The following is a 144,179-nucleotide window of genomic DNA, read 5'->3' on the forward strand; positions in this document are numbered from 1 at the left end:
ATACCGAAAGCTAGAAAACATGGTTACACTAAAAGAGATCATAGACGATATCAAGACTGGCATGTTTGGTTGTTTCCTTCAACTGTACTTATTGCCTGAGCGCCTGATGCGTGGTGCCTGGGCTGTTGCTGATGATAGAAAACGTCGTGTTGCTGTTCAGTTCCTGAGGACCTGGAGTAGCACATGTAAAATCCATGGTAGCCAGCATCCATCTCACCTCTTCATCTTTCTGGGCACCTTGTGATGAGCTTTTCTAAGTCATCACTCTGGGGATCCCCCTTATGCAAATCATTTCCATGGGTGGCATATACCAGCATCAGCCTTCCCGTTAAGTCCAGACTTACCTCTTCCTTGTAATTGCTACCTGTAAGAGCTTCGATCCTCACTTTATACTGCACATACTGTCAGTGTTGGTGTTTGAGTTTCCGCTGTGTGATCTAATCTGTTCTAGTCTAGCACCTGCTGCGCACGTCATCTCATTTAATTCATGTCCTCTGACATCCCGCTAGCACACCTTCTTACGTGTTTATTAGTTTACTTTGTATGTACATGGATATTTTGCTGCAAGTACATCTGCCTACATGTGAAGATAATGTTCATAGAGGCTAGAAGAGTGTGTTGGATTCCCTGGAACTGGCTGTGAGCTGCTGTGTAGGTTCTGGCAACTGAATCTCAGTCTTCTGGGGGAAGCAACCAGTGCTCTTAATTTCTGATCCATCTCTCCATCTAGGCACATCTGTTTTATAAGCAAAAACAAACAAACTCCCAGAAGTTCCATGTTTGAATCGCATTTGTGTGGGGGAATGTTTGTTTGTCCTTCTGTCTTTTTTTTTTTTCTCCTGTCTGTGTGTGTGTTTGTGATGCTATGGGTGGATCTCAGGGCTGTTTGTATTCTAAACAAGCCATCTACCACTGAGTTCCATCTTGGCCTTTTGTGTGGGCTGTATTGACAAACCAATTCTTTAGCATATTAGGGGTAATTTTTCTTAGCTACTTTCCCCATGGTTAATTAAAAAGAAGAAAGGCAGTCATTACTCTTCTCTGAAATCCTTCCAGAAGGTGTGTTCCCTTGAGCGCTTGCCTTATAAAAATGACCCCAAATTGGATCAAATGGAACGATGCTTTGTGAGTCAAAAGTAGGCCATGGACAAAGCATTGTATTTTCTTAATGTCTCAAAATATTTTTTTTCCCCTCAAACAAAGTAAAAGCAACCAAACAGACTAGGTCACAACTACAAAACATGTGCTTGTCCCTGGAACATTTTGACATTATATCTGATTCTATATTCTATTGAACAGTCACAAAATGTGCTTCAGAGAATGAGAGGTGTGACAGCATTCGGATTTCCAAACCTACAATGGGACACTGGCTGGACAAAGAGCTTCACCCTTTGCAGAAACCCAAGTTAACATGGAATACAACAATTTCCCCCTTTCAATAATCTAAATTAACACTGTGAACAGAAAATAACTCTTAATTGTTGAAATTCATCCAATATAATTTTCTCACACTGAAAAATATACTTCTTAGAAAGCTGCCATTGTCTTTATAATCAAGTGTATTGGAGTCAGTCAATCAAACTGAGGAATGAATGCTGCCATGGCTTTAAATAGTTTGTTTGGAAAAGTAAAATTGTGTTCATTTCAACACTGATTGAACATTTCATGAAAAATTCAAAGTCACTTTCGGAGACAGGGCGTAGAGAGCTCTGTTGGCGAGCATGCTAATTGTAAGAAGGGCACAAGCTTCGAATCATCCTTTGTCCCATAAGCTACAGAACACAAGAAGCCTGGCACTGTGGGGGTTGGGAGGGAGAGTCTGATTGAGAATGGATAGAATTAGAGAGTTTGTGGGAAATAGAGACTGGCCTTGACGAGGACAAGAGAGTCTAAGGCATTTGAGGTGAAGGCTGGAAGGTGGGCGGCCAGGGTTTGCTGTCACTTCCTGGAGTCTGTGGCTTTGGTTGTGTTAGTCATTAGGGAGTGTCTCTGACACTGAAAACTGATCTTGTTTACAGGGAGTTCACAAGTTAATATGGAACTACCTGCTAGCTCGCAGCATGGCTGGATGCACACAAAAGGTCTACCACATGAACAGATATGTTTAGTTAGAAAACGATGGAGGGTCTTTTCCTTATAGTGTGGTCTATATAGCATAGCCTGTGGTGCATCATTATTTTTTTTTGTCATACTCTGGGGAAATTGCCATGTCTCGTAATGAACACACATGCAACCATAGTTGAGGATGATGTGAGGTAATCTTACCTGTATGTTTGGAATTATCTTAAACCAATTTGACATCTTTTTTATAAAGCTTTCAATTAGTCGTATATGACTTAAACTTTGTCTATACTCTACAAATGGTGTGATGATGTCACTGAATCTCCACCTCACTCCATCCCTTGCCACCACCTTGTTTTGGATCTCAAAGTTTTCCATGAGGCTTGTGCACAGGTCTCACACTAAGCCACTGATTGTACATTCTCCTTTCCCGACGCTGTGTATTGGAAACCTGCAGTGAAGTTTCTCTATGGCACTTTGCAAGTGGGGTCATGCTGGGGACCTGGGGAGCTTGTTGACTCTGCATTGGAAGCTACAGCCTGGGTTTTCCTGCTGACTCCGGTGCTTAGCAAAGCTCAAGAGTCAGGGCTCTTCCCTATGCTCTTGCTCTCAATCCCATTGTGGGTTCTCTACTTGTTAATGGAAGCGATCCTATGCTCTCAGGGACTACTTACCCTGTTTTGTATGTCCTTGCTTCATGATTTTCTGTCATCAGTGTGCATGAGTGCATACACACTCCCGTTCCAGCCAAAGGTACTCTCTCTTCTAGTATTTTCGGATGCTTCTGTGCTTTGGTGTAGAAAAATAGTTTGGAGAGAAAATTCAAGCAACAAGGCTGAAAGGCGCAAAAAGTCTCAATAGAGAAGGTATAAGCCGTGCAAAATATCTTGAAGTTTATCATTTAAAAAATCATGAGAATTCACTGAAGTTCTTTGACATTTTGAAAATTCATCCCAGGTGCTATGTGAACCTGTGCTTTCCCATGTGCAATTAAAAGAGGATGTGTAAAAAAGTGGCCTGTTCTTGAGGATAGGGAGTTCCTGGGGAGTGGGAGGTTATGATTGGTGTACTTTCTATACATAGGAGGATCATGGGAATTTCATTTGTCTGCCAGCTCCTCTCCCCAGCTGGTTAGTGGCGCCTGTAGCAGATCTAGCTCTCTATCATCACTGAGATATTCAAGTCCTGTAAGACACAGATTTAGATTTTTCCTCCCTGTGATTTTTATGTGGTCATTTCCCCAATGTCCATTCTTCAAATGTTCCATAGCTCTTAGATGAAGGCTGTCTGTTTTCATTCTTACACTGTGATGGATAACATGACGAGACGCCGCTTAGGGGAGGGAAGACTGCTTGGCTTACTCTTCCAGGTGACAGTCCATCACTGAGAAACACCGAGGCATGAAATCAGGGCAGCCTTTGAAGGCAAGCCTGCCTGCTGGTCTACAGAGCATTGCTTTTAACCAAGGGACTCATTTGGAGACAAGGAAGTGTGGCAGAAACACCAGAGGGTGCTGATTCCCAGACAGCATGCAGGCTGAACTGTATTCAGCCAGCTTTCCTGTATAATTCAGATTGTCTTCAGGGGAATGGAGCTGTACCGGGTGGGTTGGGCCTCTCTACATCAACTAACAATCAAAACAACTCCCCTCTGCCTGCCCCCACAAGACACTCCCAGACATCAAGATGATGTGGGCAGAGTTCCCAATTGAGACTTCCTTCTCAGGTGACTCTAGGCTGTGTCAAGTTGACAGCTAAAGCTAAGTAGGGCAGATTTCTTTTCATGGTTATCACAGAGCAGAGTGTAGACTTCTACGTTTATCTTCCAATTGTATAATTGTATGTCACTGATTGGAACATAGCATCTGCCCAGTGAGCCCTAGGGGTCTACCTATATACCTACCTATCCCTGGGATTACAAGGGTACATGCTCTTCTTTTTGATACACTGCCCTTGTTTGCCTTCTAATGCTGTAATAAACACCATGGCTAAAAGCAAGTCAGGGAGGAAAGGGTTGGTTTCATCTCACAACTCACATTGCACCAGGAAGGGAAGTCAGGGCAGGAACTTCAGGCAGGAACTTAGAGGCAGGACCTGGAGCAGAAACCTGGGAGGAATGCTGCTTACTGGCTTGCCTTCAGGCTCACATTCAAACTTTTTTATATAGCCCAGGGTCACATGCCTAGGGGTGCACCACCCACGCTGTGGGTCCTCCAATAGTAATCGTTATTCAAGAAAATGGTCCACAGATTTGCCCTCTGGCCAGGCTAAGGAAGGCTTTTTTTTTTCTTTTCTTTTTCTTTTTTCTTTTTTTTTCTGGCTGAGGTTCTTGCTTCCCAAATGACCCTAATTTGTTAGTTTGTGTCAAGTTGACAGAAAACTAAATAGCACACATGTGTTCTGGGGAATCAAACTCGGATCCTTATGCTTGTGTGTCAAGCAGTAATCATGGAGTTGTCTCCCCAGTTCCATAGTTAGAACTCATATGCAGACTTGGCCTGAAGTCACCCCACGTGGAGGCAGCTCTCAGGCTCAAGGCCAACCCCTCCATATGCTCAGGTGTGCAGAAAAAATAGGGGATTCCTGATTTTATGCCCTGCAGTGGGTGAGGGAGAAACTGTGTGTTGACTCAGCTCTGCCCGGGTGTTCTGTGTGCCGGGAGGGCCAACATGGAGCCAACGGCCTCGTCTTGAACATGTTTTTGCTTAAAATCATAGTGTTGGTTTCTGCTGTCTACAATGGCATCTGAGATAAGGAATGTGTTAATAAATATAATTAATCATGCTCATGAGTCCTAAGAGAACAGAGCATATGATTATCTGCAAATTTAAAAAAAAATATTCCTAAGAAAAGTCATGAGTATGACTAACAAGCATAGAAAGGGAAAATAAAATGAACATAAATTGTATATATTTAACCAGTATGTGTATTGTTTTATATGCTGCTAACAAGCAATAGATGTATTTTTGTGATATGAAATTTTGACCAAGGGCACATCACACATATACCATACAATTTAAGTGAATAGAGCGCTATTATATTTGCAGGCAAATTATCATTGCTCAGTTTTATTACTTGAAAGTTATGAGTTTTCCGATAGTATAAATACACATTTTTAGATTTTTATTATACGTGTGTGTGTGTGTGTGTTTGTGTGTGTGTGTCTATATATGTGAGTGCACACCTTGGAGGCCTGAAGAGCATTATGATCCCCTGGAACTGAAGTTATAGGCAAGTGTGAACCTCTCAATATGGGAGCTGGGAATCAAACTTGGGCCTTTTTAAACAGTGGGATGTACTCTGCATCACAGAGCCATCTTTCCAGGCCCTAGACATTTTTATAGGTTAGATTTCTACCTTGCTTTATGTATACCATAAAAATTCACTTGGGTAAGATTCCATCTAAAATAATCTATAAAATATCAAAATTAAGAGTGGCTGAATTTATAAATCACACTGAATTTGACAAAGCATTGCTTGTAGGACCCAAGCTTTATCAACTTTATATTTAATAATAATAATAATAATAATAATAATAATAATAATAATAATAATAAATGTGCCCACGTAGAAACTCAGCATGTTGTGTGTGCTTAATACCACACACAGATGACAATTCAAAGAACAAAGGGGCATATATTATTTACTAACTTCTGCAATAGTATCAAAAATCTTAGCAGAAGATGCATGATAAATAACATAGGAACTGAAAGTCCATAACATGATGAACAAATAGTAAAGCATGGTAAATGCTTTATGATCAAGTTAAAAACATTCACAAACTCAAACTCGACAGACTCAGAGTCCAGCACCTGCAGTGACCTACTGGCCAATTGTGATAGCTGTCTGGACTAGGAGCTGTGCACATTCACACTGGATTTTATACGCTACCAAATCTACTTTTATGTCCTTAGCATAAAATGTGATGCTTTTACTTGCAAATTTTGATTAGAAAGCTTATAAAATTTAAAATTTAAACCTACCAAAAGATGAAAATATTAATATATATTTCTAAAGATATTTAGATAAAGGTAGTTGTTTAGCTATTCTTTGTCCCTTATTCTATTGGAAAAAAATCCTGTTTGATAGCATTGGTATTAAAATGTGTAAATTATTATTATTTTTTTCCTGAGGGAAATAGAAGTGCTCCTTGACGAGCCAGTTCCAGTCTTTTGTGCCCTTGGAAAATGTGGCCAAATTATTTGAACTAGAAACTCAGTTCTAAGAGTTGTGCTTATGAAAACAGACAAGGATAAAAAAAGAAGGCAGCCGCTCACCCCTGAAGAAGCTGTGGGTGCATCTGAAGATCTGCACGGCTTGCACTGATCACCTCACACTCTGAGGTGTTGAAGAAGGTCTGTTTGGGTGGCGCTCAGGCCTCTTTAATGTGCTGTATTAAGTGCAGTAAGCAAGGATTAGGAGACATCCACACCAAGATCTGTTGTGTAAACACAAACGAATAATTATTTATACATGAATGCTCACTGGCATAAGGATGTCCTGGTTTCCTTTCACATTGCTGTGATGGGCACCCTGACCAAAAGGAACTCGGGGAGGAAAAGGTTTACCTCAGCTCAGAGAGAAGGATGAAGGGAGTCAAAGCAGAAACTACAACAAAGGCTGTGGAGGAGTGAGGGGTGTTCCCTCCTGGCCTGCTCAGGGCTCTCTTATACCCTCAGGACCACCTGCCCAGGGGTGACACCCTCACCCTCATTGGGCTGGGCCCTCTCATTAACCAAGGGCATGTCCTGCGGACTTGCCTATAGGCCAGTCTTACAGAGGCGTCTTCTCAACAAAGATTCCTTCTTCCCAAATGACTGTAGTTCATGTCAAGTTGTAAAACTACCCAGTACAGCGATGAAGAATTATCTTGAAGGAATCACTTGGTCTTGTTTTCTTGCTAACTTTGTCATGGGGGGTTTTCAAAATGTGGGAAGCACACCTGGCATCGCTAGTTTCCTTTTGTCCATATTATTTGAATTTTTGCACATCTCTCCCTGAAATACGATTAGAAAATATAGGCATGTAATCATTTTGGCAGGAGTAGAGATCTGAGGAGATACTTGTGGCTCTCCCTTTGGTCATCAGACCAGGAAACAATGGTTCCCAAGGCAGCGGAATGTCCCTGTATGTCCTCATGTTTTGAGAAGTAAGACTGAAGCCTGCTGCCAGACAGAAGAAAAGGAATTTGTCTTCAGGAAACAGCTTTTACACATTTCTGACATGTGAGAGCACCTTGCAGGAGACACTGGGGCCTGGACACTTATGTCATGTGATGGGCAAGGTCACACCTTGACCAAGGCTGCTTAGCTATACTTGCTTCCTGCCCTCCATTTAAACCTAAACCAGATGGACTGGGTGGTAACTAGACTTTGTTTGTCTTCCCAGTGTGGCCACACTGACCAAGTCTCCTTTTTCTCCTCTTTACACCATGACTTATTTTTAATCATTAATTAAATAATTAATTTAATTTACATCTTGATCAGAACTCCCCCTCCTTCCTTCCCTCTCAATCCCTCCCTCCCACCTTCCTTTTGCCTACCTCACTCACACGCCACCCCCCTAAGCCCTGCTTTCTCTTCCCATGACTTATTTCATTAGTTGGGTTGCCGAGGATAGCCCATCTGAACCTGGTTTGGTGAGGCTGGCATGACCAGGCACAGAGACTGGGATGTGTTGCTACAGAACTCCAGACTTTTTTTTTTTTTTGTCTTTTTCTCAACCCCTTGCACTCTTTTAAGGAACTCAGAGCCTGTGTTCTAAGGATTAGAAGAAGAAGAAGAAGCGCTTAAGCTTTCTTGGAATGTTCTAGGTGGCCAAGAGCCAGGTTTTGGTGAGTTTTCTTTCTGACCTACAGGGGAGTCAAAGTAGGAACTGCAACAAGGGCCCGTGGAAGGGTCTTCCTTACTGGCCTGCTCAGTGCTCAGTGGAAGCACGGCCTCTACCCTGTGTGTGAAAAGCAGGGACTCAGAGAGGTCAGCAGCTTGTGTCAATACCACCTACAAGCTGCAGGGAGGAGGGATCTCAGCTTGAATGTTCCGATCTCATATGGTTTCTTCCCCACACCCTCCTTTCCTCTGTTGGAGACACGTGCATGATATACACGTGACTAATGTACTTCGGATCTCAAAAGTAGTCTCCTTGCAACCGTGATGGATGCTCAGTCTTGCTCCGTGAAAGGGGGGGGGGGGAGAAAGGAAGATGATGTACTGAACTGACACCGCATCAATTAAAAATGGCAGTCCATCATTATCACATGCGTGGGTGTGGGCTATGGCTTCCTTAATGGGTAGCTGTGCTCAAGTGCCAGGAGATGAACTTGATACTGATTGGACTGCGAAGAGAAGGCTTTCTGTTGTGACTTGTGATCGATTTGCTAAGGTTTGAAGCACCATTTACCTCAAAATGGAAACAGGAGGGTTATCCTCCCAAAAGCAGCCAGTGTCCGTTCTGCTTTGGCACTCTGGTGCTTTCCTCTGCCTGTTTTTGTATCCATTCTCTCCATTTCTGCGATGTCAGGGTCCTTGAAAGCAGCAGTAACTCAAGTAAAACTCAAGTAACTATAGCAGGTTTAAAAGCTCCCGTGCATTGTATGAAGGGGATAAAGATGTTTTTTACTTTTTAGCCTACATCATAATTCTGTGGGAGGGGTTTTTGGTTTGGATAAGATTATCTCTGAGCCAGAGTCTCAGTAGCCAGCCCAGGACGGCTTGGAGCTTACGGCTATTCCCCTGCCGCAGAGTTCCTCCCAAGTGGTGGCATTTTAAATGTCAGCTACCATGTCTGGCTCTACAGGATTCTGTTATTCTGTCTTGACAGAACCTTGTGTAAGGTGGGTAGAGGGACTGAGCTGGAGGCAGAGGAGGTGAGGAGCAGAGGGCTTACAACCCCAGAGGCCACTGCAGACTTCAGACTTCAGTGCTACCTCGGTCCCCCTTTTGAGCTTAGACAATGAGGATCAGGTGATGGCAGAATGGCTCTCCTAATTTATCACTTTCCTCCCAATCCCAGTTCATTGTTGCCCCACAGAACCGTGATTCATTTTCAAATGTTCATAGGCAGAGGCACTTACTGCTTAGAGCAGGAGGAGTCAGGAATGGTTCTCAGAACTGAACAGCTCTTTTTCAAGTGAGCTTACTCTCTTATTTTCCCTGGTCAAGACCCAAAATGTCTGCAGTGCCCAGAACATCCTGACCACTCAGGCCCTTTCTATATAGGTCATTCCTGCTCTTTTGGGCTATGACACTCTTATAGCCTTTAACCTGAAACCTCATGTGGAATGCCCTGAAACCCAAACATACAGGAAGGCTTTTTCCACAAGAGGACTTAGGTCCCTTAAGACAGCATCCTCTCTCTTTATCTTAAGTTAATTGGCTTACTTGACTGTTGCTTTAGCTTATGAGTCACAAGATAGCACTTAATGGTAATATATGTTATGTCCTTGGGATGCTTTATTTCAGCTTCTCCATGGTGACTAACAATGAAGGGACCACTCTAGTCCACATCCTTTTTAACCAGCAGGAGCTCCACTTGCCCTTGAGTGTGCTGCAAAACCCTTGAATGCACACCTGCCTATTGGATTGGTATCCGAGTTGCTCCATCTTGCCCTGCTTAAGCTGTTGGTCCTTACTGAGGAAGTCTTCATCCATCAGTGTGATTGACAGAAAGCTGAGTTCTCTTTGTCATTATAGAAGCCACATTAGAAAGTTCCTATGCAAAGCGTGTCCTTGTCAGGAGCTAGATTTTCTATTTTCTGAATAGTCACTAAGTAAAGCTTAGACTTTTATGAGCGGTAATGCATCTCTGTCACAGGAATGTTAGTGCAGTTTTCTTTATGTTGAATCTGGGAGCCTCCTTTCTGCTCTGAAATCTCAAGGAAACCTTCTAAATGTACATGATTTGTGTTTGCTGTAGCACACACATGAATACACATGCCCATACACATGTATACATGTACAACATATGTGCATGCACACACACATACACACATATATATACACACATGTGCATGCATATACATATTCACATGTACACATATGCCCATGGACATGCACACACACACACACACACACACACACACACACACACACACAAATACACTCTTTTAATATCAGCATCTCAGCAGTAAGAAGGGCTTTGAAATAAACCCAGCCTTTTCCTGACTGGCTCAAGGGTCCTTTATTATAGTTTCTCATCACCATTTTTTCACTGAAGAAAGACATTCCACCTTGACAACCTGGAAAAAAGGTGAAAGTTAAAGTGTTTAGGGTTCATAACAACAGTTTCATTCAAAATTCTTCTAAATACACATGCCCAAGGACTCTACAGAACATAAGAGGAATGCGTTTGGTGGGGGCTCAGGTAAGAACTATCTCCTTTAGGGTCAGGAATTTGAACACTTGGTCCCCAGCTGGTGGCGCTGTTCGAGGAGTGATGGAGCCTTTAGGAGGTGGAGCCTTGTTGGAGGAAGTGGATCCCTGAGGGTGTTGGAGGGCTTTGAGGGTTCATAGGCTCACCCCACTTCCAAGTCACTCTCTGTTTCCAGGAGTGTTGATGAAAGTTGATAAGCAAGCTTTCTGCTCTGGACAACTGTTGCTATGACTTTCTCTCCATTATGGGATGCCCTTCTGCAGAGAGAAATGAGTTTGGAGATCAGCCCTAGGAATAGTGGCACTGGGGGCAGGAAAACAGAGAGCCTGCAGAGAGATGAGAAACCATGGGCAGGGGCATCTCTGTGGCAAACTAGAGACCTAAGACAGGGTAGGCTTCTGGGAGGGTACAGAGGTGACTCCAGCTGAGATTCCTAGTATCAGGGGTCACGAAGACTGAAGAAGACACCCTCTAACTTGACAGGAATCTTAGTGGAGGGAGGGGAAAACCAAGTCACTCACAAAAACGTTGACCCAAAATTTACCCTGCCTACAAGATGTGCAGGGATAAAGATAGAGCAGAGATTGAAAGAATGTCCAACCAATGCCTGGCCCAAACCGAGACCCATCCCATGAGAAATCTTGCCCCTGATACTATTAACAATACTCTGCTATGCTTGGAGACAGGAGCCTAGCCTAGCTGTCCTCTGAGAGGCTCTACCCAGCAGCAGATCAAAACAAATGCTGAGACTTACAGCCACACATTGGGTGAAGCGTAGCGAATCTTGAGGAAAAGTATATGTGTCCAGGGCATGTGGGGGCGGGGAGATAGAAGGGCCTGGAGATGACAGGGGATTCACAAGAACACCACAAAAGCCAACTAACTAGAGCTCAGAGGGCCTTGTTGAGACTGAAGCACCAATCAACGACCAGGCATAGACTGGACCTAGGCCCCCTACACAGATGTAGCTGATAGGCAGCTTACACTTCCTGTGGTTCCCTTAGTAAGGGGAGCAGGAGCTGTCTCTAGCATGGACTCTGTTGCCTACTTTTTGATCATTTTCCCCTGGCAGGGCTGCCTTGCCAGGCCACAGGGGAAGAGGATGTGCTCAGTCCTGACGGGACTTGATGAGCTGGGAAGGGTTGTTGTTGTTGTTGTTGTTGTTGTGGTGGTGGTGGTGGTGGTGGCTCCTTTTCTCTGATGACCAGGATGGAGGAGACAGGAGACAGGTGATGGGGGATGATGGAGGGAGGGCGGGTCTTGGGGAGGAGGCTGCAATTGGGATCTAAAGTGGATAAATAAGTAACTTAATGAAAAAGACAAAATAAAACTTTATCTTTGATGCCTTTAAGCAGAATGCATCCCAGGGGCTAGGCAGATGGGTGGTTAAGGCTCTTCTGCAATGGTGAGGACTGGGTTGGATTGCTAGACTGTATGTAAAGGCCAGGGGGTCATGGTGGAGACAGGAGCCTTGGAGCCAGCTGCTTAGCTTGAGCTCTGAGTATAGCAAAAGGACCTGCCTCACTACATAATATGGTGGGCATTAGGGAAAAAAAACAACCTGAAGCTTCCATCAAAACACATGTACAAGTCTGCTAAGAACATGAATGCATACACATATGCACACCACAGACACTCACACACATGCATTCAAAAAATATCATTTTGCTAAAGTTGGAGATGAGTATATTTTATACCTCATTTTTCATCTCTCCAATCCTCTCCCCTTTTCCCTCATGTCACCTGGCTTCTGCTATTCCCTGGCCTCCAGCTTCCTCTCTGTCATTGCAGAATGGCACCGTAGAAGCATCACACTTTTTGAGAGCAGAATTGGGGGCCCTGATGCAGAGGAAGGAATCCAGTAGCTCTGCAGAGGGATAATCTAATTAGGTAGTTGGGATTTGAGAAACCGGAGTTTTTCTAGGACACCTGGCTCACCCTTCTGTGTAATAGAAGTTGTCACTAGCCTTTTGCTGGCAGCTGAGCCATCAGGCTGTGGGTGTCACTTCCCATCTGAGTTAAATGCTGCCTACAGCATGACGTCTCAGGCAGCTGGAAGCCACTAGTGCTCTGCTCAAGGGCTTTTTACCTGACGTTCTTTGTAACCCAGTCGGAGGGTCTCTGGCTTTGCAGAGGAATGTCAGCCTAGGAGAAGGGAGACCACTCCTAGCTCCAAGTCATCAGGCAGTCTGTTGAGCGGAATGGGCTTCACTTCTGGCCACACTAAGGCAGACAGGTAGAGAGATAAAAGGAGGATGGACCTCAGATCTTCAATTTGTGGTGTGCAGGCTGGTACCATTAAATCTCAGTCTCAGCCATGGCAACAGACTCATCGGTACACTCAGAAATACCTACCGGAAGCCCCGTGAGTGGGCACTCTTATAGGGGTGAAAACAAGGTTCTCACCAACAGGCAAAGTCCTCATATTCAGGCATTTGCTTACCAAACAAGAAAAACAACAATTAATAACCGTTTGTTATGGTGGCCATACCATTATGAGATGGTCAGAGAATGAAGGTGGAAAGCACAGAATTAAATGCAAAGTAATGAATATTATTGTATTCCTGACACAGCACAATGGACTATGCCTTCATTCAACTCTGAACATCAACAAGAATAGTTTGGTTTTGCTTACGTTGACGTCGAGGCAGGTTCTTGAGTCACACTAGCTAGTTACATATGAGGCCACCTGCGGAATTCTGATATGAGCGTGTGGCTCAAAGCTGCCGATTAAATAATGATGTTGCAATTAATAAAACCATATATATCACCACGTTGATGACCTCCTATGAAGGCTGCTTGAAGTGAATATTCCATGTGTTTAGCCAACATTGCATACAGAGCTATGGAAGAAGCAAGATACTTGAAGGGACACGCCTGGCGTTATCTTTGCTTTTCTGTCAATCTAGACTGTGGCATCCTGTCACAGGCAAATGGTGGGCTCTGGTGTTGCACTCAGGTGCTGCTTTGAGCTATTTTAAAGCTAAATTTGACTTTTTTATATTATATGGAAGGAGAAAAATGGAGACAAGTGGTAATGAAATTTCTTGTGGTCAGGGATGACATCTGGGCTTAGGCAAAGGCTGGAGAGGGAGAAGAATGCGGGAGATAGGGGGACTGTTGGGAACAGAAAGAAGGCAAAACAAATGGGGTGACTTGCAAAATTAATGAAGCTTTAGCAGAAAAGAAATGGAAAGAACCCAAGCATCCATCCACAGGGTAATGGGCAAACAAATGATAGAATGTTTCCCCAATGGGCTGATATTCAGTGATCAAGAGGAAGACTGACTGGCACCCAGGTCATCATCGGTGAATCCCAAACGTATTGTGTAGAGTGAAAGAACCCACAGACAGAAAAGTGTGAGTTGCCTGATTCCATTTGTATGCAACTCAAAATATAGGTGTGGTCATGTCTGCGGCTAGAAGCAAGAAAAATGAACCACTGGCTAGTCACAGATGGCAATAACGGGAAATGGCCATAAAGAATCAGTCTAAAACAGACTTGTGCCATGTACCCAGACCTTGGGAAGTGTCTGTAGCGAGATCCGAAGTTCAAGGTTGCTCTCAGCTACACAGGGAGTTCAAGGGCAGCCTGTGTTAATTGGCTTTGTACCAGAACAAAACAAAACAGAAATAAAAATGAAGAAATATTCTGGGATGTTGGACTGCTCAAATCCTTGATCTGCATTCTCCCCCCTTTGTGTGTGTGTGTGTGTGTGTGTGTGTGTGTGTGTGTGTATGTGCACATATGTGCATGTGTGTGCCACACATTTATAAGATGCCTTTGAACTTCATTCTTGGTTTTTGTTTTTTTTTTTTTTTTGGTTTTTTGTTTTTTAAGACAGGGTTTCTCTGTGTAGCCTTGGCCATCCTGGACTGACTTTGTAGACCAGGCTGGCCTTGAACTCACAGCGATCCGCCTGCCTCTGCCTCCCGAGTGCTGGGATTAAAGGCGTGAGCCACCACGCCCGGCCCATTCTTGGGTTTTTAATATTTGACTATATGTAAATCAGACTGGAATTGATTAGGAAGAACCAGGGGAAAAGATGAAGGGGAGATACCCCAGATAGCTCAGGTCATCTGGTCATCTGGTCATATACAACACATACTATGGATATATCTCTGTTTTGTGGCTATTTTAGTTAAGAATCTGCAAACGGTAAGTGTGTGATAGTCCATTTTTCGTTGGTTGGTTAAGAAAGAGTCTCACTATGTAGTCTTGCCTGGCCCGAAACTCATTATATAGTCTAGGTTGGCCTCAAACTCACAGAGATCTACCTACCTCTGCCTCCCAAGTGATGACAGTAAAGCCCAACTACTTGACTTGTTTTTCACATAAGCTGTGCATAGTGACTATTTTCCTGTCAGGATGTATAGCTGAATTCCACATAGTGGAAATTGTGAGATAGCATCCTTCAGCCTAAGAATGCCTCTGCCTATTGGCAACTCTCTTGCTTATACTTCTGTTACAAAAACAGCTGCATAGAACACCCTCTGGGTGTACACATGTAGTATTATTGGGATAGCTCTAAGTAATAGAGTTTCCTGATTACAGCTAAAATTATAATATAGCTCTATGGTGGGAGGAATGTGAACTGCTCCCCATTGGCATAGTTGTTTGAATACTTACTTGGTATTTAGTTGGTGGCAATTTTGGGGAGTTTATGGAACCCTTAATTAGGCATAGCCTCACTGGAGATGTCACTGGGAGTGGGCATTGAGAGTCCATAGCCTTCCTCCACTTCTAGTCCAGTCTTTCTACTTAATTCTTGTGTTTGAAGATGTAACCTCCAGATGTCTGTTCCCATTGTGAGCTCTCTTTCTGGAGCCAAAAGCCCAGATAAACTCATCCATAAGTCACTCTTGGTCATGGTATTGTTTCACAGCAAATAAAAGTAACTGATACAAGCACTTAGTATCCCCTTCAAGTACTGTTCAACCGTCTCAGTACACGTGGAAGCATACAGAAATGATGAAGCTTTCTGCATCACAAATGCTGTGTTTTGTAAGTCTTCTGTGAGTGGGTCCCTCCGGAGAAATAGAAGGCAGAGATGATGGGCCAGTAAAGGAGGCCATTGTGAGCATCCTTGAATGTCTGTGTACTCAAAGATGCAGAACCAAGTAAGAGGCAAGGTCAACTGAATGAAAAGACAAGGACCACTTCAGGCAAGGTGAAATCTGTCTTTGTGGTTTTCTTTTACTGCAAACAGTATTCTATAAAGAATGGATCTTTAAAAAAAAAAAAAAAAAATATATATATATATATATATATATATATATATATATATATATATATATATATATATATATATATATATACCCAAGGCTGAGGAGATGTCAGTCAGTGAAGTGCTTGCCTTGTGAACAGGAGGGACTTGAACTCAGTCCCCAGAACCCACCTAAAGTATGCCACACTCAGTGTTGTGAAGTGGTAATCCCAGAGCTGGGGAGGCTGAGAGAAGCAGATCTCTGGGGATCCTGGCTAGCCACTGTAGCCTAAATGGTGAGTTCCAGGCCAGTGCCAGATTCTTTCTCAAAAGCAAGGTGAACAGTTCCTTAAGAACAATACCTGGCTTGTATGTTCCCTGTCTGACTGTTTCTGTCTCTCTGTCTACACACACACACACACACACACACACACACACACACAGAGAGAGAGAGAGAGAGAGAGAGAGAGAGAGAGAGAGAGAGAGAGAGAGAGAGACAGAGACAGAGACAGAGACAGAGAAACAGAGAGAGAGGGATACAGACAGACAGAAAGACAGAGACAGACAGACAGACAGACAGAGAGACAGAAACATACAGGCAGACAGACACAGAGACAGAGAAAGGAAGGGAGGAAGGGAGGGAGAGAGATATCTACATACACCACTTAATTATTGAAATCCATCAGGCTTAGTTTGCAGCATCTGCTCCATGTCCCTCTGTGTCCTGAGGTCTTGCAGGGGCAGCCAGGAGTTCTCCGAGGAATTTTTTCCAAGTAATTCTATTTGCACCTGTCATGGTCCCCTGAGTTTGAGGATGTGCTGAGCTGTGCCTCTCACTGTTCTGTTTCACTAACAATTTTTCTTGGTATCTCACATCAAGTATTGCTCTAAATATTGCCTCCTAGCCCCAGGCTTCCCATAGAGAGTGGATCCAACTGCCTAGGAGGCTGTTCTCCCAGGGGATCCAGCTTGCCAATCACTCAGCCAGCAGAGATCTAGATTATTCTTCAGAGGAGGGATGCAGAAAACAGAGCCTGCAATCCAAACACCAGTCTCTAAAGAGCTCTGTATTTTGTTCAGTATTCCAAAAGTAGTTATAAAAACCATTTATACAAAGTTTAAACATTGAAAGGATAATGTGTGGGTCATAGAACACTGAAGAAATAAATGTTTATGAAAACATAAGCCATAAAAATGAGCATTCAGGTATAATTAGACATAGATATTGATTGTGTGTGTGTGTGTGTGTGTGTGTGTGTGTGTGTGTGTGTGTGTTTGTCTGTCTATCTGTCTCTCACACACACAAAGATTTATATACATCACTTAAGTATTTAATTCATCACTATTAGTTTGGAGATGTGTGTGTGTGTGTGTGTGTGTGTGTGTGTGTGTGTGTGTGTGTGTGTGTGAGTTTATTTGTTTAAATCTGCTATTATTTGTCTATGAGATGAGCTGGAAAATAATCTAGATAACTTGACCTGCCTGCTTTTCTCTCTATTTCTATTTCAGGTGCTGTGTGCCTGCGTATAGCTTGCACACAGCCCTGTTAGTTCCTCCTTCTGCAGCACCAGCTGTCACTGCCTCCCCTACCACTCTGCTACAGATGTATCAAACCTTTGCATTATTTACTTATTAGTGATAGTATTTCTATTGTCAGTAACTAAGCAGAGGCTCAGGGAACTACAAGCCAGCTATTCCATGTAAACACCCCAGTATTAAGTCTCCCTGCCCAGTCCCTATCTCCTAAAAATGGCCCCAAAGAATAATTTTTAATCTTTGTTATCTGACCTGAAGATGCTTCACACTTTGGTGGATATGCGTGCTACCTTCATCTTTCTTGAAAGCCCTCCATTCCCTACATTTTACATTTCATAGAGAGCATGGAGAAAGTACAGCTCTCTTTCCTCTTCACCTGCTCGTCGGCATGATGGGGATGCTGACCACACAGCATGGAGAACTGCACTAGAGACTTTAGACAGCTGCTCTGCCTAGGAGGCCATCTGAGCGTGTGCACCTGAGGCTTGGGGTCCTTGTTCCTCGTGTTCCTCATCCTCCCTCTCTTCCTCTTTCTTTGGCTCTCTTCTTCTCTCCCCCCTCTCCTTCTTCTCTACCCATCTTCTTCTCTTCATTTATATTCCTCTTTCTTCCATTTATTGTGCTCTTCCTCCTTCTTTCTGCCTTGTCTCATTATTATTTTTCTCTTCCTCTTCCTTCTTCTTCATATCTACTTCTCCTCTTCCTCTTCCTCCTCCCATCAGATTTCCTGAGAGGAAAAATGCTGTTCCTGAGTGGAGAGCCATTGCTATTGGTGGGAGACCAACATTTGTAGTGGATGTAAACGCGTTTTTGCTTTGATCCCAAGTGTGGGATTTAAAACAGATTTGTGTGAGGGTGTGGGGTGTTTTTTCTGCTGGAAACAGACTAGTGAGAGGACATGTGGTGTTTGTCCACCAAAAGAGGAACTGCCTCTTGCAGGGGCATGGTCTTTGCCAGCTGGTATACATCCTAGTACAGACTCTGAGAGGATATATATAAACCCAAAAGTAGAAGCTTGGCTTTTTGGTTTTTGCATCACTTCTTATCGTTTGGCTGTTCATCACTCCGCTTTGAGGTGCTCCTAGAGAAAAGCTCTCCAGAGAACTGTTTGAAGTTCAGGGTTCCAGTTGCTGATCTGGGTTCCTGCTGCTTGCTGTTTAATGGATCTGCTGGAATCCCGACTATGAAGAGTGGGGATTGCTCCAAGGAACTGAGTCTAAAAAGGCCTCTTTCTCCTATCCCCGCTAACCTCTTTTCTCTCCTATCTACTGTAGGTGGGTTGGAAGGGGGCATAGGCATAGAGAACCACCAGTAAAGTAGGTAATGGGAAAGATCAAAGCCTATAAACATTGATCTCTCCAAACTCCTCTGACCCTCTCTCTCTTCAGGTCTGTCTCCATTGTTTGCTATCAGGGGAGTTCACTGCATATTTGTGCTCAAACATATGTATATATCTATGTGACTTTAATTTACAGAAATATGATCATTGATTGCATTTTATTTTCTGAAATTTGCATTTTAAATCTTCATCATGCGTGACCAAATCATTCATGATGAACAACACTGAATTGCTCTGGGAGCTGGCAAGGTCCAAAACATGACAACAATTTCAGCCACTAAGGATTAGACTCTCTATTAGGTTATATTTTATTCAGTATTATTAATTCAAATAGGGGGTGGAGAGATGGGCTGGGTGAGCAATTAGAAGCTAGTGCTTTCTCAGAAAACTGGGTATAGGGTTACCTCAAGACCCAGTTACTCCACTCATTGGAATATACCCAAAAGACACTCCACCACACAACAAGGACATATGCCCAACCATGTTCATAGCAGCCTTACTTGTAATAGCCAGAACCTGGAAACAACCTAGATGTCCTGTCCCTCAGTCGAAGAATGGATAAAGAAACTGGTACATTTATACTATAGAATAATACTCAGCTATTAATAACAAGGAAATCCTGAAATTTCAGGCAAATGGATGGAACTAGAGATGATCATCCTGAGTGAGTTAACCCAGACCCAGAAAGATACACATGGCATATACTCACTTACAATTGGACACTAGCCCAACAAAGATGTCCCCTGAAAGACTTCACTTAGCTGGAGATTGGGATAGATACTGGGACTTCCTGTTGGGACTCTAGATAAGAGAGATAAGGAATAATAGGGAAACAGAAGGATCCAGAAGGTCCTAGAAACCTACAAGACCATTAAGCCTGGGGGATCTGGACCCAGGTGGGTCAGCTCAAACTACTGTACTAACCAAGGACAATGCATGCAGTAAACCTAGAACTTCTATCCAGATCTAGCCAATGGACATCACAGTCTCCACAATTGTGGGGAGAGAGGGGACAGACTCTGATATAAACTCTGGTGCCCCCTATTTGACCACTTCCCCTTCGTGGGAAGACCTGTGACACTCAGAGGAGGTGTAAGCAGGCTACCAGGAAGAGACGTGATAGGCTGTGATCTTATAGTGGGGGATGAGGTCCCCTTTTATCACAACTGAGGGGAGGGGAATAAGATGGAGGAGGGAGAGAGGAGGAACAGGGAGATACAAGTGAGGGGAGAATGATTGAGATATAATCTGAATAAATTACTTAAATAATTTTTTAATTATTTTAATTATTTAATTTATATATATTTATATAAATTTATATAAATATAAAAATTTAATAAAAAAATTTTAATTATTGCTTTTCTGGAGGAGAACCTTGGTTTAGATCCATCCCATCCCCTCCATGGCAGCTAACAGTCTGTGATGACTCTGGTTCCAGTGGGAGCTGATGCCCTCTTCTGACCTTTGTGGGCACTGCATACATGTGGGGTACATTCATGCAAAGAGGCGAACCACACACAAAATAAAATAACAATCAATAAATCTTAAAAATAAAACAAATTTGACTTAAGAAAAGGTCTCACTGTGTGCTCTATGCTAGTAAAATCACAGTGTAAGATAATTTTAAAAGGCCAAAATTGAAGGAATTAGCAAATATTTTCCAGATAAATAGGAATATTAAAAATTAGGGATTGTAATCCTAGCACCATCCCATATATTTCCCTGGTGGGAAATAAACTGTTATATGTCCACTTTGAATTCCTGATATTGGTACAAAAGAGAAGCTCTTATTCGTAGATGCACATATTGAAGAATATTCTGAGATAAAGGATTTGGCATCAAATGTTTGGGGGTGGGGGAGAATGACATAATTAAGTGATATAAAATATGGTCAATTGCTGCATGCAGATCACATGTGAGTTATTTGAATCTTAATTACAATGTTTCCTCAAGTTTCAAATTCTACCCAGATAGAGAGGTTTTAAAGATAACAAAAATAAATTGAATTTATGAAAAGATGTCTTACAGCATCTCATATCACAGGCATGTGAGGGAATGTTACCCCTCTCCAGGGACCAAAGGGTACATTTCTAGCTATCCAGGCCATGACTCATACAGGTGACCCACTGGAAAGGAGGACGACAGAGTCCCAAGCTGACTCAGGAAGCTGAGTGGTTTCAGGAAAGGCTTCTTAAACTCTCCAATGAAGTGGTTTTTAAGTCATCCAGAAGTCGAAGAGAAATCATGGTTAGAAACTTTTTTGGGATAAGGTAGAGAGAGTGAAGTTGTTAATATTTGATCACGTTTCACATTTCCCACTTCTGTAACTGATCTCGGTGTCTCTGCTTTCAAATGACTGGCTGCTAGTCCTCATTAGCTATGCGCCATCAATTTATTCATCACTAACAGACAGGAAGGCATTTATAGTTATTTCATTTTTCTTTACTCCCAACTGCATCACAGCACCCTTTTAAAAATTCATCGTATCACTAGGGAATACAGAAAAGTACATATATAGAGTTAAATGACTTACTATTAAGTGCAGCCCACTACGCAAAAGGTGTGTCACTGTGATCCTTCCAAACCTCCCTCCCTCCCAATTCTCCAAACTGTATCAGTGTTTTGGCACAAAATGCCATATGTGACTTTCCCTATTTTAAACTTATGTGGAATGACCCATAGTGGAACCATATATATATATATATATTTTTTTTTGAGATAGGGTTTCTCTGTGTAGCCTTGGCTGTCTTGGACTCACTTTGTAGACCAGGCTGGCCTCAAACTCAGAGATCTGCCTGCCTTGGCCTCCCCAAGCAATGGGATAACAGGAGTGTGCCACTGTGTCTGGCTATATTCTCTTCTTAAGACATTGTCTTACTACCTTCCCAATCTGCCACAGCGGGGTTGAAACTCAGTGTGAAGAGCTGACTGGCTACACACTCATAGAAATGCCCCTGCCTTAGCTTTTCATGTATGGCCACTAGTCACAAGAGTCACTAAGCCTAGCTAATGGATCTTCCAACATTTGGCTGAAGTTTATTGAAAGTGTTCATGGCTGTATAATGCTCTACAGTTACTATCCTTTAGGATGATGGGTCTGGTGTGGTTGTTTGCTGCTGTTATGATTAATAATCATATGTAATAACAGTCACATGTGTGATATACAGATATGCATGGGAATGCTTGTGTCACATTCAAATTGTGATGCTGGTGTTTTTTAAATATTGAAATCCACTGTCATTGTTGAAAAATGCTTCTTTATTCCACACGTCTACCAAATTTCAGTGATCAAGATTCATTAGCTCCACTAATTAATATTCTAATTAGATTGTCTCAGCAGTTTGTAATTGACCTTTTTCACTATATATGTATGTATGTGTGTAATATATGTATGTATGTATGCATGTATATATGTATGTAGTGTGTGTATATGTATGTGTAGGGAGAAGGAACAGCACTGTGTGCTCTGGCAGGCCTGGAGCAGTCAGAGCGAAACTTGTAAGAGCTGAGTTTCTCCTTAGTCATAAGGATCCAGGGCATCAATCTCAGGTCATCAGGCCTGGCAGCAAGCAGCTCTGCCCTCCCAGCTGTCTCATTGACCCATGCGATTGATTTTTTTTTTTAAAGTAAAATCTCTTCTTGATTCGGAAGTGTTCTTTGAAGCGAGGCAGGGTCCTCACTGCGGTTTTCCGGGTCACTGTCCTGAGAAGGCATTACTAAGTAACTAAGAACTCTTTCTGCATTCTGTGTTTTAGTTTTCCGGTTGTTGGAAATAGACTATAAGTCCGGGCGGTGCACTTGAGAGGCGGGAGAACAACTTACAGCAGTCAGGGGCCTGTTCTCTCCTTTCACAACGGTAGATGTTTGGGAATCAAATTCAGGTGTCAAGCTTGGCAGAAGGGCAGCTTTCACCACTGGAGCCTGTTTCTGGCCCGTGATCTCCCTCTCTCTCTCTCTCTCTCTCTCTCTCTCTCTCTCTCTCTCTCTCTCTCTCTCCCATCCTGCCTCCTTCTCCATCCTCTATCTTTATTTTTATTTTCATGTGTCCCTGTGGTGGGGATATGTGTGAACACATATATAAGGGGTGTGCACGCACTTGTGTTCATGTAGAGGCCTGAAGTGGATGTCAGGAAACCTCCTCCTTCATCCCCCCACCTTACCCATCTAGGCTGTGTCTCTCAGGCCATCCCAGGGCTCTCCCATACGGCTGGTCTTTGTTGGCTTATTGCAGTATTAAGCCCTCTTGCTAGCTTGCTCTGGAGGTTTCTTGTCTCTAATCTTCCAGGCTGGAATTACAGGCGGGCTCCGTCTCCACCTGGAACTTCACATGCACTCTGGGGATCTGAACTCAGGTCCCCACACTTGGCAGCAAGCACCTTAACCACACTTAGCCCTCTTCCCAGCCTATTCGCTCCTTTTAAACAGAAGGCCCTTGTCAGGATCTCAAGTGCTTTCATCTCTTGACACCCTCAGTCCACCCATGTGTTGCTTAGTTTTGTTTAGTCTTTACAGCCTTTATGTATTCCCAGAGTTTAGACAGTCGCTGTGCAAAAACTCCTCCTCTTGACCTTGTCTTCCAATTTCACCAGATCCGAGTCTCTCTGGTGCACACCCATGCTTTGTCCAACAATGACGGCTACAGAACTTTCTTCCAAGGTTGATCCCCGCTGGTCTCTCTTTCACAGTTCTTTCTTTCCTTTTTTTCCCCATTAAGATCAAGACTATAAGGAGATACCTTAAATTATTTAAAACTCCCTTTATTTTTAATATCTCTCACTATTGATGTATACTGTAGTAACTATGTGTTGATTTTATAATTCCACTAATTCCTGTTACATGCTTTACTCACACTTTTATTGTAAGAGAGATCGTTTTCCTTCGTCTCTTTACCTACTTATGTGAGTGTAGGTTGAAGTACTCAATGGAGTGAAAGCCATTACACTCCTAATGTTCTAATTCACTAAAACCTTTAAAAAATTATTTGTTTTATTATTTAAAAGATTTGGCCAGGAGCCCTTTCAGCTGATTCTCATTCGGGTTTGGAGGGAAGTGGCCTTTTATGAGACATAATTTCATGTAGCCCAAGCTGTTCTAAAGTTCACCAACTGGCTTGAACTCCTAACCCACTTGCCCCTCTCGTGTGAGTGCTGAGATTACAGGCACCAGCCACCACCATACCTGGCTTGATCCTTGCTCACTTTACATGCCTTCATTACATATCCTGACTAGCTTTAGATATTAAAAAGTGCAACCTATATTCTTTCTGTACCAAAGTTCAAATCAGCCATTTCTCCATGAGGCTGTCATTACCATAGCTCTTATTTTGATACACCTTATGTATTATGTAATTATGTTCACATGCAAACATATATCACACATATACACACAGGTATATATTATATTATAGATTATACTATTAAGTTACACATACACATACACATACACACAAACACAAACACACATACCCAACACTGAAAACCACAAGTTTCACTCTTGTTGCTATGACAATACTCTGAAAACACACACACACACACACACACACACACACACACACACACACATACACAAACACCATGGTGTATGAAAGGGTTTATTTGCCTCAAAATTCAAGGTGTAGCCCCTTGCTTCATGAAAGCCAATGCTGGACTCAAGCATCTGGTCATATCACACCCACAGTCAAGAGCAGAGAGAAGTGAACGCACCCAGTGCCGCCTGCTACTTGCTTGGTGCTTCTGCTCAGGCAGCTTTCTTCACTCTTAAGCATCTCAGGGGCCAGCCCAAGAAACAGAGTCACCCCCACGCTGGGCGCATCTTCACACCAGTTCACAACCAAGACAATCCCCTACAGACATGCCCACAGGCCAACCTGAGCTAGCTAATTCCTTTATCAAGGCTCTCTTCTATGCTGAGGCAAGATGACAGTCAAAACCACCCAGGACAATGAGTATGTGTCAACATCTGGAGTTAACAGCAGGATTATGGCATTTATTTCAGTCTCTGTGTTTCCATATTTGTATCTTCCATCTGTGCCACTGTAACCATGACTTCCATCATCCTGACATCCAGGTCTGTCTGTTTATCTCCTGTGTATGTAACAAATTCCCCATGCCCTGGGCTGCATCCTCTCTAAGAAGCCCCCAATCTACCAACTCTGACTCTTGAAGAACCACTGGCCAGCTCTGGACAAGCTCTAGCTACCAAAAACTGATTTTTTGTTCTGCTGTTTTGTGTTTGGGAGAAAGCAGGCATGGTGATGCTGGTGGGTTTGGAACTGGAATTTGTACATTTTGATCAGTTTTGTGGTCAGTCATTTTACAAAAAAAAAGAGGGTGTTCATTTTAAATAGTTTTAATATTTACAGGAAGTTGCAAGACTCATACAGATTGCTCTTGCACCTGCCGTCACCCATTTGAGCCTTCTTTCAGTCGCCATCTTACTATGAAAAGCACAGTTGTCACACTGAAGAGCCATCTTAAAGCACATGATTCAACCAAGCCCATGATTTATTTGACACTCACAATATTTGTTCCATGGGTCTTGAGCTAGTTCCGGATCCCTCTGAGGAGACCATATGGCAGTCAGTTGCTGTATTTCCTTGAGCTTGTCTTTACTGTGACAGAGTTTCAAGATTGCAATGGCTCCAAAGAACACTCATTGTGCACTTTGTAGGGACTCCTACATTTGGCTTAAGTTTATGGTTTTTGTCAGGCGTGGAGTAGGACTGTGGGCTTGAGAAAGAATATTTCAGAATAATGTGCCAGTCACATCTCGTTCCATCCCATCCCATTTTTCCTTCTCTTATCTCGTCCCGACCCATCCCACCCCATTCCATTCTATCCCATGTCCTCCTGTCCCATCCAAACCCATCCTGGTCCATCCCATCTAGTCAATCTTGTTCTGTTCTGTTCTGTTCTGTCCCATCCTACCTCATCACATCATCTCTGTTCCCACTTTATCTTATCCCATCTTCTTCTGAACAGTCCTATTCTGTTGCATCCCACCCCACCCCACACTACCCCATCCAACTCCATCCCATTTCATCCCATCCCATCCCACCCCACCCCATGCCCCCCCACCCCATCTCATCCCACTCCATCCCATTATATCTGCTTTTAGCCTGTCCTGTCTCATTCCAGTCCAGTCCTGTCCTGCCCTGCCCGGTCACACCCCATCCCTCCCCATAAACCACACCCAAAACACCCCACCCCATCCCATCTTGCCCCACCCGTAGCCTCCCCACTGACAAGATTTGTCATTGGTGATTTGGGTCAGCTGACCAAGGATGTGGTTGCCGCGTTTCTCCTGCATTGCCGCGTTTTGCTCTTGGCTAGCCTGTGTTTTCTGAAGCTAGTCACCACGCCGCAGTGTGTTCTCCCAGGCAGGAGGGTGTGCTGAGCTAGAATGGGTAGCAGCTGGTGTTTAAACTATCCAGGAGTGTTTACTGAGGTCTGTTCCCTTGCCCTCTCCCCACAGTAGGTGACCTTAGAGATGCTTTATTTTTGTTATTATAATTATTATTATTATTATTATTTTTACCATATGCATTGCCTTCAGTTTTACTTGTGTTTTTTTGTTTGTTTGTTTTTTGTTTGTTTGTTTGTTTGTTTGTTTGTTTTTTTCTCACAGTGCTTTGGCATTTGTGATCTGAACACTGTCGGCAAGTACATAGCCAAAGAAATTTTTATCAGTGGTGATGGTATCAAGCCTGGCATATAAGATCCCACCTCTGCCCATCCCTCCAGAACATTTCAAGCCTGTGCCCTTGTGAGAAAGAACTGCGTGCTTAGGCCCAGATATTTACCCACGCATTTTCAGAATCCACAGGGAAACTAAAGGAACCATGCTGGGCCAACTAGTCTGTCCTATCACTGAGTCCGAAACACTGTAGCACATGGTTCACAGCGCTCTTTGCATCACCCCAAGTCTTTTTCTCCTGACCAATTTTGCTGATAAATGTCTCCCCCTGAGCTGAGGCGATTCCAGTTTCAGCCGAAGCAGAAGAAACCCAGTGCCTATTCATGTCTGATTTTTAGTTTCTTGCTCCTCTTTGGTTCCTTGATATTTGCATTCTTCAACCCACCCACCCCCGTTATGCATTAAAACCATGTTGATTCTTTCTCATACAAGTTTTTCTGGGTGTTTTTATTGTAATGCTCCCATGATGGATTGATTGCCTTCCCTCTGCCCTGGCAGTAGAACCCTTGACTATTTGAAAATCTGCTTGATACCCTATGAGCATATACAGGGGGAGGTAATCCCCCTCAGGAACAGTCATAGGGGAGGGGAATAAGGGGAAATGGGAGGGAGGGAAGAATGGGAGGATACAAGGGATGGGATAACCATTGAGCTGTAACAAGAATAAATTAATAAAAAAATAAAATAAAATAAAATAGAAAAGAAAATCTGCCAAGTTTGGTGATCACCAGATCTGGTGGGTAAAAGAGCATCAGGTTGGAACCAGCTCTCCAGGTCACCGTGTCTGCCCTGAGAGCTTACATGCAAGCAGAGAAGACAGAGCGATTGATACTGAACAAAGCAGCCCGATACTGAACAAAGTGGCCACTCTAAGGTCTAATGATAGCTGGCAATTTGCAGACCACCAGTAACATAGGCTTAATTTATCATCTGCTTTAATAATGTTGACACTGAATCACCTAAAAAATGCAACATTTAAAAACTATCCACCACATTCATGGGGAGAAGACTATATAAATTAAGGCGAGAGCATTTCTGAAATGGTGTGGAATGTGATGTTACTTTAAAAGGGTGAGATAAAAATAGTAATCTCTGCTGATCACCGAGTGTCTTGTGGGTGAGCTGACCCTTCTGCCATCATCCCTCAGTCAGTGCCAGCAGCAGCCTGCAAGGGAAGGGTTATGCGCTGTGCTTTCTAATATGCTCTTTACAACCGCGCAGCCAGCTGGGAAGAAGGATCAGTGGGTAAAGGGCTGGCTGCGTGAGTATGAGTACAGGAGTTCGCATCCCCAGAGCCCACGTAACAAGCTGAGTGAGTATGCGGATCACGTGTAATCCCAGTGAAAGGGAGGCAGAGATAGGGGGGCCTCTGAAGCAAAATGACTGGCTACACCAGCCAAGATGGTGAGTTACCAGTTCAGCAGGAGACGCTGCCTTAGTATGTGAGGTGGAGAGAGACTGACAAAGACACCTGACAGCAACCTCAGGCCTACACACACATGCACACATACACATGTATATGTACCTGTATACACAGCTATCCACACATAGGTCAACATGCATGTACACATACCACCACAGACACACAGACAGACAGACAGACACAGACAGACACAGACAGACAGACAGACAGACAGACAGACACACACACACACACACACACACACACAGAGAGAGAGAGAGAGAGAGAGAGAGAGAGAGAGGGAGAGAGAGTTCACAGTAAGATCCATTAGTGGATGGGATAAAATTCTGTTTCTCTTTATTTTACTACATTGTCATCACCTTCCATCTGGGCAAATATCTGTGTGTGTGTGTGTGTGTGTGTGTGTGTGTGTGTGTGTGTGTGTGTGTGTGTATGTGTGTGTATACGAGTGAGTTCCTGTGTGCCTATATAGGTGTGTGTGTATATATATGTATGTATGTATATATGCATGTATGTATGTATGTATACATGTGTACATGTATATGTGTATGTGTTCTCAAGGCATGCCAAGTAACAAAATCCTCACCACAGACTTTGCCTCGGCATTCCTGATGACTCAGGGAAGGTCGCATGTCCTTGCCTTCTCCCTTTGTCTCAGCTTATGACCTTCAGTGGGTTCCTAGGACAGACAAAGCCTCCGTCTAGTAGAGTTTATGGTGGAGCTAATTTGGCAAACCTGGTAAATTTGTGGTATTAAGAAAAACCAAGGAAGGTGAAGATGTGTTGCAGGATAAAGTTGTTGGTAGGACAAAAAAAAAGAGGGCTTGAAGAAAGGGCGTGTACGTGTGGGGAAGAAGAAGAATTGGAGGGTAGATACTAGGTCAAAAATTGACAGAAATAGTAATAATCAGGGGAGATAAGTTTTCAAATATGATAATCCCATCTGGGCAGTTGACAAAGAACAAATGCTCTTGGCTCCCCGTGGAAATGATAATTTTAAAAGTGGACCAGAGAGCTTCAGATAATTATTTAGTCCTTTTAAATATTTATGAGTTCCAGTGTGCTACATACATTTTAAAAGACAGTTGACAACTGGAGCATATATCATCTTGTTCCCTCTGCCAGCTAAAAATAGGTTCCCTTTTTAATGTAAAAACAATACTTTCCATTTGGTGTCCATGAAATAAACGACTGTAAAATACTAATTTCTAGGTGTGACAGTGAGGTTAAGGGAAGGTTTTTTTTTTCTCTTAAACTTTTAGCTGAGTGACTGGCTTCCTATTTCTGCTTGAAAAGTGCCCATGGGCACTTCCTTATTAGTAGCCAGGTTAGGAATCCAGCTTAGGGGAGCCTGAAATTATAGCTGCTTCTCTCTCTCTCTCTCTCTCTCTCTCTCTCTCTCTCTCTCTCTCTCTCTTTCTTCTTCTTCTTCTTCTTCTTCTTCTTCTTCTTCTTCTTCTTCTTCTTCTTCTTTCTGTCTCTCTCCGTTGTGGACTGTCTGTCTGTCCCTGTCTCTATCTCTTTCTCATCCCCCTGGGATAGTAGAATCTTAAGGAAGATGCCAGCCATGGCCTGGAGGAGCAAACTCAAAAACTGATTCTGAAATGAAGAGTTCAGGTTGGGATCAAATGGGCAGAGCATTGGTGGGAGCCCAAGAAGCCAGACCTTTGTTTCAAACAGGACTCAGAGTTTCCTAGGGACAGTTTGTTTCCTCTAGACAGGTGGGGGCAGAATGATTAATGGGATAATGACTACCCTCTTTGTACATTTTCGTTGACACTCACAGACGTAGAATGCCTCATGGATACGGTCTGTACCTCATTTGGATTCATTTTGTGCTGATATGTCCATTCCCCAAACACAGTAGCTAGCTCCTGACCCCCACCAATGAGGCTTCCAGAGAACTTCTCTTGGTCTAAAAGGCAGCTATTGGGCTACCTCTGAGGGTAGCAGTTTCTTTGTACCTCTTCCTGCCTTTGAGAGACGCATACCCCCCTACTCAGAACCTCCTTCATGCTGTCTGAGGGTAGCAGGCAGGTATAATAAGCTGGGATTTCAATGAGACAGAGCTGGAAGAATGTACATATTTTACGAAAGGACATTTGTTCGAATGGATCACATGTTAGACAGGGTAGTCCAACAGTGGCTGGCATCATGCTATAAAGGCTGAGAATCTGAGAGCTGCTTAGCCTCAGCAGTCCCAGTCGGGTATCAATGATCTGGAAGATTCCTGGAGAGTCACTAGCCTTTAGTTTACATTGAAAGACTGAATAACCCAGATTCCAATATAGAATCGGGCAGCAGCCGTGATGATGGAACAGATGCACTTATCGACAAGATGCAAAGGTAGAAAGGAATCCACACTGTTTTACTTTTGACCTCTTTATATTTAGCATATTTTCTAAAAGCACATCCCTCACCCCAGCTCTGGGAAGGGTCTTCTCACCTCAGTTAATCCTTCCTGGAAAAGTACCAGGAAGGTGTGACTTCCTAAGAGGCGTGACTTCCCACAGGCGTGACTTCCCCAATGAGTGACTCTTAGTTGATTCCAGATCCCATCAAGGTGGAAAGATTAGCCATCACAGCTGGAATTGAGGACCATGACTCAGATCTGTCTAGAAGCAGATTCCCCAAGCATCTGCTTTTAATGTGGGAGTAATGAAGAGAGACAGTGGCTCTTATAGGAATAAGAGCCAAAATGTCTTCCCCAAAGATCAGAAAGAGGGCCATCTTCATGAATAATAGGAATTTTAAGCTCACTTCCCTGTTGGGTCATAGGACCATGACTCATTTAAAAGCAAATTAATAAAGGACATTGTCTCATCCCCTCACGGAGTTGGAGAATTGGTTGCTAAAGAACCAGGTTGTCTTGGTAACACTCCCAAGCAGAACTGCCACTGAGAGGCCTGACCATCAGCAGGCCTGGTGTAGCTGGGCCCACTGGAAGATGCAGAGGGGACAAGGCAGCCAACGATCTCCCCCGGAGTGTGTGCCTGGGCTTCGGCACACACTAGGAGACACAGGAACATAAGTCTTGAGGGGAAGTGGAATCCAGACAAAAGGCAGAGGAGCCCTAGTGCGGATCAGAGCTGTCATCCAGATGATCGTCTACTGTCCTGAGTACTGGGAGAAACCTCTCCGAGAGGCCATGACATGACTATGGTTTGAACAAGTTTCCATTAAACCTACAAGGACCCCCAAACAATAGCTCCTCCTCATTTTTTCTACCTAGATCTGGCGCCTACCATGCGGACCTTGCTCAAAGTTGCTAAAAAAAAAAAAAAAAAAAACTTAGGTACACTTATCAGGAGTCAGCATAGAAACCAAAGCTCGAGACTACCTTGGGAAGATGTGTGTAGGTTGGGGACAGGATGCCTGAGTGTGGTTAGGGAAGGTCAGTGCAGACAGCTTATCTCACCCGTTAGAACTCACATATCATGACGTGGTTCAGAGATATTTCTATAGCAATTGGCCAAAGAAAAATGTGCTATGGTTTAGTATTGAAATGTCCCTTGTAGACTCCCATCTAAAGGCTTGGCCCTGAGCAGTCAGTATTATTTGGAACGTGGAAGGAGTGGGACTTAGCTGGAGGAAAGAAAGCATATACTGAAGTTTCCACCTGGCCAGTGATCTTTCAACCTGGTGAGGAAACATCTTTGCCGTCTTATTTTAGGCTCATCAAGAGCAACTTTGCCACCCCCAATCCCAGTCTGCCTCAGTACTGCCCAGAAGCAGCAGAGCTGGTCCTCTGTGGACTGACATTTCTAAAACTTTACCAAAATAAACTTTCCTTCCTTTAAGTTGTTTCCCCAAGTTATTTGTCATAGTCCTGAAAATTTTGCCCAGGATCTGTTCAAAACAAGGCTAGAAAGAAATATTATCTACAGCAGCAGCCATGATGACAGGACAGATGCACTTATCAATAAGATGCAAAGACAGAAAGGAATCCATACTGTCTGACCTTTGACCTCTTCATATTTAGCACATCTTCCAGAAGCACCTGCCTCCCAGTTCTGGGAGGAGTTTTCTCATCTCAGTTAATCCTTCCTGGAAAAGTTTCATGAAGTGGCACTTCCCAGAGGTGTGACTTCCCAAACGTTTGTAGATAATATATCTTTATGGACTGAAAAAAAAAATCTAGTTAGTCCATGTAAGCCTATGAGAATTCAGGGCCTGTTCCTTCATCTGAGCCTTAAGGGATGACTGTTTTGGAACATAGGGAAGACTCTTTTCCAGACACGTTTTTTGATCTGAGATGGAGGCAGTGATGTGCTGCAGACAGACCCAAAATAAAGGGGTTGGTGCTCACAAGACACCCATGTATTATAGCATCCCATAGAAGATTGTTGGCATGACAGTGTGGAGGATGTCATGCTACATAGGTAGGGGACCTGTCTCTTGGAAACAGGTCTCCCAGGTAGTCAAGTCCTAAGCAGAGAGGACTACACATGGTAGAGAGCAGCCAGGTCCTCTGCTGCCCAGGGTTTAGTGACAGCCTGGCCATGGGGCATCTCAAAGGTTACCAGACACAACCCACATTATTCTCTGGAATTCCCTAGATTTTTGCTGAATTTGCTCTGCTCAGTCCAGGCACCCTCCCGCAAAGGACAGAGTACATAGGACCTGTCAACAAACTCAGTAATATATATGAACTTGACCTAGGTCATGCCCCACTCCTGGTCCTTATGTCCTCCCAAAAGATGTGAAGAAAGATACCTTATTTCATATTGGCTGGGCTTGAACTGCACTTCAGATCCTACTATGATGTTGACATTAATAAGCCTCTTCCATGAGGGGCAATTCTCCTCTGTACTTCTCTCAAACTTTTCATCCTCTTGTTCCCTACACCCTAAAAGTGACAAAGAACAGAGGGTTGAGATATGGATATGCCAAGGAGGTTATCTCTTCTTCACGGCTGGGTCTCCAGCCAAGGGTATCAGACTATTTATACCCTTGGATTCAAAGACAAAAAGACTGTCTGTACATACCCTCCTCCGTTGGATGTATCACTCGCCACATCTTAAGCAAGCCACTCTGTTCTGCTCCTCACCTACAGAGGAGGTATCAGATACCAAGTCTCAGAAACACCAGGGAAAGGAAATGGGACCAGTTGTAGAGATGTGCTCAGCATCCTAGCAACCACACAGCTTCAAGTTGTATCTCCTCGGTGAGTATCTGATATTCTGCCAACATTGCAAAGCCAATGATTACCTCGGGCTGGATATATAAACTAGGGAAGGATAACATGCTATTAAAAATGAAAGGGTATGCAGTGGCACTGGTTTAGAATCTACATAAGTAAGTATATATATATTTTTTAAAAAGGCGTCAGATGGGAATTATTGGGTAGTGGGTTGCCAGCCACTTTGTGACTGCACTCTTGGCTTTATATTTTTACACTGCCTCCTCCTTATTACTGCATGAACTTTGGATGTTCTTCTTTGGGAAAATGGGGAAACACTGGCCTTCCAGGTAAAGAGGCTTACTCCAAATTTTAGAATTAGTCACTTGGAAAATTGAGACTCAAAATGGGGTCCATGATGGTCAGGGCTGGCTCATCTAGCTTAGTGCTGGGGCTGTAGCTGGATTCTGGCTTTCTTGGACTTTGAGCACAGCTATTCTCTAGCCCCCATTTCTGTTTTTCTATCAGTACTAAGGCAAGTCATTTTGGTTCTGAGTCTAAATGAACGCATCAGGCTTGACCCTTGAGGAGCCTCCTATTAGAACAGCTACTGCCCTCCCAAAGCATCATAAGGGATTTTTCACAGTCCTAATTAGAGTTATTTTATTGCACCCTCATGCCAAAACACAGATTTCAGATAGATTTTTTTTCTCTTTATAATTGAAGAACAGAGAAATCTGATGCCTAGAGAAGTTCACAACACATTTTCTCCTCTCAAGAGAGAGAAGAAGGCTGTATGAGAAAAGCAGGCTCCATACTCCATGGAAAGGCAGCTCCTCATTCTAGGCAGAGGGACAAGGACAGCAGTAGAGTGAGCTCTCCTTTGCTAGCTAGGCTAAGGGGAGCTGGCCTGCAGAGCAGGGCCTCAGCGGCTCTCAGAGGCCAAGAAAGCTGCATGTTAGGAGCATATTTATGTGCTCTGTCCTCTGTGCCTTCCTCCCCTTCCCAATCAGAAAGGGATGACTTTACGGCTAAAGCAAGAATAAGACAATATTTAAAACTGGTAAGAAAAATTCAGTCAGGGCTGGCAATGTGGTTCATGAAGTGCTTGCCTAACACGTGTGAGGTCCTGGGCTTGACTGCTACCACCACAAGATGGAGAGCGGTGGTGTCCATGGGCCATTCCAACATTCAGGAGGAAGAAGGGTCAGAAGTTCAAGGCCATCCTCAGCTCTATGCTGAATTTGAGGACCACACGGAATCCTGTCTTAAAAACAAACACCAGCTCAGTCAAAGGGAGAGCTGCTGAGTAGCAGTGCCAGCGCTGACATCCATGCGATGTCTTTTTGCATATGTTGCTGAGGAAAAATAAACAGTGATCTACGTTGTGGTGTCCCTCAGTGAAAACACACAGCAGGAAGTACAAGCCATCTGCCTGGCTGCTGAGCCTTGCTGCTGAAGCAAACAGGTTATTTCACTCAGTTCATGGTGGACTTATTAATGGCTGATCTGTATCCCCATCACCAACATGTATTAAGCTTCAACTCTGGGGGGGAAAGCTGTAGGTTCAGAGTCTGAGGGACATTTTTAGAGACCTAACTGGAAGACTTTTTTTTTTTTTTACAAATGCAAAGAAAATGCTTTACAATTTATAATTCAAACATTTTATAATTTTTCACTCATGAACATATGCAATCAATGTTTTATTTAGTCATTGAAAATTTCATGCGTGTGTATAATATATCTTGATTAAAGCTACCCCCACTCTTGTATTGCACTTTCCTCTGTGCACTCAATACGTTTCCCTCTCATCTTCATGTTTATTAAAAATATTTTTGTAATCTACTGAGTCCAATTAGTCCTGCCCAGATTCCTACTAGTGTGGGCCACCAGGGCATGGGCAACCTGTCAGTGGCCGTAACCTCTGAGGAAAGTGACTCTCCCATCCTCCACACCTGTCAGTCCTTTATAAGCATCACATATTCTACGGAGATCCATACGGCAACTAAAGCAGACCATTGCTGATCAGCTCTCAGTGAAGAAAGTCTGAGCATAAACAAATGGGAAGCAAAATACACAGTGTGATGGAAGGATACGTGCCAAGTAGAACAAAGCAGGAAAGGGGGTGATGGTGGGGTGATGGGGGGCCTGGGATGCTAGTTTATAGAGGTTTGTTATGAAAGACCTCAAAAGCTTCTGGAGACGTTGAAGGAAAATTGGATGAAGTCACCTGGCTGTGAAGGACAAGGTGATTTTGGGGGAAAAAATGAGCAGGCAGAGAGAAGAGAGCACTTGAACTATGAGCCGAGGGCAGGGAGGGGGCATAGGAAGAGGAGAGAGAGAAGGGAAGAAGGGAGGAAGGAGGATGGTGGTTGCAGAGACAAGCAGCCAGACTGAGTGGTACCCGGTCATTGCCAGGGCCTCTGCTGTTTCTCTAAGCGTTTGGGGGAAATACAGGAGAGGTCAGCAGAGGAGTGGCGTGATCTGCCCCAAGATTAGGAAGATGACTCAGGGTCCCTTGGAAGAATAAATGGCTGGGTGGTAAACAGGAAGGGAGTGTGGATAAGCAGCTAGTGTGGTCTAGAGAGCTGGCTCAGCAGTTAAGCACTTGCTGCCCTCGCAGAAAAACCAAGTTCAGTTCCCAGCACCAATATGGGGGTTGTTCGCGAAGACCTGTGACCCCCAACCCCAGGGGATCCAATGACCTCTTCTGGCTTCCTCAAGCACCTGCACTCACGTACACACATCCAAATGCAGACACACACACACACACGCACAATTAAAAATAAAATAATTATTCTATACAAGAAACTAGCCCCATAAGCCAAACAGGAGATGCTAGTGGCCCAGAGGACCATAGTGTGAAGAAAGAGATGGATGGAGTCTGGGCGTATTCTTTCAGGCTGAGACAACGGGATTAGCTGATGGATTTTTTTTCCCACAAGGTTTGAGAGAAAGGAGGACATTGAAACTAGAATGAAGGATCAGAAGGCTGAGCAAAGAGACGCATGGGCTTGTCCCTCGGGAGCCCGAGAAAACAGGGAAGGAAGCATTTCTACAGGAGAGGCAAAACGATGCTTTAATTACACACATGGAAGGTGTTCTTACAGCCTGTGTGTGTGTGTGTGTGTGTGTGCACGTGTGTGTATTACACGAGCACACATTTTAGATACACATTTATAAGATGACCTTCTTTGTTTGCGTCAAGGGAGGAGATTGCCTTACGGTAAGTTAGTGGAGTCAAGTGGCGGTGAAAAATGACATATGCTGAGGTTTAGAGTTTAGGTAGAGAATGATTTAGAAAAGGAGGTAGGAAGAGGAGAGACCGAGAGTCAGGGGCAGAGCAGAGGGAGGGGAAGGCATCGGACAATGTGAGCGGAGAGAATATTTCACCGAGGGATAGAATGGCAACGAATATGTGTAAGTACCACATGCGAAATTCAGGAGTTATTTACTTCTTCCTCCCTCCCTCCCTCTCTCTCTCTCTCTCTCTCTCTCTCTCTCTCTCTCTCTCTCTCTCTCTCGTGCTCATATGTGTGAGTGCAGGCACTAACAAACCATACTGTGTATGTGTGGGTTAGAGGACAAGCCTGGTGCCAGAACATGCCTTCAGCCTTTTTTTGAGTCTCTCTTGTTCATCACTGCACATGCCCTGTTGCTGGCCTCACGCTTCCCCTATGTATCTGAGGGTGACTTTGAAATCTTGATCTTCCTGTCCTCACCTCTCAAGTGCTCACATAATAGTGTGCCCTGCCTTGCCCTGCTCTCTACAAACTGACTTCCCTTTCTCATGTTCCCATAGTCCCACCAATGGGAGTTTGAGTGAATTGTGTCCCCCACGAATTCTTACTCTCAAGCTGTAGTCCCTTGTACTTCAGAATGTGATTTAAACTACCAAGCTGGTGTCCTCTGGACCCAAAGTTTTCTCAGGCACATGGCAGCTCGGAAGAAAGACCAGGTAGTGACCTAGTGCAAAGATGGGTTACCTACAAGCTCAGGAAAGAAGATACCAAATCTGTCAATGCTCTGAGCTTGGATACCAGTCTTCAGATGTGCATGAAATTAAGTTTCTGGTGTTTAAATTGCCCAGTGTGTAGTGGTTTGTGATGGCAGCCCTGTGTGGCTTTCATTTCCACAGTGACCTTTCTGAACAATGTGGTCACAGCCCTCTGTTTTGGGGGGAGCCTGAAGTAAGACAGGGGATATAATGGTGATGAGCCTCCACTGTGCCCTTTCATATAAATAGAAGCTGCTTTTGCTGAGGAGTGCAGTGCAGACCTGGGTATTGTGGAGAACAAGCCAGCTCTAATTTTTAATTTGCATGTCCTGTCACACAGAAATGAATGTGGGTCTTGCCTTTCTGCACACCTCCAGGAAAAGCCACCAGTTTCTGCTCCTTTGTCATCTCATTTCGGTGACAAGGACTCGGGTCACTGAGCCTGATGGGGGCACAACTATTGTTAGCAAGGGGTAAGATGCAGTTTCACCCCCCTCTTTGTTCAGGAGATGGGAGGCCAGAACCGGCAAGGTAAATCTCTCCATTTTCTATGTAAATCGCAGAGCATCTGTGTCTTAGGGTCCCTTCCTTGGCACCAGCTACCAAGGGCTGATGTTCTGACTCGTCTGCCCACTTCTATGGATAAAGAGTCTACATTAGGAAATCTTATTATTCATAGATGGTCCCTGACACCATCAAACACTTAGTTAAGCCCTCCTAGAACAAGGGACATGTCCCCAAGACAAGGATTACTCCAAGAAGTCTGAGGTAGTTGCACTTTTAGATTCAGAAGGCAGATTGGGAAAATACACTTTGAAGGAGGGAATTGTCTCTCTCAAGCACTCACCATCTATCATGCAGAGGTCCAGGCTTTTCTCAAAAACAGTCTTACATAATCAGATCTTAAAACTGTCTGATACCAATACCATCACCATCATCATCACTACTGTCATCACCATCACCACCACCGCCACCACCACCAGCACCAGCACCACCATCACCATCACCACCAATAACAACAAGTTCCAGGAAGGGCATGTGACTAGTTAGTGAACAAACTAGTTAATGATGAGTTCTCTGATTTCAAAGCTGTGTTTTTGTGACAGTGTCACCTTGCTAAATAGTGAATAGGTAAAACGACCAAAGCACGATGACAGACATGTTTGAGAAGATGTCATAGTGAAACCTGATGCTTTGTGTGCTTGTTCAAAAGAAGAATGGACATCACACAAGAAGGTTAAAAGGGAAGGAGAAGAAATGCCCCTGAGCACACAGTTTTGTTCTGACTTTTGTGAAGGGGAGAGATGCTGAGTCAAGTGGCCAGGAGAGGCTGGGCATGGCTGGAAAGTAAGGTAGAAGAATGAGGACCTCAAAGCCTGCTAGTTTGAGACTACCCTGGGCTACATGACACCCTATTTCCAAACTTAATAGGTAAGTGAATAAGAAAAAGGGGGGAAAAAGAAGAAGAAAAGAAAAGAAAAGGGGTACCAGGGGACTTAGTGACACATGAGACAGGACAAAATGGATCCATCGTTCTCAGATTCTGTGGTGCATCCAGTAAGAAAATGTATATCTTGAAAACCAGTTACAAATAAAGGAAATCTAAGTATGCTCACTGTGGCATGAAGGCGAGAGTAACATAGCCATAAATGCAACAATCCCAGGGCCAGAAGCTCTTCACTGAGCAAAAGATCTCATGGCTTTGGGATGCATGTGTCATTTAGCCCAGAGAAAGGTGTCCACACCACTAGGAAAACAGGGCCCCTGTTGACCTCTGTGTAAGACAACTTGAAGCAATGGTAGCACTACTGTACACCCAGTGTTCGCTGCAGCCTTTAATTACTGCAGCTGCACAGTAAGTCTTGATACTGGCTGGCCTTCTGGCTCTAAGTAACTTCATTATTCATTTTCTGAGCTGGTTTGAGCATTCTAGTTTCTTTGCAATGATTCTATTCAAATCTTTTGCCCCTTTTAAATTATCTGCTATTTTCATTACTGGTGTGTGTGTGTAAGCGTGTATGTGTGTATTATATTATTGGGAATGGGAGTGCACAAGGGAAGAGACCACAAGAGAATATCAAACTCTATTATATTCTGTCCTATTTCCTTAAAGTGTGATCTCACTGAACCTGGAGCTAGACTGGCAGCAAGCGAGGCCAGAAAACCACATCACAGGGGTTAGAGACATACAGGCAGCCACCCCCAGTTTTTTTCCGAGTGTGCTGGGGATTCAAACTCAGACATCCATGCCGGCACAGAGGCACTCTTACCCACTGAGCCATCTCCCAAGCCCCATGCAATCATGAAGATAAGCATTTGCTCCCAGAACCCATATTAAAAAGCCATGTATGCTTATAACCCAGAACTGTCAAAAACAAATGGATCCCTGGGGCACATCGAGTAGCCATCATAGTCTGCCTGGCAACCTCTAGACTTGGGAGAGGCCCTGTCTTAAAAACCAAGGTGGTTGGTTTCTGAAAAATGCCACCTGAAGATGTCTTCTGGCCACAGACACATACACACACACTAGCACACACACATAGACACACACACACACACACACACACGGATTTGTACGCATTCATGAACAAGGACATGTAAAGTATAAAGTGGTGTGACTGGTAGAAAGAACACAAGCACCAAGCACCTTTCCTGTCTTCCAGTCTCTTTTCTGGCGTGATGACAACACTTCCCTGTGTCCGGTGATGCAGGAGCAGTGAATGACAGCTATGTTTGGGGGCTTTTAGAATGAATTCTGCTTTTTTTTTCTGTTGTCTAATTTTCTTAGGCTCCCCACCCCCATTTGGAAAACATCCAAGTTCTCCCATGCCGTGTCTGTCTGTAGCTGACAGTGGTTATAGAAAGGATTCCCAGTGCTGCACAACTTCCGGTGTAGCAGCAATGCTCAAACCCGTGCTCCCTGTGGACTCTGCCACTGTCAGAGCACTGTCTCATTCACCTACTTTGATATGAATTTCATACCCACTGTGTTACATATAAAGCTGATGTCCAGGGGCATCGTGGGCACAAGGGCATGTTGATAGCTACAAAATTAGAGATCACAGCTATTTCTCTATAGACCTAAGGTCTAGCTACATAGTCACAAGGTCACGTTGTCTCTGTGTGTGGATTTCATACCGGGAGTCTGGATTCTTGTCTTTGTAGAAACTGATGTCATAGAATTTGGAATTTTAAGCATTAAAGTGGTTGCTTTCAAAATGGTCTTTTGTTTTGTTTTGTTTGTTTTGTTTTGTTGAGATAGAGTCTCACTATGTAGCCCTGGCTGGTCTGGAAATCACTTGTGTGGACTAGGCTGGCCTCAAACTCAAAGATATCTGTTTACCTTTGCTCCCCAAGCACTGGCATTGAAGGTGTGCACCACCATAACCAGCTATTTTTGGCTTTTTGAGACAGTCTTGCTATGTAGCACATAATGGCCCTGAAATCATGAAGCCTCCTGCTGCAGAGTCCCAAGGGTTGTGATTACAAGCATGCATCTCAATACCTGAGTCACAGTAAAAAGAACAAATAAAGCTTTATCTAAATTAATTAGTTTTATTTAAGTATGTGTGTGTATGTGCGTGTATGTATGTATGCATGCATATATGTATGCATGTGTGCACTTGTCTCTCCCATATGTGAAGAGGTGTGTGGGGATGACAGAAGAGCATATGAGATCCCCAGAAGTTGTGGAACACCCAATGTGGATGCTGGGGACTAAGCTTGGGTCTGCTAGAAGAAAAGTTTAGCCATTGAGCCATCTGCTTGTCCCCTCAAAGGCACAAATTTCATGCTGAAACTAAACATCACCAATATTGTAACCATGAAAACACTGCAGACTTCTCAAAGATCATGTGGACATGACAGGCACCTTGATAATACAGTCTTAATAGAAATCAGAGAGAGGAAAAGAAACCCTCTCTGTTTCCAGCAGGGACAGTGAGATACTGGACAGCCATGCATTAGCTGCAGATGCCGCAGGGTGTTCTTACTCTGAACTTTGGTTAATTCATGCTGATGTCTGTCCTGCCCCTGAGGACTCAGAGACACTTCACACACAAGGACTTGTCTTACCTCCCACATCCCAGTCACTTGCCCTGCTTAGGCCACGTCATAGTTTCCTTTCCTCTTGCTCTGGTAAAATCCCCTTATGAAAGCAATTTAAGGGAAACAAGGTTTACTTAGCTCACGGGTCCAAGCTTCAGACTGCAGGAACCAGAATTAGCTAGTAATATTACATCCGCAGTCAAGATCAACACACACACACACGCACACGCACACGCACATGCACAGACACACACACATGCACACACACACACACACACACACACACACACAAATGAATACATAACTCAATAAATATAAACATGTGGAGAGTAATATGGAGGATATTTAAAGCTGACCTGTGGTCTCTACATATGCATCCATAGGCAAGATATCTGCAAACAAGCCCACATGCACATAGCACCCCTCACACACATACCACCCACCCCTAAATACATAACTCCCATACATACACCTTTATGTACATGCCCCCTACCCTATCCCCTGCCCCTGGATTCAGAATAAGCTTCAGATGTCCTGTAGAGTATTGTTCTAGTTTTCTTTTTGAAAAGCCATTCGTTTGATGAAGTATTTTCTGTAGAACATGCTGTAGATTAACATATGTGGCATAGTGGTGGCCTGCTATGTTTAGTGTGAAATGTCACGTTGACATAATCCAAAACCATCTGGGAAGGGAGTCCCAATGCATGACTAACCTAGGTTGACCTGAGGACATAGCTGTGGAGCATTATCTTGATCATGTTAATTCAGAAGGGAAAACCCACTATGGGTGGCACCATTCCCTAAGCAGGGAATTCTAAACAGAGAATGGGGCAAGTGAGCTGAACATGAGTTCAGCACTCATGAATCCATTGCTTTCTGTTATTAACTAGGGAATCAAGCCTGTTATTATATTCTTTGTGTTGTATTAGCCCTTTTGTCATTTTACCGCTGTATTCATTTGGGTCAACTGAACATATTATCAAACAATTCCTTCTGACTCCTCTACTGACTTTTTAGGGACAATAAGATATTTCTCAGTTCTTGTGACTCTTCTTTTTTTTTTTTAGAACCTTAGTTCCTAACCACATTTTTTATTTTGTTTTTATTTTTTATTTTTATTAATTTATTCATATTATATCTAGATTGTTAGCCCTTCCCTTGTTTCCTCCTATTCCTCCCTCCCTCCCACTTGCCCCCTTCTCCCCTCCCCTATGTCTGTGATTGAGGGAGACCTCTTCCCCCTATATATGCTCTTAGAGTATCAAGTCTCTTCTTGGTAACTTGCTATCCTTCCTCTGAGTGCCGCCAGGCCTCCCCATCCAGGGGACACTAACCACATTTTTTTAATGTAACCTAACAAATAAGCCTCCATGGCCACATAATACAAAATCCAGGTGGTGAGATACTGCTTATGCCCTGGAAAAGACGTAGCCTTTAATGGAAAAGTGAGAACATAGTTTACATTTAATCTCGTGTTAAAATGGAAATACATACATGTATGTTTAAGAAAGCAGAGAGACACAGACTATGTAGGTTCATATAGGTATATGAGAAAGAGATTTTGAAGTGGTATATGAAAAGAATGCATGAGTCCTTTGCAAATATTCACACAGAGTAGTAGTTTTCTACCTGTGGGTTGCAATCCCTTTGGGGTCAAATGACCCTTTCCCAGGGGTCACCTGAGACTATCAGAAACACCAGACATTTACATTGCGAGTCAGAACTAGCAAAATGGCAGTTATGAAGTAGCAACAAGAATACTTCTATGGTTTGTTGCCTCCACAATGCGAGGAACCGCGTTGAAGGGTTGCAGCACTAGGAAGGTTGAGAACCGCTTACACATAACAGAGAAAGGCAACCTCCATAGCAGGACTGGTGCAGGGCTGGTGTGTGCTGAGGAGAAGGAGCATCAGACCGGGTACGTTCTAGGAAATAAGTTATTCTCGGGTCAGTTTCCGATGGTGTGCAGCTACGGAAGCCCTGTGGACCATGTGGATGATGTAGGTTTGATGAAAATCACACTGACGGTCATATGAAGCATGGTGACTGTTAGAAGCTCAGAGATAGAGAATCCATGACAACCTTAGGGCTGGTGTGACGTATAAAATGAGGGTACTGTCTCACAGTAAAGCTTTTGATGGCATTGAGTATAGCAATACAATTCTTTTGTGATGAAGATACACTAATATTCTCCATCAAAATGCTCTTAACGTGAGACTAAAGAGGTCACACCGTACAGAACTCCTAAAGAGATCTAGAATGAGTTAGGAACCCAACAGCTGTTCCAAGAGGACAAACGTTCTGTTTTAAGCCTTCACAAAAACACATACCTCGAAACACGCTCCACATATTGATTTTTTTCCACACAATATATCTGCCAAGTCATTTTCACTTTTCCCGCTTTTCAATTCCAATCCAGGTACATGATGGAGTAGATACTATGCTTGACTGACAGACATAATGATTTAACTATAAACATTGCATTAGCCCCGCAAGATCATCTTAATAAAAGAACAGGATGGCGACAAGTGTACAAGGAGGATGTGCAGATCTTGAAGCCGATGCATAGTGACTGAATTCCATCAAAGCAAGGAATCAAGCAGAAGGTTGGACAAAATGGCTCCTAATGTGTTTTCTCTGTGCTGTTTGAATCAGCATCTCCCAACAGGCAAGCAAGCCGAAGGATTATGCAGAAGCCAAATGTTTTCTTGTTCCTTTTAGACTGTGTTTTGGTTGGAGTTTTATTGCCATGATGAGACACTATGACCACAGTAACTCTTATAAAGAAAAACATTTAGCTGGGGCTGGCTTACAATTCAGAGGTTTCCACTGGGCCTTCCAAAGAGCCTGTGTCTGTTATGTTCATGGTGGACTGCCTTGTTAATCTAGCTACCCTAAGACACTTACCTTGTTAGCGTCCCTGTGTCATGCACTCTATAGCCAGGTGATTATGTTGGACTTCTGGCAGCCAGCTTTAGTCCTCTAGCATAGCTGAGCAGTAACCATAACAGCTAGTGTCAACAAATGGAATAAGCAACAGGGAATTTCCTCTGCGTCCATCGATAAAGAGCCCAGCTTGCACCAGGAGCCTGGATGCCACACCCACCCACCTGTAGTGAGGCTCCCACTTCCTCCACTGGTGGACTAGCTTAGCAGATCTAGGAAAGAACAAGGATGTTCAGCATTACCCTGTGGTAAAGAGACCAAAGGCACTGACTGAGAGTCTGTGGGTGTCACATGGAAAATGGAACTCCCACCCTAGCCCAGGTCATTTCTTGGACATATCCCATTTGCCCCTCCCAATTTCTGTCTGACCACATTGCCTGGCCTTCAGTTTAGCTTGTATCTCTATGACTAAGTGTCTCCTATAAGCTCTTTGTCGTCATGGTTGAGAGTAAGCTGATGCTTGGCCTTGACCATACTTTTATGCAAATGAAGTCAGATCTTTTGGGCAGGACTTAGAACTCTGTTCTGCCCTCAGCTCCCCTCAGGAAATACCCCTGAAATAGACCTTGATACTGGAGGCAAAGGAAATGATGCATTTTTTTTTCTTGCTGACAACCTCAACTTACAAGTTGAGTGCTCAGTGGCTGAAGGTCTCATTAGCCCCCTGTCTATTAGCTTGCCTCTCTCACAGTGGCCTCTCCTGCCCATGAGAAGCCAAGGGCATCCAGTGTGGTGGATCTTGGTGGTACTTCGCTGACTCCAGAACACTGCTCTATAATTAGGCTCTCGTTATGATTAGAGTTCTCATTGTTGGACTCACTCAGAAATGACTTTCAATAGCATGTAGCTGGCAAAGGATAGGAAAGTTGGGCTGTGACCTCACAGGAGCATGGTTCTGCAGCATGACTAACCCCATAGCTTTGACCCATCTTGATGCTGATCAGCCATTTTCTGAATGCAGTCTTCTGGAAAGAGGATGTCTATTTGACAAGGTGGTTCACGGATGCCAAGGGAAACAAACTGGAGAGCCACCTGTGAGCAGATCAAAGCCAGCTTTGACAACAGGTGGGTTATTGGGTGCAGGTGCCAGGTAAAATGGTGTACACGGCTTCTCCAAGCACATCTATTACTTCTGGCCTTTTGTTCTTTGTGTTATTACTTTATGGAGATAAATACTTTTCCAAGTGCCGAGCAGACCAAGATAAATACGTGAGAACCACTTGTACTTCCTCTGTGTCAGGAAAGTGACTGAGATAAATAGCAGATTGCTGTGGTGAATGGGCCAAGCTGGACTAATGGAGCAATCACTCTTACCCATAGCCTCAAAAACAATATAACTGGGACTCCAAGTCCACATACACTTGGATGCGTGTATGGCTATGTCCATTCCTGAAATCATGACAGCCAAGACATCGCTCCAGCCTAGAAGTCCATCAAGAGAGGAATGGTTATGAAAAATGTACACACACACAATAGAATTTTATCTCACTGCAAAGGAAACTGATACTGGGGCATCTTTAAGAAAGTAGATGGAAGTAGAAATCATCGTGTTAGGGGAAAGAAGCCCAACATCACATTTTCTCTGGTGTGCAGGATGCAGATGTGGATTTATATATTAATGTAGGACAGGAAAGTAGAAATATGACATGAGAGAAGAAGGAGGGGGGTCAAAGGAAGGGAGAGGGAGAATTCTTTCTTTTTTTAATTAATTAATTTTGAGACAGGGTTTCTCTGTGTGTAGCCCTGGATATCCTGGACTCACTCTGTAAGAGAAGGAAAACTCCTAAGAGGAGACAAGGAGATGCAGGAAGGCAGGTTGGACTACTTTGGTGGAAGAAAGGGGATCAGTGAGCAAGGTGGACCTGGGAAGTAAATAGTAGTTGTGTGTGTGTGTGTGTGTGTGTGTGTGTGTGTGTGTGTGTGTGTGTGAATTAAGTCACAGTGAATCTATTTTCTACTTTGCATGATAACTAAAAAACTTTTAAATAGAGAAACAAGAAGAATTGAAGTGAGTTGTTCAATACCCTACACACTGTTCATACTTTCGTTTAAAAGTAGAGTTGTTGATCACAATGCTGGGCCCCCCTTGTTTTGGAGATAAAGAAGCAAAGCCTTCTTCACGTAAGGAGCTACCTGTGGACCATGGAACCCTGTGGCTGTAGAGCTGTGGGAGTTGCCAAGAGAAAAACTGAGCCAAATGTGAGGTGAATGCCCAAGGTGCATTGCTTCTTGGTTGAGATTCTGCCCCTCTTCTCTGATGTCTAGCTCTATGCTCCTACTAATCTGTAGACTGGAGGGGGAAAAAACGCATTGCTGAGCTATTCCCCAGGGTTGACATTCAATCATCATCTTGCTAAATACCTCAGCCGTCATATCATGCACTACCTAGACTAAACTCACCATTAAAATTTACCACGGTTATAAATAAAAATAGTTTTGTTTTTGCTTCCATAAATTTAACTGTGTGTTCTGAAATAAGTGTAATTACATCTACCGGAATGCTTAGGCGGGATAACCTTGTGAAAATTATCCTTAAGTGTTAAAGTACAGACAGCAGGAGAAAGAAACAAAGGAGCAAGTTACACAGAGAGTATCATAACCACTGGGGATTACTTTTACATTTACGGCACAGCATTCTGAGACCACTCTATGAAAAAGCCTTCCTCCTTCGCATCCTCATTACATCCCCCAGTGCTAGAACCCCTCCTAAGTGCTCTCTGCATATCAATTTAAGTCAGAGAAAACAGTAAAAGATTTAAAACATGGCACCAAAGAAGAATCTTGATGTGATTCATTTTACATCCAAATGTGATGTTTTCCATTTTACAGAGTAAGGCAATTGTACATTCAAAAGCATTTTCTTAGACATTTTAAGTATCTCTTCACTTATTTTGTTTCATAATTTTAAAACTATTTGATCATATATATATATATATAATTTCAAAAATGTAAGCATGTAGCGTATTATAATTCGATGACCCCAAGGCATGTCTTCAATGCTATAGATTCCCAAGGTGTATCTTACAGGGTACAGGTTCAATCTATGCTTTCATTTTTAACAGGGTCTGGAGGTTTCTGTCTCTTCATCCTTTAGTGAAAGCATTTCATTGTGTTTTGTGTATTAAACTTTAACATATATATGTGTGTGAGAAAGAGGGGTGAGATAACGGGTGCGGGTGGATGTGTGTGCAGAGCGTACAAATGTGTGTGGAGGCTACACACACACACACACACACACACACACACACACACACACACACACACACGCCACTATGCTGGGCTTTTGTATGTGACTTGTGGGGCCCACACTCAGGCTCTCATGCTTATGTGCCAGCTAACTACTTCTTTCCAGCTGGTTAACTGAATTAAAAAAAAAATGGCCTTTTTAGTTGTGTGGGAATATTATAAATTGATACATTGGATCAGTAGCCAAGTGAACGTATTAATCACATGTATCAAATGTCTAGATCTGCCTGCCACCATGGTTGACACAAGGAGATGCATTATAGACTGCAAGTGACCCACATTCCCCAGTGGATTCCCAGCCATCCCGTTTGTCATACAACTTTGTGGTACCTTCACCGAAGCCAGAACCTTCACTTCTCTATTGCTTCCTGTGGGATTAGTACTATGACTTGCTTGGGCACACTGAGGCTAAAATACGGTGTATCCATTCCAAGTCCAGGCCTTAAAAGGCTGTACAGATTTCCCCCAGTCCATGAGAGCATTTGCTTAATAGCCTCTTCTCAAAAGGAGAGTGAACAAGATACAGGGAATGGGACCAGCTGGGGTACCTCAGTTAGGTCTTTAAGCATTAACCACCTGCATGAAAAACACATGAGTTGGAACAGCTGAGGAGCAGAACTCACTAATGAGTCCAACTTGGGTCAGCAACCCTTACCACTTTAGAAGCACTGGCACTGATGTTAGGGTTCCTCTGGCTGCTTCGCTGTAAAAATAGCTTTTAAAACTTGGTTATATTAATAATTAGTGCATACATGTGTGTATGCATGCATGTGTGTGTGCACAGTATGTGAAGGTGCAGAGGAAGGCTTGGTTGTTTAAATGGGTTCTGGCAGCAAACTCAGGCCATTAGGCTTGCCTGGCAAGTGCCTTCACTGGTCCCACTGGTTCTGAAATGCACATTTGATACTTGGTCTGATGAAGTAAACCATTACTATATTTTGTTGTGTAGTAAAGAAATACTCTTGTCTAATGTGTATAAATCCTTATAACTGTGATATTAAAACTTGTAAATGCTATATTTTTCATTCCATTATATGAGGATCATTTTTATTATTTATAGCCCCTGTGGCAAGAGTATAAATATCATGTTGCAAGCTAAGTAAATAAATGCTTGAAATCTTGGAATAGAGCTTACAAGTTGGTTTCTTACCCAATGATATGTCACCATCCATTCCACACTCTGCAGCTTAAGGCAACTATTAGTTAAAATTATCTTTTAAGATTTGGTGCCTTGGCTGTGCTCAGCTGGGGGTGGCCTTTTAGCTTTCACATTTGGTATCACCCACATTATTGCTGGAGCAATAGCACTGGAGGTAGCTTTGAGGGTCGTTTCCAGGAGTCTCTGTATCAAAGTTTCTTAAACCATGGGTCAGGAGCCAACATGGAATTGCACAGCTGATTGTGGGAGCTGTGAAAACTTTGGCAACATTAAAATATTTCTGAAAATGCAATGGTCAAAAATCAATCCAAAGTCAAACCCCTAGTGTGTCTGAAGTGTGTTTGGCAGCATCAGCCTGTGCTGAGTGAGTCAAGCAACTTCACCACAGCCTTGGCTAGTCTGTGCTGAGTCACGCAAATCCACCACAGCCTTGGCTAGTCTGTGCTGAGTCATGTAACTCCACCACAGCCTTGGTTCTGAGTGAGCAATACACACTTGAACTGAGCACGCCCCAACTATGCAAGGCCAATGGGTGTGTCCTGAAGCACCATGGCTGGCTGGCACTCAAGACTCAAGTTTCTTACAGACTGTACTGTTTTAACTGCTCTTGTGGAAATATGTTGTAACTATGGAAAACAAAGACTTAACACTTTCCTACCATCATTCTTCAACATGATGAATAGCAGACTAGTACACTTTAAGACTTGATTATATTAAACAAATAAGCACATCCATTGGATTAATATGTAAACTTCATCTTTAAAACGTCTACATTTGGTAAAACTTGGTGAAAAAAGTTCGTAAAACTCATATGTATACCAAAGAATTGCTTTGAACATATTTGTGACTTAAGATCAGCAAAGTTTGATTTCTGTACCTGTTTTGTATATGAGTATGCCTAGAGTCATAAATATTTTTCAGATGAAAGGGAATCCCAAATGGAAAACATTTTGGATTCCATGGCATACGTGGTGATTCTCTTCAGCAGTGCTGAAGTGCTTGCTCCAGCAGATACAAGGAAGAATCGGCCATTCACGACTTGGGCTTGTAAGGTCCTCCTGTTACGTCAGCTACCACACACTGCTGCACAGTGACAATCACTGATGAGCCTAGGATTGGGGCGGAGGGAGAAATAGCTCCACGTTCTGTTCATAGGTGTTGTCTACATGCATACATACATACAGCATGCATGTATGCTGGAGTAGAGTTCTTGAAACCTCTGATCCCTAAGGTGTGCATGTACATACGATAGGGAGAGAGGGGGTAGGAATTAAAGCTGAACTGCCACAGAAACTAAAGCAAGAAAACAATAAGCAGACACCTTCCAGTTGGTTCTATATTGACAAACATAATTGCAAAACCTCCCAGAGGACCTAGACTGTATATTAAAAATCCTGTATGGCATGAAGACAGGGGAAATCCCTGAACCGTTCATCCTCTTGTGGTTTGAATAGGTCTGGACCCTATAGACTTATGTGTTTGAATGCTTGGTCCATAGTGAGGGGTACTATTAAGGGGTGTGGCCTTGTTGGAGTAGGTGTGGCCTTGTTGGAGTAGGTGTGGCCTTGTTGGAGTAGGTGTGGCCTTGTTGGAGTAGGTGTGGCCTTGTTGGAGGAAGTGTGTCACTGTTGGGGTGGGCTTTGAGATCTCCTATGCTCAAGTCTTTCCTTGCTGCCTGTGGATCAAGATGTAGAACTCTCAGCTTTTCCACCACCATGACTTCCATGCTTCCTGCCATGATGACAATGGAGTAAACCTTTTGACACTGTAAGTGTCAACCTTAATAAAGTGTTTTCCTTCATAAGGTCCTGCTGCAGCTGTGGTGTCCCTTCACAGCAATAAAACCCTAACTAAGACACATGCCCAGGTCACCCAAATTCCATCCACACGCAGGATTGACCCGAAGTACTGGAGCCATGTTCACTTATATACAGGCATCTCTACCAGAAAATCCTAGTTCTACCCTCAGCCCTTGAACAGCCTTACTGGAGTCAAACTTGGAGCCTAAGCTTATGTAAACTGCTGCAGTAGCTTCCTGAGGAAGAAGCCAGGCAAACCGCAGGAAGATGAACCTTGGGTGATTTGGGCTCAGAATTTCTTGATCCTGGGAACCTGGAGCTTAGGGAAGAGTGCATTCCTTTATCCTTGGGCAATGGTTAGTTGGTTTTTTTTTTGTTTGTTTGTTTGTTTGTTTTGTTTTTGAAACAGATACAGAGAGAAGAAAAGAAAAGGAGCGCTCTCTAAAATATTTCCTCTTACTTAGGACTCTGCTTTCTCTTACCTAGGGGTGGCAGTTATACAGATACTGCTATGAACGTACTGAGTCACTGCTTATGAACATTCTATGCATGCCAACCCTCTAACAAGTGAGGGGTGTGCTAACATTTCTCTTCTGTAATTTATTTCTGCATCTGGTCTTCCTCTTTTGAATAAAAATGTGCAGTTTCTATGACTCTGTAGCTGGTGTTCGTAGCTATAATAATTTCGTTATGAAATAGACTAGAAAAAAAGCACCACTCCTCCATGCATGCTGTTTTGGATAAGGAAAGATGTATATTTTATCATTACATTTTCTTCTCTAGCTACAAAAATAACTGGAACCAGAAAGACGCAGGCATACAGACTTTCAACTATTTCTAAGGATGCATCCTCAATACAGTTTTTTAAAATGCCCTGTGATTTTCTTCTGTTGTTAAATCCTATGAGTGAATTGATACAGGCTGCTGCAGCAAAGAAGTACAGTCTGGGTTGGCTCAAATGCAAGAAACACATTGTCTCACAGTTCTATGGGGGTAGAAGTCAAGGATTGAAGTGTCTGAAGGGATAGCCTGCTCTGAAGTACCCTGCTACTTTCTAATGTCCGATTTTGCGATTTTGCTGTCCTGCTACCTCCCTCTCTTCATATGACACACTCTCTTGCTCTCTCTCTCTCTCTCTCTCTGTCTTCATGTAGTTATTTTCTCACAAGAATGACAGTCATTTTATGCTTCATTATGGCCTCATAGCAACTGATTACATCTGAAGTGGCCTGACTTTCAGGTTATGGGGATTGGGGTTTCAACATATTTGGGGGATGAATTCATTTCAACCCATGGTAGCCTGTCCTATCTTCTACAGAATTGCATGGTTTCTTGACACAAAAAACACCTTTTTACCTAATTGTCTCAACATCCTCCAAAGGTTACAGATACTATCAATATAATAATCAACCCTGAAAGCCCAAAATATTATCTTAAAACAACTAATTTAGATGTGGGTGAACTCAGAAAACTTGGGCAAACTTACTCTCAAGTCAACGTGAGAGACTTAGAAAGCAAGATGCATGCTTCCAAGTTCAGATAGGACAGCTGCGAGATGCACACTCCTCTCTTAAAGGGTGACGTCAGAGGAGGAAAGGTCATGCTGGCCTAAGGAGGTCTGCAACTCAGTGGTGGCAAGTTCTGTCAGCATTCGTAGGGTCTTTTCTCCCTCGGATTCTGCTTTGGTGGCCATTCCCCTTTGCCCCGTGTCAGTGGCATTGTGGTCTGAGCCCTTTGCAGTGTTTTAGAGGTGCTTGTCAGGCCACACGGCATCCTTGCTTCCAGAGCTTGCCGCCAGCGATGCTGAGGGTCTTCCATGTTATCCAGTATCATTTGTTCTCTGCTCAGCATCTCCTTCTTCAGAGCACCCCGCTCTCCCCAGGTTGTACTGTGAGCAGAAAGGAGATACCGGGCCACTTAGCACACTCATCCCGTGGGAGCCAGTTCAAATAAACATACAGATTCATCACTCAGCATCCCAAGTCTCAAACAAGACTTGCCAAATGTAACTCAGCCACAGCCACATGTTGTAGCATCGGCCACAACCATAGGCCACAGTCTGCATTAGTTTCTCAGGGCAGTTGGCTGCAATTGGGTAGCTAAGATAATAGGAGTTTTGTTTCCTAGCTTTGGAGACTCCAAGTCTGAAATTAAGATGTCTGCTGGACTCTTTCCTGCCAGAGGCTGTGAATGTCAATTCCATGCCCCACTCCCAGTTTACAGGGACAGAAGTCTGGCAAACCTCAGCTTGCTTCTCTTACTCCAGCATAACCTCATTTCAACTAATTACATCTTTAATTTCCAAATAAGGTCACATTACGAAGTAATGGAGTTAGGAAACAACGCAATTCCCTTTTTTTTACAGGGTGAGGAGTACACAACTCAGGATCTCCAGAGAAGAGGATACATATGTCTCCTAGCAACTTCTGTTCTCCAGTTACGCATCTATCTGTGGAGAAGCAGGGACAAGTGTGGTGACCTTGAGTGACATCTAAAAGTGCAGTTTTAATGTTAGCAGCAACAGCAAGTTACTTTCTTCTTTTGCTGGGTGGCTTAAGTAGATTAACCTGGGCATTTATTTCTCCACTTTCCTGCAAACACACACACACACACACACACACACACACACACACACACACACACACCACACCACATACACACACACACACACACACCACACACACACACACACCACACACACACACACACAAACAAACAAAGAAAAACTACGAGCTAGAAACGGTCTAGTGTGAAGAGTGTGTGGGAGGACACAAGCGCTGTGAATTTCAGGACGCAGGACAGAGGCAGATCGGAAATTGATTGGACAGACCCGGGAAGAATCTGGAGGCTGAGTCAACAATGGAATGGCTAGAGGCTGACAGACCACAAACAAACACAGCCTCACACCACGAGCATCACACAGTTTAGTGTTTTGACAGTAGATGCGGATGCTCGTTTCTGCGGCACTGATTAAGAAAAATAAGGTAGACCCACAGTTATCAGCCGGATATTAGCTGCGCATTTAGCAATGCAGTGGCATTTTAAAAGAAAACTGCTAAGTACAAACAAACAGTGAGAAACAGAAGGAGGTTGAAAACCAACAGCGTTTATGTAAATGAGGAACATCTGTAGATAACAAGCTGTGTGTTGGATATGTTGGAACCCGTCAGTTTAGTATGGGGAGCGCGTGATGGGGATAAAGGGGCGGGGGTGTTGAAACGAGCAAACCAAACCAGAGAAGAAGAGCCTTCCTTCCCCACGCTGGGGGCACTTTCCCTCTGCACCCCATCTTACCCAGGCAGAGCTCTGTAAGCTCTGCAGGCCTGGCCTTTGCCTTCACTTGGGGACCTTACACCAGAGAAGAGACAAAAGCACTTCCTCCCTTTCTCTAGACGCACAGTGATGATTCCCCAGATGGATGCAGGAATTTCAATGGAATATCAATACCTACAGACTTGCCAATGTAAAGTTTTTATCTTGGCGATAGAAGGATGCAAGCCTCATGCTTATAAAATGCAAGTGGAAGACGATACCTATAGACAGGCCTGGGGCGGGGTGGGGGCGGAGAACCTGGTGATCTGTAACACATATGAGGTAATAATAGCTTCCTTGTGTTTTGTTGTTGTTGTCATTGTTATTTGTTTGTTTATTTTGTTTTGTCATTTTTTTTCAGATTATCCATATGAAAATTTCACCTTAATGCTTAGCTCAAGGTAGAACACTCAGTCTAGAGCTACATTAAATGAGTGTCTGCCTTTAAAACCTATTTTGAAAATAGTTGGAATTTTAGGTGGTGGTAGTGATGGTGGTGGTGGTGGTGGTGGTGGTGTGTGTGTGTGTGTGTGTGTGTGTGTGTGTGTGTGTGTGTGTGTGTGTCTACCTGGGTCTTTAGGCTAGATTTAAAAGATGAACCATTGCTTATTATCTCACTGGTTTGACCAACTACCTGAAAGAAGCACCTTGAGGAGGAGTTTATTCTGGCTCACAGTTTTAAGAGAAACAGTTCATCATGATGCAGACAGCATGGTGAGAGAGCTTGAGGCATCTGGCTGCCCTATACCCACACTCAGGAAGCAGGTAAATTCTTTTTCTTTCCCCATTTTGTCAAGTCCAGGACCTCCGACTATGGGATGGTGCTGCCTAGATCCAGGGTGTGCCTTCCCTCCTTGGCCAAGTCTTTCTGGTGTTAACCTTAGTAGCCTGACGTATACCTCCTAGATCATTCTAAATATACTCAAGTCAATAATGGAAATGAACCATCCTAGAAATCTAAACTTAAAGTACTTGAAGGATAAGTTAAAGTCGCTAGCCTGGCCCTTCCTTTGCTGACTGACTACATCACTTCCCACACATCACAGCGTTTGAAGCTGCAGAGGTGGACCTGGTCAGCTTACCTTAAGGCCCACTCTTAGGTGCAGCGGAAGCACATGGACTTCAGCAAGTTGGTTTGATTCACAACAGACAAGAAGAGAAATTAGGAGCATGCACCTAGAATGATTTTTATTAATTAATTAAATTTACTGTTTGATAATGTTGCATACATCTTTATACGTCTATCATATTTTATTCCTATTTCATTGTACAGAAAATTTAATCAGACAATGGGTTGAATGGGGATCATGGATAAAAGGTCTTATTACAAGTCGACTACAAATAACTTGGTAGGTTTGGATTCAAAGTAAGCTTCTGTACCAGTGACTGCATTAAATCTATTTCCTTTGTTGAAATTATTAAATCTGAACTGTTAAGTTACCATTGAAATGTTATCTTGCATCTGCCTTTGGGAAGGGTCCTTTCTGCCACCTTCACTAACACCGGAAACAGTTGCCTAGCAGTTACTGAACACTATGCACATTTCAGTTCAATGAATACTTACGTTAAATTTCAGAATGTGATTGTCATACAAGAAGCTTAGATTAGTGGGTAGGGCAAGAGATAGGTGTGGCTTTCAGGTCTGGCAGAAGGTGAGGTGTTTCTCTGGGCTTTTAGGATTTGTGACCCTAAGAAACCTTTGGGGCCTCTGTGAACGGTAGAGTCTTTGAATAACAAAAGTCTACATTTTTATTTTTGCAAATAAAGGATTTACAACAAATTGTATATTACTTTTCTCCTTGCTGTGATAAAATACCCTAATGAGCAACATAAGGGAAAAAGACCTTATTTGGGCTAACAGTTCCAGGCTACAGTCCATTATGGATGGAAAAACATGGCGACAGGGCCAAGAAGCTGGCCCACTACACTTGTAGTCAGGGGCACAGAGAGAAAAATGCTGGTTCTCAGCCAGCTTCCTCCATTTGATTTGGTCTAGGCAGGACCTGATCCCACTGAATGGCACCGCTCAACTTTAAGGAGGGTCTTCCTACCGCATCACCCTAATGTAGAGGCTCCCTCACAGACACACACACAGAGATTTGCTTTCATGGGGACTCTGAAAGCCATCAAGTTGACAATGGAGACTGACCATCACAGACAATTGAATTAAATATTCTGTTTTCTTCATGATAATACACTCTGAAGAAGAAGAAGAAGAAGAAGATGATGATGATGATGATGAAGAAGAAGAAGAAGAAGAAGAAGAAGAAGAAGAAGAAGAAATGTCTTTTTTCACTTATTTTCAGGACATTTCAAATCCAGACTGACCTCCTTCGCCCCATTAGTGTGAATTACAGATCCTTCACTGTCATGGCCAAAAGCAAGTAAGTTAATTTAGATCCCAGATGAGTAATGCTGCAAGGATATTTTTAGTGGCTCTAATAATGACTGAATCTTGTGGCTTGCTGCAAAGACATTATTAGCAGCTGATGCCAGGCTTAGACAGGGAAGATGAAAAGGTGTAAGTTGCAAGGGCTTGTGAGGAGATGTCGGCTACGAAGAGGGGAAACTGTTTTCTAATGACACAGAGAGCAAATATCAGTCCTATCAGGAGGTCAGGCATGCGGCACCTGAAGCCACCACATGGCAGACAATCTGATGACAGCGACTAAGAAAACAAAAGGCATCTAATTTCCCCCCAACTGATAAAGCTGTCTGAGGTAGATCAATTCAGTATGGTTGTTGTTACAGAATTGGTCCTGTTTGATGTTCCCCAAGCAGATCATGTAGTTTCCTAGGAAACACCCTCTTTTCACTTAAATCTGATCCTCTCATGTAGCGTAGCGAGTGCCTCTGAGTCACTCAGCCTGACTTTCCTCTCACTTCCCTCGGCCCATTAGGAAGGACCTACCAGCTGGAAATCTGCTAAATGAAATGAATTTATTAGCTCTTTTCACCTTGTTCTTCGCTTAACTCTTGTGTTCCTCCCTTACAAGCCTAACGGCTTCCCCGATGTGACGGGCTAGAGATAATGAAGGAGCTGGCTGTGGGATGCGAGCAAGCAGTGAGCAGCCGGCTCCCTCAATTTCCTGGTGATTAGCCTGTATTTCACTGCACCTTTAAATGGAAAACAGCACATGCGCGCAGACGGCCTTTCCTTGTAAGCAGTAGTGGAATTTGATGTTGGTTTCCTTTTCCATTTTCTGCTCTCAATTTATGGTTGTGACAGAAGTTGGGGCACGTTGGAGATAAAGGGGAAAAAAAACATTTAAGCTATGTGTAGCTGTCTTTATTTCTGTCTGAGCCAATAAACAGAAACACGGCCACGAGAAATCTAGAACCTGGAGAGGAGCAAAAATATTTTTCTTAATTTGTTGATGCTGCACATGGCGTTTGTAAGAAACGAGAACGGTGTATTTGCTTCTCCTAAATAAGCTGAGTCCACAGTTTATGGAACTTTCCACGTTCCGAGCATAGTTATCTCCATGGTAACATGCACTGGCTTGGGTGACAGAGGGGAAGTCTGATGCAATTTAATGTCAATTAGAGGTTTTTAGAGTGAAAGCTCACTGCTTCCCTGCTGCGTCGTCAGCTGCATGGAGCACCCGGTGAGGAAAGGCCCATACTGGTGCAAGCACAAAATCACATGGCCTTCTCCCAGCGCAGCAAATCTCATCCGACCCTCGGTGTGTGCCAGCGTCTTACTAAGTGCTTTCCTTGTGTCACATATGTGAGCGGGAGGTGTGCTAGCACTAGCCCACTTCACAGGTGAGAACTGGGGTTGAGGAATGCTTGTCTTACACACAGCTCAGGGCAGGTTCCCCGCTCTGATGCCTTTCACCTCTACCGGTGTTCTTTCTCCTTCCACTCCTATGCAAAATATAGGTTTTCAAAATGAGGATGGACTGCTGAGGCTATCAAAATATCTGTAGCTTGAGCTGTCAAGTCATTGGTTTCATACAAGCAGCTGAAAGTGTGTCTCAAGTCTAGCGAGCTTCATCAGAAAGGCGTTACAAAGGATAGCTATAAATTTTATGGAGTGTATTGTTTGTGCATGTGTGTGTGTGTGTGCACGTGTATGTTCAAGTTTGGGTGAACATGTATGGAGCCTAGAGGTCAGCCTCAGGGGTCATTCCTCAAGGAAAACCTGAGATGGGGTCTTAATGGGTTTTTTGTTTGTTTGTTTTATTTTTTGTATTTGTTTTTTTCCCCTGGAACTTACTGATTCAAACTAGGCTGGATGGTCTTTTCTTAGGGATCTTCCTGTCTCTGCATCCCCAGTACTGAGATCACAAGCAGGTGCCACCATACCCCAGTTCTATTTATTTGGGTTCTGGGGAATCAAACTCTGGTTCCCAAGCTTGCATGGCCAGCATTTGATTGATTGAACCACCGCCCCCAACTTCTAAACCTTTCTTAAAAATAAGTTCTGTAGCTCTAAGACAATGCATCTAAGCTAGTCCTCAGTGGAGAAAGACCTACCATAAATCTCAGGGATATGAATCAATAATAATAAAACAAAATCATCAGTTGGGCATAGTTGTGCACACCTGTAATCCCAGCACTCGGGGAGGCAGAGGCGGGCAGATCTCTCTGTGAGTTCAAAGTCAGCTTGGTCTATAGATCGAGTCCAGGACAGCTGCACAGAGAAACCCTATCTCAAAAAACAAGCAAGCGAGCGAGCAAACAACCAATCACCATGAAGTTCTGGACTGATCTGGACTTTTTTTGGGTTAGGAAACACTCACTCCCATACTTGTCTAGAGATAGAGGTGGGATTGGTGAAGAAGACTTCCTACTCCCGTGTCCCTTCAGCCCCCACCTGGGCCCGGTGGATGAGTCCAGTGGATGAGCCCAGGCCTACTTCATGACAAAGTCTATGTTATCCACATTTGTCTCATTTTTAGGTCCTGGATGCTACCATCTGACAATTAAGACAATACAAGCAATTATTTTCCAGGAGGCACAGATGGTGTTTGTTTCGTTTGAGAACCCAAATCCTTATTGGTCCTTCTTTTAAGGCCCATTTCCCAGGAAACATTTCATGCACACAACAATAAAGAGCAGCAAATGACATTATTAATATCTGAAGACTCATTAAATTCTACTTAGGATTAAAATGTTCCAAACTCTCGGGAGAGTTTTGAATATAAATGTTCATTTAACCTACCTTCCAATTGAAGCATTTTAGCAGAAGAAAGAATCAGATTTTGGTCAGCAAATGTTACACAACAGGGGCTTGGAGAGGGCTGCTCTCTGGCCCCATTTCCTCTGCATATGTAAATTTGTACCTTCAGGCAGATGTCTTTTCCTTGAGCAGAAGATTGTATCTATCTTCGGGTTCTTGTAAGCTCCATCCTTGCTCTTGAGGGACAGTCACTGTATAGGAGGGCACAGTGCTAAGGCCCAGTGGGATTGTCACAGAACTCTCAGGAGGAAATTTCAGTGTTAGACACACAGAGTGACATGGGCACAGGACCATAGCAAAGTCGAGGTGGGAGATTACTGCGAGTCTCACTGTGGATTTAAGCACAGCATAGTGCAGGGAAGGAAATAAAAGCAGGGGACACACAGACCACAGGTGCCCTGTGGTGAAAGCCTGGGTTTCTCCTGGGAAACACCAGGGGCCTGGTTCAAACAAACAAACCAACAGAAAACACATTTACTAGATCAAGAATTCAGGGTTATTGCTTGCTGGGGTTGGTGGCACAGAACTGCAGTCCCAGCTACATGCAAGGCAGAGGCAGGTGGCTCAGAGGTGCAAAGCCCTGTCAGAGCTTCTGAGTGAGTTCGAGGTCACCCCTTGGCAATTTGGTGAAAACCAAGCTCAAAGTCAAAAGCAAGCTAAGGATGTGGCTCAGTGGGAGAACACTTGGCTGGCAAATGTAAGGTCCGTGCTTAACACCTGTGCAGGATAGTTTTATGTCAGTTTGACACAGGCTAAAGTCATCTGAGAGACAGAAACCTCAATGAAGAAATGTCTGCATAAGAACGGGCTGTAGGCAAGGCAAGTCTGTAGGCATTTTCTTAATTAGTGATTAATGAGGAGGGCCCAGGCCATTGGGTGATGCCGTCCCTGGCCTAGGAGCCCTGGGTTCTCTCTCGCTTTCTTTACACGCATGCAAGCACGCACACACACAAAGCAGGGTGAGCAAACTAGAGAAAACAAGCCAGTAAAGCAGCACCCCTCCACAGTCTCTGCATCAGCTCCTGCCTCCAGGCTCCTGCCCTACATAAGTTCCTGTCCTGACTTCCTTTGATGATGAACTGTGCTGTGGAAATGTAAGCTGGATTAACTCTATCCTCCCCAGATTTCATGGCTCACAGTCATGGTGTTTCATCACAGCAATAGTAACCCTAAGATAAGTTGTTATCAGGCTAGTGGGGAGCGGGGGGGGGGGGGGGCATTGCAGTGAGGGACCTGACCGAGGAGAGAGGATTGTGGAAGGACTTTGGAAGTTTGAGCTAGCAAAGCCATTGAGTGTTGAGAGCTCAGTAGGCTGTTCTGTAGGAACACGGAAGAAAGGAAGAAAAGAATGTAGACACTGAAGGCCTGGTGTGTGAAGTTTCAGAGGGACGTTTAAGACTCTACAGAGCCTTTTTTTTTTTTTTTTTTTGAGTTAAGATTACGTGGTCTGCATAGCTGGGGCTGATTAGCAAGCTATCAGAACCACTAAGTGAAACCTTTGGTTTGCCGAGACCCTCAATACCTGTCAGCTGGAGCCGAGAAATGAGCAGTGATTGAGAAGGGGGCAGCATCGTTTAGCCGGAACCTTCTGGAGAACTTTTCCTGAGAGTCAGTGCGCAGAAACTGTGCTCCTGGCTTGGCCAACGTTGTGCCTTGTGCTGGCAGCTAAACTTGGTATTGGAAGAGTCACCAAGGTGACACTAATTTTGAAGGGGTGAAGGGGTCACGGAGAGCAGCTGAAATTTGACAATGTGTGGCAAGGTCTCGGGGGTCCCAGAGAAGAGCCCAGGAGAGGCTACTGGTGAAAGTGCAGCCCAGTTGCAGCAGAAGACACTCAGTGTTTTGGAGATGCCAGTACCATGGGATAAGCACCAAGAATACCAGGAGCCATGGAGTGGAACCAGCTAGTTACTAGAAGACACACTGTGTGTGCTGCAGAGGATGGCACCAGAGAAATCACCCGGGGCCCTTTGGAGGAGCCCAGAACACACAACGAGTGAGCCCAGATATTGGAAATTAAGGTATTTCCATTGTTGAAGTTTGGTTTTGCTTTGATCTGATTGTGACTGTGCCCTGATTCTTCTCTCTTGAAGTCAGAAAGTACTTAGCTTAATTTTTATTTGTGCAGGGACCCACCACTGAGAGATTTCAAACATTTAAAAGAGGTTCTTTGGATTATTAAAGAAACTGGGTATTTTTTAAAGGGACTGCACCTTAATGTGCTTGATTGTGTAAGGACTGTGGGACTTTTAAAGTTATTTGTGTTTTTAATGTCAGAATTTGGGGATGAATAAAAAAAGGAAAGGTTGTGGCTTAACAGTCATGTATTTGTGTGTCAAGTTGACAAGAGTTCAATTGTACTGTAGAGTTTTATGTTAACTTGACACAAACCAAAGTCATCTGAGATGAGAAAACCTCAGTTAAAAAAATGTTGTCATAAGATTGGGCCGTAGGCAAGCCTGTAGGGCATTTTCTTAATTAGCTATTGAGGGAGGCAGGCCCCGCCCATTGTGGGTGTGGCCTTCCCTGGGCTGGTGGTGCTGGGTTCTATAAGAAAGCAGGCTGAGGAAGCCATGGAGAGCAACCTGTAAGCAGCACCCCTCATGGCCTGTGCATTAGCTCCTGCCTCCGCGTCCCTAGCCTGCTTAAGCTCCTGTCTTGACTTCCTTGATAAACTGTGAGCATACGATGAATAAACCCTCTCTTCTCCAAGTGTCTTTGGTCATGATGTTTCACCTCATCAATGGTTACCCTAACGGAGACTACCCCTATGCCCCCTCCAAAGTTGAAAGCAAGATGAGTGGTGCCAGCACAGTAACTCTGCTTGTTCTGATGTCTTGGCCCTGACACTGTCACAGTCTGTGTCAGGTACAACCATCTCTGCAAACATGTGACTTTGTGTCTTCCGTCCAGCCTCTGGAAGAGAATATTTAGCACCATCATTTTGGTGATAAATGGTTCTGTTTTTACTTGAGAACTTCATATTTCTGACAAGAATAAATTCTGACAGAATGAATCAGGAAGCTGAGATTTGAAGAGACTTTAATGACGTGTGTGTGTGTGTGTGTGTGTGTGTGTGTGTGTGTGTGTACAGCACACACGCACATGTGTGATGTGGTTTATGGGTGTGTAGTATGTGTATGTTGTGTATGCATGTGAGTGTGTAGATGCATGTGACTTGTTTGCTCATATAAAGGCTGGATGCTGTGTGTCCTCCTCCAACTCTGTCTTATTGTCTTGAAACAGACCCAGAAACTTAGTGTTTCTGCTAGACTTGCTGGCCAGTTGGCTCTAGGGATCTGCCTGTCCTTGTCTCCAAATGCTGGTGTTACAGGTACTCATAGATACCTGCAGTTTTTATTTGGATGTTGGGAATTTAATTTCTGATTCTTGTGCTTGGAAAGCAAGTTTCCTAAGTCCAGGAGCCATCCTCAGCCCTCTAATGTAGTGACTCTTTATAATCACAACCACAAATGGAGATTCAGGATTAATGAAATAGAAACTTGTGTCCAGTTACAGGAGCAAGGGACAAGAAGATACAAAGAAGGATGTGGGCATGCAGAGCTGTGAAACAGAGACCATGTGACACACACACTCCAGAGAAGATTGTTCCTGCCTGTGCCAGAGAGAGAGCGGGTATGTGCTTTGACTTACTTCTATTCGAAAGTCATGCTGGGACGGATCTAGTCAAAACCTGTACTAGCTAGGAATTCTAGGGCTGTAAGGGGTTAGTCCTTGGGTCACAGAGCCTTCAGAGAAGGCAGGGCGGCCATGATTGAAGGGAAGTAAGATATGACTCAGAAATCTGTGCGATGTCAGAGGTCATGACACAATCAGGGCTATCAATTCTGATGTTTCTTCCTTAAACAAATCGCCTCATTGCCTAACCATGTCCTAGGTGCCACAGCGGAGACTTTAGAGACACAGCATTTCCTGAGTGCTGCTAAATTACACTAATGACTTCTTACTGGATTTCAGAGATTTGTTGTTTGTGTTTCTAAAAGTCAAACAACACACACAGACACAACACAGACAAATATACTCACACACAGAGACACATAGGGAATAACAAACACAGAAAGATATAGACACAGAGAGAGAGAGACACACACATACACACAGAAACATACACACACATATATATAGACACACACAGAGACACACATATACACACATACACATACAGATACACACACAGACACAGACAGACAGACATAAACAGACACACATAGATAGATAGAAATGCAAGACTGACAGATAGACACACACATACACACACACATACAGAGAGACAGAGACAGACACAGATACAGAAACAAACGCAGACAGATAGACACAGGAAGACAGACATGGACTGACACACATATGCAAACAGACACAGACAGGCAGACAAAGATAGACACACAGAGATAGACACAGATACAGAAATAGACACAGATGGACACAGACACAGACAGACAGACACAGAGACCCAGACACAGAGAGATCCAGACATAGACAGATATACACACAAAGAGAGACAGACAGACAGACAGACAGACACACACACACACACACACACACACACACACACACACACATACAGATATACATAGTCACAGACAAACTTTTACACACAGACACACAGAGAGAGACAGACATACATGCACACAGAGGCAAACAGACAGACACACACATACACATACACACAAAGACACACATACACAGAAACACACAGAGACACAGACACAGACAGACACATATAGATAGACACACAAACAGACAAAGAAATAGACACATATACAGAAACAGACAGACACAGGCATACACAGACACAGGCATGCACAGACAGATACAGGACAGACACAAAGAGTGAGACAGACACACATGCACACAGAGACAGAAACAAAGAGACACAGATACATGGACACATACTCATAGACACACAGACACACATAAACACATAAAGACACACATAGACATGCACACATAGAGGCACACACACGTAGAGGTGTACACACAGAGACACAAAGACACAGACAGACATATACACATATAGACATACACAGATACACATAATCACATACATGTAGAGATGGCTAGACACACACAGATAAACACAAACACAGAGACAAAGGCAGGCAACATACCGGATGTTTATACACACATAGATATATATACACAAAAACACACAAACATGCAGACACACAAACACACAGACATACACACACTCAAAGAAACATACAGAGAGATACACACAATGACACACACACAGACATACACACACAGAGAGATACACATAAACACATACAGACAGAAACACAGAGATACACACAGACACAAAGACACACACAGAGAGATAGACATTCTTACATAGAGAGACACACACACATACAGTCATACACAGACACACATACCAAGACATAGAGAGACACACATACAGATATACACACACAGAGATGCACATACACAAGCATACAAAAACAGAGACTCACACATAAACAGACAGATGTGCATACACACACAGAGACACACACTGACAAAAATTAAAAATGAAAAAACCTGCATGTACCTACAGCTAATATGATTCCCATTTCACTGATACAGGAATTCGGGAAACTTTCATTTTGAGGACTGTCTAGTATGAGACCCTAAGATGCAGTCACAGAGGCTCTACTGAGGCTGCGCAGCTCTCTTCCTGCCAACACACAGAATGTTTACACTGTATTCTACAGATGCCATACAAAGCTCATCAGGTCACATTTGCTGACACTCCTAACCCATCATAGCTACTGTTTGAGGTTACTTGGAGCAACAGAGAAGCCCATGACACCATACAATTAGGCAACTACTCCTTCTGGGGTCCTGTGTAAAAGCACTTGTGATTTTGATGTTTCTGTTGTGCCATGGGGGTGCCTTGCTGAGTATTTAGATTTCTTGTTCCACTTCTTGTTTATTTTTGTAAGGGGTCCTTTTGTGACATTGCCTGTGGGTGTGGATTAGAGGACAGCTTGGGTTCTCTCCATCTGAGGCCTGGGGACTGGTCATCTGTTCTAGCAGCAAATATCTCTACCTGCCGAGCCACCTGGCCCCCGAGTTTTGCCTTTTGTAGTAGTGAAGGGACTTTTCTGTTTTGGCTCTCTCTATGGTTTTGTTCAGTCCTCTTTCTCCATTGTTTTCCTTCTTCTCCACTGCCCGCCTTTCCTCTTTGCATGGTTTCCTCTGAGAAGGGTTGGTTTTCTCGTCCATAGCTGATGACTGAGCATTTAGAATCGCCTGCATGAGTATGGATAAATTATGCATCCTTCCTCCTTTGATTTGCCCTTCTGTGTGGACCTTCTAGCTCTCTTCTCCCTGTGCAGATTGTTGCTGCTGCCAGGACGATTCCCATAAAACTGAAGGTGCACATCAGTTATGAACTCTGCCTTGCTCAGTATCCAACCTCAGTCTGCCCCAGGGCTTGCAATCCTTGTACACACTGCATAAAACGAAGTGAGAGGAAAGTCATGTCACAGGCAAAATGACACATCACCTGGTGTGCTCCAGGCTGATCTTGAACCAGTCCTGTAGCTGAAGTAGCAAGGCTAGGAGGCTCCTGACACTCTCTACACCCCCTGACTCCAAGCAGCTCTCGGAAGAGACACACTTCTCTTTGCCCCTGGATAAGACCATCTCCCCATGGGCACAATGCTTCCTACCACATTTTTGCTGCCCTTTGAGCCAATGGTGGCTTTGGTGAGGGTATCGCTGGAAGCTACTAGAAAGATGTACTCCGTACACTCCATTATGGGAACTTAGGACCTGAGAGTTAGCAGACAGTCGGAAACCACATGCCTCATCCTCCTACCACACGTATTTGAGTCACCATTTGATTACTGATTTTCTCCCGCCCCCCTATTAGGCCACACTTCCTAAAGTGTTCTTTTCTCAAGGCAAGCTATGGAGTGTTGCTATTACACTGGGGTTCTCACAGAGATGTGACACCTCCCCCTCTCTACTACAGCAAGCCTGTCCCTTCTAAATCCGCGTCTGCCATGACTTATAGTGAGCCTTTACCTGTGTCTTTGATTTCTGGCACATAGGCTAGGTCATATAGCAACCCATCCCACCATCCCATAAACCTATAGGAACGAGAAACTACCTTCACACTGTATAACTGAAGGTTCTGTCTGTCCTCAGTACGCCACCTGTGGTACAATGCTATAGGTGGCCTGATCCTCCTGAACTGAAGGGTCTGTGTACACTCAGGTCCCCATTATGGGTACCTCTGGCTGTGATGTCATCTTTCCTAACATCTCAGGGTATTTATCTCAGATTGCTTTCTATACAGCTATACTGTCCTGTATTACATAACACCCGCAGCTTAGGAAGGCAGAACTAAATATTTCTGTGATGGTGGAGTTGGCCTCAAGCTGTATAGTACGACATGGAAGTCAGGTGCAGTCTCTGTAAGCTGAAATGTGGTTGGTGATTGAGGAACTAAACATTCAATGTTGAATTTTATTTAAGTTTTCAAAGGTTCTTAAATCTGGACAGGGGCTATCATATAGAAAAGCAAAGGTCTAGAAAGTTCTTGTGATAGTTCCAGTGCTACTCAGCTTTGAAGTGGAAGAACTTCTCTGCTTATAACCTCAGACTCAGCTGTGAATTATTAGTGGCTTACCAATGTTGAAGCAAATCTCCCAACCAGAAGTTAAGGTTGCAGAAGAGAAGATTCTGTTGCCATGGCAATGGCAAAAGAAAATGGGTAATGCCAGAAGCTGGTGATGGAGGAAGATGAGTCCCTCGACAATATCATCCTAGAACATGAACATTCAAGGCTGGGGTCATAGATCAACTGGTAGAGTGCTTGCCTAGCATGCATGAATCACTTGGTGCAACTCCCAGCATAGCAACAACCAGTGGTAGATGCTCATAATCCCAGAACTCTAGGTTTGGAGTCAGGGAGATTAGAAGGCCAAGGTCATCCTTGTCTACATATTGAGGTAACCTGTGCTACATAGCCTATCCAAAGAAAAAGCGTGAATATTCCAAATAAGCACATATTCCAGGCATAATGTCTAAGTTAATGAAACTAAAAAGAAGTGTGGGTATATACCCTTATTAATAAAACAGATGCAATGGGAGCTGAAATAGAAACAAAACCACAGAAAACCTAGGAGGGAAGGAAAAAAAAAACAAGCTAGAGTTGGTATAAAATGAAACTCAATTTCTCTTGCATGAAATGTTAAGAAATAATGTCCTCAAAATGGGTGTATTAAAGAGCGGTGTGAGCGTAAGTAGTTACAAAACCCGGTCTCTGAGATGAAGAGGTCAAAGCTATTATCTCTGTGGAGCACAGCGCGATGGTGGGGAGAAGTGGGTTGGCAGACGGTGAGTTAGTACTTCTCAGCATTTTATTTCTTTGGTCATGTTGGGTCTTTTTATTGAGCTCCCTGGGTTTGACATTAAGGCAGAAAATAAGCTTATCAGGAATAAAAGAATAATAATGGAAGGATGTTTGGGGAAAAAGAACACTTAAGGTGCAATCTAGTTCAGTAGTGCTCTTCCTGTGTAGTTTGCCAGGCATACAAAAATATTTACCCATAGAATCATTTGTATTTGTCTACACTATACAGGCAGTAGGTTTTTCCTGGCAAGCCCCAGTCCCTCACTATATTGTTAGGTCTTCTAACTACTTACACAATTAACATGGACAACCTTAGCTGGGTGTTCCATGGATTCCAACCCAGGCTGTAGCGCCCCCTAGGTATAGGGCAACAAGCATAAAAGAACATTGAAGTAAATGGGGCTAGTTGGGAAGAGAAGGGGGTTGGGTAGTGGTGGGAGGAAACGGGACAGTTATATGATAAAACATGGAACAGATGCATGTACAATGATGTCATAATGAAACCTATTATATAACATTTGTAGAGGATAATAAACACCACTGAAAGAAACAAACATATCTGTAGAGCTGCTACAAATACCTGAGGGAAGAGAATCTGTGGACTCACCCATTATGGCTGCTTGTTATGCTTGCCAAGATGAACGGGTGGAGCCAAGTAGGGGCTAATTTATCAGAGGTGGGCAAACACTGAGCAGTCTAGATAGGTTAAGATCACCCTTGAATAAGGGATTGATGATGGCAGGAAAGGACTGAGGACAGGCAGTTCCTCTGCTTCAAAGCTGTGGTATAGACACCGAAAGGCCAGAGTGTGTGCAGCTGCTCATGAAGCCAAACAAGGTTCGTGAATGGCGGTGTAGCATAACCCTCGCTGACAAAGACCAGCTGACCTTCTAATCTAGGTCAGCGAAGACCATAGTCCCATTACTTAATGGAACCCTTCTCTGCACTTGGCTTTAAATGTATCTATTTTTAAGCATCTTTCCTTAAAGTTACAGCAGAAGTTATTTCTTGATCCTGAGTAGAATCTTTAGGTTATGCTCACCTGGCCATCATTGTACTTTGGTAATTTGAAATGGGTGTAAAGTCCACTCTACCTAGACCCTCCAAAGGTAAAAGGACCATACCCCATCATTACCAGAAACTACCCCTGTAGGCAGGCTAGCCCATGCCTGATAGACCAGGGGCCTTCCTACCCAGTTTGAGCATAGGCTTCAATCTCACCAGGCCATGTGCAGTGTCTTCCACCACTGGACACTTTTCTGCATCCCTAATACCAAAGTCCTCACCAGAATTCCCAAGGGAAAAGTCATCCAAACATTGGTGTACAGGAGAGGGTGATGCTCTGGCTCCCTGGAAGCTGTACAGCCTCTCCATCACATGTGGCTTTCCCTTCTGGAAGCCCTATTGGTCTTCTCCCAGGCCCATTTGCCCTTGATACTGCAAGTGCTCTCATTACTTCAAACTGATTATATAAAAGTCACGCCTACTGCCTTAGTCCACTCAGGCTGCTGTTGCAACTACGCAAACAGAAAGAACATGTGTTCTTATGACTCCAGGGATGTAGAGTCCATGGTCAGATTGCTAGGGACTATACCTCCAGTGGAGGCCCTCTTCCTGGTCTATAAATGGCTACCTTCCCATCATGAAGATGGTGTCATCTTCATGACCTATCATGACCTAATTAAATCCCAGTTATGCCCCGAAGCCCATGTCTACTAATACCATGAACCACCTTCATGTCCCATCTCAGACAGTAGCCCATCACTCATAAGATATGTGCCCATTCAGAGCCTCCATGATGTGATAGCCCATACTAAATAGATCTCCTCACTACCTTGCTGACTGTGTGCGTCTCTTTAAATATTTGAACTACATACTGGGTACTTCGAACACCCAGTCTGGACAAAGACAACTAGCCATACAACTGTGAACCTGTGAAATGAGCTTCCTTGATATAGTGGCAGGGTGCCTATGGGACAGACGTTCCCATTTTGAAAGTAGAAATATCAGGTAAAGGGTGATGGGTACCAAGGCATTTCAAATCCTAGCGTGGCGAGTCCCATTAGCTTGCAGAGCTTGAGGACAATCCTCTTTGCATCAAGACTGCCTGTGAGGGATCTAGAGTGGCCTCTTTTTTTTTCTGGATCTACTGAGTGGCCAATGAGAGGTCAGACACCCTGCAGCAGGGACCACTGAAAGCCCAAAGCAGGTGACGTTGGTGGCATCTACTGGCCTCCAGGGACATTCTCCCATCTCTCTGAAGAGCATGCATGACTGCAGATACATAGCCCAATGAGGTGATGTCATGGGTGCCGGGAATTCTGACTGCTTTCGTGGACTCCATTGTCCCATTTCATTCTTCTTCAGGTGAGTGATTTTTTTACTGGCACAGCCCTGTGTTTAGGTCTGTGTCCCCGATATAGCAGATTAACGTCAGGAATCAGAGCATCCCTGACTTTCTCTTTAGAAGAGGTCTTCTGCGCTTTGCAATGCAGGTGGCCAGGGAAGTGCTTAGACTTGCACGTCCTGTTCCTTTGTATTTAACAGTTCCGCCTCCATCTTTGTCTTATTCCAATCACTTCTGTATGAGGAGTGGGAATGAGGGGGTGGAAGCTGCACCTCCAGCTTGGGAATCTGATAAACACACTTATTTTTATCACACACAAGTCCTGCCCTTCCAGAATGCACTATGACACAGCTCAGGTGTGCAACGCACTATGACACAGCTTAGGTGTGCTCTTTGCCACTTTATAACAAAAGTCACTTTTCCTCTAGGTCACAGAGTCCCTCATTTTATCTGAAGCCTTCCTGGCATTGTCTTTGATGTCCATAACTCTCAGTGTGCACCTCAACTTTCTTCCATCCTTCCTCAATTTCAAAGCTGAGTTTTACAATTTTAGATATCTATTACAGACACACCCTGTTTCTTTGTATCAAGATTTAGTCTTACTAGGATACCATAACAAAATATGGTGGATGTGGGGAATTGAGCAAAAGAAATTATTTTTTTTAATGTTTTTACTGTTTAGAAGGCAGACAAGCCATGGGATGTTGCCAGAAAATCAGATTTCTAGTTAGGCTTGTGGAACGCCACCTTCTTACCGTGTCTTTCCTACTCGGGTTCATGTGTAGGGAAAAAGAAAGAATCCTAGCTCTTCTGATAAAACACAGATTCTAGAGGTCACTCAGCCTGAAGCCTGAAGGGCTACCTTAATCAATCAATCAATCAATCAATCAATCAATCAACAACCTCTCTCTTTCTATCTCTCTCTCTCTCTCTGTCTCTCTCCTTCTCTCTGTATGTAGGTATGTCTTGTGTTCATTCCTCCATTTGTCTGAACTTGTGCAAGTTTGCCGATGGATGGAGGTTCAACATTAATGCTAAGAGTCTTCCTTAGTCACTCAACATCTTATGTATTCAGTCAGTGTCCTTTAATTGAACCCAGAGGTCATAGATGTAGCTGGTTTAGCTAGCCAGTTTGCCCTACAGAACCCCTGGAACCCTATCCACAGGAAAGGAAGCAGCCATTGTGGTCCACAAATTGTCCTTGTGTTTTCTGTAGAATATGTCCTACTTCAAAATCAGCATATGTTTTTTTTTTTTTACTTCAGTTACATCTTTTATCACTGTTGAAGTTTCCTTGGTTAACCAAAGGACTCCTCAGAGCTTTACAATGTTTATACACACACTTATATATATGTAAACATTGTAGAAGTATATGTACATATATACATATGCATAAATGCATATATGGTTATATAAATGGTTATATCCCACATATATCTATTTGTGTGTGTGTGTGTGTGTGTGTGTGTGTGTGTGTGTGTATGTGTGTGATCATGTGGCCTTTTAAGTTATGTTTTAAAACAGTAAATTTGCAATAAAGTTTAAGGAATAAGCCAAACTTAAAATTTAAGTTAAACCTTTAAAAATAAGTAGAAATATATCCTCTTGTATACTTACCTCTTAATCTTAAGAAATTTCTCTTTGCCAATGTACTTGTAATGTGTATGTATGAGAGGTGCTGTTTGGATTTAGAGATGACAGAGGGGTAACAAGACGGTAAAACTCAAGGCTGCAAATGCTCAGCCCTAAGCAAGCACAGTGTTTAACAGCCTTGTTTAAGATGCATAAGGAAAACATGGGCTATCTCTGCAGACAAAGAGCCTTGTCAGGAGTGCTGAGGGTTCTCAGCTCCAGAAGGCAGGGCCAAGCCGGTCCCAGGGCAAAGGCTTCCTTCTTTGCCAATGCCTCTTAATTTCTGTCTTTCTCTCCTGCATCATTGTGACCTGAACTCCCCCGAATGAGGCTCCCATATGAAAGCTCCATCTGAAAAGATGGTCACTTTAAAATGTAAGGCTGGGAGAAAGAGAGCTGGAAGGTGGCAACCAATATTCTGTTCATAATCCTTGTCTAGAATGAATCCCAAGTAGGTTATTTCTTCACAGACCAGAGTCTCTAGGGGGAGAGAGATTTGCCCCTGATTTATCATCCATCCATGTGATCAGGCTAATGTATTCTCCTTCTGGGTTGAGTGTTTGACCTGGAGCTCCACCATCATAGGAGAAGCAGCGGACATTGTGGTCCACAGTTGCACTGGTGCTTTTCATAGAGTGTCTCCTACTTCAGACACAGCATGTTGTTTTTGTTGTTAACTTCAATGACACCTTTCAGCTACTGTAGAGATGTCCTTGGTTAACCAAGAGACTAGAACTCAAACATGTTTGACAGGGGTACCATTGCTGTTAATACCCTTGACAGGGAGGGGACCACGGGACAACCAACCTCTGCTTCACACTGTGTTGCCTCTCCACTTAGTGGAACCTCCTGTTTTTACTGTTTGCTTAGCTGTGGCATTTTGACTTCAGTGATTTGAGTGCTTAAAGGTTGGTCTGACCCAGGAACAAAGCAATCTGACAGTGTGATTTCATTTGTGCTACCTTGGGCATCTTTTATGTTTAAATTGGAAGAAACTCAACATTGAATTGTTTCAACCATTGTTAATGGGCTGAAGAACTATGGCATTCCGCTTTCAAATTAGGGGAGAGAGGCATTCCAACAAGCTCTGACTTCAGGTGCCTCAGGAAAATAAGTGACCCAGGTTTCTGACCCCTGAAACACCAGAAGGTGGTGAGTCTTTAAACACTGCACAGGCAGGAAGCAGAAGAGTGAGAAGGAGAGAGGCATACCAGGGTAGACAACTTTTTTTTTGTACACAAAGTTTCTACCTTAGAAATGTAGAGACTTTTTTCTATCCTCCTTTTATACCGAGTCTGCTTTGCATGTCAGTGATGGTGTGTGTGGGGAGAGGGGGCTGGAAATCAGCAGCTTTCAACCTGTGTATCACAACCCATGTGGGAGGCCAAACAACCCTTTCACAGAGGTTTTCAGAGATCATCATAAAACACAGATACTTACATTATAATTCATAACAGTAGAAAAATTACAGTTATGAAGTAACGAAAAACAACTTTATGGTTGGGTGTCACCAGAGCATGAGGAACTGCATTGAAGGGTCGGAGCATTAGGAAGGCTGAGAACCATGGCTGTAGATGGAACTGAAGAAGAAGAGCGTGCAGTTTAGAAAATCACTTGGGGCAATTTTCAAGCCAAGTATGATTTGAGTCAGACGTCTTTGTTCAGTACCATATGCCTCCCTTGGCAACTGTGTGCAGAAAAGACTTACTCTCATAGGACCTTCGCATTCACCTTTATAAACAAGTAAGTTTGACTAAACAGTACCTAAGGGACCTGGGAAGATGGTTCGACTGTTAAGAGAGCCCATCGCTCTTGCAGAAGATCTACACTTGGTAGCCAATGTCTATGTAGAGAGATTTACAACCATCACTCCAACTTCAGAGAATCCAGGGACCACTGCTGGGCTCCACATGCACCTGTACTCACATATGTACATATCCATACTGAGATGCACATAATTAAAATAAATCATGAGCAATAAAAAACAACCCTAACCCAACATCTAAGCACTTCCCCTAAGTCTGCGAGGTGTATGCTCTTCTGTTCTACTTTATTTTGTCCTACAGCGCTCTTGAACTTGGCTGTAGATGTAATTTATCATCTGACCCAGCTCACTTTTGATATCTACCAAAGTCACAATGAAAAATAGCTTCTTAAGACAGACGACCTTTGAGGTGTTGAAAGGCCACATGGGAAGAAGGAACACCATGCTGCTAAGGTTGCCTGTGGATGCTGGACCCAAACAGTTCACTGTTTAACAATGGGCACTCTGTTTCTATGCACATAAACATATCTGCATCTCAGCCCAAGTGAGGTCTAGAACTGACATCAAAATGGTTTGCTAAGAATCTCCCTCAGTCTGGTCCTCACTCCCATCTTCCTTAGGAGTTGAGAGACCCTCTTCTGGAGTGCTACAGCACAGATAAATGGAAACCCCTGCTAACCTTTGTCCCAGATCTCCCCGTATTATATTGCAATGGCAAATCTCCTTCTTGGGGGGGTGGGGGTGGGGACAGCATCAAGGACAGAAATCCATCTCTTCTGTATCTCTTGTTGCAATGCAGACTACAGAGTTGGGACTGCAGAGAGTCACGCGGAGCCAACAGGTTTCCATAGCGTAGTGCACTCAGAGATATGGAGAATGTCTCTACTTACATTTTTCACCCTACGTTTCTCTGTCACCTCACTCTAACTTGGGCTGAATGTTAGGACCCACTAAGAGCAAAGCCCATGACGTGAAGAAACACTATAACTTGGAGCCAAGCTTTGTTTTCAGATACACATCTTAAATTATTATTCATCACGACACACCGGAAGACAGTTGCTATAGAAAGGATGGTTGTTACAATGAACGTGCCATGTGTCTGCCACATCAGAAACACCTGTGCAAGGAGGGGAAGCAGGAAGAGGAACAAGGGGAAAATGTCTGCCCCCAAAAAAAAAAGTGTTATGGTTTCTATAGGAGGGAAGGAGAGAAGCAAAGGCAGAGGGCTTAGGAATAGCTGGCTTGAGCAATGTCAGCAGGCTTGTGGGCAGGGGTGGGAGCTGTTTCTAATTGACTGGGGCCCTGGAATGGGATGGCTAGGGCAGTAAACAGTAGTTCTAAAAGAACCTAATCTGGGCTCATAATGGTTGGTTTGTATATAAAAAGCGATGTTATAGTTCTTTACTCTCGCTAGCAGCTGAATGACCCTGCAAAGGGCAATTCTTAAAGTCTAGCAGGTCCCTATTGTGTCTAAGCAGCAAAAAAAAAAAAAAAAAAAAAAAAATGTGCACAGTATAGGCTTTCCCAGGTTTGCATCTGCGTTGTTATGCACAGCTCTATGGTCATAGTCAAATCATTACTTGTATTTTAAAATCATTCATTAACAATTTTGATATAGGGCCTTAGTATGTAGTTGGGGTGGTCTGGGACTCACTATGTTCTAGCCCCAGCCCTCCCCCTGCTGGGATTAGAATCACATGCTGCCATGCCTGGCTTCTGAAGCTCTTTCATACTGTAACATCCCTCCTGTGCTGTTACATGGATATGAGCCAAGAGCCTAGCACACGTGAGTGTTCAGCAAAGGACAGCAATATGTTAATTCAAACATGGACACGAGACTTCTGACAGCGTGGCCTGCATCCACTGCACAGCCATGCATACATGACAGCACAGAGTAAGGGCGAGGCAAACCTCAGCTTGGGAGGAGAGGCGGTTTCATTGCTCTTTTGAAAATGACCTCCCTTTGGGGGCACTTTGTTTATTATTCTGAGCAATCCGGAAGAACAGACTAGCTGCCTCCAGAAGTTCAAGTCTCCCTGGAGGCCCCCCAAACTTCTTGCTCTGGATCAGGCTGAAAACAACCCGGGAACTTTCTTCCCTATGGCATTGCTGTTCACCTCACAGAAGCCAACAGGATTCTATGTACGTGTTTGGAAGAAAGTTTCTAGAACATTCCAAAAGTACTTAGATGTGTCTGCTTTGCAAGTTTCAGAATAAATCTGCTTTGGGTTGGTACAGTGACAGCATGAGCTTCCACTGTGACATCAAGCAGGAATGGAATTGTCACCTTAGGGCACATTAAGGAAACTCTAATATGATGCATTAATGCCATTAAGGCATAGCATTCATCTGTCAGTGTGTAGGAAATGGAGTGAGAGCAAAGTATGGGCTTCAGACCTCTGCCTCCCATACCTGGGGAGACATCAGCGGACTCAGGACGGAAGAAAGCTATCACACAAGATGCACTACCTGGGCTGCGAAGAACAGCTACCTCATTTTCAGTGAAGGCAAACACTGAGCTCTCCAGGGAATTCTCCATATTCTCTCGCTGTCACTCGCTGTGCAATAGGATGCTGATCAGGCATCCCAGGCCAGCTAGCAGCTTTCCCATGGGGCCATCTTCAGGTGCTGAAAGTGAATCTTTGCCTGATGATGTGAGGAGGGCTGCTGCATTGCTGAAACTAAGGCTAAGTGCATCAGAGCCTACAGTGTGGGCAGCCTTATAAAGTCTCTCTCCCCTTAACACTGCAGAAGTGCTGCTTAGCAATCTCCCCTTGCATTCTCTCCTGGACTAAATGTGCCCGTGCACTTTGGAATAATCATACTGCATTCATCTCCCCTGGCATCCTAGATACTCCAAGCAACGTCATTAAACACTAAGTGGTTTCTCTATGCTTAAATTAAAACCTTGTGTGTGTGTGTGTGTGTGTGTGTGTGTGTGTGTGTGTGTGTGTGTTTTTAAATGACAACATCCACGGGAGCCATTTCAAGTGACCCTGGCGCTGGGGAGATTGTTGATAGAATCCACCACACTCAGTAGTGGTGATATTTGCAAAACTCCTTTCCTCACACGGTAATTTATAGCTTGTAAAATGTATCGGGTGTGTAATGCTTTCACTTATTCCTTCACTCTGTCACTGGTTCTTTTTTATTGAATTGAGTAGACTCAGAGTGAAATGGCGGTATGCCTTCCAAATAGCTTCCTGGGGTCACGAGGAGGGGGGTGGGGAGAGCTGGGGACTGTGTTGCCTCTGGGTACCTGCTGTGGCTCTGATTAGCTTGTCTTGCTCAGTGGCTGGAGTGACACAGGAGAAGCAGGAGGCACTGGGACAGGACCATGGAGCCTCTATGCTCATGTATTGTTTTATAATCATCACATTGTAGGAGATGGGCGCGCTTACCCACGCTGTCATACATGAAGAGAGAAAGGCATTCGAAGTTAAGCACATTGCCAAGGTCATGCCTACTCGCTCAAACAGGGTCAGACTTAAATGTGAGGAAACCGTTCTGTTTTTTGTTTTTGTTTTTGTTAAATAATGCAAGTAAAAAGCTGCTAATACCTATGGCTCCATGGGATTGAGAAAGATCTCTCCCCATTCAGCTCCAATCAAGGGCCACAAGGGAAAATATTTCAACTTTTTTTATAATAAGCATTCATATGAGAAAAATTATGACCTCATTGTATTTTTCTCTTCATCAAGTTTAGTCCTAAAATTATCACCTTGTGGTAAATATATACTTATTTTCCCTATACACACCCCCATCTCAATATCTCTCCATTTTCCAGTCATAATTTGCAGTCTAACATCTCCACATAAATAATGTATTCTGACAAATGAAATGACTCCTTTCCATTCTTCATAGGATGGAGATCTTTTTTTCAGCTGGCATTTACTAAATTACACAGTCGCTCATTTTTCTATGCAACCTTTGAAAGTTTGTGTTCAAATGTTCTAATGAGTCTGTTAACCTCTGAAAGTCCTCTCATGACCTTTGGTGACGTCACTCTCCTCAGAGGTCACGCTCTCTGATTTTCTTCCCAGAAGAACTAGTTTTCTTTAAACCCACCCTGAAGAGTTCCTCTGCTACAGTCCTCTTAGGGGCTTCTTTTCCTGCCTCCATCACTTCTGGGTTCATGTTTGTATGTGGCAATCCATATTTTCCAGTAATACCTTTATAAAATATATGACAGTAAGGGATATTTTGCTGTTAGAAACCCCTTTTATATTTTAGATATCCGCCACTTAGTTTTTGTTTGTTTTGCTTTTTGTTTTATTCTGTTTTTTTTTTTTTTTTTTTGAGAATAGATCACGTGCCCTCCAGCCCACTCTAAAGCTCACTATATAGCCAAGGCTGGCTTTGAACTCATGAACCTCTTGCCTCCACCTTCCCAAAGGCTGGAGTCACAGGCATACAACAGTACGCTCAGCTCAACACCTTATTTGATATGCCTAGTGTATGCTTCTTCCATTTTTTTCCTGTTGGTTGCATTTCTCCCTGTACAGAATGCTTTAAATCAGTGCAGTCCTGTTTGCTGTATTTTGTGATTTCCTAGATGTTTCCTTGGTGTCTTGTCCATGGAGTTCTGGCAATATGAAAGCCAGAGTTTTCCCTAGGACTTAGCTTTTAGGAGTTCTGCATTGTCAGCTCATTTGCTTCTGCTCTGGATCCAGTCTGAGCTGCCTTCAGTATACCATCCTGTGAAATGAGGGTTCAGTCTCTTATTTGACCATAGACATTAGGTTCTTTAGGCCTTGTTTGCTGAAGAGATGATCCTTTCTCCATGATGTGGTCTGATGCTCCTGCTGAAAAGCGACTGAGTAGAGTTTCTGGGCTGCAATCTGTGTTACTGGTGTGCATGCCTGCCTCCGTGCCAGGCCTCTAGTCCTGTTGTTCTGCAACAGAACTTGACTTTGGAAGTGCAAAGTCTTCACCTTCGCTCTATTTCAAGGCTTTTTTCTTTGGCTCCTCAGTCATTTGGTTCCTGAGTGGTGGCATTGAGTCTTCCACTCCTGTAAAAAAAAAAAGTTTCCCGGACACTTTATATTGCTTTCATAGCCAGGGATTCTGACAATATTAAGTCTTTCGACTCATGGGCATGGTCTACCTCTCGGTGTTTTTGTGTCTTTTTAGATTTCTTTCATCTATATTTCATAAGCTTCAGGAAAAAGTCTAATCACTCACTGCTTAAGATGAGTCCTAAATATTATATTCTCTTCGGTGCCATGGTATCCATCAGTCTTATTTGTGCTTTTGTTTTTGTCATAAGCACTACAACCAAAAATAACTTGGGGAGGGAAAGGGCTCATTTCAGCTAACAGCTTGCAGTCACTCATGGAGGAAAGGACAAATCAGGGTGGGAACTCAAGGCAAGAACCTGGAGCAGGAGCTATGCAGAGGATATGGAGGGATGCTTTGCACCTGCTTGCTCCCCATAGCTCACTCAGCCTGCTTTATTATACAACCCAGGACCACTTGCCCAGAGGTGGTACCACCCATGGGAGCTGGGCCCCACCCACTCAATCATTAATTGAGACCATACCCCACAGGTGTGTCTGCAGACAATCTTGTGGAGGCATTTATCTCACTGAGGTTCTGTCTTCCTAGATGACCCTAACTTGTGCTAAGTTAACAAAAGTCTAATCACCAACACATTGTTTTCCTTTTTAAAGAGTTCAGTAGCAATGTATAAAAATGGGCAGGTAGGCTGGGAAATGAAACATCTCACTCTGAAGTGCCTGCCTAGTCATAGGTCTTGGCTTGATCCCCAGTATTGGAAGCAAAATGGTAAAACTGAGGATTTGAATAGATATAGCTAAAACAAAATTATTGGATAGCTCATAGAGTCCTATAAAGATTCTCAGTGCCTCTAGTAACTAAAAGAGTATCTGGGCCTTGTGCTGCAGACCCATAATCCCAGCTACTCATGAGATGGGGTAGGAGTTCAAGGCCTGTCTGGGCTATAGAAGAAGTTCAAAATAAGCCTGGACAACTCAATCAGATCCTGTCTCAGAACCAATAGTAAGACAGAAGGCTGGGCATGTAGTTCAGTAAAGATCTCTTACCTAATAAATAGGAGAACCTATACTGAGTGATGGTGGCAATGCTGATATGATGGTGGTGATTGATTATGATGATGATGATGATGATGATGATGATGCCGACGATGACAGCAACACAATCAAATATTACATCTGCCAGAATGGTTACTATGAAAAAAAATAAAGAAATAGTAAACACTTGTTAAAACTGGGAGAAATTAGAATTTTTGTACGTGGTTTTGGTTAATGCTACAACATTTGTGGTGAACAGTGTACAGATATTTCAGGAATTAAAATAGCATTACCAGATGCCAATTATTCTAAAAAATTGAAATCAGGGCCATCTCTTACTCATTATAACACTGCACACAGTATCAAAAAATGCAGCAATAGCATAAATGCCCATTAAGAAATGAGCTAGAGGATAAAATGTGTGTTATATATAATAGAACACACACATATATATATGTTTACCTATACATATAGATAGAGAAGAGTATATAAGAGTGAGCACTAGTTAGTTACTGCGCATGCACCTTGAGGGCATAATGATAAGGGCACTGTGCCAGTCACAGACGACAAATATGACCTCTCTTCTAGGATGTATGTAAAAGGTTCATAGACCCAAGCAGTGAAATGTGGACAGAAAGATGGCTCATTCTATAAAAGGAAGTGTTTTCTGTGCAAACACAAGGACCCAAGTTCAACCCCCCCCCACACACACTCATAAAAGCTAAGCCTATCACCACCAGCCTGTAGTTCCAGCGCTGCGCAGGTAGAGACAGGAGGGTCTCTGTTGCTGGCCATCTAGACAAATCCATGTGCTCTAGGTTTAATGAGAGACCCTGTCTCAAAAATGTTAGGTGGAGAGTGATCTAGAAAGACACCTTATGTTAACCTCTGCTCTCCGTTTGCATGTGCACCCATGTATGCAACCACCACATACACACACAGACTGGTGGTTGACAAGAGAAGTGATTCCCAGGCAGTAAGTATAGAGATTCTGTTAAGCAAAGTGAATAAACTCCATGAATCTGCAAAGCTAAACTGTAGCAGAAACAAGAGTACTTTGTACTTTTGAGCTTTGTTAACAGGAGATTGTACATCAAACATTAACACAATAAACAAACATCCCAAAGGAGGAGATAAGGAAGAAGATTCTATTGCTGGGGCGGAGTCTTTATATGTAAGTTTCATATTATTGAAGAGACTGTGTGTATGTGTATGAAAGTGTGTGTATATGTGTGTATGTGTGTGTGCACGAGTGCATGAGGATATGTGTGTGTGTGTGTGTTTAATGTATGAGTGGTCACAGGACAGCTTTCAGGAGTTGGTTGTCTCCTTCTGTCATGAGCTGCAGGCATGGGATCCATATTGTCTGGCTTGTATGGCAAGCACTTTTACCTACTGACATTTTTTTGTTGTTACTGTGTTTCTTCTTTAAAAGTGCCCATTTTGGTTATTCTGTAATCTTTATATGAAATTACTGATGTTTTCCTGAAGTTCCTTTGTTAAGTTTCTTTAAAACATTATTAGTATACAAGGAATTAGGTTTCAATTATAACATTTCAAACAAATTTGGCGATTGGCTTTTCTTGTTTCTCTCTGCCACCTGTTTCCCCACTTGTTTCCCTCCTTTGTGCTCCCCCATTTCTAGTAGCTTCCTCCCCGTGCTGTGCCATATGTGACTTTGATATTTCTTATTATAACCTCCCTCTTTCCCTCTGGAGTTTTTGGAAGATTCTGTCATCAAAACTAACCAAACACCACCACCACCACCAACAACAACACTAACACCAACTCCAACAAAAATCAAACCAAACAAAACCCTGAAACCCTTTCTAACATTTAGAGAATTCCCATGGTGAAGACTCTAGCATCTAGAAGCCCCACCCTGCCTTCTCTGAGAAGCAGCTGTGCCTGCCTGGTGCTTTTTCTTTTCTCACGCAATGAAACAGGTTTATTCCCAATTTGTTTTAATTTCATTTCTCTAACTCATGCTCTGCATTTCTTCAAGACTTTCCCCTAGTTCTTTGAGATTTTTGCTTTTTACCTTTTGCATCTTGAAAAGCCCATTGCTTGTGTTCCTCACCTGTGATTTTACATTTTATGGAAGTGAAATGAAAATATTGTCTCAGACTTCTGAGTTCAAGCATGGGCCTTGTGTGTAGTAGGGACAAACTGTAAAACGATTGGGAGAACTGCAAACCATATTGAATGGGCTCATACTTAATGTCACCATCTAGGATTTTCCCCTGGGGACACCGTAAACTTGTGGATAAAATTTTCTTCCTTCTTCTGCATCAAGAGGGATGGTGGCTTGAGGGACTTATTTTGTAGATATTTAGTACTGACTCTGTGTTTTTGTGAACGGTATCTTCCATGTTCCATGCTTTCAGGCCAAAGATGGACATCCTCTACCCATGGGGCCTCTCTCTGCTTTTATTTTCACCAACTACTTTTTTTTTCCACTCTGCTCACTCCTGTTCTAACCTTATATAAACGTTTCCACTTCCTGGAATCTTGTAGAAACCTCCCCACCATTTCCTTGTTGCCTTTTCATTCTGCTCATCAAGTAAAATACTGTTAAATTACTCTATTGTGGTTTAATTAAAGTTTATTGTAGAAAAAAAAGGACAGCACTGGTCAGATAACTCAACAGGTAAAGCAAGGCATTTGTCACCAAGCCTTGCGACCTTGTGAGTTTGAGCCCCCCAGCCCCCACGTGGTAGAAGGAGAGAGCTGGCTCCTCCAAGTAGCCAGCCCTAAAACAACCACAAGTGTACCATAGAGTGTGCGTACACATAGATACACAGACACACAGCAAATAAACCTGATAAACCTTTTAATAGAAAAGCTGAACACATGTAGTTCACACTCCATGACCCACCATAGGTTTTACTGTCTCTCATTTTATTTTGAAACGTACCCCTTCTGACTACACTGTTATCTGTGCAGTGTGTGTGTTTTCCTCTTAAGTACCTTGCCTTGCAGGTCTATGACCCGTTGCAGTTTAAGATAAGAGTGTCCACAAGCACACTGTGTTTTATTCTTATAGGAATCCATGGTCCAAAGCTTGAGCTGAATTATTCACACTTGACAGATGGAACCAACTTCCTCCTGGGAGTTTAATTAGCATGCCCAAGATCACTCAGTCAAATTTCTCCAACTTCTTCTTCATTGAATTTTGCTTCCCCGGTCTTCCAACTCTCAAGTCTCATTTGTGATAATTTTAGGAAATAAACAGAGAAAAGGAGAGGCAAGGGGACAGATGAATTTCAAACACATGAAAGTATAAAATTTCAGCCTTAGGATTTTATAATGATTTGACATAGTCCATCGTACCTCCTCGCCATCACAGCGAGCAAGCAGGAGCCCACTGAGAAGCTCGGCTAATCTCTGTGGCTCCAGTGTCTGTAGAACCGTTTGGAACAGTGGACACATACCAGATGGTCAGGGGGAAGTCCCAGACTGGAAGACTTTGTTAACATATTCAAGTGCACTTCTGATCAATGCAGGCACGTGGTGCTACCTGACCCAAAGCACCAGCCCCATGGCAGGGATTTCTGCACCTTTGGATATAACTTAATGGAACTTATGAATATTTATGACCGCATGGCTTTCTTTAAACAGCAGCCTTGGCTGCTAGACATGAAGCCCCTTCAAACAACTTGATCTGTTTTCCATGAAGACCATCTTCTGAGGCCCAGAGGCCTGGGCAGGGACAAGCCCACGTGCCAATGAGCCAGAGAGATGAGTGACAGGTGGCTGGGGCACTTGGCTTCCTGGAGCTGGTTTGCAAGTGAGCCCTCTGTGGGAGCTACTATAAGCAGGACTGCCTCAGAGCCTGGAGCCCAAGTTCAGCATGGCAGGACTGAGGTTCCTCCCATACTCCCCTGTCCTCTCCTTTCAGGTACTCTGGCTTTACTCCCTGAGCCCGCTGCTGCCACCGCTGCTGCCGCCACCGCCGCTGCTCATTCTGCAGCCAGGGCTTGCTGGGGTGGAATCGCAACCCTAACCACACTCTTCTTGAGCACCCTGAGTATATTCGTTCCTATCCCACAGCTCTGAGGAAACCATAGGATCCCTTCAGTCCTAAATCAAAGGGTGTCCCACGCCTTGCCGAATGCACACTTGACCACTCAGTGCATCACCCTCTCTGAGGCTGTAGCGTTGCTTGATCTTTAGATACCCTCTCCCATGAGAAAGCATCATGGAAGACTGGGCAGAAAGACTGTGAGAGCCGGAGGGTAAGGAGGGGTTCTGTGCAGTGGTGTCTTCTAGACACGGTGTGGGCGGTGCAGTCATGAACTCATGTCAGCTGTGCTTACCTGCATATGGCGAGCCTAAAATCAAGTCAGTCAGTATACCACCGTGGCTGGGACAGAGACTCACCAGGCTCCACCCCTAGCTGAGGAGCTGTTGGCTGCTGAGAGCAGCTAGAGGACAAAGAGTTGCCTTTCTTTAGGGCTGTGGCCTAGGATTGGTTGCCTATATGACAGTGGACGGCCCCACACTCCTGTGTGTGCTATTTACACTCAGTGGACTAGGAAAAAAATAATGAGAGGACATGAAGTTGGTGTGGGTGTGATTCAGAGGATTTGGGAAAGGTTGGGGAAGTGTGAGAGATGGGTAAGATTAGAATACAGTGAAAATGCCTGTGAGGCTTTCAAAGGACACCTAGCTATGCCTCAGGTTGTGGCAATTGTGGCTTATATCTCCCTATTCTTCACAAAGTCCTAGTGACAGACCAAAGTACAGTCCTACCAAAGATCACCCGAGGGAACCAATGAGTTTATTGGGCTTCCCATAGAATATGGGTAAGGGGTTTCTGTCAGGAGTGTGGGTAACGATAAAACAGCTGTGCTGGAAAGCACCCACGCAGACTGGGTGATGGCTTCCTCATAATAGAGGTGAGCCCCTTCTGTACTGACCTCCCTCCTCAAGCCTGTCTACTCGAGCACGCCATGAAATCACACGCACTTGGGGCACATTGCCTACAGATGGCTGGGAGGAATGGTCAGAACCATAGGTGGATTGCTGTCGGTCCACAGGCCTGACCATGGTGGCCTCCTGCAAGCAGCTGCAGTTAGCTGACCTGACGAAGCGGTGTTTTTTGCTTTGAGGATGACATTCAACAGCACATATTTTTCTGGCCCCCATACGAGTGAAGAACCACAGCCATGGTTTGTCCTGTGGCATTTGCACTCACTTTCTAGTACAAACTCCAAGAAATCAGACCCAAAGAAACCCACAACATATTTGAAAAGTGTAAGTCCTTCTCCCTGGAGCAGAATTACCAAAATTACCAAAAATATAAATTAAAAAAAATGGTGTCTTTTAACTAGCTTTGTGGAGGATGTTCTGCAGAAAGTTACCCCAGAGATGCGTCTTTAGAAGGGGCAGGTGCCACAGCTTGCAGAGCCCCCCTCTGAGGTGGTTATGTATGAACCTAGGAAAGCTTTCCTTCTACTCAATGCATGCAGCCCTTCAGGGGAACATATTTGACCAATTACTCAAAGGCCGAGTCCTTTAAGAAAAATGTACATCTGAGCATATTGTTTTGTATTGGATCTGCCTGCCAGTGGTGGGGATGTCTTGCACTTGACCAAACTGGTCTTGAGATTCTTTCATTACTATTGTCATAAGTATTGGCTTGTAGTACTATGTTATTTTTTTCATCTCTTTGGGAAGAAAAATCTCTTGCCAACTAAGAATATGTGCCACTTATTACAACATAAATACATTATCTTGAGGATGAAAAGAATGTAAGGTCACAAGTGCTAGCCTGCCATTGAAACTATCACAAACACAAACCAACCAACCAACACAGTGCTGGGGACCAGAGAGATGGTATAAGTAGGTAAAGTGCCTGATGTGCAAGCGTGAGGATCCTCAGCATCCATGTAAGACGTGGGTGGTGGCATGGCCTATCACCACCATGTTGGAATATGAAAAACAGGCTGGCCCCTAGGGATTGCTGTCTAGGCAGTCTGATTGAAATGACTACCTCCAGGCCAGTGAGAGACCCTGACTCAAAAACTAAAAAGGAAGGTGATAGAGGAAGGCATTTAATGTTGATCTGTGTGCAGCCTTCACATGCCTAGGCATGAGCAAGTGAACTTGTATAAACACACGCACGCGCGCGCGCGCACACACACACACACACACCATGGCACACATAGGTACCCACGTAATTGTAAAAAGAAAAAGAAACTATATTTTGCTGTGCATAGGAGAGAGTTAAACAGAATGCCAAATCTAAGCTTTCCCCAGAGGCAGCGAGCTGTCAGGCAGTCCCTGGGCCCTCAATTACTAGGGTATGTGAGAATTCTTTCTCTGTGGGTGTTCATATCTGCTACACATTCCAAGTCAGAGTCCAGTGTGACAGCTGGTGTGTGAAGCCTGTGTCCACAAGCACAGCATGTATGTGAGGCCTCGGGGGCTACATCAGGGGATAGCTGGCAACCTGGACCATTGTCCACACAAGCTATAGGCTCTCCTCATGAAGATGGGCTGCTGGCTCACTGGCAGGTTCAGTGTGCTTTGAATTCTATGCTGTAAGTCGACCATAGCTTCCAACTCCCATCAATAGTCCCCAAGTGTATCTCTCAGCACCTAGTATACAGATTGCCTTGCTAAGGTCACATGTGTGAGAAATCCAGACATGTATTCCAAACATACAAGGTATTTGGGGCCAGCAAGCATGCCTGATTAGCTGGGGTCAACATGGGTCTCGGCGGATGTAACTGAAGTTGTTTTTGTCATTTTTCAATTTTCATCGTTTGTTCTTGTTAGCATGACCGGCACTCGTAGTAGTTTTTGGGTGTGTGCATCATCAGGATCCTTACAGGAAAGAATAGGTAATTATTCTATAAGAGCATTGACATATCAACATGAGCTGGTACGTTGGGACAGTGTTAGGCAGGCATACCTGAGCTGACTTGCTTCCTAACAAGATGCTGTCCAGAGCAACAACGAAACTCTTAACAGAAGCCTGGGGTGACTCAAGAAAGCTACTATGGGAGGTTTAAAAAGACATTGCTCTCTAGAGCTTGAGAGAGCAGTAAAACCCCAAACTTGCTTTTATTAATTCCCTCCAATGTGTTTGTTTTTTAACTGGGCCATTCACAGAGAGCTTTGGAGTGGAGGGAGCCCTTTATGGCTGGATTTATGGGCACCTGAAGTCTGAAAAGCGTGCCGCTAGCACATCCTGCTAACAATCCCTAGGGAACTTTGTCTGGAAGCAAAAAATAGGACCAAAATGTGCTTTTATTAAGAAATCCTAAAACCTTATGCTCATGTGACCTGTCTCCTAGGAATAACCCCTTCCCCTCCCATTGCTTTGTGCCCCATCCACTGGAGGACCAGGGCCAGTTTCTGTCACACTCTCTTGGAACCAAACCCTAGGAGGCAAAATCTTGCCCTGAGCCTGTTATCAAAGGTCCCTCAGTTACTAGAAGCAGAGCTCCCACCTTGTCCTCCAGATGGAAGGTGAAGGGACTTATGCCTGATTCTTGTCTTCTCCGTCTGAGTCATCAGCCTCTTGGTCAACTTCCTCTGGAGACTGATGGAGCTGGTTTATATCTCCTGTCTTGAGGAGACATAAACTCTGTGTTGAGGCAGATGGGTACACTCTCCTCGGCTAGGTCACTCATCCCTGTAGTGCAGTTTATCTTTCCTTAGGCTCCATTTTTCACAGATGTTTTCAGATCTTTGCCCTTTTCTTTCTTGACCGAGTCTGGCTATAGTAGCTCATCCTGGGAAACATGTATATTATGTAATCTTTGCATTCGGATGAGCTAATGTTTAAGACAATGGCTGCTTTTACGTGGACAAGTCCTAAGGGGGGAGGGGTGTGGGCTGCAGTGGAGAGGTGGGGGTGGGGGCATGAGGCTGAAGTTCTTAGTACTGGAACTTGGGGACTCTCAGATTCCTCTAATGACCTGAGGTCATACCAGCTGGCAGGTTGCACTTTCCTGTGCAACATCACTGTTCTAGTCTCAGCTCTGTTGCTATGACAAATACCCTGAACAAAAGCTACCAAAGAGAGAAAGGATTTGCTTGGCTTAAATTGGAGGTTTTATTTCAACACTTGGGGTAAGTCAAGGCAAGAACACAACTAATCCTTATGTCCACAGCCGAAGCAAAGAGAGACAATGGTCCCTAGGCTGCTTTGCTCAGACCACTTCCTGGTTTTATACAGCTCATGATATGTGTCAACTTAACAGGTTAAAATTAACCATCACTAAAGAACCTCTAGGATGTAAAATGGTCACAGAGCCCAGGGATAGAAGGACCTCACAAGACAGCAATCTCAGACAGCAACAGCCAAAATGGTACCGGAAATGGGTCTCACTGGGGACTTTTGCCATGCATGAAGGTAGGAAGTGTATTTCTACTGCATGGATTTTGATACCTCCCAAAGAGGCATTATGTAGATTGTAAGTTGCACATGGGTTGCCTTGTGTTGTGCCCCACTATTCCTGGAGGAAGAGAATACATTCCTACTTACAGATACATAACTGATGATGGAGCAAAGTATGATGTCACCAAAGTCCAGCTCAGTGCACCAGTGAGCTCTCTTGGGGCTATGAACAAGAACAGAAACGACTCAAAGACAGCTGCATTGGCAAAGTCACCCTGGCACGAGTGGTGACAGCTCACGAAATCTGGAAACCCAGAGTGTACTATACAACCTCAGGCAGCTCAGCATTTTGGAAAGTGTCTTTTCCAGGCAGGTCAGTTGGTCTGAGTCTCTTCCAGGCAACTTGGCTGGTCTCTGCTTTTTCCAGTCAGTTCTTCTGGTCTCTGCTTTTGCCAGGCGACTTGGCCTGTCTGGGTGCCTTGTAGGCAGCTCTTTCAGTCTCTATCTGTTTCTGGTGGTTTGGCTGGTCTTAGGGTGTCTCTTGGCAGCTCTCACCATTTGTATTCACTCAGGGAGGGAAAGGCTTAGTGAATCTGGTCAGCTTCAGGGACTTCCTGAAGACTTCGCATTAACATCTTAAGCACATGAAGCATCTCTGCACGATGTAAGTTTCACCCCTCTTTGGAACACCCCTTGATTCAGCATTTGATGATTGAGATTCCCACCCCCCAGGATGAAAGGTTGTATCTCGGCAGAGAATGCTGCACAATACTTGGAGATATTGTAAGAACGTAGATTCTGGTTCAGATTCTGGGTGATTCTGACCCAGGTGGCATAGATGCCACACCTGAACAGAAAAGCTCCCAAGCTATGTCATGCATGGTGGTGGTGGTGGTGGTGGTGGTGGTGGTGGTGGTGGTGGTGGTGGTGGTGGTGATTACCCATGCCAAGTTCTGAAGTTCTTGAAAGTGAGCCAGGTAGTATTGGTACTGCTGCTTGTCTCACACTAGGGGGAGACCCTAAAGGGAGCACCTTCTTTTCTTCCCTATACCTCTCAGCATGTTCTCCTCTCTATGTTCCAGTACATTCTGAGACGTATCTTCTTTTCCTTCTGTTCTCACCAGTTCTCATTCTTCTTGTGACATTGTGAAAAATTTGAAAATAAAAATGTTGCTTGTTCATCTCGGAGTATTCAATAATTAATTAGTTAAATTAACATAAATTTTATCTCAAGGCATTTGCTATCTTTTGTCCCATATACTCTCTTACGAGAAAGCTTTGGCCCAGCATTGAGATATAGTTATAAGACAAACGTGATGGCATATGTTTTGATCCCAGCACTGAAGAAACAGAGACTGGTAGGTAGGATGAAGTCAAGTCCAGCCTGTGCTAGTTAGTGAGTTAAGAACAAGCTAGTGAATTGAAAGCCACTGTGACGGAGAAGGCATGGTGACAGGGGTGTGAGGAGGCTGTCACAGTTGTATCTGCAGTTAGGGAACATAGAACAATCAGGAAGTAAATGTGAATGATAAAACATTAAATCCCACTCCAGTTACTCACTTCTTCTAGTAAGCCCCAAAGATACAAAGTTCCACAGCCTTTCATACAGTACCACAGGCTGGGGACCGTATCGAGCCTGCTGGGGAGGGAGGGACTCCACACCCCAAACCACAGCTGAATCGATCAGTCTATTGGCTTACTAATTAGTAAGTAAATTGAATGATTGGTTCCAACTTTGTTTTTCTTTCAACTTAATTCGATGTATTTGCTTTTTAAAATCACTGTGAGCATCACAAGTTCTGTGTTTGGGGAAAAGTATTATCCCATTATCAGACATTAAAGTCATCGGAAGGTCAGGAAGGCACTCACAGCTTTACTTAAGGAAGTGACAAAGAGGGGTCACGTGGAGCTGGAAGTTGGGAGTCAGTGGGCACCTAAGATGTGTCTTCTTTAGGGATTGTCACAAGTGCATCTCTTAGGTTTGATCCCTGAGTTTATTAGCTGGAGCATGCATTTTTAATAAGGATGAGCCTCATGCTAAATTCAAGAAGCACCGGATGAAGGGAGAATTAGGTGTCAATCAGGCTGATGGCCGACTTTTGGCTTCTTTCCTGTATTCACTAAGGGAAAGCTGGTGTTTGGCCTAAGACAAGGGCAACACAGGGTCAAGGCAGGTGCTTCTCACAGATGGAACTCCATCACAACAAACCACCTGAACTGCAGCAGCGCTCTTCCAGCCTGCAACGGCCTCGTTCTCAACAGGGGTGAGTCTCTCAAAGATCCCTGGTTGGAGGTTGAAGGAATGATCCTCTCAGCAAGGCAAGGTGGTGAGGCTTCAGCGTCACCCAGCAGGAAGTTGCTACTTCTTGACAGCATGAAAGGCAGCCCGTGTCCACCTGCCTTCCTGTCTGAGAGCCATTTGTCACATAAGAGCAGAAAGGAGAGTTGCCAAGAGTCACTGCCCAGACTCAGTCTGCGTTGCTTGTTCATCTGTAGTCACTGGGATTCTCTGAGTGAGGCACAAGGCTAAAACTGCAGGTAAATGTGTGCCCCTGTGCGCTCTCTCTCTCTCTCTCTCTCTCTCTCTCTCTCACTCTCTCTCAGAATGAGGGATGTGAGTTTGAAGGAAACTAATAGCAGTGGCTCTGACCTGTGGAAGTCAGGCTAGTTGACAGAATGTGCTATTTGAGTATTGGGAATCTAAAGAATCAATGAGGGAAAGTAGATGTTATTTAATTTTTCTTTAAGCCATAATGACCCTGATTCTTCTATTTAAAGAGTAGAAGTGGCAGAACCCAGTCCTAACAGACATTCTTTCATACACTTTAAGAAGTCACTAAAGAGACTCAATATTCCTCCCTCCTTATTGTCTTTCAGTATATATACATATATATATATATGTATATGTATATATGTATATATAGATGTGTACACACACACACACATATATATATATTCCATTCATCTACCAGCTATTTGGTAAATATTAATGGGGCAACAGATATTCAGACCCTACTCTCAGGGCTGAGGAATACATATGAGCTGGCAGAATTACTGGCCATGAGGCTATACCATATTTAGTGATGGAGAGAGACACGTCAAGAGACAGCACATTGCCATCAGTGCTGGGATCCAGGTGACTACACTTCCTAATGTGTGTGCAGCTGAAGCTGATAGTGATGTGGCAGTGGTGCTGGGCCTGCTCACACATGCTCACACTAGGTGAGTGTCAGGAGCTGTGATAAGGACCTGGGACTACTCAACTCATAATTCATGATCCTGTGAAGTGATTATTACCATTTACATTCTGTAGGGGAGAAATATGGAAAGGTCCCATACTTTTTCCCAAGCCATGCAATCAAGAGCAGCATAGATAGAAAAGCTTCAACCCCAATACAATTTTGTTTGGAATAGGGCCCAGACACATAAAAACTTACTCGTATGGATTACATTAAAATGAGTGTTTATGAAAGGACTGCTGATTCAGAATTCATACTGGGTGTAGGAAGAAAGGGAAACTCTATTGCTTTTTATCAAGAACTCAAAGCCAATAAGGAATAAACAGGTGTGTGTGTGTGTGTGTGTGTGTGTGTGTGTGTGTGTGTGTGTGTGTGTGTTGATGAACAGGAGTGCGTGCAAGCATGTGCCCTTACCCACCTAGGAGAATATCAGAGTAGATGTCACATCGTCTCTTTGAGACAGGGTCTTTAACTGAACTGGACTGTGAGCTCTGGGGACTCTGCTTGTTTCTGCAGCCCAACCCTGGGGTGACAGGCACTGGCTGCCTCGTCTAGCTTTTGATAAGGGTGCTGCTGATTAGAACCCAGGCTCTCACATGTGTACAGAGCAAGCGCCACCCACTCAGCCACCCCTCCACCCCCTGTGCAACCATTGCATCCATGCGGTTTGCTTTGGGCATGTATCCAGGAGCATTACAATCAGCTTGTTTTGTTTACAATCGGCCCTGTGATTTGTGGGTTTTGGAGCGGTCTGCTGAGGGCTGCTTGATCACTGCTGTTACTCCAGCATTATGAATGGGCCCAGAATGATGCGCTCTGTGGCATGAAGAAGCAGCCCATATTCTGATAAAAAGTCCTGGGGTGTAAAAGCGAGGCCAGGCGCTCATCGCCCCGTCTATGGCAGAGCTGAGCCTTAGCCTGGCTCTGCAGGTAAATGCTCGCTGTCTGACTCTGGTGGTGAAGAAGTAGCTTGAAGCTGAGCCTAGAAACTGACTTAATCTGACCGGTGGCGCTGCTGCGATTAAAACACGATGGAGTTTTGATGCTCATGGTGGCTGCTCCCACACAGCTGGACTCACTCTATTGCGGTTTATATCAGAAAAGAAGTAAATATCCCACCTGAACTCAGCAGTCCACCACAGCCCAAACATTAAAGGTGTAGGCTACTGCTACTAGAGAGCGTTCATCTCTTCCCACAAGTGGGAAGACAAGAGCTCAATTTACATAATTTATTCCTGATATACCATACCCACATGGTGGGCTTCTATTTAAACATCTTATCCATTTTCATGAAGATGTCAATGACGCTATTCCTTATGTGAATAAGCATTAGATAATTCAGTGTTTTACAAACTCTTCTGATACATTTTGTGTGTGTATGTGCATGGATGTGTATGTGTATGGGTTTGTATGTGTGTATATGTGCATGTGTGTGCACATATGTGTACATGTACATGTGTTTCTCTGTGTATGCATATGTGCAGTGTGTGCTCATGTGTGTGCATGTGTATGTGTTTCTATGTATGCATGTGTTTCTATGTGTATCCAGATAGATGTGCACATGTGTGCACGTGTGTGTGTGTGTGTGTGTGTATGTGAAAGAGAGAGAGAGAGAGAGAGAGAGAGAGAGAGAGAGAGAGGAGAGAGAGAGAGAGAGAGAGAGAGAGAGAGAGAGGTGTTCATACTGGTGTGTGCCTATGCATGTGTGTACCATGTGTATGTAGGCCAGAGGTTCATGTTGAATGCCTTTTTCCATTACTTTCTACCTCTTTGAGACAGAAGTTTCTCTTCTGAGCTGGGAGCTCCCAGATTGGTCAAGACTAGCTGGACCGCAAGCCCCAGGGACTCTCTTTTCTCCCTCATCATAGCTCTGGAGATGCAAACAGATCCACACATTTTGTGTTTTACATGTCTGTTTGGAAACACTCAGATATGGCAAGCACTTTACCCACTGAGTAAATCTTTGTATTTTGTGGCCCATAAATAAAAATGTTTCTGTCACTGAAAAAGGTCCACATAGTACATATTAGCATAATAAAGGTTTTGAAAACCATATTAAAAGACCTGATAAATACTATGCATGGAAAAGTATATGTATAAACTCTGTTATCCAATAAACTGTCAATTTTGTGCTCATAGTATTTTGCTATCAGCTGTCTGAAGACTATATTTGGGAAAATTTGAGGCCTATTATTTTATATTTTACACATAGTTCTTCAGCAATTCTTTGAGAGTTTCATAGTCATGTATTATTTATTTTGATCAGATCCACTTCTCCTCCTCCTTTTATTGAGAAACAATTCTAGTCAATGTGAGGGAAAACCCTCAAGATGAGCGACTGCAAGTGTGTGATTCCACGGCATCTCAACAGGGGCCGCTTTCACATACGTCTGCCCTTAACAATACTGAAGGGAGGCAGAGAAAGCCACCATCCAGAGGGAACATCCAGCCCTGTGCAGTGGAGCCTTGAGAACCATGAAAATGTCCTTAGCATGTGGTGAAGCTGTCCTAAGGGCTCAGGGCAGGTGGTACCCGGGGTGGGGTACTGCAGAGCTCTCCTGTGCCTCTGTGGCTCCTGGGCCTGTGAGTTCTGTTACAGGACTGAAGATGCTGGGAGCCTTGGTTACCTTAACTGAGAGTAGGAGGAGCCTGCCAGACAAGAGAAAGGACTGTGGGGGGGACAAACTGCAGACTCACACCGGACACAGGACGCGCAGTCGCAGCCCCTGGAAGGTGTTTGTAGAGGAAAAGGAAGTGGCTTTCTTTGTCACGTTTAGGGTTTATACACGTATCTTCCCCCGGCAAAGTTAGCTGACAGCAAAGCTAGAGGGGAATTTCAGAGCACGTAACTATTTCTCTTTACCTCGTATGCAGGTAAACTGAGGATTGGATTGCACAAGCTTCAGCCAATTAGATGGAGTGCACTCAGCTGCTCTCTCTCTCCTCTCTCTCTCTCTCTCTCTCCCTCTCTCTCTCTCTCTCTCTCAGAACTATAAATAACTTAAATATTCATAAGAAATCCACATGCGTCAGAATACAATTTTTATTTTTGAGCATATATTGATTTTTCTTTTACTTTCTCAAACATGCTGAGTATTCTTAAGTAATGGTTTTGATGTCAGACATATTAATCATGCTCCTCATGCTTTACGGTTTTTACCATTTCTCTTGACCCGCACGCTAGTCTGGATTGAGTAGCTGTCCTTGCTGGAAAGGGGTTGGAGGGGAGCGACTCTTTCTCCCCTCGTTATTGAGGGCTTTTCCCCTGGAAACGGGTGGGGACAGGTTCAGCCTCTTGTTTCCCTTCTGTCATCTGTCTTCTGCAGCTATTTCCTCTTTTCTTGTTCTTATCCTTCAGCTTTCCCCATCACATTTTAGGCCCTTTAGTCTTGTTTTCTAGTGAGGCAGTCCTCTGCACCACAAAGTCTGAAGTTCTGTGTCCCCAGCCACATTTTACATTCGGATCTCAGATTCTCTCTTCCCTGGGTCGTATTCTGACAACAGCTTATTTTTAACTGTGTTGCTTCCGTGAATACATGGATATTTCTTAACTACTATTATGAAAATAAACTTTCTATTCCTTTTAACATTTTCAGTAATTCTTTAATTTTTTCTGTTGCTTGAGTCATGGCTAGGAAGTGTCCTTCATGTTATTTTTAGTTTTTTTGTGCTTTGAGGTATTTTTCCGCCGACGTTGTGTGAATAGATCTTCAAGACACTTTCATAATAGACCTTACTGAGTGTGCACACAGAGGCACTATTGGCTGGTGCACGGCTGGCCTTGGTGATCGAACTAGAGAATCACCACACTGACGTAGGTTTTAGGCTTTCCTTATCTGGGGGCATTTTGGGGGATGGAAGTGGAGTGGCAGCTGGCTGTGTAGCCCAGTCTGCTCCCAAGCACTGAACCCTTTTTTCTTTGCTTTCTTGAATCTGTCACTCAGGCTTATGCTACCTGGTTTGGCTCATGTTTTAAACTTTTAAAAGCTTGAGAGTTGAAAGTTAAAATTCACTTCTCTCTGTGTCTGTCTGTCTGTCTATCTGTCTGTCTGTCTGTCTGTCTCCCCTCCTCTCTCTGTAGCTGGTCTCAGAGATGCATCTGCTTCTGCCTCCTGTACGCTAGGTTTACAGATGTGCACCACCACATCTGACTTTTATTTCTTTCTTATACGTTGTTTTTAAGCCTCTATTGCTATACACTCTACATATTTACATAAGTATTTCTTCTTTTTGGGTAAAGTGTTTATTCAAATTTTAATTTTTCTGATAGTAATACATGAATCACGTCCTTTGTGTGTGTGTGAGTGGGGGGGGTTGTTGTGTGCACACATGTATGTATGTGAGCGTGTGCAAATGGAGGGCACAGGAGGGGTTGACACAGATCTCTTCTTCAGTCATCTTCCATGTTAATTTTTGAGGCCTGGGTCTCACTGAACCTGGAGTATTATGCTGGTGCAGCTAGGTTGCCTCCACTGAGTTCTGAGCATCCTCCTGTCTCTCCCTCCTCATCCCTGGGATTACAGGTGTGTGCCACCACAAAAGACTCCTCACACAGGCACAGGAACACCAAAGGCAGGCCTTCGTGCTTATGTGGTGGGGGCTTCTGACTGAGCAATCTCCTGGCCCTTCAACTTCGTTCTTGCATAAGGATGATATGTGTCCCTTTTAAACACCCCGTAATGTGATTGGCCAGACATGGTAAGGTCACATGGTGTAAGGAAGCTGGCGTTGAGTGGTGGCTCACTTCCCCATTTACCCCGCCATGCTGTCAGAGATACACACTCATTACTTTAGCTAATGAGTCTCCCTTTGTGAGGCAGGCCTACTCAGTTTCTTAATAAGGTATATATGGTCTAATTACAGTGTGAGGACATTTCCCTTTACTTAAATCTTAAGATAATGGGATTTTAAGGCTAATCTGTCTAGAAAGTAGATTGCAGGGAACATTTTGGTGTGACTATTATGAATGTGGCTGTTTCAGCTCTTATTAAGTAAGCTCCGAATTTCTGGACACACAAGAGTAAGTCCCACGAGTCTCTCTGAGAAGCTGCTCATGTGACCTCAGGCAAGTGCTGTGCCTCCTGAGTCTGAGTAACCTCCTCTGTAAAATGAAGCCACTGCCCCACCCTCACTAAGAAATCACTTCCCCAACCCAATGTTTAGATAACATTGTCCACACAAGAAATAAGACTGACCAAGAACTCAGGATACACACATCTGGGAGAAGATTACCTTATTTTACAACTATGTGCGAGAGGTTTCAAGGGGTCTGAGGAAATGACAGAGCATCTTTGAGCTGCTTTGTCTGAGCCCTTTGTCAGCTCTGAGGGATCTAACAGCTGGTGGGGGGGGGGAGGTTTTGTAAAGATGCTATGCGTTTCTAGGCTCCTCTTACTGAGTCATGCATGTATTCATTCAAGGAGAGCTAAGTAAAAGTGCCAGCAGGACCGTTGGTGGTGACCTAAAGGCAAGTGAGGCCTGGAGACACCTTCAGGATACCTGCCACCATTACCTCATCACCCTGAAAGTAACAGACAGGGCTTTGAAGTTTTCCTTAGATAATATTGACTCTTTTGGGAACTATAGCTGCCATATGATATGTGTGTGTGTGTGTGTGTGTGTGTGTGTGTGTGTGTGTGTGTGTGTGTGTATAAAGATTTTTTATTCATCTCTAAGAGAAATACAACATTCATCAGAAGCCAATTTAACTCCTATTTCTTTTTTAAATGCTTTTTTATTTTTTATTAAGTAATTTATTTACTCACTTTACATCCTGATGTAGCCCTCTCCCTCCTCTCCTCCTGGTCCCACCCTCTCTCCCTTTCTCCTCTCCCCTCTCCCCTATTCCTCAGAAAAGGGGAGCCCCTTACCCATTCACCCCAGCTCATCAAGTCGCATCAGGCCTGAGTGTGTCCTCTTCCCCTGGGGCCTATTGAGAAAGCAGCCCCGTGTGTGTGTGTGTGTGTGTGTGTGTGTGTGTGTGTGTGTGTCTGTGCGCGCGCGTGCATTGATCAAAAAGCAGGCAATCAATACATCTGTCAAAGAAAATAATAAATAGAAAAAAACAGTTCCTGACATAAAACATCCAAGAAATGAAGGACACCATGAAAAGATTAAAAACCTAAGAGTAACTTCTAACTTCTATTTCTATATTTTTGAGGGAGCGTTTTGATGTGCACACGCTTTATGAAGGGTCTTTGGGGTGTGCGATGCTGGGTGAGTGTGTACAAGCAGATGAAGTGAACGCCCTGCAAAACTCTCTGGCAAATGCTAAAGCTCAAGAGCCTATGAACTGGGTGCCAGCCAGTCACCCATCATGGAGCAGATGTTGAACATTAAAAACTAAACTGCTGTTTAGTGTTAATTTTTTATTTTTGTTTTAAACCACAGCATGCTAGAGCTATGAATTAAGAGGGTCAAGAGGCTGTAGAGTCGGGTTCTTAGTAAACACCTGCAAGTTTGTTGTTGTTGTTGTTGTTGTTTTTCCACTGATAGGGTCATCAAGGAAAAATAATATCTCCTCTATCTTACTTTGTCATCAAATAGGCTAGATGTGAATGCAGAAAATGTCACGGTGCTCCTGACGAGAACCTGGACTGAGGGGAGAGACGCTACTGGAAGGATCATTAGGAGTCCAAAGGGAACACTCTCTGAGCTTAGGCACGACACACTTTGCCTTTTTGTCATGGTGTCCACCCCTAGGTGTGAGCTTGGCCCCCTCATGCCTCAAATGCCACCACTTTGCAGTTGCTGTAAGGAAAGACAAGGGGCTGGAGTGGGAGCGGAAATGCCGCCTGCCTGACAGAACCACTCTGAAACGTACGCTAAGATGACTAATGGTGGGGACAGCCGGAGCAGTAGACGAAGCCAGTGGTGCACACCGCCTATTGGTCCCCAAGTCAGAGGGCGGTGACGTGTACATGAACCATACAACAGTGACAAAAGTCCCACGTGTGCAGCTTATCAAAGCTGGGGAGCCATATAAGAAGAGAAATGGTTTCTTCCCCCTAAACGGAAACAATGTGTTCATCCTAGAAGCTATTGTATACAGTGAGGCATGGCGGGGGTTTGTGTTAACAGTCCCTTTGTTCTCAAACAAGACACTGTCAAGGAAGCAGTGACCATGGTAGGAAGTGCTCACTGGGAGGTGGGGGAGGGGCCTCAGTCAGTACAGCACATGCCATAGAGCATGTGAGCGTGCAGAGCAGAGTTTGGATCCCAAGCACTCATGTGGAAAAGCTGAGTGTGGAGGAATGCACCTGTTCTCCTGGCACTGAGGACGTGGAGAAAGAGGTCCAGGCTCGGTGCGTTATGGAAGACTCATGACAGACATTTACCTTTGGCCTCCACACATGCACATGTGTGTATACGCACTCTCACACACATTTATAAATATAACAACCTTTACACACATGCCTGGTGACAAAATGCTCTCTGGTAGTTTTGATTGTGTGCTTTCTCTCTCTCTTTTCCCTCTTACAAGAACCACAGGGCAGGTGTGGGCAGCATTACTGCTGAGCCCTGATATTTCAAGCTTATATCATTTTTTTTATTCTTATAAAGGGAAGGCAAAGAAAACAGAGATCTGCAGAATGGGACCTGTGTTTAAATGCATGCACACATGCATACACACACATGTGCACACACACATACACACACATGCACACACATGTGCACACATGTGCATACACACACACACACACACACACACACACACACACACACACACACTCGTTGGCAGGCGATGGAAGATTCCTCTCCTAAGGAAGGTCACTCTGGTACCTCCTGAGTCTTACAGACAAACCTTGATCTTTCTTCATACAGCAAGAAGCAAGAATACAGCAGGGCAGTATTTCCTACCATTGTGCTGCCCTTCACTGATGTGTAAACAAAGTGATGTATTTTGTACTATATAAAACATAATATAAATGTGGCCATAGTCTTGGCCTTGCATGAGGCCTTCTTTACAAAGGAATTTTTTAAAAATGACAAACCTATTAGATATTGATGTAAAACTAGTTTGTCCTTCCAGAAGTCTGCTAACAGCCTGGGCCATGTGAGGGACCCATTGCTGTTGACTCAGTTTACCCTCTCTGTTCTGCATGTTGTGAGCACCTGGAAGCTCAGGAGGTCACAGAAGCGTATCGCAAAGATAATATGATATCCTCACAGGCTTGTGCCTTTAGTGACATGCTTTAATGGTCTTTCATTAATCTCTTTTAGAAAAAGTAGTGCTGAGGCTGACCAGGAATCTCAGCCAAATCTGTCCACCTTGCTCAGGACCTGTGGTGTTCCATAAGGAATGCAGACCTTACAAAGAAACCCCATTGGTGCTCCCTGCATGGCCCTGCGTCTGTTTTGGCTATCTTTCCTTGTCACCGTGATAAACTATTTGAAAAGAAGTAATTTGGGGAAGGAGAGGTTCATTTGGCTCCTGGCTTGAATGGATGCTGTCCATCACTGTGGTGAAGGTGTGCTGGTGGGCTCTGCATTGGCAGGAGCATGCAGCAACCCTTCACTTCCCAGTGGTCTGGGGACCAGAGAGAAGACAGGAAGCTGGGTAGGGGCACAAACTCTCAGAGCCTGTCCTCCAAATGTCTACTTCTGCCAGGTAGGCCCCATCTCTATAACCTGCCGAAACAGCACCACAGCTGGGAGCCGAGCCTTCAAATACACAAGCCAAGGAGACATTTAAAAATCAAACCAAACTTGAAACGTGCAGAAAAACAAGGCAGGCTTGTCGGCCGATGCCCTCTTATTTTCATATATTTTTCCTGCATACCCTTGAGTCTTCTGTCCTCATCTAGAAAAGAGAGCTAAGAAGTTCTCCTTAGAAAATTCAGACACGAAGCACTTAGGAGTACTTTAGTCTGAGTCTGGCACCGAGAAACTGCTTGTGATCTGTTATTTGACTTATTGTATAAAGAAAGAAATTATTCTCTCTGTCCAACAAGTTTTTTTTAATCTATGTTTTATTATGAAAGTAGCAAAAATCTTATGACAAGAAAATTGGTAAATAGAGAAGTGGTGAACAGCACAAAAGCAGTTCCTTGTATCTTCTGTAGCAAATACAGCTTTTGTAGCCATTTGCTTTTCAAATTTCATAACATTTCATTTTTACCCTTTTTTTTTGAGACAGGGTTTCTCTGTGGAGCCATGGCTGTCCTGAACTCACTTTGTAGTCCAGGTTGGCCTTGAACTCACAGAGATCCTCCTGTTTCTGCCTCCATGAGTGTTGGGATTACAGGCAAGTGCCACCATACCTGGCTTTTTAAAAAAATTCATTTTAACTTAATAAGCATTTTCTACACCAAATTTCACTCCTTGCTTTTCTGTTTCAAAACCACATTTTATTTTGTCATTAAAACTTATTTGTATGTGCATCTGTCTGTGTGGGGCTGTGCAAATGCGGATGCAGTGCACCTGGAGGCCGGAAGAGAGGATCACATCTCCTGGAGCTGGAGTTACAGGTGGTTGCTAGGCACCATGTAAGTGCTAAGAGTTGAGCCTTGGTGCTCTTCAAGAATAGTATGCAATCTTAACTGCTGAACCAACTTCAGGTCCCAGAACTACAAGTCTTAACATTTATATAAGACTTTATATTAGGAAAAAATGTATCTGTTTTAATTATTTTAGTATTGTTTCAAATGTACTTAAAACACATGGGCTTACAACAATGATCCTCCTGCAACTATTAAAATTAATTCGTTGACTTTTAGATTTGTAGGACCATCATGTCACATCCAGGGTGCAGAGTAATTTTATTTATAGACTTATTTACTTTACAGCCTGATCCCGTCCTCCTTCCCCTTCTCCCTTCAGCCCCCCTTCCCCCGTCTCTCTCTCTCTCTCTCTCTCTCTCTCTCTCTCTCTCTCACACACACACACACACACACACACACACACACTTCCCTCTCTTCTTCTCAGAGAAGGTGAGGCCCCCAAGGGGTACCAACCCATGCTGGCACCTCAAGTTATAGCAGACTAAGCACATCCTCTCTCACTAAGGCCTGTATGACAAGGCAGCCCAGCTAAGGGAAGGGGATTCAGGGACAGACAACAGAGAGAGACAGACCTACTCTCTCTGTTAGGAAACCCACATGATGACCAAGCTGCATGTCTGCTACATATGTGTAGGAGGGTCTAAGTCTAGCCCATGCATGTTCTTTGGTTGGTGGTTCAGTCTCTGTGAGACCCCATGGGCCCAGATTAGTTGACTCTGTAGGTTTTCTTGTGGTGTCCTTGACCCCTCCAGTTCCCTCAATCTTTCCTCCCACTCCTCCACAAAACTCCCTGAACTTGACCCCTACCTTCTGGCTCTGTGGCTCTCTGCATCTGTTTCCATCAGCTGCTGGGTGGAGCCTCTCACACAACAGTTATGCCAGGCTCCTGTCTGCAGGCATAGCAGGGTATCTATCATTAATAGTGGCAGGGGTTGGCACGTCCCCATGGCATGGGTGTCAAGTTAGGCCAGTCATTTATTTGCCATTCTCTCAATCTCTGCTCATCTCTATCCCTACACTTCTTGTAGGCAAGACAAATTTTGGATTGAACGCTTTATGGATGGGTTGGTGTACCCCCTCCCTCCATTGGAAGTCCCACCTGGCTACAGGAGGTGCCAACTTCAGGATCCTTAACCCCCTGTGCTAAGAGTCTCAGCTAGGGTCCCCCCCATAGACTCCTGGTAACCTCTCCTGTCCCAGAGATGCCACCCTCATGATTCCCCTTTTCTCTCCAGGTCTTTCTCCCTCTCCCCCTCCCTCCTTCACTCTCTCTATACCTGATCTTCACCCTCATTAGCCTCCCCACCTGTTTTCACCCTCCATCTACTTCAGATGTCTATTTTACTTCCTATTCTGAGTGAGATGCAAGCATCCTCATTTGGTCCCTCCTTGGCTTCTTTGGATCTCTTGATTATAGCATGGTTATCCTGTACTTTGTGGCTAATATCCACAGATAAATGAGTACATACGATGTGTGTCTTTCTGGGTCTGGGTTTTCTCGCTAAGGACCATATTTTCAAGTCCATCCATTTGCCCTAAACTTTTGTGATGCCTTTGTTTTTAATAGCTGAGTAGTATTCCATTGTGTAAATATACCACATTTCCTTTATCCATGCTTTGGTTAAGGGACATGTAGGCTGTTTCCAGGTTCTGGCTGTTAGGAATAAGGCTGCTATGAACATAGTTGAGCAAGTGCTTTTGTAATATAGTGGAGTATCTTTTGGGTGTGGCTAAGGTTGGTATAGCTGGGTCTTGAGGTAGATTTATTCCCAGTTCTCTGAGAAACCTCCAGATTGATTTCCACGGTGGTCCCACAAGTTTTCAGTCCTGTTAGCAGTAGAGGAGTGATCCTCTCCAGCATGTGCTGTCACGTGAGTTTTTGATCTTAGCCATTCTGATGGGTGTAAGATAGAATCTCAGAGTTGTTTTGATTTGCAATTCCCTGGTAACTAAGGACACTAAACATTTTCTTTGCCATTAGAGAGTCCTCTGTGCCCCATTTTAAATTAGGTTATTTGGTTTGTTGGTGTTTAATTTCTTGAGTTCTTTATACATTTTGGACATTAGTCCTCTGCCAGATGTAGGGTTTGTAAAGATCTTTTCTCATTCTATATGCTTCCATATTGTCCCATTGATGGTGTCCTTTGCTTTACCCAAGCTTTTCAGTTTCATGAGGTCCCATTTATTGATTGTTGATCTTAGAGCCTGAGCTGTTGGTGTTATGTTCAAGAAGGTGTCTCCTGTGCCAATGAGTTCAAGGCTTATTTTTTTAGTATTATCTTTGCAGCATAAAATAATTATCAGACCATCCAATGCTACTACTTCCCCTACATTATTATTCTAGAAAAAAAATTGACATACCACAGAAATAGCTCAAAGCCTTGAGTACAGTTGGCAAATGTTGTGTCTCTGAAAAAAATGCATTTTACCTGAAGTAAAGTACTCACATTAACCAAGCAAAAATAGTTGCTGAGGACATGGTGACTTTCACAGCCGATTTTTCCTTTCTCCACTGTTTTTTTTTCTCTCTCTCCAACTGTTAAGGGAACATGAGAAGTGTTGTTTAACCAAAGAAATGTTTGCTTTGCCTTCTCCTCTTCTTTCCTCTTCCTCCTCTTCCCCTCTTTTTTATCTTCCTCTCCCTTTCCCTCTCTACCTCTTCTCCCCTTTCCTCCTTCCTCTTGTATTTATTTTCTTCCTGTTCCTTCTTCTTTTTCTTTTTGATAATGTCATTCTGTGTATCCCAAGCTGGCTCCGAATGTCGAGCATTTTATCCTTCTGCTCAGCTTCCCAAGCTCTGGTAACAAGCATGGCAACAGCATCCAGCTTGCACACCCTCCACGCATGGCAACAGCATCCAGCTTGCACGCCCTCCAAGTGCTGTGCACAGGAAGTGTTCTTCATCGGGCTTCTTGGGTTGCAGTGGAGGCCCATGGACAGAGACTGGCAGTTCTGTGTTCTTTGAGCTTGTGCACTCTTTCTTGAGTGTTCCATCTTATATATTTCTGCAGGGGGCAGAGAAGAGAGTAAAGTTTGTTTTCTTTCTACAGCTGATTTGATGGCTTATTCCCATCTACTTACAGAGATCTTCTTTTTGGGATTTTCTTAGAGCTTCTGTCTTTAAATGTCCCCAAGTCGCATGCTGCAACACAACCTCTATTGTTGTAGCAGTAGCAGGGGACAGTGCCTCTGGAGAACTGATCAGGACATTAGGACTCAGGAGTCCTGCCTTCTGCATGGTTTAGTGTCTGATGGAAGGGCTAGGGGGGAACTTAGTCCCTGCTCCCTTTGCATATGTGACACCTTTACCTTGGGGCTTTCAGGGTCCAGAACTATGAGCAACAACCTTCTTTCTATTCCTTGTCCACTACGCTGCATGGTGGTTTGACTGAGAATGCCTGGCCCTCCATTGGCTTATACATTTGTATGTTTGCTTCCGGTTGATAAATTGTTGGGAAAGGTTGGAAGGTGTGGCCTTTTTCGAGAAGGTGTGTCACTGGCGTTGGGACACCAGCACCTTCCTTCCCCGTGGATCAGGATGTAATGTTCTCAGCTGCTGTGCTCCATCGCTGTGCCTGTCTTCTTCCTGCTGTGACAATCGTGAACGAACCCTCTGACACGACAAGCAAGTCCCCAGTAAAATGCTGCCCTTTGTAAGAGTTGCTGTGGTCCTGGTGTTTCTTCACAGCAATAGAGCAGTGACTAAGACACCCAGGCTGTGGTATTCTCTCCTGGGTGCACAGCATGGCATATGGCCCAGCCTGTGTTTGTAAGCATAAGCTCTCACACTGTAATGATTATCTTGCCACCCCCACCCCCACCCCCACCCCCACCCCCGCCCCCGCCCCCACCCCCACCCCCCCACCCCCTGCCCCGGTTCTCTCTAAACCTCAACAGTGCTGCAGAAGTGAAATCTGCATGTGTGGCGTTGGGAGGGATGAACTGAAGAGCTTTGAGGTAGGCTGCTTGAAAAGCACAAACACAAAACAAAGCAAAACAAACAAACAAACAAAAAACAACAAAAAAAAAGTCTTTCCTTGGGGCAGAATCACCAGGACACATATTGCTGAAGTTTCCCCTTTGTCACACTCAAAAACTCTGGCCCCAGTTGAGGTCCTTATAGCTTCCAAGAAGGGATAGAATGTGGCCAGCTGCTTCACGAGTCATCCTCTCATACCGGGAAAAAGCCTTAAAGCTTTCTCTACCTAGATAATTAGTCCTAAACAATTTCCTCTTTTGTAACACAGACGTGCATGCACTTAAACTCCAGCAAATGCTTTTGTGCCTCCTCAGTTTTACAGGATTTCAAATGTTTGCATCCTTACGCTTGTCACAAGAGGATCATTTCTAAAGGTCAGGGGATTTGTCATATGCTAGTGCCAAAATATCCAGGCCCGTGTAGATGGGAACTCACACATGCAGGGCAGTGATATGCCAGGCACTGTGCCCAGAGATGGACTCCAATGACTTCATGTGGCCTTTGTGGCAGTTTCCAGAGGTCAGCGTTCCTCCTTATGTCTGAAGAAGGCTTTAGGTATTAGATGATCTGCCTGAAACCCACGCTGCTCTGCATGCAGCGTGCTTATTAATCCATCTTGGTTGCTGTTCTAAAAATGCCATCAGGCAGGCAGTTTCAGCAGCAGCTAGTTATTTCTCCGGGATCTGGAATTTAAATGGTTGAAGGTCAAGGGACCAGCATCCTGACTGTCTGGAGCATGCTTCTTCCTCCCAGATGCTAGGAAGGGAAGGGAACACTTTCTGTGATCACTTAGAAATGGCATCCATTGCACTGAAAAACACTCCACAATCACTTTTTTCTTTCTCCTTTTGGGTACACTTGTGTGTCTGTAGGCAGCGCTATGTGTCTGCATTATTTGTGCATGTATGTAATACGTATATGTCTGACATATGTGTATATGTGATATATGTGCATACATGTATATGAGTGCACGCACCTGCACACTGAGGTCAAAAGAGGGTGCAGACGAGCTTATAGCTCCATCACTCTCTGACTTACTCCCTCACTGATTCTGGAGCTGGGCTGGTAGCGAGCAAGTCCCAGAGACTTCCTACTTCCACCCTCCACAGTGCTGGGGTTACAGGTGGTCACTTAGGACGTTTTACATGGGGACAGGAGATTTGAACCCAGGTTCCTTTGCAAGCACTGTTGAGTTACCTCTCCAGCCCCAAGATCTCTAGACTCGTGACTGCTCCCCACTGCTCTACCTGTGGAACATTACAGGAAACAGGATTCTAGACCGTGGGTTTTGAGGAGGAAACAAATACTTATTCTACTATACTGGCAAGACTGAATGTGCTCTCACAGGTTTTCTGATTTCCTCAAAAAAAGGGGAGAGGGCTTTTTTTTTTAAATGAGAAACATTAGAGGTCATTTTAACATCATTTGTTAAGAAAAACATATGATGATGTCCTTCGTGGTGATAAACCAGAATCAGCTGGGGTCCTTGTGCCATGGCCATCAGTTGAGAATAGAAGGTTTGCAGAACCTATGGCATCTTCATCAGTCCAATGTGTGTGGGGGAGGGGCAGCAGCAGAGGCAGTCGGCTTGGAGCGCTGTAATTCATTCGCCATCCTAAGAGAAGCACATTGCTAATGTTTGAGTCATGCTATTCGTGGGGCAGAATGGATCTGTTCAGGCACAAGATTTGTTGTGGCTCCACATTTGGATGTATGTAGCTGCGCTTTCCTTTGTCTGGAAGCATTCCTCCAAAGAGATAACTCATTCACTCTTAATGATTTGCCCATAAATTTGTTTATGTGTGACTCAGCCGTAGGGTGTCAACTGAGAGGCAGAGGCTTAATGAACACCGGTGAGCCAAGTCCTCCATTATGCCTCCCAAATGAGCCACTTGGCCAAGACAGTTTGCAGAGCGCGCCCAGTATGATGAGCCTTGCATCAGAGGGGGCTGAGTGTGGACCTCCTGTTTGACTGAGGGAAATGTTGCACCAACACCGATGGCTGACCACTGCCATGAAGCTTTGACAGTGGTATTAGGATGTGCTGAGCTTCCAGCACAGCCTGGCGTGAAGGTCACCTTGTCAGTGTTATATGGAGAGCTCCCACTCCCACTTTCCTGGCTAATAGGGAAATTAGAGGAACATCTATTCACATTCTCTCATTTCTTTCCTTCATCTCTCCTCATCCTTGTCTTCCTTCAGCATCACTATTTCCTCCCTCCTTCACGTTCTTTCACTCTCTCTCTCTGGCTGGCTTCTCTTTCAATAAATGTGTTTGTGGAGAGGAGTAAGGTTAGGAAACAGACTATCGTGGCTGTTAGTGTGAAGGGTCTGTGAACAAAGCCTTTCAGATTTTGATCACCTTGAGTCAACTGTGCTGGCACAACATAAAAGTAGCAACAGACAGGCATGCATGCACACGTACAGCTATGTTACAACGATCCTCATGGACACTGGAATGTCTTCAAGATTTATTTTTATTCTTAATGATGTGTAGGGATGTATGTGTATGTGTGTGTGTGTGTGTGTGTGTGTGCGCGTGCGTGCACACACTTGTGTGAGTTCATATGTCCACGAAAGCCAGAGACATTGGGTGCTTTGGAGCTAAAGGCAGTTAGCAAGAGTGGCATATGCTCTAACCACTGAGCCATTTCTCTAGTCCTGAGACTGAGCAATTTTAATTTCATATGGTCAAGACATAATTTCCTTTAGACCATTTTCCCACAAGACAGAAAAATTATCTTCTCTCTCTCTCTCTCTCTCTCTCTCTCTCACACACACACACACACACACACACACACACACAGAGAGAGAGAGAGAGAGAGAGAGAGAGAGAGAGAGAGAGAGAGGCTGACTGAGAGAAAGAATGACAAAAATAAAACCCCAAAAGTCTTAACTTGCAGAAATTACCCAAACATGCACCAGCAAAAGTCTCAGGTGAAAGGTCAATTTAGCTCCAATGTCTATCTATCTGGCCCCATATACTGAACTGGGTTCCTCAGCATCTCCCCAAAAGGTGCTGCCTCTGAGGTTGCTTTCTCGGTTCTTACTCCACTTTTAAAATTCCTAGACCTCTCTTTCATTCTTCAACTGTTGTCTCCATTTCGGTCTTCAATACTGAACTCAAATGGTACATTTTTAATGAAAGCTCTTAAGATTATTTTTTTCTGCTGGCACTGACCAGCGTAGACAGAAGACAGAAGAGGGCACTGCAACAGGAGCCACCATGTGGGTGCTACAGATCCAATCTGGGTCCACTGCAAGAGCAGCCAGTGCTCTTAACTGCTGAGCTGCCATCTCTCCAGCCCAGGGAGCTTATTGTTCAGGGCTCTGGAAGCTGGAAGTCTGTGCTTACTTTTGGGTGAATCTATTTTTTTTCCTGAGGCCACCATCCACAGCCATAGCTGTTGTCTTGCTGTGTGCTCACGGGGCATTTCACTCTGCATAGTGAACCTTCATGTCTGCTCTTCTTATGAGACCATGGTTGGTTGAGTTAAGGCTCTAGGCCTGACGTAATGTGAAATACTTCCTTAAGGGCCTGTCTCCAAATAACATCACATTGGAAGTTAAGGCTTCAACACAGGGATTTGAGATGAAAAAACATAATTTAGTCCATGACACTTTCATTCAGATGTCGAAAATGTAATGGGATCCTCAAAGTTAGCAATCAAGACAACCCATATTTTAATATACTTTAAAAATGAAAATCAATTTAAACTCAATTATTAACAAATCAAAATTTTAAATAAAAGAAGATAGATATTTTCCCTTTTATTGCAAAATTCAGTGTGTGTTAGAAAGAAAAAGGCTTCTGTTTCCTTCCTCCTCATTTGCTTCTTTTTGATGACTTTCTCATTGGTATCTAACATTTTGTGTATGTAGTGAATGTGTGCTTGTGTGTGTACTTGTGTGTGTGTATGTGTGTGAATGTATGTGTGTGTGTTGTATGCATGTATGTGTACATATGCATGCCTTTGTGTGTGTGTGTGTTAGATGTGGTATAGTATGGTGTGTGTGTGTCTGTGAGCATGTGTGTGTCTGTGAGCATGTGCATATGCGTGTATGAATATATGTGAGTGCGTGTATATTGTGTGAATGTATGCATACATATGCATATCTGTGTGTATTTACGTGTGTGTGTGTGTGTGTGTGTGTGTGTGTGTGTGTGTGTGTGTGTGTGTGTATAGGTCAGGGGTTGACATTGAGGATCTTCCTCCGTCCAGTTCTGCCTTGCTCTCTGAGGCAGTATCTCTTCTTGAACAGTGATCTCACCGATTCAGCGGGCTGGCTTGTCAAGGAGCTCTGGAATCCCCCATCTCCACCCCCCCCCCCCAGCTGGTGTTACAGACATGCAATGCTGTGCTGGCATCTCTGGTCCTCATGTCTCTCATGCTTGTGCAGCAGATATGCTGACAGCTGAGCTGTTTCCCCAGCTCCCACCTTAACTTTCTCAGTCATGCGTTTTTGAAAGTAAGGGCAATTTGTGACCGTATCTGTTTTCCCACTTCTCACCCACTACCTACCACATAGTAAAACCACAGAGCCTGATGCTTTCGGTTTGTCTATCATCTATCAGGTTGTCATGTGGTTGCTTTTGTCACCAATCCCATTGCCGGAGCTCTTAGACTCAAACCTGTGGCCATGTGGCTACAAGGACCTCTCTCCTCAAGTTGAAGGCAGCTCAATCCCGAGGAAAGCACCTTCTCTGGCAAGCTTAGGAATGGAAGAGGCCGGAAGCCCATGCTGAATGCTGATGGGACAGGATCCAATGCGAGGTGAAACAGAGGGCTGGATCTACTCTGCAGCAACGACAGCTAAGCCTGGGCAAAAGCAATATCTCAGTTTTATTGGTAGGATTCAGCATGACTGTAAATGGTAGCCTTTTATTCTTCTCATTTTAATATCTTTATTCATTATTTTGCCTCCTTGTATACCTACCTCCTTATTTTCTCATTCTAAAAATCTTTTCCATCTGCTCCAAAATTCTCACCTCATGACAAGGTCATATTAAGCGTTACAATTCTAATGTCCAGACTAGGCTCCCCAGTTCTGCATTCTAGTGTCTTCCTTGGTACAGCACGTACTTCACTGTTGACTATGTTCCTGTTAAAAATGACATTCTGGGTATGGTGATTTCCATCATGAAGACAGGCATATGAGGCACAGCTCCTGGGGTTTGCATGTGGAGCCCAGCTCTTCTATCATCTGGCCTATGGTCTGATAGATTAAAAAGTTATGCACCTTTTAAAAATCATCTCTCAGAGTCTGGTACTTCCAGTATGGTTACGGGCTCATGAGGAATTATGCCCACCGTCATTTAAACAGTGCTACCCAGGCAACATTCATGCATTTGTCATCCCCTTATGATGGTCAGGCATGAGCTCATGACGTGTCGTTCTTGGGTAGGACATATATGAAGATCCCATGCTTGTCCTTTTCTGAACTTGTTCTATGACTTGTTAGACCCAAAGAACATTCATTTCTGAATATATGTACATAACCAAGATGAAGGGAAGGGAACATCCACTGAGCCTTAAAAACCTTATCCTGCCCAGGTTCTCCACCTGGGACAAAAGGTCACAGAGCCCCTAGAAGGAAACACAGATGACTGTGCAGGTGGATTCTGAGTGTCACATTCCAAGTCTCCATCACGATGGATGCACACGCTGCCATGACTGTTGTGAGCATTGACTGCTGGCAACTCAAAGGCCCTCACTGTGCCCGGCCTGCAGCTGGAGGAAGCTGACTTAAGAAGGACTGACTATACTTCCTAAGCACACCCTGGCTCCAAGGACAACCCCTGAGGCCACCTGTGGACCTCTCTGAAGAGCGACCTGAGCTCTAGAGCCGATAGTTACATCACAGCTGAGCTCATTTCTGTAATACCACCTCACCTCACTTCCTGTGGGTGTTTCCTCTAAAACTTCTTCCAAATGAAACTCCTCCATGAGGATTTCCATCCTGGGAGCCTGACACAGCCGACATCTTCCTGCTAGGCTCCAGCTGGCTGAGGTTCTGTTTCTGGTGTCCAGTCAACACTGTGTTATCTTCTTGGCAGCAAGGGGAATGTCTTCATGTTGAGCAGAGGTGGTCTTCTGGTTTTACTTTCTCACCGTTGGGAGCTGCCCTCTGCCTGTCTGCCTTCATGATGTGTGACTAGGATGCTGGCTGAGGTGGCTTCTGCTGTTGGCATCTTTTAGCATTTTAACCCTGTCAGTCTCAAAATGGCACCAAACACATGGCGACTCATGCAGTCTCAAACAAGCACCTCACGGAACGTTCCAGGCATATACGAGTAATAATCATTACTCTAACCTCCCCCCCTGAGCTGTCTGCACTGTCCATTGAATTTCAGACTGTGAAATTAAACCAAACTTTGACTTATTTCCCAGATACTGCTCTGTATCTCAGTGAGGACAGGAAGCTGCTTCATTCACTCTTGGATTCCATTTAACTCTAAGACTGACTGAGGGGAGTGTGTGTCCTGCGAGAAGTCTTGAAGTTCTTCAGGCATTGTGTGAGAACAGGAAATTGAGGCCAGAGGATAAGATGAAGGAGAGAGAGAGAGAGTTCTCATAATGGGCGACCTGAAGCTTTGCATATAGGGAATATGGAGCAAATAAAGACCTGGATCCAAATCAACACATCACATTCTAGCTATATAAAATGTTGGGCAATTTGCTTACACATCAACCTTCCAGTTCAGCAGGAGATTCACAAGGCCTGTGCCACTGGGCTATTGTGAGGAGGAAATGACAGATGCTAGGAAGAGATCTGATCTGCCACATTATCATATTGAGAATGATATAACACATTAGAAATAGGATAAGCCTTGAGGACAAAGCTATGGGTGTGGTTCTGACAAATCCTTGTACTTCCTCCTCGGTATTTCCATCCTCAGACAGGACTATGAGGTTGAGTGAGTTTATGATCTCCTAAGATCATGCCAACTTTTTTGTTTCTATGTATGTGTGAAAATTTAAATATAGTGGTGCACATTCTCAGAAGAGACTGATGATTTTAAGCAGCCTGCAGATTTGTCTGCAAAATGAAACTGAAAGCTACCAAAGCCAAAGTTGAGCATTAAATGATTGTGATTTACTGCAGTCCCCTGCTATTATATACATGATGGAACAAATGCATTTGCGGTAGCTTTCCCCATGGCTCCTTCCAAGAGTCATCGTATTTATAATGAATAGCGCTCATCATATCATTTATTGAAAATTTAATAATTCTAGCATTTATTCTTAATCAAATATACATTTCTATTTAAAAATAACAATAACTTTATGAGATTCATTTTTATTTTTACTTTATAAATTCACACCCACTAGGTCCTGTAGACAGACTGTGTGACCAGCATTATAGTTCTAATAAATGAAATTCTGGAGTCAGAATTGCACCTACATCTTTCTCAATCCAGAGTCCTTGAGTTGAAACAAATGCATTATTACTATCTCATCTCTCCACAGCTATGGAGGATGCTGTTCTGCTCTCCTCATCCTCTCCTCCTCTTCCTATTTCTTCTCTTCCTCCCTTCTCCTCATCTCCCTCCTTCCCCACCCCCCCACCCCCATTTCTCCTCTTCTGTAAAAAGTCGATGTTCAATAAGGAATGGCGACTGGCCGGCCATGCTCTCACTGAATTTGTGAAGTGAGTGAGACGTTTTTTCTAGACAGCAGTGTCAGCAGCATGAATAAGTTTTATATAGAATCCTTATTCTCTGTGTAAAAGTAGCTTCTCTCTCCAGGAGGACAGCTCGTGATGCAGGGCAGCCAATAACATGAGGGCAGATATGGCAGCAGATGGCCAGAGCAAAAAGCTGAGGTGATCACCTCGTCACTGCAAAGAATGAGCTATAAGTGGGGTGAAGCAAATCTCAAAGCACACCCCCAGTGCCATTCTTCTCTGGTATGGCTGTACCATCTCCCCCAAACAGAAGCACAACTGAGAACCAACTGTTCAAGTGCCTGATTCCATGGGGTGGGGGTCAGGGTGGGGGCAGCATATTCCTTATTCAAACAGGAATATTAGGCCTAACTTAATATTCATAGTGCTCATATGAAAGGTTGTAGAAGTTATAACACCAACATTTTAGAATCAGGCCTCAAAGAACACATGCACGCCAGTCTTCATGTCTGTCTTTCCAGAGATTTAATGAAGAGTAAGACAGCAACTCTACTTCTCATCCTAAAGTTGCTTATAGCAGGCATTAAGGAAGTGAAGGCTGCCTTCAGGGACAATCCTTTGGCCATTTTATAACTGATCTCTCTGTGAAAATCATGCGTCTAAATTACCCAAGTCAGTTGGCTCTCCTAAGATGTCAAAATGACTCCACAGAGGATGGGTTTTGACCATTTGTAACACTGAATACTTTCAAATGTCAAATCTTGCACTAGGTCAATGAACATATGTTATGATGTCTCTGTTCTTTGTAAATCTTATTGTAAGGAAATTACTTTCCTTTTTGCCAAAGGAAGCTGGCCCAGAGGGATAGTTCATTGGTCACTGTCCTAAGGGTTGGTGGAGTACCAGGCATAACTTTAGAGTCTGTGTTCTTCGCTCCCAGTAGAGGGTGTGGAATGTGGACCCTCTCCTGGAGATGGGGTGTTCACTAGCTCACTCTGGCAGACTCTGCAAGAAGAACTCTGAAGTCTACCAGAGCAGAAGTATCATGAACCAATAGTATCGTGAGTCAACAGAAAACTTGTGACCATGGATAATTTTGAAAAGGAAGCAAGTGAATTCTATTGATTGATTTTCGAATGTTAAATCAAACTTGATTGCCTAAGATACACAGTATGTGGTTTTTGCATATTGTCCACTTTTATTGTTTACTTAGGTCTTTTGATTTATATTCATGAAGATTATTGGTGCATGGTATTCACTTCATAATGCATCTGTGCCGCTTTGCTACCAGTGTTATTATAGCACCATAAAATTTTATAAACTATTCCTGATTTATCTATCATCTCAATACTTATATGTAAATTTATCACTTAACTTTTGGGCAAAATTTATTCATAGAGACAGGAGCATATTTTTGTAGGAAGATTTAGTAGGTGTTATTTTTTTTATTGTTAAAATTGAACATTTGTGTGTTCTTGCACATGTGTTTTTACACATGCATATAGGAGACCTCAGAATCCAGAAGAGGTCATTGGATCCACTGGAGTTGGAGTTACAGGTGTTTGGGAGCCACCATTTGTGTGCTAGGGACAGAGCCCAAGTCCTCTTAGCTCCTAGTGCTCTTAGCCATGAGCCACTTTTCCAGCCCCCAAATACTTAACATATAAGCACACATGCCATGTGTTCATAAAATAACAAATAAGAGACACTGCAATTCCCACTTCTGCCACTGACCACATGGCCATAGCCGTGTGGATAAGTAGCTCCCCACTGCCTATCCTAACAGTCCCTTTTCTGTGCCTAGCTCCTGCTTGCAGGCCTACTAGAGTGACTGCGTTCACTTCTGAGGATTCTGAGCCTTGAGTGGTCATATCTGAGTTGTGCTGGGGTCACCTGAGAGACTGTCTGTGTTCCACACATACTATTCTTCAGCTCTGCTGTGATTCTAGCCCCCAGTCTTCCCCTGATAGCCACGGCCAGACAGTTCATTAGCTTCATTTTCCAGCTGTTGATTCAGAAACACCAAAGGGAAATCTCCCCAACACACACACACACACACACACACACACACACACACACACACACACACAAACACACACAGAGAGAGAGAGAGAATCTTCCATGTTTAACATGTACGCTTCATATATGTGTATGTTTTCCCCATATGTTTGTGTTTGAATTTGTTATTTCTAATATTTTTCAAGTTATAAAAAAGAGTATGTGGCTGGGAGGGTTATATGATCAAAGCATGCTGTATACATGTATGGAAAGTTCACAGTGAAGCACTTTAAGATGTATAATTAATTAATATGGATTAATATACAATAGTGGTACGGGTGAAGGTAACGAGCAATTTTATAATTGGATTTAAAGCTTGCACCGTTTGATAGAGTAAATCCCATCAAAAGCCTATGAGGACACAGGCCCTATGGACATGTTTATGACTGAGGTTTTGCTAAATGGGCGTGTAGTCAAACTGCCTTCTAAGTATGCGTTTTGTTCCTATAGATTAGTGCTAGTCTGCCTAGGTCAAAGAAGCTTCCTTTTGCAATGGGCAATGGGCAATGCAGACTCATAATTGACCTAGTATTGAGAATAGGGGAGAATTACAAGTTCAGCCCTGAGCGGAGCATCTGTCTCACCCTATCGAAGGCTCAGGGAAATTGGCAGGAGGAGGAGAAAAAAACTGTAAGAGCCATGGGCTGGGGAGAGTACTATGAGCCAGTCCTATTTCTATGATGTAGATGCAGTCAGGAATACATTGCAGCTATGGCTTCCTGCACAAGACCTACACATGCATGTGTGTGCATATGTGCGTGTGCATGTGTGCTTGTGCATGTGCATGCACGCATACACACACACCAGACATATAGGAGGGAGGCTAGTTAAGAAGGAAGTTGGTAGGAGTGGGAGGGAGATGAGAGAGGGTAGGGGGTATTGAATACCACAATATAAATATGTTACACACACATACTTTTTTTCTGTTATTTTAACCATAATAAAATTTGGAAAAATAAAAACACCAAATATTCTATCCTCAGTCGAAAGAGTAAGTGTGTTTCTGGATGTTTCTGTATGAAAATGGAAAGAGCCTTGAGAGCAAAGTTCTGGCAGAGGAGTTTAAATTAGTTTTCTCTTTGTAATGAAAAATTACATTTTAATAACTCTGTCATTCTATTCCCCTTTGTCTCTACTCGTGAAAAAGAACTCCACTCTGGTGCTTGTGAGATGCTCGGCGTTGCTTCCGGCTGCACTCGTTATCCATTTAGAGGCGGCAACAGATCACAGTCTGTTTCCTCCCGTGCCCAGTTTCTCCCCAGTTGGAGCATCTAAAGAGTGAATCACAGGCCAGTTCACTTGTCTGGGTTTCAACTCAGGATTTTCTTCCTTATCGAATTGTGGCAAGTTAGAATAATTTATGCCGCGGCACGGGAGTTCTCACGTGGCACACTGTTGTCTTCCGAATCTCTTTATTTCTGCTCGGATGAACAAAAGCTCTTGCGCTGAGTGCTTGTTGCACGTCTGCCAGTGTCACAGTCTGAGGGCCCTGAAGGAGCCCGAGCTGTCTTTGACTAGAAGAGAGACAGTGGCTTCCCTTTCTCCCCCTTATTTTCGTTTCTTCTGGTTGCATGCCACTTCATCCCCCTTCTCTCCCTTCCCCATCCGTCTTTCCTGTTCTCTCCCAGCTCTTTTATTCCTCCAAGCCTCTTTTTCCCTTCCTTCCTTCCTCCTTCCGCCCACTCCTTCCTTTCTCCCTTCCTCCCTTCCTCCCTTTCTTCTTTTATCTCGTTCATTTCCTTTGCTTCTCCCTCACCTTTCCTTCTTCCATTCTCCCTTCCCTTTTTCCTCCTTCCTCCCTCCATTGCCTGCCTCTCTTTTTCCTTCTCTCTCTCTCTCTCTCTCTCCTTCCCTCCCTCTTTTCCTCTCTCCATTGTTGCTTCCATCCACCCCTTCCTCTGGCCACTTTTGAAACCAGAGGATACAGAATATCTTTCTCCGAGAGAAGCTGAACTTGAAGGCGTTTTATCTTGAGTAGAGCAAGAAGATAAATCTAATCTCTGAAGTGCCACTGCATTTGCACTGCTTTAAGGACTATCCAACGCACTGTTGTATAGTTTGAAAAATGTTTTCACGTATATCTTACATTTAAATTTTTTTACATTTAGGTATTTTGAGGTAGGTGTCGTCGTGTCTTTCTGACAAATGAGGAGATTAATCTTCTGTGGTTTACAGTGTCAGGTGTATGCTGTTGTCACTGGTGGGAGGAGAAACCAGCCTGGCGTGGGTGGAACCCTATGTGTTCTTCTATCCATCAACACTTAGACCTCGTCACGTGAGACTGGGACCAGGTAAAGCTACTGGCCCATGGTAAGGTTTTAATGGATCCAATCTCCAGTCTTAGTTCCTCTAAACTGAGAGGACTTCTCTAAAGCATGACACCTGCCCACTGACCTGTGTAATGTTAAAAGCATCTCAGTCCATGTGCATGTTAGAACTGTTCCAACAAAGCACGGACAATCTGCAACGAGGAGCCAAGGCTTCGCCCTCGCTGTTCTTTTCCTTCCTGATCTAACCATTGCAAACCTTCTAGAGGGCTTCCTCATGTGATATCCACCTTCTGGAATATGTCTATTGAATGTGTGTAAATGTGTGTATGCTCGCTTAGTGTGTTGATTGCAATTTACATAGAAGAGATCATAGGCCACAAACCGTTTGTCATAATAATTTTAAAAGTGTGCGTGTGTATGTGCGTGCAGATGTGTGCAAATCTGGGGAACATGCAAGTGGACATGTGTCTTCCTCAATCACACTCTGCCTTATTTTTAAAACAAGGTCTCTCATGACCAGTGATGGGATGAGCCTCTCTCTTCTAGCGTGGACACCATGCATCTGGCAACATATACCTGGCTCAGTGGAGGAAACATGAGTGAATCATCTCAGCAATTCCACAGAAAACATCTCGATGCATAAGCAGCTTAGGCAAGATGGAACTTAAATCCACTTATGCTTTTCTTAGTGTATGGGACATTTGCATTCTAAATATATCCACAAGTACTTTATATATGCACTAACATTTAGAATTATTTCTATTACCTTGGAACAGAAATATGTCCTGAAAGGAAAAAAAATACTACTGTATTTTTATCCTGTGCTGTACAAATGGCCTCCTCTGGTCCATGGAACATACTAGCCTCCCATGTGGAGGTTTGTATCCGGCTCCTGAGTCCCTTGTAGCCTGTCCAGCAGATTGGAAAGCAGAGGAAGGAGCAATGGAAAATGGAATTTCCTATGCACAGAAAAGCATTTTATGGACACTGAAAAAAAAACTGAAATAGAAAACAGATCAGAGAACATTGTCAGATTCTTGTCAAAAGTAATCTGTCAAAAACTTTCCATTCTCCTGATTGTCTCCAAGCACAGCACTCAGGGGTTAGTGCTTGGATTGTAACTGCAGCTTCCGGAGAAAGAATACTGCTTGGGAGGGATGTAATGAAGAGAGGTCAAAAGCAGACCTGTGGGGGGGGGGTGGGCAGTGCTGGAGAGATGGCTGAGCAGTTAAGAGCACAGGCTGCTCTTGTAGAGGACCCAGGCTCACTTCCCAGAATCCACATGGTGGCCCACAATCTTCTGTAACTGTAATTCTGGGAGATCCAATGATCTATTCTAGCTCTGGTGGCACCAGATATGCAAGTGGTGCACAGACATGCACCCAGGCGAGACACCCATACACATAATTTTTTAATAAAATATTTGAAAGTGTGTGTGTGTGATTTTTTTTTAAGGTAGAGTGCTCTGAGTACCAAGGCGGTTGATTCTTGCCTACATCAGTTTCCAGGCAGAGATGTGGGCAGATTGCTTCCTGTCATCTGAATATGAGTCAGGGTGTCACCTGGCGTCAGCTGCCCTCGTGCCATTTGTCTCGGTTTGAGATTCTGCTGTACAGTCACTGTGCAGTGTCACCGTGTGAGTGTTGTGTGCACCGAATGCATTCAGATGATTCTCTCAGGCAAAGCACCTTGTGTTCATTGTCACCGTGTGACCTTCCTGGAAATACCATCATGCATAAACTCCCTGCATAAAATGCCTCACAGTTGTTGAAAGCACTCTTATTTATTTTAGGCACATTCAGCTTATGGAAACTGTTTTGTGCCTTATAGAACTAAAAGCAAGAAATTTTATTTACCAAGTTAAAAAACATGGAAGGTCAAATCTGTTATGTTGAAATGTCCTCTGCCTTTGTGTGATGGTCAAATGATGGGAAATGCATGCAATTCGCTTCTGAGTCCAAGGGTATGCGTGATTTGGGACTAAAAGTATAGACTAGAGAATATTTAGTAATGATAAGAATATTTGTTTCTGGTTCTAGGCCCTCAGAGCACAGTGTTGGTCCATAAAGAACAGCTTAAGCTAGAGTTAGGCATATCCGTCTATCCACACTTCATCCATCCCTCCATCCATCCATCATCCATCCATTCATCTGCATCCAGCATCCATCCATCCACCAATTTTGCATACATACAAACAAAAAATATATATATATACACACATATAAAAATTGTGTTAATTCAGAACATGGCTATTATGGCAAGAGATCACATCTAAAGATCTTCTAGGTCTGTGTGATCTGGCTGAAATACAAGCACTCCTTTAATACAGGAGACAGAGGCAACCAGATCTGAGTTCAAGGCCAGCCTGGTATATAGCAAGTATCAGGAAAAGAAAAGCTTAGGTCCACTTGTGGTGATACATGCCTTTAATCCCAAATGTAGGTAAAGTTAGTTTGTAGAAGGAAGCACCCATGTTTGAAAATGATGTCTAATTGAGTGGCAGAAAAGATAATGAATCAGAGAAGATTTGACAGAACAGGATACGCCCAATTCTCACGGGAAGAGAGAGGAAAGGGAAGCTACTTAAGAGGCAGTTTTTCAGAGAGAGGAGGCAGTTTTAACAGGATAGTAATAGAGATGAGTTTCAGAGAGAGAACTCAGGTGAGGTAGAATGAACCAGAAAATGAGAAGAAGCCAGAAGATTAGAGCAGATTGCTGAGTTAGTTTGAGGCCAAGCAGAGCAATTCCAGGCTGAGAGAGAGAAGGCAGATTAAATAAGTCAGCTGGGAGAAGAGTTTGAGCCAGAGCAGCTGAGTTGAACCAGCCAACCCAGAGCTCAGGAAGAACAAGTAAACGTGAGCTTATTAAGCAGGAAGTCTCAGAGGCTGAAAAACATTCTAAGCCCAGGTTAGATTGTATGGAGGCTAGAAGCTTCCAGGGCTAGGCATAGATTAGCCAAAGGAGGCAGTAAAACTCCAAGACAACAATTGAAGAAGGAGAATAGAAGTTATTTTACACACACACACACACATACACACACACATACACACACACACACACACACACACAACACACCTATCATTCATCTATTCACCCATCCCTCATCATCTATCGATATATACACATTTATTTATCCACGTGTCAATCCTTCTTTCTTTTATTCTTCCATTAACTTATCTTTCAATATTAGTTTATGAAGGCCAAATAATTTTTGTTTTGTCTCACATAATCTAAGCAGCATTACAAAGCAATCAGTTTACTTGAAAACCACAAGTGTCAAGCTGGAGAGCTGACTTCCCGGCTAAGAGTACTTGCTTGATGATCAAGAGGACTGCAGTTCAAATCCTAGCACCCACACAATAGTCCAGGCATCCTACACAAGCCTGTACTCCAGCCCCCAGGGGAACAGAAACGGGAGCATCAGAACCTGAGCCCTAACAAGACAATCCCCTGGCACAGAGAGAGACTCAGCCTCAAAGAAATAGGTAGAAAGTCTAAGGAGGATAGATACCCAACGCCATCTGTGTCCTACTGTGGTCTCTGTTGTGTGTGAAGGCATGCACATCAGCCCACAAACACAAATGCTCATACAAACATGTACACACAGAAAACGAATAATAAAAACTCAAAACTGCTAGTGTCTTTTAATTTATACAAAATGTGCGTTTATTCATTTGCTTCTTTGTTTGTTTTTGTTTGTTTGTTTGAAACTGAGTCTTACTGTGCAGCCCACACTGGCTTTCAACTTTCTGTCTTCTTTCCTTGGCCTCCCACATGCTGGGAGTACAGACCTCTGAGAGTGTTTTTTTTTTTTAAGCTACATGATTTCTTGTGTGAAACCACTGAAAAGAGATAGAATTATTTTTTAATTAAGTGCAAAAATATATCATGAATAGCATACTGAAGACTACATTTTAAAAAATAATTTATTCATTATGAAGCAAACTGTGTTTCAAAAAAGGATGAATTTGACACATGGCTATGCATGTCTCATATATGAATACTGAAACTGGTTGGAAACAAGTGAAATCACTGGTTAGCTGGCCTGAAGTTTTCTATTTTAAAAACAATAACTATAAGGTCAATAAGATGGTTCAGTCGTTAGAGACACTTGCCTTGTAGACACTGACAGTGTGAGTTGATCCCTGAGACTCACACGGTGAGAGCAGAGAACTGACTCCTGCAAGCTTGCCTTTAATGTCCATGCTTATGGCATGTATGCTCCCTCTGTAAATAAGGGAAAGTAAAAGGGAAGGTCTGAAATCACAGTTATAGCTGCCATGATAGCCATGGGCTATGACTATCATCCCAGCATTGGGGAGTCCAAGGCAAGAGGATTGATATCTGAGACCAATCTAGGCTACATGAATGTCAGGCCATCCCTGAGTTTAAAGAAACAGACACTTCCTTAAAAATGACAAAAGAAAGAAAAGAAGAGAAAGAAAGATGACAGACAGACAGACAGACAGACAGACAGACAAGGAAAAATGTGATGGAGAGCTGGCTACTTTTTCAGAGGCCTGGTACAATTCCCAGAACACACATGGTGGCCTACAACCATCTGTACTAGAGTCCCATGGGTTCTGCTGCCCTCTTCTGGTTTCTGAGGGCACTACATGCATGTGATACACATACATGCTTATGTTCATACAAATATTCATATAAGTGTAATAAATATAAAATTTCATAAACTCAAAAAAGATTAGATCAATCAAATGAATTTGTAGCTATTTCCTAGCTATAGATATTTCTTACTGATATATAAAGGACATAAATACAAAAATAATTAACATAGATTCAGATTATGAAATCCAACTTTGACGAATGTAGTTGGAGATTTGGTTTCAAAAATAATTTCATATTTATTTCTACATAAATAAACTTGAATGGGACAATATTTTTCCATTAAAAATTTTATTTTCTTAACATTATATTGTATTTTACTATTTGTTTGGGGCTAAAATGAAACACTGATAATTATAGCAACAAATCTTACATCAACTAGCTTGAAACATTCTACTAGAATTTTCTTGACTAATCCTATGTCTGAGACACAAAAGTGCACTCTCAGACTTTTCCAGTGTGAGCTCACACAGCCAAGCCAACACACACTCAATATGAACTTATTCCTACAAAGCCCACAGAAAGAGTACTTCTCTTGATAGCATCTCAATTTTAATGACACTCCACACAGTTAACTTTAATAAGGATTAGCTCTTTTCTTTCTTAGATTTTATAGAATAATTATTTTTAAAACATTCTTCATGCAAGTACACTTGACCTTGAATTGACATTATATCACAGCCTATAAGAAATAATGGTAATAATACATTTTAGTTAAAAACACTGCTGACCTTTGCTCGAGAAAGAGGACATCCTTACTAACAATCACAATGGCCCCTTGCAGGTGAGGCCCCTCCATCTATACTCGCTCTCCCTGGTAAGCCTGGTCCCCAGAGCCTGTAGACTCGTCTGTGTAGCAGGTTTGAAGGTTGCCTTGCTCTGGTTTGCCACATTTTGAGATAGGCAGATCTTGAGTCCCAGGGGAACCCCTTGGATTTTCAGCAAGAGATTCCTATTTTGTGACACCAGTAGCCTCTTCTCAAGGTCCTCATTAAACTCTCATAAGGGTCTCTCACAAAGAAGGCTCTTACACAAGACTATAAATAATAGCCATGCTTCAGGGTGAATTTGAGGTGTTTCCAGTCAGAAAAGGCAAGGCGTTTTTTAACAGTAATTGGCGCTTGTGCTGCTCGAAGGAAGGCATTGAAGAAAGTGCTTTGACCTTGTGTTCTGGGGTTGCTGCTTCAAGTCCTGGTTAAATCTTTCCTGTGCTTGCCTCTTCTGTCCTATGGAAATCTTCTGAGTGGAGAAACCCTTTTAAATACATGAAGGTTCCAGACTGATGGAGTGTCTGATGATACAAGAGGCAGGCGGGCTCCAGAAGACAGCGAGGGGGGAATGGGACCAACAGAGGGCTGGTCTTCATGTGTGAGTGCGTATTAATGGAGACTGAAGTGTGGAGCCTACCCACATACAATGGCTGTATGTAGGGGAAGGTCCTATAAAAATGTAATAAAATAGGACCTAGGCATGTGCCCCAATCCAGTTCCATGCAACTGGTAGGTGGGGGGGGGGTGTACCTGAGACTGAAGCTAGGGCCTGGCATATGCTTGACAGCGTCACTTAATTGACTCATCTGCTCCGTGTTTTTCCTTTTTATTTTAGGACAGTTCTTTGTAAATGTCCAAGGTTGGCCTCAAACTCTCTGGATAGCTCAGGCAGGCTTTAGACTTCTTATTCCTACCTCTTCTGTATCTCAACTAAAAGGAGATGGACACCTAACCTTGGAAAATATTTCATTAGGTACCAAAACACCATCCCGATGTCATAAGGATGCTGTGAAATTTAATTATTTTCCAAAGGGTGGCATCTCGGTACATAGAGAGGAAAGAAGGTCATGACTGCAAAGAGGAAAGAGACCCTGTGACAACACAGTAAGAAGTGGTCACCCACCAGTCAAAGAAAGTAGCCTTAGAAGGAAGCAAAGCAGGGTTCATCTGGGATAGGAGTTCTAGCCTCTAGCGTTTTGAAGAGTATATGTTTCCTGCTTCCACACCTAGGCTTATAGTATTTTGCCAGGACAGCAGTAATGAGGAAACACGCCTGCACATACTAAAGTCATATGAAGATACACTCTGTTTTTAATGTCTCACGTAGTTTGAGCTTAGGGATGGACAAAGAATAAGCCTATATGAGTTACAGCGTAGACACATGGGTGGATAAGTAAGTGTGGTGCCCATAAGAAGATGACCTGGCCCTTAAGCTAGGTCTTGGGAAGGACCTCCTAAGAGGGTATAAAGAGTCTATGGGAACTTTTCTTTGTGGGTGATGGCAAATACAGTTTGTGCCAGAAGCTGCCAACTAGACAGAACATTAAAATAGTTCACCGTGCCCTTCAAGCTAAAGACCCTCCTCCTCCATGGCTGACTGGTCTCCCACTTCCATATCTAGGTGGAAGCTTTCTATCCTGATATTAACTCTTATATAATCAAACATGAATCATACTATTATGACGGTGAAAGGAGCTTTCAAATCTGGAACCAGTGAGATGGCCCATCAGGTAAAAGGAATCTGCTGCCAAACTTAGCAATCTGGGTTCAATGCCTGGGATCCACATCCTGGAGAGAGAACCCAACAGTGGACTGAAAATCAAGACAAGATAGCTGTCCTCTGGCCTCCACACATGTGTGTGCCCACATTGGCATGTGTACAAAACTTTTAAAAGCCTTAAGAGACAATTTTAAAGCAGGGGCAAGATGGTACTTGACTGTATTCTCTGCATTTAAAGGCACAAGGAGGTAGGAGTGCCTCAGGTTGGAGGCCAGCCTGGTTTATTGTTTTATTCCAGGACAGACACTTCTACATAGAAAAAAATACCCTTCTCTATCTCTCTCGAGAAGAAATAAAATAAAAAATTCCTAACAAACAAAGAACGGCAATAACAAAATATTCTGACTCTGTAAATCTCAAGGGCCACTCTACATTGCCATAGTCACTGAACAAATATTCATTTAGTATCTATTGCGGGAAGAGAAGTACTGTGAATTGCTGGAAACATGGTTTGTGTCATTGTGAGGTTAACATACCACCATGCCTGAGGGGGAACCAGGCCTGGGAACCACAAGCAATCCATTGTATAGGCGCAGTAGATTCCTTAGGAGAACTCACACATGAATAGTTTCTAGCAGATGATTTAAATGCTATAGATAAAAAGATCTGCAAAGAGCTAAAAGGAGCCAATTCCATCCAGGGCCCCTAAAAGGGAAATGGGGTTCTGCAGACGTTCTTAAAGAACAGAAAGGGAGTGCACAGGAAATAAGGAATGGAAAGAAGGACAGGAAGTAAAGAGAATGGGGTGAAGACAGGTCGGCCATGTTGGAACAGGACCATGCAATTCAGTGACTCGCAGTGCATTCTCAAGCCATGCATATAGAGTCAGGTTAATGCCGAAAGTACTTGCTTTTTCACTTGGCATTTGAATACGCTTACCTCAGATGTGGTGCCTATGAGGAAAATGACTGACTATAAATGAAAGAATTATACCAGGAGAAGACTTATGGAGTACTGAAGACCAAAGTAAAGAGAAGTGTCCAGTACACGCTCCTCACCATCCCTTGGACACTTGCTTTGGGTAAGTGTGGTTTAGTGGAGAGAGCAAAACGAAAAGAAATTCCTCTTCAATAGCTACTGTTGGGACTTGGAAAAACAGAAGCTGTTCTGGGAGAATTTTCTGCTCCGGTTCAGTGTTGTTGTTGTTTTAGTAAGGAGAACTTACTCGGACTGATAATTTCTAGAGCTACCTTCTCTCCTTCTGAACACAATTACAGTGGTTTTTGTTGTTATTTTGTTTTTGTTTTTGTTTTTGCTTTGACAGGACTTTGCATTGTAGGGATAGGTTGGCCTCAGACTCATTCTACAGCCCAGGCTAGACCCAATCATACCCTCTGACCTCATCCTCCTGAGTGATGGGTTTACAAGCTTAGAGCGCCCCCCACTCCTGATCATCTATTATTTTTCAAAGTGTAAATGTTGTCAAATACATTTGAATTTTATAAAGAAGGAAAGGAAATGTTCAAAGGTACGAAGAAAGGGGATCAACACAACTCATCAGAGAAAGCAAAATTAAAACCACCATGAGATACTGCCACATCCAACCACAATGGCGACCATCAAGGAGACAAGACAGCCATGATGCATTTTGAGTTGATGTTTTTGTAGATAATGAGTGGTAGGGATCCAGCTGCATTCTTCTACATATTATGCATATCCAACCTGTCCCCGCAACCAGTTACCTGGGGAAAATGCTCCCTTGTTGGTGTCAGCGCATGGTGCCTTTGCCCAAGATCATCTATACGGCCATTGTGGTGATCTGAAAGCAAATGACCCCCATTTCACATAGAGAGTGGAACTATTAGGAGGTGTGGCCTTGGAGTAGGTGTGGATGTCTTGGAGGATGTGCATGATTTCAGGGTGGGCTTTGACATCTCAGAAGCTCGAGCCAGTTCTCTTTCTGCTCTCAGCTCCTTCTCCTGCCCCATGTCTGCCTGCCGCCATCTGCGTGCCACCATGTTTCTCACCCTGGTGATAATGGGCAAAGCCTCTGAGCTGTCAGCCAGCCCCAAGTAAATGTTTTCCTTTCTAAGAGCTGTTGGGGTCGTGGTGTCTCTTCACAGCAACAGAAACCCTAACAAAGGCAGTCATAGATACATGGATTTGTCTCTCTTTATTGTGGCTCACTGTCCTATGCATCAGTTTCTAGCGCTGTATAGTTTGATTATGCATGCTATTTTGATTACCTGTAGTTTTGCAGCATGTGCCAAAGTTACAAAATTGTTGTAAGAAGAAAAATAGTGGGCACACTGCAAGATACTAGTATTGTCAATATTTTTATGTGACATAGTTTATAAATAAGGAATATAAGTATATAAATATAGACAGATATTTTTAGTCTATCCTTTGTATAGGGAAGGAAACAGTAGAGTGAGAATAAACGTGTAGAATGGTAGGAAATAATTTAAAAATAACCAAGGGTCTAAAAACAAGTCATTGATAAAACATACCAGATTAAAAATGAGAAAAAACAAGCTTTAAAGAACATTCTTCTTGACAGCAGATTACCAAGAAGAGACTTGATACCCTATGAACATATGCAGGGGGAGGTACTCCCCCTCAGGAACAGTCATAGGGGAATAAGGGGAAAATGGGAGGGAGGGAAGAATGGGAAGATACAAGGGATGGGATAACCATTGAGATGTAACAAGAATAAATTAATAAAGGAGAAAAAAATAAAATAAAAATAAAAAATTTAAAAAAAAATAAAAAAAAAGAACATTCTTCTTTTAAAAAAGAAGTCTTTTCAGTGCACGAGGGTTTTTTTTTTTCATGCATGTTTAAGCACAATATGTGTGGCTAGTGCCTTAGAAGACCAAAAGTGGCTATCATATCCCCGAGGGCTGGAGTTATAGATGATTGTCAGCTACAAGTGGATCCTGGGAATTGAACCAAGGTCCTCTGAGAGAAACCAGTGCTCTTGACCATTGAGCTACTTCTCAAGCTCCATTTAATGTTTTGTTGTTGTTGTTTTTTCAAGACAGGTTTTCTCTGTGTAGCCTTAGCTTTCCTGGACTCACTTTGTAAACCAAGCTGGCACTCATAGCGATCCACCTGCCTCTGCCTCCCTGAGTGCTGGGATTAAAGGTGTATACCATCATGCCTGACAACATCAAAATTTTCTACATCATTAGTTTTTGTTAACCCAGCATCAACCCTTAAACTGTCACTTATTAAAATAAGATTACAAATGTCCAAGTCCATGGAAAGTGGGTATACAAACCAAAACTATAAAGGCATAGCATCTTAGTCCCAGAAGAACACTATAATAAAAACGCCGTTAAACACGCAGAGAAATGGTAATCACCAGACAAAGAACTTGAAAATGGAAATGTAAATGTTCTTAACACAAAGAAAGACAAAGATTACCCTGATATCATCATTATCCATTGTTCATGTGAACTAAATTAGCACATTTTACCCCATAAGTGTATATGGTATAGGATATTTTTCTACCACTAAAGAGCCAGGAGACAATAGATGTTGATGAGAATTTGAAGAAGAAGAACATGTACATTTGCACACACACACACACACACACACACACACACAGAAACATACACTTAAACATTGATACATACACATATGCACACATGCACATACATACTCACAGTCACACATACATACAAAGACAAACACAGGCATGCACAAGTACATATATACACACACACATACATGTACACAAGTATACACAGACATGCACATATGTACATGCATACATACACATTAAAAATAGGAAGTATTTTAATGTTTTAAAAATATTACAAGTAAACTCATGTTTTACTTAAATATAGAATTACATAGCTTTGGAAAAATGTATGCTGTATAAAAATAAATCATGTCAGTAAACAAGTCAAATTACAAAGTAATTACATCCAACATGGCCTTTATTACCTTTAAATATGGTGCCATTGTGGGTTATATTTTATGAAGACCAAAAAATGTGGTTACTAATAACCCTGTCCGTTTATCAAAGAAATTACAAGCTAGGAGTATTTAGTATTAACTAATTAACGAAAATGTCTCGGTACCCGCCCTGTCATATTATTGCAAATAACAAGAATAGCAAGGAAAAGAAAAGCGCGCTGAGAAGGAGACCTCAGTTTCACAGAATGCCTCCACATCCTGCAGCGTGAAGAGCAGCTTCCACAAGCACTAACTGAGCAAATCACGGCCACGTTGCCCAAGATCAAACATTATTGATTTCCAGTTAGCCAGGTGGCAGAATCAATTTCCCCTCCCCTATCTGGAAACACTGGAAGATGTAACTGTTTCGCCGTGAAAGCATACAACACAGGAAAGGACATCAGGAAGAATAAGCCTTTCTCCAGACCACTGTGCATAAAGAACTGTGTTCTGGACCCAGGGGTTCACACCTTTCCTTGATACACTTGGAGGTCTGAGGCTAGGAAGATTAGAAGTTCAAGGCTTGCCTGGGTTTCAAGCTCCAGGCCAGCCTGGGCTATATAGTGAGACCCATTTCAAACAAACAAACAAACAAACAAACAACAAAATTCATATAGTTACTGAGTTGAAATTATCCGTACAATGCAAGCTCTCATGAAGTAAAGCAACTCTCTCTTTTAGAATTTCTCAAACCAAAATTCTCACATCTGTGTTTTATTTTTTTCTTTTTTTTAATTAATTTATTCATATTACATCTCTTTTTTTATTAATTTATTCATATTACATCTCAGTTGTTAGCCCATCCCTTGTATCCTCCCATTCCTCCCTTCCTCCCACTTCCCCCCTACTCCTCTCCCCTATGTCTGTGTCTGAGGGGAACCTTCTCCCCCTGTATATGCTCATAGGGTATCAAGTCTCTCATAGGACATCCGTGTTTTATAATGTACTTCATGAGGGGACATGTCTAGGACAAACAAACTCAAGAGGCTGTGACAGCCCTGTTATAGACTGGGACATGAATAGGTGTGTCTGCTAAGTGGTGTGGTCTGCCTGCCTTTCTAGACTCCATACTTTCCTCACGCAAAGGCGAAGTGAGCCTCTCTCTTCTGTGTTCCAGATTCTTTCTACATTTGGCATAGGCTGCCCAGGAAAGAGAAGTAGTGTTTGGGAAGATGCACGAGGGCAGGAACGCAGCTATCTAGGAGACTGTACAACTAAGGGGATGGAGGAACTGACAAGAGCCCCTTTCAAAACTCCTGACGTAGCAAGAACTAGAGAAAGCAGAGGGTACAGCCAGGTGTCTAGAGCAGCGATAGTACGGCGTCCTAGGAAGGACACAGTTTTGGGAGGCACAGGCTTGAGGTCATATGCATACCTAATGTCCCTAATAAACCAAGAGCCAGGCTTTAAAGAAACCTGGCATTCCTTGCTCCCCACCACCAAACAATAGCTGCAACAGCTGAGGCTTTCTGAATCACCCACTATCATTCCTGCGTGCGTTGGAGATGGGCGTGGAGGTGTCAGGAGGGTTGTGTTTGACATTTCTCATAATTATTTTCAGTATTTCTCAGAACATTCGCTACACTAATCAATAATTTATGCACAGTTTTATGTTTTATTCAAGAACTCACTCCATTCAACATCCTAAATGAGGCTCCTTCACATTTCTGTCCCATTGGCTTTGTGATGTTAGTTTCTCGTTGCTCCTATGCGAGTAAGATGAGGGCTGTGTGTCCCCTGATGCTGTGAATCAGGGTTCCCCTCTCCATTTTCTGCCTGTCTTTCACTGCATCAGCGTGATATTCTTTGTCTTGTACAATGTTTGTGACATTGAAATAATGGTTTGTGCTTTTATTTGTTTCTAAATTTTGTCTCAGCTTCAGTATCAATTTAATAAGTACTCCGAGTTTTCCAAAAAGAACTTGAAAGCCATATGTTTTTAGATGAATTTGGGTCTGGATAGGGGCCTCCACAGTTAGAGTACCACCTGGAGGCTCAAGACTGCCTCTGTCTGCAGCTCCAGGGCATCTGGTTGCCCTCTTCTGCCCTCTACAGGCACTCGTGTGTATGTACACACACACACACACACACACACACACACACACACACACACACAAATTATGGTAACATTTTTCCAATATCTTGAATTTTACCCTCCCTTAGTAAAATTAACATGTTTTATGGCAAAAGTAATTTATTCCATGATTTTTCTCCATATTTAGATTTTTCTAAGTAAATTCAAATAATTCAGATATATTCTTCAAATTGTTTTGTAGAATCTAGCATATTAAATAGGTTCATTTTTATTTAAATCAAACTTTTACTTCCATTGTAAAGTCTGTCTTACTTATAGGTACCTCATGAATTATTTGTTGTTTGTATATAGACTTTTAAAAAATAATTTGATTTTCCAGCACTTTTATTATTTAGTCTGTCAATTCTACTGAATTTCTATGTAATTGGTCATATTTCTCATGACAGTGAGAATGTCATCTACGCCCTACCTGCTAAGCTTCTCACTTATGTTTGTTTGTTTGTTTGTTTTCTGGTCCACTTCCATCCATTGACCCCCTAGAACACTGCCCTCAGCCCTAACTCTTTTGATCAACTGTCAGGTTTTCAGCCATAGTTTATGTGGAGTCAAATGTCTGTCACAGGCTTTAATTTATAACTTGCTGGTTGTTCTGTACTTTTCTATCCATACTTGTACTTAAATTTTGTTTCATTTTACTTCGGGAAATGGTAAAATGCATGTGATGCCTGAGTACCTGGGGGACCCACATATCCATTCCCATCACTTATTCTGGTGTCCTGTGCAGGGACCTAGGCTCACACATGTAGCTCGGCTAACTTCATTCTTCTGGATAAACTCCTTAGCCCTGGATTATTGCCTGCCTCATGACATTGGAGTCATGTCATGTATTATAAAGACTATTTGACTTCATATCCATGCATGAAAATATCCTTACTTGTCTCCATTTACATTGAGACAAATGGGATAAGTGGGGATGATTTTCTTTTCTATTTTTAATAGAAATGTAGATAATATTGACATAAGTATGCAAATACTGTGGATGGTTTATTTGTGATACCTGAAGCTGTTTATGAAGGAGGGATTAATAATATTCTAAATTTTAAAAGTTATCTTTTTAGAGAAATGATCTACTTTCTTAAGGTCAATGTGAGCACATTTTTAAAAACTGTTTTATTTATTTATTTATTTTAGTTGAGACAGAGCTTTGTGTTATCTTGGCTGTCCTGGACTTGCTTTGTAGACTAGGATGGTCTCAAACTCATAGCAATCCACCTGTCTCTCTCTCCCTAGTGCTGAGTGCTGAGATTAAAGGCATGTGCTACTATGCCCCACAGTTTTTACTTATCTTAATTTAATAGTTTCATTTATTTATTCATGTGTGTGAAGGAGGGAGGGGGAAGGAGAGAGAGAAAGAGAAGGAGGAGGAGGAGGAGAGCTCCCTCCCAGTCAGTGCTCTTCTGCCACACAGGGCTGAGGGATCACTTTTAAGCCATCAGGAATGGCTGTAATCTTCTTGTCCCACTGAGCCATCTCACTGGGCCTCAAAAGTGTTTTATTTAAATTTACCAGCCAAGGACAATACAGGCTGTAAACTTCAAACCCCTGCCCAGATCTAGCCAATGAACAGGACATTCTCCACAGTTGAGAGGAGAGTGGAGTATGACTTTCTTTTTTTTTTTTAATAATAACACATTTTTATTGAAAATTAAAAATAATTCCTATTACATCTCATTTTCTATCCCATCCCATGCATCCTCCCATTCCTCCCTCCCTCCCACTTTCACCCCAATCCCCCTTCCCTATGACTGTGGCTGAGGGGGACCTCCTCCCCCTGAATATGGTGCTAGGGTATCAAGTCTTTTCTTGGTAGTCCGCTATCCTTCCTCCGAGTGCCACTGGGCCTCCCCAACAAAGGGACGTGGCCAAATATGGGGCACCAGAGATCCTGTGAAAGTCAGTCCCCAGTCTCCACTTAGCTGTGGAGAATGTTCTGTCCCTTGGCTAGATCTGAGTAGGGGTTTGATGATGACTGCACGTTTTGTCCTTGGTGCCTTAGATCAAGCAGAACCCCTGGGCTCAGATCCACCCATCATAATGTTCCTCTTGTAGGTTTCTAGGACCCTCTGGATCCACCTACTTGCCTATCCTCTATATTTTCCTCATCTAGAGTCTCAATAGAATGTCCTCACCTCTATCCCTGTTTCCTGGTAGGTGCAGACTTTCATGGGACCTGTCCCTTGGGCTAGTGTCCGGTAATAAGTGAGTATATACCATTTGACTCTTTCTGCTTCTGGGTTAGCTCACTCATTATGATCATTTCTAGTTCAATCCATTTGTCCACAAATTTTGGGAAATCCTTGTTTTTGATAGCTGAGTAGTATTCCATAGTGTATATGTACCACAGTTTCTTTATCCATTCTTCTACTGAGGGGCACTTAGGCTGTTTCCATGTTCTGGCGATTATGAATAAGGCTGCTATGAACATGGTTGAGCAAATTTTCTTGTTGTGTGCTGAAAAATCTTCTGGGTATACTCCTAGGAGTGGAATAGCTGGGTCTTGAGGAAGCCTTATTCCCATTTTTCTGAGATAGCACCAGATAGATTTCCAAAGTGGCTGTACTAGTTTGCATTCCCACCAGCAATGAAGGAGTGTTCCTCTCTCTCCACATCCTCGCCAGCATGTGTTGTCACTTGAATGTTTGATTTTAGCCATTCTGATGGGTGTAAGATGGAATCTCAGAGTTGTTTTGATTTGCATTTCTCTGATGAATAGAGATGTTGAGCATTTCTTTAAGTGTGTCTCAGCCATTTGATATTCCTCTGTTGAGAATTCTCTGTTTAATTCTGAGCCCCATTTCTCAATTGGGTTATTTGGTTTGGTGGCCTTTAATTTCTTGAGTTCTTTATAAAGTTTGGATATTAGACCTTTGTCAGATGCAGGGTTGGTGAAGATCTTTTCCCAGTTTGTAGGCTGTCGCTTTGTTCTTTTGACAGTGTCTCCTGCCTTACAGAAGCTTCTCAGCCTCATGAGGTCCCATTTTTTAATTGTTGACCTTAAGGCCTGGGCTGTTGGTGTTCTGTTCAGGAAGTTGTCTCCTGTGCCGATGTGTTCCAGGCTCTTCCGAGTGGGGTATGACTTTCACATGTACTCTGGTGCCTCACATTTGACCACGTCCCCTGGAGGGGGAGACCTGGTGGCACTCAGAGGAAGGATAACAGGCTACCAAGAAGAGACTTGATACCCTATGAGCATACACAGGGGGAGGAAGTCCCTGTTAGTCACAGTCATAAGGGAGGGGAGTAAGGTGGAAAATGGGAGGGAGGGAGGAATGGGAGGATACAAGGGAGGGGATAACCATTGAGATGTAATATGAATAAATTAATAAAATAAAATTGAAAAAAATAAAAAGAAATAAAATTTACCATGTACTAATATATAGTCATTATGAGGAATATTTTACTGGTTTGCAAATACAAACTGAACAGACTTTGGGGTATACGGAACTTGCATGTGCTTTTCAGTACTATTCTCTTCATTTCCCCCAAATACTTAATATGAAGCTCTAATCTTAACTCATAGGATGTTCAAAAGCATGCTGCCAGCTAAACTTAGCCTGAAGGCAGCAGCTTAGCAACCCTTTTATTAGAGCATTAACATATTAATTACGATAATTTTGAACTGTCTGTCTAATAGTCCCAACCCCTGCCTTACGTCTGAACCCAGTTTGCATCTTGAAATGCCTTTTGTCCTTCTATGTGTCTCGGGCAGTCTTTAGAACAGCAGAGAAATATTACATAAACTAGTGGAGGGTAGTGGCTCCATTCGCCTTTCGTTCTGCTGGGCGGTTAGCACAGGGCTTGAAGTGGGGTCTGGTGAGAGCTGAGGCCGGTCTGGAGTATTCTGTTGTTAGGATTCTACAAACCTCATACCAACTCCTCAGCCCTCAGTGATGCTTGTGTTTCTAGACCATGTTGTTTTTCAAGCCTCAGCAGTCCCCTGTCCCCTCAGCCTTAGGTCTCCTTTGCACTCCTCCTCAGAGCTCTGACCTCACCTCCCCCACCCCCCCACCCCCGCCACCTAGCTGTCTTCTGATGATATTGGTTACTGTATTATTTACTTGTCTCTTTGTGGTGACCAAAAAAAAAAAAAAAAAAAAAAAAAGCAACCTGAGGGACTCTTCCTTCTGCCTCACAGTTTTGGGGAGGGAGTCAGTGGTGATGGGGAAGCCATGGCAGAGGAACGTGAAGCAGCTGGTCCCCTTAAATCCTCATTTAGGATACAGAGAGATGCATCCTGGTATTCAACTTCACCTCTATGAGACCCCTGACCTCAGGATAGTGCCACCCACAGTATGACAGGGCTTCTCAGCCCAGATCTTCGAATAAAGAAACTGCTTCTTGGACATGCACAGAGCTTTGTTTCCATAGTGATGCTAAATCCTATCAACTTGGTGGTCAGGGTGAACTGCTATAGGCAGCCAGTGCTTTTTATCTCAGAGTGAGAGGGCAGAGGACGGCAGGAAGCTTTCTGTTTCTGCACTGTCTTTTCCTCCTTCTCTTCTCTCTCATCCCCGCCCTCTTCCCCTGTTCTGCAGATTGAACCCGGGGCATCAGACACTGGAGGCCAGTGCTCTATTACAGAGCTGCACCCCGAGGAGCATGCTTCTGCTTTGTGTTTTGAGAAAAGCTACACTAAATTCCCCTGGCTTGCTGGATCTCAGTCTTTAGACCAGGCAGGCCCTGGACTTGTAATGGCCCAGATTCTGTCTTCTGAGTAGCTGGGATTATAGGCTCAGTCAACTGTTTATCCGTGAATGCATCATATTATGTCCAGAAATTGTTAGGTGCCTGATAAACATCTATTGTTGGAAAGGGTCTGCTTTGACAGGTTTACTCTTCTGACATATTTTCTATCGCTCCAAATCCTTGCTCCAGTGTGGAAAGAATGTGGATGGTTGGATCCATCACCAGGGGAAAAGCCAAACTTGAATTGGTGTGTCTGAGGATGGGACAGATAGCCCTTGCTCCAGGCCTTATGTCTCCAGACAGAGTGATTGTGCCAAGTTTACCCAAAAAGGGAGAACTCAGGACAAGGCTGTGTAACTCAGGATCATCAGAAAGAGGTCAGTTAGAGCCTGTGAGTATGCAGCCATCCATTCTCATTAAATGTAATCTTGGCAGTCCTCAGTTCTGCTTCAGTGAGCATCATCCACAAACCAATTTGAGAAGCTCATAAGAATGCTTGATGCCCAGCTTATTGGGGGCAGATATCAGAAAAGACGAATGTAGCATTTATTTTACATGAGTTTGTTACTGAGGGGGAGAGAGAGAGAGAGAGAGAGAGAGAGAGAGAGAGAGAGAGAGAGAGAGAGAGAGAGAGAGAGAGAGGGAACAAACAAAGAATATACCCTTTGGAATGATATTAAGAATAAAGTTTCATAGACTGACCCAAACTTCACACTGTGTCTAAAATGACTGTGTATTTTAGTGTGGATAGCAAATATTGAACTGGTATAAACTCGTGACAGCATAAAAACAACACACCACACATATATGTGCAAATCCTAGATGAATTCATCCATTCAGCAGAAGAGAACCGGACTATGTTATCCTGGTCTTTGGATTTGCTGAGTAATCATAAAATAGTTTTGTTTGTTTGTTTGTTTGAGTTTGAAGACGTGTAAGATGAAGTATTAACACATCCCAGATGCAACAATTTCAAAATAAAGGAAGATCAGAGTATCAAGCAATTACTTATATGTGTGATGTGTGTGTGTGTGTGTGTGTGTGTGTGTGTGTCCATGTATGTGCTAGCTAGCTTTGAATGTCAGTTCGCCGTGATCTAGAGTCACCAGGGGAAGCTCAGCTGAGCAGGAGGCTAGGTCAGGTTGTCCCGCGTGTTGCAGATGTGAGGATTGTGCTGGGTGTTGGCTGATAAAGGAAGATCCACCACACCATGGGCGCCCTGTTTCCCAGTCTGTGTTAGTGAGGAAAGCCAGCTGAGTAGAAGCAATCCATCAAGCAGACAGCATGGGAGCCTCCCTTTCTCTCTGCTCTTGACTGTGGACGTGATGTGACTTTGCTCTATGTGCCTGCCTTAATTGTGTCCTGTAATCACAAGACAATGAAGTCCTTCCCCCAAGTTCCTTTTGGTCAGAGTGCTTTATCACAACAACAGACCTAACACTATAACCTTTATCCATGTGTGCACATGTGGAAGTCAGCGGTGGATATGACATGCCTTCCTTTGTTGGTCTCTGTGTCATCAACTTGACAAAAGCTAACGTCATTTGGGAGGAAGGAACCCAAACTAAGAAAATGTCTCCATAAGACTGGGCTGTAGATCAGCCTGGAATCCACTTTCTTGATTAATGATTAATGGGGTGTTGGGGGAGCTGGGGGGGGGGGGAAATGGATGAACAGGGAAAGCAGGCAGTGTATTGTGGGTAGGGCTTTCTGGGCTGGTAGTCCTGGCTTTTGTAAGAAAGCAGGCTGTGCAAACCAGTAAGCAGCACCCCTCCTACCTGCAGGTTGTTTCCTGCTTGAGTTCCTGTCCTGTGCTGTTCCTGTCAGGGACAAACAGGATGCTCCAACTTTGCTTCAGTCATGGTGTACCACTGCAGCAGTAGAAACTGTACCTAGGCCGGCCTCTATTACACTTGTGGAGACAGCCTCTCACTGTACCTGAAGCATGCTCTTTCCACTAGTCTGGCTGACTGAAGAGTACCCAGGCTCCACGTGTCTCTACCCTGAGATGCACTGGGATCACAGAACATTTGCCACTCCACTAGCTACCGAGCAATTGCTTATGGCATGTAGTTTTGAAGGTTTATCTTTATAGCTACAAAAACTGCAACTGCATTGCCTTTTTGTAATAACTGTATGTTGAAGGTTTTGAATGTTTTGAAATAACTATACACTAATAAGCATGGAGAAGCTAAGCCAACAACTGAGGGGAGAGGCCAACACTCAGGTGACAATCTGACTATAGCTGCATTCTTAAGCACAGACGTGAAGGGCCGCCATAGCTGCTTCCATGCCTTGGTGGATCATGGAAGATGAGAGGAAATAGACAGCAGTTTTTACTGTGAGAACTGACTCCCTGGGAAGGAAGAGAGAAAGCACAGGCTTTAGGCAACTCTTCCAAAGAGTAAAGGCACAGGCCTAAGGCGATAGCTCAGTTCATCACGCGATTGCTTTCAAAGTCAGTAAATACGAGTTTATGCTCTAGAACCTGCATAGAAAAGGCCAGGAACATAATCCCAGTACTCCCATGCTGGGGAAAAGGAGACAGGCAAATCCTTGGGGCTCACAGCCAGCCAGTCTAGTGTACTTGGTAAGTTCCAGGCCAGTGAGAAATCCTGTATCATAAACAAACAAACAAACAAACAAACAAATAAATAAAGTTTTAAAAATTGGTGACTAACACCTGAGATAAAATACCCATGGTTGTCCTTCGGCCTCCGTAGGCAAATGTACAAATATGCATACGCCCTATACACACGTGTGTATGTGCACACATGTGAACCCATGCAAGCACATGAAGTCAAAAGAGTAAAATCATAATCCCGTCCTCAGAAAACCCCTTTTCAACAAGTTATAGGAGGAAGATGAGGCAGGAAGATCCTGTCAATCATTTGGTCCGGTAGGTACAAGACTTCTGGCATTGGATAGGAAAGACACAAGAGAATTCTGCTGGCCCTTCTCTCCAGGATCTCTTTAGATTTGGACCAGCCATGTACACTAGAGTGTGGCAGATCAGCACAGGTTGAGACTTCCAAGGAAGTTTAAAGTCAAGGTAAATGTTCTAATATCGCAGCTAAGTAGTCACTGAAAACCACCGTTCTGTTATGAAGACATTTTGGTCTTCCAAACATCTTGTCTCTCATTTAATGTGTCCACTGAGAATAGCTAATAGTTAACTACAGGCCTTGGGTTTATAATTTCAAAACAATACACCTTAGCATCCCATAGCAGGAAGTTAAAATACAATTAAGTAAAAAATCACTGCCTAGATTTACTTAACTATCTGATTGAGGACAGGGCAGAGGAAGAGTGCTGGTTTTTGAGAAGGTAAAGATGAAAGCTCTATGTGAGTTTTGTTGTCTTTTTTGTTTTTTTTAGAAGACACATCAGACCTCTGTCTGCTCTAAGTATGCTTGCTTTTAAGCACTTTGAAGTATTTTTAAATTTCACAGGAAAGGTTGACTTGCATGGTGAGTTTACTATGAGCTGTGAGGCTTCTTTATGACATAGCTGGTCTTGGAGAGGAACTAAAGAAAACCATTCCTGGGCCAGCATGTTGGCTCATGGGTAAAAGTACTTATCTTGTGAGCCTGACAACATGAGTTCAATTCCCAGAGTCCATGGCAGAAGGAGAGAACAGACCCTTCACAGTTGGCTTCTGACACTTGCACACATTTGTCATGGTATGAGTGTATCATGTATGCACACCCATGAACATACAATAAACAATAATTTAAAATAATAATGTATTAAATGGGAGTCAGTCTTTTCAGCTCAGCGAGGTTTGTGTGGTGGAGGTGCACACCAACATCCCCTCCTGGCCAGCCTCTTCTGCCGCTTGTGTTTCAGAAGGGGATGTGACTTTTTTATGGCTAAACAAATGATAGCGCCAAAGTCATCTCTTGGTCACTGCAAAAGGGGCCTGGGAATAGGGTCATAACACGGTGCATAAACACCGTGTGTTTGTTTACTAAAACATATTTTATGCAGGGCCCCAAAGAAAGTTCTTGATTCATTCTCATTGATAAAACCGTCTCATTTTATCGTCTACAGGAGGTTGTGGGAGCACAGCCTGCCCTGTGGTTTATGACTAATTTGCAGCCATTTGAGTCCAAATATTGCTGAGTTTAGTGGATTTTTTTATCTTTATATTTTTTTCTTCTAACCTTTTCTCCTTTTTAGATTCCTCAACTCGAGGACGACCAAGAGGGTGTAAATAATTAGAGTCTGTTATGTTTATTTAAGCCAAATCTTTTATTAGCATGGAGACTGCAAGCCTGGAGTCTCACACATTTCCTACTTTCATAGCTAAGCCTTTCAGAGAATTTTAATTGCAGACTGAATAACTAAATGGTGAACTGAAAGGTGAGATATTCTGTGAAGTAAAAACTAGAGAATAACAGCCAGTGGAGAGGGCCAAAGATGGGAGGTCCATCCGGGAACAGCTGGGGGACCAAAACTGGCTCCTCTTAGTTAGGAGGTTTTAGGCTAAGGCTAAAGATTTCTGAGACTCTCTTCCCTCTGCTGGAACAGAATCGACAGAGCCTTCATCAGGGTTACTACTTCTGTGAGAAAACACCATGATCAGAGCAACTTGGGGAAAGAAAGGTTTATTTGTCTTATGCTTCCACAGGACAGGAACTCAGACAGGGCAGGAACCTGGAGGCAGGAGCTGATGCAGAGGCCATGGACGGGTGCTGCTTACTCACTTGCTTACCATGGAATGTTCAGCTTGCTTTAAAAAAATTTTTACATATATATTTATATTATTACAAACATATAAAATAAACTACTTACAGCAAGAAGAACTATGAAACAATCAGTAATTATATTAATGTTACATTCATAATGCTTTGGCTATTTTTATTTGGCAACCTTGAAGAAAACATATTTCCTATCTAGGTGAGTCTAAAATTTTGAATGTAAATCAATATTTATCATATCTCATCTCTATCAACTTAAAAACATCTATCTAGACCTAAAAACACTAATTGTAAAACTAAACTATATGGTCTTCAACTCCATCAGAAACTTGAGAATTAATAAAATTAATTACCTGAGTAGATAGGAAGTGTAGGTTAGAAGCTTCCAAAATGAGAAAATAACAGAGGCAGTTTGCTGCCTAATCAGTCACTCAAAACTCTATAATGTTGGAGCATCATCTTCAGTCTTCTGGCCCAGTATATGTGACAGACATATTTCTGAGGCAGGAACTATTGAGGACTTGCTTACCCTGTCTTGGCAGAGTTTGGCTGTCAACTCTGCCTGCATCCAAGCTTGCTTATTTTTAGGCAGAATTCTCTCTGTAGCCAAAATGATGACATTTTGCCCATTGGCTTGTTTGCCACATTTGAAGCCATCTCCATAAGGAAGTTTACTGATGCTCATCATCTTCTTTGAGGTAGGCTGGAATTCATTGGTATAGAATGTTCATATTGATGCAAAATATGTTTAATTTTGATACATTGGGATAGAATTCAAATTTAATATAATTCTTCACACACATAATATATATATTTATACTCTAATATGATGTATTGTACCCATATAACTTTAGTAGAATATAAGGTTTACTTCCAATACTTTGAAAGTGTTATTGCAGGCTGTTTAGGATAGTAATTACACATGTTGATTGTTAGTTGATCAAATCACAGTCTAGTCTATTTTTATCACAAGAATATACATCCTAGGTATAAAAGTTGATATGTTTCCATAGATAGATAAGTTAAAATAGTTAGATAAGGTCTTTAAAAACTTCAGAGTCCCACAGAATATGTCATTTAAGGATGTTCTTATTGTTTTAAGGATTCTTGGACAATAAAGCAGGTTAACTCAGCTTGCTTTCTTATAGAACTTGGGATCACCACCAGCCCAGGGATGGCCCAAGCCACAATGGGCTGCCCTACCCTCATCAATCACCAATTAAGAAGATGTCCTACATGACTGTGGACAGCCCAATCTTACTGAGGCATTTTCTCAACTGAGGCTCCCTCCTCTCTAACGTCTCTAGCTTTTGTCAAGTTGACATAAACATAGCCAGAACAGACAACAATGTGAAAAGAGGAATCTTGAATTCTCGACAGAGTGGTATATACCTGTAGTCTCACACGTGGGATGTTGAGGAAGGAAGACGGCCGTGAGTTTGACAGTCTCCACTTTGCGCAGCTGCTGTCCACCTTACACTTGGCCCTACACCTTATTTGATGTAATTACAAGAGCATTTCTGATCCTCAGTTCTCCCCAGCTTGCCTGCCTGTCTGCAAGAGCTTCCACAGGAAGTTCGCCGACACACCCAAGGCAAGGGTTGCAGTGAGAAACTTTGCCGTAAACCACCAGAGGATTCCTCGTTCAGTAGAAAGAAAGCAAACACGTGCTGTGTGTGTGAAGCTATGGAGCATGCAACAGCTGCCTTCAGATTTTGTATGAAGCAAGGTCCAAAATGGCCACCAGGAAGCATGCTCAGTCCGTCATTTGGTTCTGGAGATCCACCACGGCAGGTAGTACCACACAGGCGTGGCCTATGCTGCTTCAGGTTGACTGCGAGAAGAGGAAAAGCTTCATCTGATTGGATGAACCGTGCATTAGTTTCACTGTGAAGACAATGTCAAAACATAGTCCTTCCATTCTTCTTTGCATTGTCCCTTTCTGGAATGTTCTGTGGGCCCAGATGAAGGGGCCCATAGTCAGTTTTAGCTGCACTGCAGCCTAAGAGGCCTGGGAAAGGACAGGCAGGTTATAGAGGGTGAGGAGCCACATACAGATCTGCCGCCATCTGCATCAGCCTCCCCCAGGTGGCAAGCTCTGACACTTCAAGTTAAACCTGCAGCGTCCTGCACTCTGTGATCCTCCTGCCTCTGCCTCCTTCAGCAAACCCTACCTGTGTGTGCCACCACAACCGGCTCCTGCACTCTCTGTGATGTTGCACGGTTGGTTGTTGAAAGCATGACTAGGAAGCAAGCCGTGCTTTGGAAGCTCTTCTCACTATCAACACACCAGAGGAACATTGAAATTCTGCAGCAGAGAGGGGGCTGGAACATCCTATTGTGGGCCTGACCACAGAGAGTATAGTATCTCCAAGATAACTCTTTCTAGGCGTCTACTCTTCTGTAATTCTAACATCTCTCTGCCTTGTAACTCTCTCCAAGATTTAGAGCATTAGAACAAATTCCTGAAGGAAGAAGATGTGAATAAAGCCCTTAGCAAACTGCGGACCTAGTTCTGAGCAGTAATTTACTATCTTACATTTATCTTTAGTAAAGCCCACGTGGGGAATAATTTATCATCTCTAGTTCCCCAGGGAAGAAACCAAGGCATCCTTGTTAGCAATTTCCTTTGAGACTTGAAACACTCCTTACGGGAAGGAGGAGAGGCATTCCTAGAGTTCGGGGAGTAGAAAATCTTCACGTCTCAGAAGGCTGAGGTGTACAAAGGTCATGAGGTCCTTCCCAAGGTCATGGAAGTGGCAAGTGACTGCTGGGGAGGAGACTCTCATCAGCTGAGTGACCAAGAAGGCACTATCAGTTTTTGAGTTACTTGCAAGTCACACAGAGGGTAACAAGGCAAGGTTCTCCTGAGCTATTGCCTGTGCTGGGCGGGGGGATGCTTTTAGTGATCCTGTGAGTGACCCTTCCCTTCCCCCGCCCCTCTCTCTCTCTCTCTCTCTCTCTCTCTCTCTCTCTCTCTCTCTCTCTCTCTCTCTCACACACACACACACATACACACACACACACACATAACCACAATAAACTCCTTGGTTCAGTATGTTGGATTTTTGTACAGTCGCTGCTTTGGTTGTATCTAGTTCCCTCTCTGGAGGGAGTAGACATCTGTGTTGCATCTTCTCATGACGTGTCCACAAAACAGGCATGGAGGCACTAATAGAAGGTTGCTCACCCAAGGGTAAAATTTTAAACACAAAGAAGGGCTTCTGAAACTTTACAGACATGAGCCACCTAGGCAACTTATTATGACACAGAGTATGCCTGTGTGTGTGGCCAAGCCGAAGGCCACACGTGTACAGGAAGGGTGTAGAGTCTTGTTCTATCCTGCCTTGGAAAACAGATTCCTATGGGAGGTAGCCCTTATGAAATGATTTTTTCCTTGTTATAAACACATGAATTATGTTTCTAAACTCACTGATTCTCATGATGGTGTGGTTGTGAATGATTTTTTTATGCCAAGAAAAAAGAGGAAAGTCCTGTTTCGCTCATACCCTCAATTTTAGAATAAGCACACCATTATTAACAGATAAACATGTTCAGTAATGGGTTGAGTTCTTGGCTTTTTGGTGTGCTTTGGATATTACTCATTGAGTCTGACTTGAATCCCACCAAAAACATATATTCCACTCTCAATTAATAAGCAACATAGCTCCTATGGATCTTCATCTAAATTTTTCTCTTATTTTTTTATTCCATCGCAGATGATCCTAAAGACAAAGAAACACCCACATATGCTCTGTTTACTCTGGTACTATCTTAGCACATCAGGGAGCCCCCTTTCATTTGCTGGAGGTTGGTGTGGTATGGTCACCCTCCTCTGTTTCAACACAAACTGTGAATCACTGAACAACCTCTAACAGGAGGTAGTCATTCAAAATATATGGAAGGTAACTAAGATGTGATGCTCCCACAGGTCACTGAAAAGCCTTGAGCTGTATATCAATCACTGTATTAGATTAGATGGCAGAGGTTCAACAGTGAGTAAAGAGCATCATGTGATGACATCATAGCTTTGATTTGTTGGCTGAGGATGCCCCTTCCATCGCCACAACTGATGTCTATATTGGCCATTACTGAGAGAGGCATTGATAGGGGAAAAGCCATTCTCAGTCCCTTCACTGCCACCTTTCCGTTGCTGCCATCATTAGCCTGCTAAAGAACCCCCCACCCTCCACCAAAGTTAAGTTTCCAAAACTGAACTCAGAGTTCCTGGAAGCTGGCTACTTGGGGATTGCAGAAGGAAAGCAGACACACCCTACCCAGACCTCCGGTGGCTCAAAAAGAGACAACAGATCTCACAGTTTCAAAAGCAGCTTGCCTTAGAAAAGAAGTCATCTTTCCTCCCCACTTCCTATACTTAGCTACAAGCCCAGCTTGAAGCATGTAATCTGCATTCTCTTGAATCCTCCTTGCGCTTCTGGGTCTTGTGCCTTGATCTCAGGGCATCAGGGTCAGGAGATTCAACCTCTCTGCTACTGAAAGTCTGGTCTAACTTGTCCGTCTGTCTGTCTGCGATTGTCTGCATTCTCATATTTTACTTCTCCCTATAATTTTAATTCTTACTTGTCTACATAGCCTGAACCTTAAGACTCACATATCTAAATGTCAAAGAAACGAGCCTTACAGAATAACCGTTTGTATGTGTAGAGATGTAGGCATTGAGTATGTGATAGTAATTACAGGTGTAGACTTGGTCTCTGAAGCTTGGAACAAGGTCCTAACATGCTGACGTAACCTGTGGATTACCCAGCCCACAGCATCTCCATCCGGTTACTCTCTGCATGGCCTATGCAGCAAAGAGGCTCCCAGGTAGCAAGGAAACAGTCAAATCTGTTACTCACAGACATGCAGAAGTTGTGTGGTTGATACAGTGGCATTTCATTTGGTTCCTAATTTAACTGTCTTCCCCCACATTCTTTCCAGCACGAGCTAAGAGATACTGATTAAGCAGCAATTAAGCATCCTAACACTGTCATTATCTTTCCTTAAGTAGCCACTTCAGCCTCGAGGAAAGCTTTAACTAAAGCAGAATTTAATTTTCCTAGGGTGTAGGTACACTTTCAATTCTCCGGATTCTGTATTTGTCAAAAGGACTAGAGAGTCTCGTGTTGGTCCTAAGAGACTCTTCAGATCGACTGTGGAATCTGTGGGGATGGAGCTTCTGTCTTTGTATCATAATATTTTCAATTTTATCTCTATCCAACAGCCCAGCAGGATGTGCACAGTGCACGGTACAGGCCGTGCTGTGCATTGACCCTTTCTTGGGTTGGCACAGAGGAGAGAGTCTTACCTCTCCTGTATTGTAAGCCACACTCAACACTGACAAGTCATACTTTGTCAGGTATTTTAGTCATAGCAATGAGTAAAGTCATGAACACCATCCAAAACAGTGTACAGTGAATACTTCTATGCCTTTGTTTGTTTGTTTGTTTGTTTGTGGCTATGGTCTGGCTGAGTGCAAGAGCTATCACCCCAAGACCAGAACTTGTTTTTATTTGAGAAGACGGTGGAAGAATTTCTAGTGCCAGAATATCAAAACATGTGGCATTCTGTGATTCACGCTGTCATTTCCTGCATTACTTCAGTTATCTGGACACGATCTTCATTGCCAGATACATTGTAGGATAAGATAGGAGAGTAATGGAAGGCTCTTCTAGATGAGTCAGAACTAGTCATCATGATGCTGGATGTGGCCCAGAAATGGAGTGGGATGCGTGGTTTGGGATGATGGGAGCTGGAGATCCTCCTCCAGCAGCACTGCTTCTGGGACTAGATGGGCTGCCCTTACAGGAGGATTGCCTCTCATCTTTATGCCCAGACAAGAGTAGAACTAAGCTCAAGCATGTAAAAGCTCGCTGGTTCATTCAGGACTTGCCACAATCAAGACAACCACATGTTTCTAAGACTCACAATTCATTTTTGTCATGATTAATGTTTAGTAACACCACAATGC

The 144,179-nt window shown here is 43.4% G+C and overlaps 1 long non-coding RNA gene across 2 annotated transcripts; it reads left to right on the forward strand.

Annotated features, from left to right (window-relative positions):
• Nucleotides 1–56,267: 56,267 nt before the first annotated feature.
• Nucleotides 56,268–112,299, forward strand: LOC311581375. Of its 2 annotated transcripts, none has more exons than XR_014773763.1 (3): nucleotides 56,268–56,418; nucleotides 61,960–62,082; nucleotides 112,258–112,299. It is a non-coding gene; the product is annotated as an uncharacterized lncRNA (long non-coding RNA). The 2 variants fall into 2 exon arrangements; XR_014773764.1 differs by lacking the exon at nucleotides 56,268–56,418 and adding an exon at nucleotides 60,427–60,467.
• The last annotated feature ends 31,880 nt before the right edge of the window (nucleotides 112,300–144,179 follow it).

The sequence above is a fragment of the Acomys minous genome, assembly GCF_964271855.1.
Source record: "Acomys minous genome assembly, chromosome: 13".
Lineage (NCBI taxonomy): Eukaryota > Metazoa > Chordata > Mammalia > Rodentia > Muridae > Acomys > Acomys minous.